General features: G+C 40.9%; 1 long non-coding RNA gene across 1 annotated transcript; it reads left to right on the top strand.

Annotated features, from left to right (window-relative positions):
* The first annotated feature begins 54143 nt into the window (after positions 1–54143).
* Positions 54144–88533, top strand: LOC135984145 (uncharacterized). The gene is made up of 5 exons (XR_010602052.1): positions 54144–54242; positions 56074–56211; positions 60163–60325; positions 80564–80675; positions 87588–88533. It is a non-coding gene; the product is annotated as an uncharacterized LOC135984145 (long non-coding RNA).
* The last annotated feature ends 55646 nt before the right edge of the window (positions 88534–144179 follow it).

Below are 144179 nucleotides of genomic sequence, written 5' to 3'. Positions count from 1 at the left end.
TTCTATCATCTACTCACCATGAGTATGCATTTCAGCACACTATCCAATACTGTGTAACAACCCACCCTCATTGGCATAGAACTGAGGATGTTCAGCACCAAAATCACCAGCCACTATGACTTCAACTAAAGGGCTAACTCTGTTAGCTGGTAGTAGAGGTAGGCTTTTATCCTCTGTATGGATCAGCCATTATAGAGGAACACAGCACATTAGCCAGTTCGTTACAACTGCAAGGAACACTGCTGCCAAAGTCATATATCCTTACCTTACACAAATCCCTTGAGTGTTACTGAACACTCTTAGGTACCTACATCCAAGTAGAATGTACCAGATGCATCCCAACATTCTGTTTCCATCAGTGGAATATTAAGGCTTGACACAACTCCCACGGAAATCACAATAAAAAGACTCCCATTGACTTCAGTAGGCGCTGGACCAGGTTCTTAATGAGGATGGCAGCACAGCAGCTCTGGCATCACACCAGCAGCATGAGTGTTAAGAATTGTGCGTCTGAGGGAGAGTAGTTTGTTTGTACGTTGCTGGAAAGTGGTTTAAAAACTTGGCTGGGTTAAAACAGGAAACATACACAAACACGAGTTACAAACTTAGATTTTAAAAGGTACTATAAGCTTCTATAATGAGCAGCTTTATATGTCCTTTAGGGCTGATCCATGCCAAGCAGCATGGGGATCTCTTGCTTGTGTTTAGGAATCTTTTCCCCTCTGAGCCCAGACAGTGTAAAGAGACCCCAATTCCTTCTTTCAGGGATTTTTATCCCCCACCCACCTGAAGCCAAGCGGATGGGACGACCACGTGTCTGCATGTAACCTCTTCATGGGTGGTGGTGGGAGGGCAATTGACAAAGTATTTGTTCCACAATGGCCCATTTGGATTCAATAGTCCTCCCTGATGGGCAGGAGACCAGACCTTCTGTAACGATCCAGCATTTTGCATTAGGTAAAGTTTTCTTCCTGTTTGGTGAGTTACAGAGTTTCAGAACAAACATTTTACGGTTTGTGACATTACTCAGGGTAAAATCTGGACAGATGGACAGCTGTGTCCCCTCACTTCTTCAACCTGGGGTGCCTCTGACACTGCTTCGCTGCGAGAGCCACCACTCCTGGTCTGCTCACACACAGCTTCCGGCATGTAAAAAGAACAGGAGTACTTGTGGCACCTTAGAGACTAACAAATTTATTAGAGCATAAGCTTTCGTGGACTACAGCCCACTTCTTCGGATGCATCCGAATTCCATGAAAGCTTATGCTCTAATAAATTTGTTAGTCTCTAAGGTGCCACAAGTACTCCTGTTCTTTTTGCGATACAGACTAACACGGCTGCTACTCTGAATCCGGCATGTAAGTTACTCCCAGTTATACAGTATATAGCCAGTCACTCTTGAATTACACTGCCGAACAACACCAGCCAAATGCCAGTCCCAGACTTGCTCCCAGAAATGTATGTCTTGTACTGCCCAGCGCTCTCCTTAACAATACAAGCTCCTATAAGATCTGTCATTTATTAATAGAAAATGATATGCACAGATCCCGTTATCTCAAATGGAGTTTCCCAAACACTTCAATCCAAATACATGTTGGGGTAGATAAAACAGCAAAACAAGTTTCTTAACTACAGAAAGATGGGATGGAATACAGATATTATAAGTAGGATTAATACATGCAGCATCCTATGAGCATTCCATAAAGCCTAAAAACACATTCTTATAACACTGATATCTATTTAAACTATACTAAATAAGAGGTAAACCAGACTGGTTTCCAGCTACACATTTGTTAGTGTTCAGTGAGGCCCAGGTCCTTGGCGTGAGCTGGCACCTCATCTGCCAGCATCACATAGATGTTCCCACTTGGGCTGGTGCCTGAGCTCAGAGTCTGAGACCCTTCTTGTCACTGGGTTTCAGAGCCCGGGCTTCAGCCCAAGTGGGAATGTCTACCCTGCTATTTTTAGTCCTGTAGCATGAGCCCTGCAAGCCAAAGTCAGTTGACTCAGGCACGGAGGCCCACGGCCTTTTGCTTTGTAGATGTTCCCAGAGTATAGGATCTATGAAGCAGGGATTGTCTCTCACTTTGTGTTTCTACAATGCCTAGTGCAACAGAGCCCCAATCTGAACTGAGGCCTTTAAGCACTAATATAATATAAATATTAATAATTAAATAATAAGGCCTTGATCCCGCAAACACTTACGCATATGAGTTAATTTACACATGAATGGTCCTATTGACTTCAGTGGGACTAGTTGTGTGTAAAATTACTCATGTCTGTCAAGTATTTGCAGGATCAAGCCTATGACTCTTACATTTAGTCTTTTTACATATTTTATGAGGCTTATAACAACTATTTGGGCTTACCTTTTTAACATATATACCCTTTTTTACTTCAGCAAAGTCATTGGACTATATTTTCAATGAATAAGCATTAACATAATTTATTTCATATATAAATATAGAAGGGAAAAATCCCTGTTCACTCCTGCATTTTATAATAACATTTTTAAAGCATATGCGCAGAGTAGAGCAGAAATTCTGCAGTATTTAGTCCCAATTTCAGAATAACAAAAGATGATAGTGGAAACAAAAATACTATTCTTTCACTGGGAAGCAATTAGGCTGGGGATGGCAGCTCTCAAATGAGACTGTAGTTCCTCATTGAGCTATAATTATCTACTATTTGCCAAAATTGCCATTAGAAGAACACTGCCACGATTGAAAATCCTAATTACCCAGGATTTGAGGTTTGAGGAAACTGTTGTGTTCTTACAGTGCTATTAATACAGATTTTAAATTGGAATTAGTTTGAAAGGTAACACAAGTTTTATGTAACACTGGGGTGTAGTTTAAGATGTTGAAATGTTGGGCTTCTTTTTGCAAACTCTTGATCACAATAGGTTAATTTTCACCACTGAATGGAACCTACATAGTTCTGTTTCCTTTCTTTTCCAGAGCCATATGCATTTGCACCAAGAGCAAACTTCTTGCTTTTCTTGGATATAAATGAAGTGTTGGAGGATGAATAAGAAATGTGGCTATGATTATACCACGCTTATGTCCACAGTGGACAGATGAAAGCAATAAGGTAATGCTGTTATTTTAGTAATTATAAAATCAGAATCTGTAATGTTTTAAAGGTTAAATTCATGAGAAATATAAATGGAACGTGCTCAAGAGAAGATTTGCAATGAAATCTCACAGTGCATATTGTTTCATATCCTAGTAACCCCAATTTGTGATAAGCATAGAAATTCTAGAGATTACCTGCAAGAAAACATTGATTACGTGAAATTCACAGAGTCAAAATTACGACTGATCTATATATACTTACACCACATTCCGACCCCTCAATTCCAAGTACTTTCCAGTAGGTGATTTGCCTTCATTTCTTTACTTAGCTACTGATTTCAGTGGGAGCCTTGCATGCATATCTGTGGACAGAATTTGGCTCTTTGTTTCCAAAAGTACTTAACAATTGTTAAATGCAGGTTAATGTTAGATGCAGATATAAATCATCAGTGTCCCTGCAGTCTGGAAGATGATACTGTATAATTAACATAGACAGATAAGATAAAACAGATTTAGAGAGGGGAGCAACATGGTTAGAGAAGTCGGAAAGGAGTGGCTGTATATTATGGCAAGTAGAGTGAGGCAAATTGACATGCATATAAGACAGAACTGAGAAGCAGTATCATTTGTCTTAGAGGACATCTAATGAGTCTTATTCATTTTTTGAAGCAGCATAAACTAAGAAAGAAGGCTAGAGTTTGATCCCTTAGGGACAGGAGTATGACGGGGATGCCCAGTTACTAGCAGAAGTGCTTTATAAATGCATATTGCAGTAGTTGAGGTGAGAAATGACCAAGGCATGGTCAAGTGTTTAAAGGTAGACATGAACAGAGAAGGATAGGTTGAAGTTATTGCAGAGGGAGATGCAGGAATTGCAAGAGGTGAGGAGGGGAAAGAAAGACTGACGCATCAAACGCGGAACAGAAGAAATGGTGAGAATGTGTGATGGGCAGGATGGTGGACTTGTCAGGAGTGATGTAGAGGAGAGAATTTGAGAGGTAATGGGAAAGGAACACCAGCTGAAAAGGGGGAAAACAGTACTTGATTCTCCTGTTTCTTATGCTGAGATTTCAATGGTGTTACCCCAGGACAGTTTTAAGCTGGAAATAAAGCACAATTTTAAAGTGAGGATTTTTGACGATTGGAACAATTTATGAAGGGATGTGGTGATTATCCATTAATGGAAATCTTTAGATCAAGACTGAATGCTTTTTTAAAAGAGACTCTATAGTTCAACCACAAATTATTGGGCTTGATGCATTAATTACTGGAGGAGATTCTATGGTCTGTGTTATGCAAAAGGTCAGACTGGATGATCACAATGGTCCCTTCTGGCCTTAAAATCAATTAATCTGATTTACACCAGTATAAGTGAGAAGTGAATCAAGCCTACAATTTCCTAGACCTCAAGTTTTTAATATATATGTTGAAAACACCATTCAGTGTTTAATTCCTAACGATTTGAGATGAATTAAAATGTGAACTGGAGAGTTTTATAAGTAAATCCTGAGGAATCAACATTTAAATAGCTTTGGGCTTTTAGCCTTTGGCTCCCTTTAAAGTCATTACTGAGGATGTGACTGGCAGGCTACCACACCTATTACCCTCTTTCCACAGTGTATGAATGCAGTCCTCAGCACTAAGTCATGTAGTATATTTTCAATAGAAATGCACAGCATCATCTGCTAGTTGTGTATGAATGAAATATTGTTGATATTTTCATCTGCCTAATAATGAAAGTGGGGTTAACTTGTGTGACTCTGAGAATTTGGTCCATACTCTCAGACCATCAGTCCCAAAAGAACTGAAGGGAGCTCAGACCTCCACCGTGCTAAGCCTGGCTTAATTGTTTCCTCGAGTCATCAGCGTCATCTCCCAAATTAAAATAATTAATTGTTCATAATAATAGCTCATTATGACTATAATAACTTTTGATGCTGTTGTTTGGTATAGCTTTATTTAAAATTTAATATGCTTATTCTTGATTTTGTTAATTAAAATTTAATTATACATTTGTTTATTAATCCCTTCTTAGTGCAGACAGGAGTAACATGCTTCTTTAGGGTCTAGGTTCAGGAAGGATTCTTCCCTGCAGTTGTTGGCACAGAGAAACTCTAAGTACTTCCTGGGTTCCAACAGACCAGAGAGGTCACCTTTTGTTCAAAGGGAGAAGTATCCTTTCTACAGTAGAGCAGCTAGATCATATCAGATTAGACTTTCAGGGTGGAGTCATAGGCTCCCCTAGCTGCATCACCAGATACAGCAGTGGGGCGTATAAGGCTGAAGTTGGGAAATACAGTGAGTATGATGGTGGTTTCTTTCTTACCTTACGGGATCTCAGGTAAACAGGGAAGAATTTTATGGTATAAATTTATAGTGGTATCCTGAGGGTTCTGTTTTTGTGAGCCAGAGAGGAACAAAAGGGACATATTGAGCTGAAGACTCATGCTCCTCTCCTCTACAAAATAAAGATGTTCAGAAGAGGAAGGACAAAGTCCTGGTTTCTCTAGGGGTGGGTGGGTGGGTCCACAGGCCCTCAGCAAAAAGGGCAGGAGGCCCATCATACCTCCTGACCAACAGGAAGGGAAAAATGTTTCACAGGTAAATGATAAAACTACGTGGCGCGGTGGGTGTCACAATTTTCAAATTCGGCTTTGAAATATCAAAATAGATATCAATTTTAGCTACTCGGGGTTGAGAATGTTGGCTTTGGCACCTATGGGCTCTTTCAGAGATGCATAGATTTTAAGGCCAGAAAGGACCACAGTGATCAATGTTTGACCCCTCTGAATAATACAGGCCTAGAAATCCACCCAGTAATTCTTGCATCAAGCCCTTTAACTTGTGGTTGGGTTAAACCAGAGCATATTGCTTAGAAAAACATCCAGTGCAGAAGTAGTCTGGATCAGTGCGGGCGTAGTCTGGATCAGAAAGTGCATTAACTTAAGATAACATTATTGTTCCAGCAGGGCCATGAACGTCATACTTCTGTTAAGTATCAGAGGGGTAGCCGTGTTAGTCTGAATCTGTAAAAAGCAACAGAGGGTCCTGTGGCACCTTTAAGACTAACAGAAGTATTGGGAGCATAGGCTTTTGTGGGTAAGAACCTCACTTGCATCTGAAGAAGTGAGGTTCTTACCCATAAAAGCTTATGCTCCCAATACTTCTGTTAGTCTTAAAGGTGCCACAGGATACTTCTGTTGTTAGACTTTTTCGTTTCTGTGGGCTGGTAACTTCCATGGCTTGATGGCGGTGCCAATTTTGGTTGGACATATTCCTGGAGGTTTCATCACATGACATAATATTTAATTAAAGATTAATCTTTAATTCCTGGAGACTCCAGGACAATCCTGGAGGGTTGTCAACCCGATGGCCTGACCACTGTATCATTTAGGTGAAACTACACTGAAGTCATTAGAGAATTCAGGGAGATATTTCCTGAATAAGGAGAGGGAAAACTGAGTAAGGGGCTCAGGCTATGTTTCTTAGTGATTTTTTTTCACTACAATTGTAGTGTGCATTGTCTGGCAGTAATTTTTTGTTAAAGGTTGTTGTCATTGGTTAGGTCTTAGTTATTTTCCTGGCTAAGTGCAAGTAACATATGTTATCCACCATTCATTGTTTACTGAATTATTGTCTAACATAGGATTCCTTTTCAGGAGAGAAAAAACATTTGGATTCATTTTCTCTGAAAATGAACATGGGTTTAATTTATGGGGGGAAAGCATTTCACTGAACAATTGGCTACTTGGTCAAAACCTCAAAAGTTTGAAAGTTCATGACAAACCTCAAGTGCTACTGAGTTTGCCCATTCCTAGAGGAGAGTGGCAGATTTTATGGGGCTGGGAAAGCTAACAAAGGAAAAAGAGTTATTACCAAAGGTGGTAATATAGGGAGGAAGGGAGGGGAGAGAGACCAAATTATAGGAGGGGATAAAAGGCCAAGGAAGGTTGATTCTTTTGCATCCAAATTCAGTTTTTGTGCAAGAAAGCTTTACTGGTGCTCTACCAGATGGACAAGAAATTCAATCTGGCAATTCCTTTCCCTTAGGAGAACCTCAATTCTGCTGTTGGTGTTAGGTGGTTGCATTGTTTTGGTGAAGCACTGCATGGTAGGTGCTTGTGTAATTCTGGTGTAAATCACTGAGATGCAGTTATTAGTGCTTGGAAAATAAGAGGCAAGTTCTGGCCTCACTTACATCAGGGCAAATCTTCTGAAGGTAATGGGATTGCACGGGTGTGTTTGAGGACGGTATCTGATTCTGCCTTTATTTGTGCAGGTATAAAGCAGGATCAGTCATACAGATATCAGTGGAATTGCACTAGTACAAATTATTGTAATTGAGGTCAGAATCAGGCCCACTGTATTCCTTTTGTACATTTTCAGAGCAGGCTCCATTTAAACCCTGTATAAATTATATGTAGAGCGACAACACTTTAAGTGTCTATTAACTAGTGCTTAACTAATGCTAAATTACAGTGACATTCACAGGACTACATCATGAATTTATTATGATATGGGCTATTACAGAGAATACAAAATGAAACTATAATGAAGGGACCCATAAGCCTTTATTCTCATTTTTCAACTTAACACGCACCTTTTTTTTTTTTTCCTGGAGATCAGCTTCTTCTGCATGGTAGGACAATATGTTGGCTGAGTGAAACTTGGCAAAAAGGAGCCTTGAAACACAGGACAGCAAATTGTCATCTGAATGGAGTTTTGCAGATCATGCACTTCAGTTTGGATTTCAGATACGAGCAGGATTTTCCTATGAGCTGCACACAGAACATCCCAGAATTCACTGACTTTATACAAAATTTAGTAGTAAATGGCCTTTGTGATTGCTTAGTGCAAAGAGACTGGTTGTTCTCATTGTACAAACTAAAACAATACTGGGCCAGATCTGAAGCTCACTCAATTCAAGGGGAATCTTTTCTCTGACTCAGTGGGCATTAGATCAGACTCATAGCGCATATACATGAAGATCCTGAAGTTCCCTCTTCTGGAAACATGCTGTCCTCTTGCTTTTTTGCAATAGGGACAAGAAATCCTGATGATTGTCAAAAGCTCTAGAATGCTTCAAAAACTGGAATTTCATGATGCTTTTTTGAGTCTGATTGAAACTTTTCTCACTTGAAATTAAATCATTCCTCTACGCCCTAAGAAAATGATGTAAATATGTATCATGTATTTCTGGCTGCAGAATAGCCAGTGCTATGAGAACAATAATGATTCTTGTTGGAAGGGACTTTTTGTTCTGCTTCTAGGTCTAGCAAGGGAATAAAAGAGCTAAGTGCATCAGCCCAGAACTAATGTCAAAGGCAAATGGAGATTGAACCATCAGAGTTCCAAAGTCTAGAACCTACACTTTTCAAATGGATTCTAAATGTGGCAAAATGAGTTCTCCCAGGCCTATTTCCATGAGCTGTAATTGCCCACACCCATATACTGCCCTGGATCTGAAGGCCACAAAATGCTTTGCTGAATAATTGTACCTACCTTTTGCACAGAATGTGGAAGAAGCCTTCCTGTCCACATCCTCCATGCCCACCATGTAAGTCAAGCACAGAACCAGCCTGGCATTCAGAGCAGGGAAAGAATTGCTTTCTTCTAACAGCTCTAGGGAAGCAGGCTACTCTACAGAGTGGCTGCGGCATCATGCTCCCACCACTCAACTGTGCCAGCCAGGAGAGCTGGGCTGCTGTAGAAAGGAGAGTCCACTGTACCCTCTTAAAGTAGGCTGCACTTGCTGGAGTTCTGGGAACAATGCACTTCCTGAAGCTCCCCTTGGGACAGTACAGTTCTGTACAGGCCTGCATAAAGATAAGTAAATCAAAAACCCGCTATGTTAAGATTGCAAAGTCAAGCACTCAAAGGTTAGGAAATGCCAGAATTAAGGTTGCCTGTGCAACCTTAATTCAGCCCCTTTGTGTGTATGCATTACAATATTGTCTTTAATTACATAATCAGATACTATTTTTCCCACAGGACCCCTGCCTCATTCAGTGCACAGAATGGATGGTGTTCAATTTATGAGCAAAGCGATTCAATATTTTATTTTTCCTCATTGATCCATGGGTGGCCACACACCTTTGTTACTGCACACTATTCAAGCCTTGCTTTGAGGACAGAATTATTAATTTTCTCATGGGCTTTTCTATGATGCTCACCCCTACTGTTGCTGAGTGCTTTGCTCCCATTAATTAATTTATCTCCACAGCAACTCTGTGAGGTGTGAGGGGGTGTTATTGTTCCCATTTTACAGACAGGGAGCTGAGGCACAGAAGGCTTGAGGTCAAAAGTATCCACTGATTCTTGGTGCCCAATTTGAGATGACTAGGACCTGACTTTTCAGAGTACATGATCACAGCTCCCATTGACTTCCTTTGCAGTTGTGAGAGCTCAGAGCTTCTTCAAATCAGACCCCAGACTCTCAAGTAAGGCACACAGAAAACAAGGCCACACAATTAATGACCATCTGTGAAGAGTTTGGTTTAAGTGATTTGCCCAACATCACATAGGAATAGAGCTGGATATTCCCTTTCACAGAGCATGTCCATCTTTCAAATGAAAACAAAACCTTTTCAAAATTACCCATAAAAGGGAATGGAGCACTGGTTCTTGGGCAGTCCCAGTCTCCTTGCCTCGGCAGTCTCCCCTCACCTAGCTCCTAGTTCCAGTTTCCTTCCCCAGCCAGTTCACAGATCCCCTGTTCCCACTGGCTTCAAGCCATAGTCTCCCCTTCCTAACTCCAAGGCCCATTTTCCCTCCCCCATGCTAGCCTCCAGCTTCAGTCTTCTGGATTCAGTTCAGGTGGCTTCCTCCTCCACACTGCCTGGCTGGTAGTGGAGTGGGGGGCACTGAGAGCACGGTAGAGACAGTTTGCCTGCTCTCTGTTCTGCTGCATGTATCTGGCACAGCCAGGAACTGCAATTGGAGGGAAAATCCTACCTAGCTCCACGCAGCCTTGGGCTGTAGCATACCCAGCGCTAATGGACTCTTGGGGTAATTAAGCTGCTAAATCCTAGCAAGTCTCTACGGAGCATGTGTGAACTGTGATTTTTTGCCAAAGGCTTATAATTGGGCCAAATTTGAGTGGATTTGTATGGGGATGGCAAAAGGCACATTCCTGACCCAGAAGTCACCACACAGCCAAATTTCAAGTTCCGGCTCCAAAACATGATGCTGCTAGAGCTCCTAAAAAAAAAGTTGCCAGAATGTTTTAACATGGGCAAAACAACCTATGGAATCCCACATGAGGGAGAACACAGGAAAAGTAGAATTCAATCCTGCCAGTTGCTGAACACTCTGGCTCTGATCCAGCAAAGCACCTAAACATGTGCTTAAACATGACTAGTAACGTGGAAGCCATGGGAGTCCCATGGAGTCAGGATCAAGCCCGTAATAAGTAATTGTTAAATACAGTCTAGTGGGATCTCTTTGGGGAAAAAAGCACTGGAGCCATTCAAGAGCAACCCACAGGTGCGTTACAAACACCTCAGGGTCAGCAATGTTGAAGGAAGATGATTGATCTAAAAGAATAAGTATATACGGTGTGCTCTCATTTGCTTGAAGGCTCCTTTACTCTGCTTAAAGGGATCTTAACATAAATGAGAATAATCTGGCCCCTGATCTTGATCCATTGCCGTGTTTTAACTATGTCCTTGTCCTTCCTGTTTAAATTCCAAACTTACTGTAGATTTAACATAGTTGTGGTACATTAATAGAGGATACAGAGTTTCCTGCTACAGCAAACTGACATCGTTTTAGAAAGAGACTAGATAACAGGAACTATAAAACTTTAAACTAATCGCCACGCCTCTTTTTGCTTTTTGTACTTGTATTTTACTACAGTTTAGGTGCTAGGGATCACTGTTATGCTGGATGTGTTTGGATTAGTTGCAAAACAAAGGTCCTGACCATTTTTGGTCCTTAAAATTCCCCTGGCACACTTTGCTGGCATAGGAGTGTCAACTCCAGTATCCTGGCTAAATTCCAGTAAAGAAAATAAATTGTACCTAGTCTACCTTAAATCCCCATGGTGTTGCAGTTGGCTACATTCTTCTTTACTTTCTATTCTAAGAACTGTATTTGGTGTTGCTAGTTCAGAATGGCTATCATATTCTGTACCAGGAGTGGCTCCGTTTTAGTGGTGATTAATGAAGAGATCCCTGTTTATAAAGTATGTTGGGATCCTTCTGAATAAAAGGCACTATACAAACATAAGGCATTAGTTAATTAATCGTAAGCTAATTTTTCTTCATTCTTTCCAGTCCCTGAACACTCTCAAATAATTTTCCTTGTCATTTCTAAGGGATTTACTAAAATATTACTCCAGTATATTCTACTGGGGGGAGGAGGGGCAGGGGAGAGAGCCTCTCTAGCTATGAACAGTACTGACTGGTACCAATGTACCATATAATTGAATGTTATTTCCATATATTTCAAGCTACTTGTAGCAATCTCTAACAAATAAGAGCATCTTGTAAGGCCTTTGGATTGTTCTTGAACGTAAGAGTTTATTTCTTATAGATATTTTTCAAAAAGAGGGAGAATATTATTTTTAAATTGTACTTTAATAGCCAGTTTGTTGTTTCTGTTTCTGAAGCCATCATAAAGCATCCATAAAGTGGTATTTCTCTTGCATTTTACATGACTCCAGGGCTTGCTGTTCTCGCCTGTCAGGTCTTTTCAAATCACTTAACGTTTACTGGAACAATTCTACACTGCCGGATTTGCTGCTCATCCAGCGTGGTGTTTGTATCACAGCTGCTACACCAGAGTCATCTCAATAAGAGGAAACGTTTCTCACCACTTCATTAGTACACAGCAGCATGAAAATAATAATTTCCTCTGCAAATAAAAAGCCACAAACCTTTCATCTGGGTGGGGGTGGGGGGGAGAATCATGAAAAAAGTAATCTTGTTTTTGTTTGGGAGCTGAAATGTTTGTGGTCATTAAGGTAAACTTACAACCTGTAGTTGATTCAATTAAACTGTGGCAGAATTTGTGATATGTTTATACACTTTTTCCAGAGCAGGTTGGAACATTCAGACATACTGAATAATGAAAGATCAGTGTATTAAAAAATCACGGAGAGTAGGGGTTTCAGGGCCATGTCTAACCTCAAACCTTTACAGACAGTAAAGAAAAATACATCTTTTTTCAAGTATTTTTGGCTTTCTATAGCTATTTAACCATATTGTTCTAATAATAATAATTTTGTCTTGCTCATGATTTGTGGAAAATTTTGTAAACACCAGAAAGTGTACCTACAAGGGAAGGCACCAAGACAGTTTTAATGGAAAGCTTGTTTTCTGGCTATGAGGCAAAATAATGTATGTTGGTCAATATTCAATTATACACCATTTAAGGCTAGATCCCAGTCACTGTTACACATGAAGACTAGTAACTTACTCCATAAATTCATTGACTATTTGCCGAGTAAACTGCTACCCAATAAGAATACATATCTAGCTCTAATAACATGAATAAGGGGAGCAGAATCTGTTACAAGCTGCACAATCGGGACCTTCGTACTTAAAACAAGAGAGAGCCAGATTCTGCCCTATTCTATTTTAATTCCCATAATGTCACATAGTAATGATGCTGGTCAGTAAAGTATGTGATAATGTCACAACTCAGAAGACATAAAAATATTGCAGGGAACCTCTTGGCTTAAGTGGCCCCTGCAGTTCCAACTATAAAATTCACCTGGCTTTGTATTTAATTTGAAGAGTTCAGTCCAGATCTAATTAAACGTTAATACATCATTAAAATGATTTGTAATAAGTATATTCAAACCAGTGGGAGTACGATATGCTCTTTATGAAGCCCAGACCTAGCTGGGATCTTGCAGGTTGAAAACTCATTATTCATAACAAACAGCATTCTGGTGATATTAATTACATACACAAATGAGATCAAAATATTTGATCTTGTAAATAATTTTAACATTTGTGGGAACTTGATATTTGGAGATTTTTTTCTGGGTGATATTACCGTCTGAGGGAATATTCCTTTAAAAGGCTTTGACTCTTTTTTTCAGCAGAAAAAAAAATAAGCCTTCTACAGAATTAATGAAGCTGGCTTTTTAGCCTAGGGTAAAAAGCTAGCTAATGAAGTCATTCATAGTGACAGCCCATGGTCTGAATTATATGAATTATTGCTTATTAATGGGATTAATTGCTTCTCATGCTATAATACAAAATTTATGCACATCTCCAAAATATCTAGGTTTATAATCTGAAACAGAAAAGGGGGGAAAAGGAGTGTATTTGTTATATAAAGCACACCCATTTCTAAATTTATGTGCCATGTAGGTAAACTTCATCAAGAAAATATATAAAGTAAAGTGAGGAGTGTAAAAATGAAGATAAAGAAAGAGGTAATGGCAAGTGATAGTCTGATTGACTTTCATTGTTTTGCTGATGTCTTCCAATAGCTTTGTGCTCCCTTTTCGTATGAAATACAAATAAAATATATTTTGTTATATGAAATGTTGCAATCTTCACAGGTAAGAGCTTTTTACAGTAACTCCAAGCAGAGGGATAGCACAGCAAAAATATTAATGGTTAAAAAAGATCAGTAAGATTAAATTAAAACTACAATAATTGTAGACATTTATTTTGCATTTCTTAATCTTGACACTTTATTGATTATAATTCTTGTTTCCTATTTGCATTGTGGTACACCAAGGCCTGGTCCCCACTAAGCCCCCACTTCGGACTAAGGTACGCAAATTCAGCTACGTGAATAATGTAGCTGAATTCGAAGTACCTTAGTCCGAACTTACCGCGGGTCCAGACGCGGCAGGAAGGCTCCCCCGTCGATGCCGTGTACTCCTCTCGGCGAGCTGGAGTACCGGCGTCAACGGCGAGCACTTCCGGGATCGATCCGGGATCGATTTATCGCGTCTTAACCAGACGCGATAAATCGATCCCAGAACATCGATTGCCTGCCGCCGGACCCTCCGATAAGTGAAGACGTACCCCAAGAGGGCTAAGTCAGGGGTTAGAGCCTGATTGTGCTAGGTACTGTACAGTCACAGAACAAAAAGCTTACAGACTAATTGTGTCAGGGTTATGGTAAGAGAGGGGAAAATACATTATTTTCATGTCACTTATTCTGAAATGCCATGTTCTTATATCTTTGAATTTGTTGTGTGTGTATGTGTAAACCTAAGGCACTTATATAGTCTCCGTTATCAGAGTATCTTCATACCTCACAATCTTCAGTGTATTAATCCTCACAACACCCCAGTGAGGAAGGGAAGTATTATTATCTTATGCCCATTTTATAGATGAGGAACTGAAGCACAGGGAGACTGAGATTTGGCAAGGTCAGACAGGCAATCTGGAGAAGCAGGGAATTGAATGTGGGTCTCCCGAGTCCTTAATTCTGATCACTGTACCATCCTGTGCACAATGCTTCATTTGAAAAAAAAAAAAAACTCAATGGAAAACTGAATGTAGAGGTCACAGCCACATTTATGATATGATGAAATAGAATTTGTTCCAAGCACGTAACACAGTATCCATCTGAGAATGTTGTTTATGGGATTCGTGTGAGGGAAGAAAAAGCAGGGCAGGAGAAAGGGAGAGAAGAGAGGGGAGGTGGAAGAAAATGAGGAGGAAGGAGTTCAGGAGAGATTAGGGAGGAGGCAGAATGAGGAATATAGAGAAGGAGGAAGGGACACAGGATTGCAACTAGTCTCCAGTTTAGGCCCTCAGGAGATTGCAGGGGATATGACTGCTGTCATCTGGAGTACCTAAGAAAGGCAGGTTAGTTGAGGTGCACTGAATCATGGCTGCACCTGAGTAACTTAGGCTCACTTGCGGCTACTACAGATCCAGCTCTAAGTGATGATTGGGAAAGCTGCTCCTCCTCCTCCATACAAACCACAGCTGCAGCATCCAGCCAGGGGGGAGCTGCAGGAGAGACAGCAGTTGGCAGAGAGTGCAGTCAGCATGCTTGAGAGCATCCAGGGCCAAGGAGAGGAGAGCCTGCAGCAGGGGAGTGGATCCTGAAGGAGATTGTTATTAGCTTTATTTATTTGTGTTCATGCCTAGAAGTCCAGACCGAGATTGGCACCGACACACACACACAAAATAAAAGAGAGCCCCTATTCCAAAGAGCTTACAGTCTCACTAGACGACACAGATACAGGGTTAGGGAATGGGACACAATATAAAAACAGAGCGAACAAAGGGGCGGTGAGCAAACGTACAAGTTCTATGCTTTTTGTTGTTGGTTGGCAGTGTTTATATGACTTTTGGGTGGAGTTTTGTTTATTTTACAGTTTATTTCATTAGTTACATAACACATATTAAGTTGGGGGGAAGGAAAGAAAGGAAGTGATTAGCTAAAAGGACAAAGAAAGGATGGGCTGTAAGGTGGATGAGCGAGATGATGGCGGGAATGACAGAGAGGGGCATAGAGAGCAATGCACCTGCAGCAGAACCAGGAACTTCATTCCACTACCTGTAGGCACTCTCCAGTTCTCCTCCAGCTCTTCCTTTTCAGGGTGAGACTGCGTCTGGAGATAGTTGAGTGGAGAGTAGTTTCGTTTTAATGCTTTACTTTTCAGATTAAAATATAATTTAGGTTTTCATTGTACTTGATTTTTTTTATTATTGTGCTCAGATTGTTTTTTATTTTCTATTGTAAAAATAGTGTTATATTGCAACCTTCCAGCAAGAGTTTTTATAGTTTTTAATCTAATTTCTCTGTGTATATGCTGTGAACATAAGAGGAGTAATCTGCTAAAATCTACTCGAGGGTTCAGTATATCCCCCTCCCCCCGAGTTTATCTCCAGCCAGCAATCTGCCTCAGATCCCAGCCCCTCCCTGCCCACTAGGCTGGGGGGTGGGGGAGTACATTGGGTGCCCAGACCAATACAATAAATTTGCTTGATGGGTAAGTCATAGACTTTAAAGACAGAAAGGGCCATTATGATCAGATAGCCTCACCTGCATAACACAGGCCATAGAAATTCACCCAGTAATGTCGGCTTCAAATACATAACTTCTTGTGTGAGCTAAAGAAATGTTATAAAATCAGAAATATTCGTGTACAGTACTGAACCAAAACAAGTTAACAATTTGTGAGCAAAAAAAGTGTCATACTCTTTGCTTTTAACTAACAGTATGATCAGCTCTGCTCCAAAAGCTATTTAGTCCAGACTTCACATCCTATTTACATTTTCCCTCCATTGCTTAGTAATAGGCACTAGGGAAGACACGCTGTCAGTGGCAGGTATTTTTACGCAGCCACACATCCTTAAAAGTCATGCCATCAAACATAACAATAGGCTTCATACAATTCGCAAATATAGCTTGGAAGAGTAACACATTTCAGCTACATTAGTCAGACACAATTAGTTTCAAAGCCCTGACTGCCGTGAATGAGATTTAGTTCTCTGCAGCTACAAGTATTTCTATTAAGTGACTTTATTGGTAATAAATATTTTCATCATATGGGCAGAATATTCAGATGTGACTGCATTAAATAATACAATACCAGTGACAAAAATTGAATTCCCTGAGATGGTCTAATATGAGATATTCAAGTAAACATAAATGAGCCCAAGCTACAACATTTTGGTAACAATCTGAATTAGAATCCTACCAAAGTCGCGGTGGGGGGTTGGAACTAGGGTTTTGGTTTGGACTCCTCTATATTTAAATTGCAGTTGCAATGCAATTCTGAATGCTCGTGTATATTTATCAAAATAGGATGGATGCATTAGGAAGTCTGTCCTAACCCTATATATCTGTATGCACATATATATGGGCTAGATCCTCCACTGGTGTAAATCAGCACAGCTCCATTGACTTTATAGGAGTTATGTTGGTTTACAGCAATTGAAGATTTGACTCATTGTATTATGAACCTCATACAAATTCTGGATCAAAAATGACACTTGCACCTTTTGTACATGCTAAGAAGTCCAGTGTTTTACTAACAGGTTTTTGCATTGAAAATTGCTTGTAAAAATTTTACATTTTCAGAGGATTACTTTAAAAATTTGTAAAAAGTCACAGAGGGTCCTGTGGAACCTTTAAGGCTAACAGTTAGTTAGTCTTAACGGTGCCACCGGATCCTCTGTGACTTTTTACAGATTCAGACTAACACGGCTACCCCTCTGATACTTTAAAAATTTGGTCTCTATAAATTCAGTGGATATGGGAAAAAGCAATCCAAACACATTTCTCTCTCTCTCTCTCTCTCTCTCTCTCTCAAAAAAAAGGAGAGCTTTTAGCTAATTTGTTTTGGTAGAGTGATCTGTATTATGCCATTACTAGCGCTCCATAGAAATGTATTTCCTTAAACACAGTCTTATATTTTTGTTTCCAAATGCATTTGCAATAAGCTATTGTACTACTCAAGCTGAGTTAAGTTGGCAGAATAGGGTGTATAGTGGTAAAAAGTGGCATGCAGAATTTATTGAAGATCTAAATCAGTATGAGGATTGACTGAGAACATATTTCAAACCTTTCTATCCAGAACTATATATCCCACATACTGAAAAGCATATTACACTATGGTGCATGTTTTACTTTCAGGTATACATTTCTAAATAGAAAGGTTTGAATTTTGTACAAAATGGCTCCTCGTCTTAACCCAGGCTGAAATGCAGCCACCTCTGGGTTGAAATGTGAAATCTGGTAAACTGTATAAAAGTTTAGAACAGGAAGTGAAGAATACCATATCCAGATGAAATTTCAAGGGGAACTTAGATGGAATCATACAGCTAGAGGAGATCATGCTCCTTTACTATCCTACTATACATTCATTAACCACACAGTAAGAATGGTTCAGAGGGGGAATTAAATAGTCAGGTGAGAACCTAGGTTTTCATGTTCTCAAACATGGGGGCTATCTTTGTGCTGAAAGGGAAGCTTACAGTTATGTGGCAGGGGGGAAATCTTACTGCCGGAGAAACCAGCAAAGAATCACATTTTTTGCTGTTCTTTGAGAAATTAGAAAGCAAAAGAATTGTCACATTGCATATGCACTATATATACTGTACTCAGATAATTAAGCTGAAGCTTTGATTTCCCCCCACCCCCACCCATCCTATTACATGATGTAAAATAAACACAGGAAAATTACATTAAACATACTAAGGATGTTTCATAACAGACAAACAATGTAGTTCAGTGGAATGTGTACTGTAAGCACTCCAATGTCAAGGAACAACGTGGTGCATTAAGAAAGACATGTCAAAGAACATATAGAGCTTCATGTTTCGTTCTTGCTTCTATGGTTATGCATTTGAGGTTGCACAGCTGTACGTCATGGCATGATTTGGAGAAAGTGGGGGTGCGTTGACATAATTGAGGATATAGTTGGGCTGCATTATTGATGATGGAGAGAAGAAGAAGAAAAAAACCCAGATTCACTATCAGGACCCAGGGTGAGTGCAGGACTGGCAGTTAGAAGCTCATCATTTCACTTGCAATCTAAAAAGAGAGAAAGAGAGAGAACTGGAAATCTTTGGGAGATAATGAACATGATACCTTAGAATGTCACTTTAGTGACCACAAAAGATCAGTTTTACGTCCATCACAATTGGGACATGGGTGGTTTGACCTAGTGGTCAAAGCAGGAGTCATGACCCAGGCAGGGTCAGATACCAGGAGAGCAGAGTCTGAGATATGCCTGAGGCAGACCAAGAGTCAGGAGTCAGCAGGCAGGCATGGTCAGGTTGCCAGGAGATCAGAGTCAGGCAGCAGGAGCAGGTAGTGCAAGGGAAGGAATTCTAAGCCAGAGAAACCCAGTTACATAGAAATAGAAGCAGGGGACCAGTCATCACCCCCAGAATTCTGCCAATTACATCCCAGAAGTAGAGTCCTCTGTTGGATATGAGCTTCTAGGTCAGGTGTTACTGGGTCATATTGGTTCCAGGCTAGAACTTGCTGGCTGCTATGCACCTTATGGTCTAGGGTTTGAGATGGGGCACTGGAACGGGGAGCAAGGAGCCATGGCCTTCCCACTTTTGGAAGTGGATGGGCCTGGCACATTCACTTTTTGCCATGGGCCCAGCCCCCTTCCCCTCCTCTTTCCCCCGAGGCCCCAGCCAGGCTGGAAGTTGTAGCCTGGCCCAGGTAAGAGCAGCCTGGGGAGTCCAGGCAGCTGTGGGGAGTCATGGACCCTCCACCTACCCAAGGTGTGTGTGTGGGGGGGGGGGCGAGAGCAGCCCTGGCCCTGGCAGTTTTTCAAAGAGACATGATTAAGGGCACAAGAGCAAACTATCCCACAGCATAGGAAAGATAGGAAGTATGGCAAGAGACCATCCTGTCTTAACCAGGAGATCTTCAATGATCTAAAACTCAAAAAACAGTCCACAAAAAGTGGAAACTCGGTCAAATTACAAAGGATGAATGTAAACAAATAACACAAGTATGTAGGGACAAAATTAGAAAAGCCCAGGCACAAAATGAGATCAAACTAGCTAGGGACATAAAAGCGAACAATAAAACATACTACAAATACATTAGAAGCAAGAGGAAGACCCAGGACAGAGTAGACTTGTTACTCAATGAGGGGGGAAAGACAATAACAGAAAATGTGGAAATGACAGAGGTGCTTAATGACTTCTTTGTTTTGGTTTTCACCAAGAAGGTTGGTGGCAATTGGAAATCGAACATAGTGAATACCAGTGAAAATGAGGTAGGATCAGAGTCCAAAAAGTCAAAAATTACTTAGACAAGTTAGATGTCTTCAAATCACCAGGGCCTGATGAAATGCATCCTAGAATTCTGAAGGAGCTGACTGAGGAGATATCTGAGCCATTAACAATTATCTTTGCAAAGTCATGGAAGACAGGAGACATTCCAGAAGATTGGAAAAGGGCAAATATTGTGCCCATCTATAAAAAGGGAAATAAGGACAACCCGGGGAATTACAGACCTGTCAGCTTAACTTCTGTACCTAGAAAGATAATGGAGCAAATAATTAAGCAATCAATTTGCAAACACCTAAAAGATAATAAGGTGATAAATAACAGTCAGCATGGATTTGTCAAGAACAAATCACGTCAAACCAACCTGATAGCTTTCTTTGACAGGGTAACAAGCCTTGTAGATAGGGGGGAAGCAGTAGATATGGTATATCTTGACTTTAGTAAGGCTTTTAATACTGTCTCGCATGACCTTCTCATAAACAAACTAGGGAAATACAACCTCGATGGATCTACTATAAGATGGGGGCATAACTGGTTGGAAAATCATTCCCAGAGAGTAGTTATCAGTGGTTCACAGTCATGCTGGAAGGGCATAATGAGTGGGGTCCTGCAGGGATCAATTCTAGGTCCGGTTCTGTTCAATATCTTCATCAATGATTTAGATAATGGCATAGAGAGTACACTCATAAAGTTTGCGGATGATACCAAGCTGGAGGGGTTGCAAGTGCTTTGGAGGATAGGATTAAAATTCAAAATGATCTGGACAAACTGGAGAAATGGTCTGAAGTAAATAGGATTAAATTCAATAAGGATAAATGTAAATTACTCCACTTAGGAAGGAACAATCAGGTGCACACATACAAAATGGGAAATGACTGCCTAGGAAGGAGTACTGTGGAAAGGGAGTTAGGGGTTATAGTGGATCAGAAGCTAAATATGAGTCAACAGTGTAACGCTGTTGCAAAAAAAAGCAAACATAATTCTGGGATGTATTAGCAGGAGTATTGTAAGCAAGACACAAGAAGTAATTCTTCTGCTCTACTTTGGTGCTGATTAGGCCTCAACTGGAGCATTGTGTCCAGTTCTGGGCACCACATTTCAGAAAAGATGTGGACAAATTGGAGAAAGTCCATAGAAAATCAGCAAAAATGATTAAAGGTCTAGAAAACATGACCTATGAGGGAAGATTGAAAAAATTGGGTTTGTTTAGTCTGGAGAAGAGAAGACCGAGAGAGGATGTGATAACAGTTTTCAAGTACATAAAAGGTTGTTACAAGGAGGAGAGAGAAAAATTGTTCTTCTTAACCTCTGAGGATAGGACAAGAAGCAATGGGCTTAAATTGCAGCAAGGGCGGTTTAGGTTGGACATTAGGAAAAACTTCTTGTCAGAGTGGTTAAGCAGTGGATAAATTGCCTAAGGAGGTTGTGGAATCTCCATCATTGGAGATTTTTAAGAGCAGGTTGGACAAACACCTGTCAGGGATGGTCTAGATAATACTTAGTCCTGCCTTGAGTGCAGGGGACTGGACTAGATGACCTCTTGAGGTCCCTTCCAGGTCTATGATTCTATGTCCCCGCCCCCTGTGTCTCCTGCTCAGGACAGATGGAAGGTCCGTGAATCCCTACAGCTGCCCGGATGGCTCTTATCATGGCCTGACAGTGGCTCTTCAGCCCCTGAGTCCCTGCCCCCAGGCCAGGCTTGAAGCTGGAGCCAGGTTGGGATAAGAGATGCACGGGCAGCTGTGGTGAGCCACAGACCCTCCACCTGCCCTGGATGGGGGGCTTAGAAAAGTGGGGACACAGGTCAGGAGCTGCTCTCGGGACTCCCACCCTGGACAGCTCTGGCTTCTGGCTTGGCTGAGGGGCGGAACCTCAGGGGGAAGAGGAGGGGCAGAGACGGGGCTCTGGAGGGGGTGGGGCTTTGTGCCTCCCCACACTTTTATGAGTGGAGTATGGAGAGAATAAGGTCTTCAAATTTGGCAGACACAAGAGGGGCTCTTTGGTTACTGCTTGTTGTTTGCTTCTATTTCTCTCTCTACTAAATTGTAAATATTCTGTTGTAGTTTCTGTTCATTTTTTCTTTTTAATCCCCAAGGAGAAAGGTACATTATTATAGTGGCAGAACTGAGTCTCATAGTAAGCACAAATAGTAATGTACATTGCTTTTTAGCACGTTGGGTGAAACCTCAGAAAAATCACATCATTAAACTTTGCTTCTGTCGCTATTCATAGAAATTCCATGCTTGAATAATAAGAGTAAAGCAGTAGGAATATACTTCCAATCACCTGACCAGGATGTCAAGTAATGCTCAGAGAGATTAGAGAGGCTATGCTACACAAACAGAAAACTCAATAATAATGGGCAAGTTCAGCTATCGTCATATTTACTGGGTCCATGTCACCTCAGGACGGGATGCAGAGATAAAATTTCTAGACACTATTAATGACTGATTCTTGGAGTAGCTAGTCCTGGAACCCACAAGGGAAGAGGCAGTTCTTGGTTTAGTCCCAAGTGGCACACAAAATCTAGTCCAAGAGGTGAATGTAGCTGAACTGCTTGGTTATAGTGACCATAATGGAATTAAATTTAACATCATTGTAAGGGGGAAAATACCACAGAAACCCACCACAGTAGCATTTAACTTCAAAAGGGGGAACTTCACAAAAATGAGGAAGCCAATTAAACAGGAATTAAAAGGAACAGTAACAAGAGTGAAATGCCTGCAAGCTTCATGGAAACTTTTTAAAACACCATAATAGAGGCTCAAATTAAAGGTATAACCCATATAATAATAATTAATAAATAATTAATAATAAAACAACAGTAATAGGACCAAAAATGCCACCATGGCTAAACAGAGTAAGAGAGGCAGTTAGAAACAAAAAGACATTCTTTAAAAATTGGAAGTCAGATCCTATTTCTAGGAAATAGAAAGGAGCATAAACTTTAGCAATTCAAGTGTAAACATATAATTAGACAGGTCAAAAGAGAATTTGAAGAGCAACTAGCAAAAGACAAAAACTACCAGCAGTTTTTTAAAGCATGCCAGAAGCAGGAAGCCTGCCATACAACTGTGGGGCCACTGGATGGTCAAAGTGCTAAAGGAGCATTCAGTGGGATAAGGCCATGGCGGAGAAACTAAACAAATTATTTGCTTTGATCTTCATGGCTGAGGATGTGAGGGAGATTCCCAAACCTGAGTCATTCTTTTTCGATGACATATCTGAGGAAATGTCCCAAACTGAGGTGTCAGTAGAGGAAGTTTTGGAACAAATTGATAAATTAAATAGTAATAAGTCACTGAGACCAGACGGTATTCACCAAGAGTTCTGAAGGAACTCATGTATGAAATTGCAGAACTAATAACTGTGGTATGTAACTTATCACTTAAATTGGCTTTGAATCAGATGACTTGAGGATAGTTAATGTGACACCAATTTTTTAAAAAGGCTCCACAGGCAAACCCGAGAATTACAAGCCAGTAAGCCTATCTTCAGTATTGGACAAATTAGTTGAAACTAGAGTAAAGAATAGAATTATCAGACACATAGATGAACACAATTTATTGGGGAAGAGTCAATATGGTTTTTGTAAATGGAAATCATGCCTCACCAGACTACTAGAATTCTTTGAGGGGAGTCAACAAGCATGTGGACTAGGAGAATCCAGTGGATACAGTACCAGAGGGGTAGCCATGTTAGTCTGTATCCACAAAAACAATGAGGAGTCTGGTAGCACCTTAAAGACTAACAGACTTATTTGAGCATAAGCTTTCATGGGTAAAAAACCCACTTCTTCAGATGCATGGAGGGAAAATTACAGATACAAGCATAAAACTATGAATAAAAAATTATGCGTGTATCTGTAATTTTCACATGCGTCTGGCGAAGTGGGTATTCACCCATGAAAGCTTATGCTCCAATAAAGGTGCCACAGGACTCTCTGTTGCTTTTTACAGATCTAGACTAACACAGCTACCCCTCTGATACTTGTTAGTGGATATAGTGTACTTAGATTTTCAGAATGCCTTTCACAAGGGCCCTCATCAAAAGCTCTTAAGCAAAGTAAGCTGTTATGGGATAAGAGGGAAGGTGCTCTCATGGATCAGTAACTGGTTAAAAGATAGGAAACAAAGGGTTGGATTACGATCAGTTTTCACGGTGGAGAGAGGTACACAGTGGGGTCCCCCAATGATCTGTATTGGGACAAGTTCTGTTCAATACATTCATAAATGATCTGGAAAAGGGGGTAAACAATGAGGTGGCAAAGTTTGCAGGTGATACAAAATTACTTACGATGGTTAAGTTCATAGCTGACTGTGAAGAGTTACAAAGGGATCTCACAAAACTGAGTGGGCAAGAAAATGGCAGATGAAATTTCATGTTGATAAATGCAAAGTAATGCACATTGAGAAACATCCCAAATATACATACAACATGATGGGGTCTAAATTAGCTGTTACCACTCAAGAAAGAGTCATTGTGGATAGTTCTATGAAAACATCTGCTCAGTGTTAAGTGGCAGCCAGAGAATGTTAGCAACCATTAGGAAAGAGATAGAAAATATTATACTGCCACTATATAAATCCATGGTACAGCCACACCTTGAATACTGCATGCAGTTCTGGTTACTCCATCTCAAAAAAGATATATTAGAAGTGGAAAAAAGTACAACAAAATAACTAAAAAAGAGAAGGACAACAAAAATGATTAGTGTTATGGAACAGTTTCCATATGAAGAGAGATTAAAAAGATTGGGACTGTTAGAAAACAGATGACTAAGGGGGATATGATAGAGGTCTATAAAATCATGAATGGTGTGGAGAAAGTGCATAAGGAAATGTTATTTACCTCTTCCCAAGAACCAGTGCTCACACAAAGAAATTAATAAGCAGCAGGTTTAAAACTAACAAAAGGAAATATTTCTTCACACAATGCAAAGTCAACCTGTGGAACTCATTGCCAATGGATGTTGTGAAGGCCCAAAGTATAATTGAGTTAAAAAAAGAATTAGATAAATTAATGGATAATGGAGGCTAGGTCCATCAATGTCTACACTGGTCTGCAATTTTTGAGAAGTCGTCTGCTTCAGAGATAAAATGTACTATTTATTATGTATTTTGATGTGCTGAATTCAAATATAACAATTAAAACAACTGATTGGCTACTGTTTCTAAGATATTTAAGTTTTTACATTTTATGTCTATGTATATTGTGTAGATAGTAGAGTTTTAATCATAAATTTTAAACCTAGGTCTTTTCATGTGTTTATGGTTGCTTTACATGATAATATTTCACCTGTCCTGTTTATGTAACACTTTAAAAATCAGCAAAAGGGTTATATAAATAAAATTTATTATGAAACAAAAGGCAAAAAAATATTATGTACGTAGTTTAGTCCTATTTAGTGTCTACTCAGCGCTTCTTGGCTTGTCTCTTGTATTCATTAAATGGAGCATCTCTTGTCACTGTCCAGCAATAGTCTGCAAGCATTGATGGACTCCATTTGCCCTGATAGCGTTTCTCCATTGTTGCAATGTCCTGGTGAAATCGCTCGCCATGCTCGTTGCTCACTGCTCCACAGTTCGGTGGAAAAAAATCTAGATGAGAGTGCAAAAAATGTATCTTTAGTGACATGTTGCAACCAAGGCTTTTGTATGCCTTGAGGAGGTTTTCCACCAACAACCTGTAGTTGTCTGCCTTGTTGTTTCCGAGAAAATTTATTGCCACTAACTGGAAGGCTTTCCATGCTGTCTTTTCCTTGCCACGCAGTGCATGGTCAAATGCATCATCTCGAAGAAGTTCACGAATCTGAGGACCAACAAAGACACCTTTCTTTATCTTAGCTTCACTTAACCTTGGACATTTTCCATGGAGGTACTTGAAAGCTGCTTGTGTTTTGTCAATGGCTTTGACAAAGTTCTTCATCAGACCCAGCTTGTTGTGTAAGGGTGGTAACAAAATCTTCCTTGATTCAACAAGTGGTGGATGCTGAACACTTTTCCTCCCAGGCTCCAATGACTGTCGGAGTGGCCAATCTTTCTTGATGTATTGGGAATCTCTTGCACGACTATCCCATTCGCAGAGAAAAAAGCAGTACTTTGTGTATCCAGTCTGCAGACCAAGCAAGAGAGCAACAACCTTCAAATCGCCACAAAGCTGCCACTGATGTTGGTCATAGTTTATGCACCTCAAAAGTTGTTTCATGTTGTCATAGGTTTCCTTCATATGGACTGCATGACCAACTGGAATTGATTGCAAAATATTGCCGTTATGCAGTAAAACAGCTTTAAGACTCGTCTTCGATGAATCAATGAACAGTCTCCACTCATCTGGATCATGAATGATGTTGAGGGCTGCCATCTCACCATCGATGTTGTTGCAGGCTACAAGATCACCTTCCATGAAGAAGAATGGGACAAGATCCTTTTGATGGTCACGGAACATGGAAACCCTAACATCACCTGCCAGGAGATTCCACTGCTGTAGTCTGGAGCCCAACAGCTCTGCCTTACTCTTGGGTAGTTCCAAATCCCTGACAAGGTCATTCAGTTCACCTTGTGTTATGAGGTGTGGTTCAGAGGAGGAGGATGGGAGAAAATGTGGGTCCTGTGACATTGATGGTTCAGGACCAGAAGTTTCATCCTCTTCCTCTTCCTCGTCTGACTCAAGTGAGAATGATTCTGGTGCATCAGGAACCGGCAGTCCTTCTCCGTGGGGTACTGGGCGTATAGCTGATGGAATGTTTGGATAATGCACAGTCCACTTTTTCTTCTTTGACACACCTTTCCCAACTGGAGGCACCATGCAGAAGTAACAATTGCTGGTATGATCTGTTGGCTCTCTCCAAATCATTGGCACTGCAAAAGGCATAGATTTCCTTTTCCTGTTCAACCACTGGCGAAGATTTGTTGCACAAGTGTTGCAGCATATGTGTGGGGCCCACCTCTTGTCCTGATCTCCAATTTTGCAGCCAAAATAAAGCTGATAGGCTTTCTTAACCATAGTGGTTATACTGCGCTTTTGTGATGCAAAAGTCACTTCACCACAAACATAGCAGAAGTTATCTGAACTGTTCACACAAGTACGAGGCATCTCTGCTCACTTTGGCTAAACAGAAATGTGTCCCTTTGCAAAATCAAACACTGACAAATAAGAGAGCACGACACTGTATGATTTCTAGAGCTGATATAGGGCAATTTGTTCAGCAGAGTGATGTAAGCTTCATTATGATTGCATCATCCATGACTTCTAGGAATAACATGATGCAATTCATATCATGTATGATGCAATACCAGCTTCAGATTGCATCATTCATTGTTTTGCCTAAAAAGCAAGTACTGTCCAAACCCAGTCATAGATTTATTCATAGATCCAGTCAAAGATGTATTTTAGTCATTTCTGGTTTAAATTGAGATCCCTTCCCTTTATAACTCACTTATCCTCCGCCATTCCCAAGTCAATGGTTGTATATACTGACCCAATAGCATATCTTGAAAACTAGAGCCAATCAACAATTTTAAGCATCATTTTCGTTCTCAGTGACCCAGAATTAATAAAGTTTGAATACATTTATTTCAGAAGCATTTTGGCTGTAGAGCAGTGCTATTAGTCAAGATGGTCGGGGACATAACCTCATGCTCTGGGTGTCCCTACACCTCTGACAGCTAGGACTGGATGACAGGAGATGGATGACTCAATAATTGTCCTTTTCTATTCATTCTTTCTGAAGCATCTGACACCACCACTTTTAGAAGACAGGATACTGGGCTAAATGGATCATTGGTCTGACTCTGCCTGGCCATTCTTTTGTTCACCACCACTTACAATTGCCATGAAGGTTTGTGCAGCTATGTTTTATTAACATAAATGTTAAGTTCACATGATAGAATAGTCATGGAAAGCAAAATTAAATTTGCTTGGTGAGTGGAAATCAGACTGGCTATTGGTTTGCAGTGAGTGGTTATCACTACAATATCTGTATTTTGTCCATGTGTACATACTCACACACCACTTTTTGCTGTTCGAGAAGATGCTCCAATGAGATAGAACTTCCTGCTTGAGGCAATATTATGACAAGTTATTTTTTCTTGCTACTGCTCACTCAGGAGTTTTACACCTTTGACAGAGTGGTTGAAGTTGCCAAGTTTTGATCTGTCATCCCCATCATATTTTCTATAGTGTGAAGAAACTTAATGAGCTATCTCACATAGTGGATTATGCGTCGTATGTATATGCTGCAATGGCCATTATCTTTGATGGCACTGCAACAGTATGAATGCAGACTTTGAGTGACACTCACCAGATGATTCCTGGGTCCATAAATCTGTAGTGATTAAGGCTCCAATTCTGACATTCATACTGGGGTAATACTCCCATTGATATTAATTGGGCTCTTGCTTAAATAAGGAGTTCAGGTCCTTTGAACAGGACAGTCTTTGTTTCCAAGTAATAGTTTTCCTAAAATGCTGAGACACAGGATTTTGCAGTTCACCATATTCTCAATTTTAGCTTTAGAAGCAAATCCTGCCCGCCTGTCCCTGGCAGGTCCTAAACATCATGGAACCAATAATGTTCCATTGCTCATGAAATGCAAGAGTCAGAGAGAGCCCCAAAAGGAGTCAAGACACTAACGTGGACAATGGCTCCATAGGGGACTTCTGAGACTAGCACAGAATGAAGTTGTATCCTAGCCTTCTTACCATCTTGAAGTTTCTGATATGTCCCCATCCATCAGCACCCAAAAGCATAAATCTGTAGGTAGTCTGTGTTCTCCACTATACATAAGAAAAATATGGAGTGATTTCAACTGTATTATTTGTGGCATTGTAGGGATGTACAAGACACGCAACATGCTTATTCCATTTGGACTTCTGCTTAGGATGTAGGTCTGCATATTTAAGAATTTGATTTAAACCTATCTGGTTGCAGGCTACCGTGAAGATATCATCCAGGATTTATTAATTTCAGCCATACTGAGCACTCCTTTCATCAACTGACTTTCAAAGTTGTGATATGACTCTGAGTGAATATGAACAGACAGTTCATACTCAGAGAGCTAGTACTGGTAGAGCTCTTCAAAATAAGATAGCTTTCTGTCCTGCACCTGCATGTCCTGTACACATGTCTATAGCAATTAAAATGAGTAGTCACACCCAGAATGTTTCTTATGTTTTTACTAGTCACTGCCAAGACATCAAATGGTACACACCAATATTATAGGCTTAAAACTGCACTGTTTTCAAAAGGGGCTGACTTTTAAAAAAGTGTATGTCTATCTACAATATGCATATGTCCTATACCTGCATTTTTTGTTGATAACCTTAGACATTTGGGGACAATAAACATAAATTTTGATTAAATTGTTCCTTCAGTTCCCAAATGTCCTAGATCATTGTGTAGCACCCTCATAACAACATTTCTGAATTATTTTGTGGCTGAATTAACATCTTAGGTTGGTTTTGCTGATAATCTTTTATAATGAGGCAGTAGCATCCAGGCATCTCCATGTATCTGAAGAAGTGTGGGGGTTTACCCACAAAAGCTTATGCCCAAATAAATCTGTTAGTCTTTAAGGTGCCACCACTCCTCATTGTTTTTGTGGATACAGACTAACATGGCTACCCCTCTGATACCATATTTAAGGTTTTATGCCTTTTCCATTAAGAAAAATCCTAATTAACACCCTAAAAGTTTGGTCTGGTAAATTAATTTGTCCTGAAAATTGTCATATTTACTCTGAAAGAATAGGATTTTTTTTTCTGGAAAGTTTGAAGAAAATTTTTCAATCTACTTTTGACTTACCGGCCTTTGAAAAATTACCCTGATTTGAAATTCGACATTCTGATGTATTTTTGTCTCCCTCTTCAAACCTCCTGTGTGGATAAATCTCCTTGCAACCTCATCTACTGACTATATTTGAAGAAATTATGTAATCATTAAATGAAATTATTCATGTTTTTCTCATGATGTCAATGAGAGCAGGACTGGATAGTATGACCAGAATTTTCAAAACTTGTGTGGGCATGGATGACCTGTTTCAAGCTCAGTGTTTTACACAGTGGGCTCAGAGTGGGCTAGTTTGCCTTTGTTATATTCACTGCTTTGCATTATATTCAGCAGTAATGCAAGAAACCTACAGGCCTGTATCATGTAAGACATTAGCTTCAGCAAGTTAGCCTAAGGCTTGAGGGAACTTTGAACAGATAAACTTGGCAAAGATAAATGGCCCAACGGAAGCTGAAATAAAGTTTATGGGGAAGTTCTGACCACAGGTACATGTTTCAACCACAGAAGTATCCTGACAATGAACTGTCGTACATAACAGTTACATGAGATACATCCATAGATACCTAGCCACGAAAGGGCTAGGGTAATGAATTGACGTATATGATAATAAGTTGAGATCATTGATATACTAACCTATAGAAAAAGACACTTCAACATTAGTAAGGTGAGGAAATGCAAATAAGGAAAAGGGGGGAAATCCCCTACTGAATATGTATCGCACATGGTAACGTCAGCGTAACATAACATATTGCATCCCAGCCTAGGGGTGGTAGGTGAAGATGATGGGAGTCCTTGGGAGATGCCAGGACGATGGCCATTGGTGATAATGGAGAAGGTGATGGTATTAAGGAAGATGATGGCTAACATTCCAGGTTGTTCTGCAAGGGATGGTGTGAGTATATGAATGTGCAGATGTACATTCTGTAGTATCTTTATCTACCATACTAAGATGGGGTGTTTGTGACTGTGCTAAATATAGACATTAATAAACTATATTTGTAAATATAAAAGAGTTCCTATAGTGTGAGTGTTGCAATGTGCACATCAGGGTTCCCACTATCTAATAATTTAAATAATACAGGGCCTGATCTTGGGACAAGAACCTGTCAACCCTCAAAGTAATAACTGGGGATTCTTAAGTAATCAATATAATTAATACATAATCTAAAGATCAGACAAAATGACCAATGAACAGTCTTGAATTTTTTTCTTTCCATATATTTTAAATAATTTTGAATCGATATGCCAGGGCATTTTTATGGCATGCAGAATACTGATGTAATATGGCAGGTTAACACAAGTTAGTGGACACTAATAGATTAGCATTGGAAGCTGATTCACTTGATGATGAAATAGTCACATCCATCTCCACTTCTGAACACTTAGCATTTAATTGGACACTTTTAACAGTGAATGTAAATGAAATATGCAGGTTGTATAACTATGATTTCCATTAAATATCATTTGAGTGCTTGGACATTTAAAAAGTTATGATTGAGTAGATCTCCGTATTAAATCATTTAGCTATAGCTAAATATAGCTGACTACTTGAGCCATACGTGGTGCTGCACACAATTTCAGCAAAGTTTGAATTTCATGCTCTTTGTCTCATAGATGGAGTATTGAGCTCAAGTCAAAGGAGCTATGCCAGTTTGCACTTGCTGGGGACCTGGCCTAAGGAGTTCTTAAGGATATTAAAGAACAGATCATTCTTGAATCCTCTGAGGATGTGTTTGGGGTCACAAGTCCCAAAGAACCTCCTTCACCTGTGTTTCCCACAAAAGTGCAAGGAACAAGATCAACTCCTGAGCTCAGGAGAGCAATTCGCTTTAAAAGAGTAGGAGGAATAGCCCCTTCTCTGCAGCAGCCAATGGACTGGGCTGGCATGAGGGAGGGGAGTATGCTGCACAATCTGTTGGGAGTGTATAAACCAGTGGTTCTCAAAGTTTTGTACTGGTGACCCCCTTTCACATAGCAAGACTCTGAGTGCAACACCCCTTATACATTAAAAACACTTTTTATATATTTAACACCATTATAAATGCTGGAGGCCAAGCAGGGCTTCGGGTGGGGGCTGACAGCTCGCGACCCTCCATGTAATAACCTCACAACCCCCTGAGGGGTCCTGACCCCCTGTTTGAGAACCCCTGGTATAAACTATATCCTCCAGGAGAGATTGCGTTGGGTCACTGCAGCTCTGCACTGTATTTATTCAGCCTTGCAGCAAACTGCCAAAATCTACCCCCTATGCATTTAGAGTTAAACGCTACTCCTTAGCCATGACAAGGGCGGTGGTCTGGCCTCCCTTCCTGCACTCTCTGGGCCATTATGATCAGCCCTGAACAGGTGAAGGGATATTGCAGTCTTCTTTCCTTCCCCTCCTACACTTGCTGGTCTGAACTTGCCGCATAAATTCATTTATTTTTATTCAGTGCTTATGACCCAGATGGGCAGTCATACTTCACTAATGGGAAATCTCAGGTAATATTGTTCTCTTAATTACTAGAGTATGTTGCTGGTGAGCCTATTGCATGAATATCCAAACTGGCATGGAATGTCAGCCCACAGGTATATGCCTTGAGTCCAGTGTCAGATAGAAGGGCAGATGCAGAGGACTGGAATTTTGTCTCTCAGGGTCATCCAGATGAATTCCTGGATGGGCAGAAGGACAGAGTGCAATGGGAGAGATAGAGAAATCACTGAGGGGTCAACTCAAAGGGAGAGGAGTAAAGAAAGAAAGGAAGGGAGGAGGGATACCTCAAAGAAGACCAAATGTGGAGAGAAAGGTTGGGAGAAAGAGGACAGCATGTAAAGGATAGTTCTTGTATTTAAGCTGGAACTTGGGTTACTACCAAGTCATATTATACCTATCACTCTTATATTATTAATATATATTACAGTAGAAAGATGGGGCACCACTGTGGTAGGCACTGTGAAAACACATAGCAAGAGACAGTTCCTACTCCAAAGTGCTTACAGCCTAATAGATGAGAGACAAAGATTAGGAGGTGAAACAGAGGCCTAGAAGTGACTTGCTCAAAATCACAGAGCAGGTCATTGTCAGAGGTGAGATTAGAACCCACATCTCCTGACTGCCAACCAAGTGCTCCAGTCCACTGATACCACTTTGAAGTACTGTAAAAGCTACAAAACATATCAGAACATAGCAATTGTTCATAAGGGTTAATAAATAATGGAGGCCTGCTCTGTAGCACCAGTGTCTCAGTTTCCCCTTCTGCCTGGGGCCCTTTGGAGTCTACACAGTCGAGATATTCAAAACATTCCCCTTTCAAGGTTCAATTTATTAAGTCCTCCACAACATCTTTCAAAATAGAGCTCAAAACTACAGTCTTCACCCCAGTTTCAGCTGGGCCCAGCCCCTAGTCCCTGAGAGTCTGTCCTATCTTTAAAATTCCTTTCTTTTGCCTCAGGCCCTGCCTCCCTGAGGATCCATCTTCTGCTCTCCCTGCACCTCTTGCCTGGAGTTTGGCCTTCCCCACTGCTGACTCAGAGCTTTGCAGGAACCCTCTTACTCTCTGCAGTCATCTGCAGCTGCAGCAGCTGTCTCCTCTTTTATAAAGTCCAGGTGCATTCCTTAAGCTCAATTGGGCATCAGGAAACCAGTACAGGTGCATTGGACCCTGCTGCCTCTTAAGGGGCCCAATCGCCCTGTGACAAGGCCATTGGCATTGAGTCTATCAGCCTCCTGTATTAATTGGTGTTTGCTCCATTCTGTATCAAGTGAACCAAGGTAAATTTTCTATATTTTTCTGTAAGTGATAGTGCAAGATTGTTATTGAGGACAGAAGAGGATATGAAGCCTGAGCTCTGAAACTTGTGGACATCTGTTGCTCCAGTTTTATTTTGCTGTTGTTGCAGTGTATTGAACTGTATCCAAAGTAATAAGGTTGAGAAGATTTCACAGTATTTTAGTTTAATAATTGACCTTGATGAAGTAGACAACAGCATCTTAATTGACTTCTCTATTCCAAAGATATTGTCCTCCTTTATTCTGCTAGTTCATTGGGCAGCAAGACTAATAAAAATAACTACAGCTGAATCAATCCTTGCTCATCTAAGTGATAGGGCACTAATGTAAATAGAAAGAAATATAGTGGCTGAGATTTTCAAAAGTGACTTGTAATTTGGGGAGGCTAGGTGCCAGCTCATGCCAGAGCCAGACCAATTCACTTGTGTATTAGTATAGATCAAAGCAATTGTTAAATGTCTGAGTGTATTTGCTGTTTGAACTTCATGAAAACTAGTGGGCTGTTACTTGCATTGTTTTCACTTCTCTGTTTTCTGCTGTTATAATGTAGTAGCAAATATTTACATTGTGTGTACCCCTGTAATTAGCTACAGCCTTATGGGATGCAAGTGAAGAACTATAACAGAAAAGTGCTAACTTAAAAGCAAGTGGTCATTGTGTGTAATGATCAGAGATCAAAGACTCAAAATGCATTCCTTACTCTCCATCATCAAAGGAAATGCCCACGTGGATAATGCCACTATCAGCTTGTTTTCTGAGAGAAGAAGCTGTAAGTATGGATTCAAAGAAAGATACTGGATCTCTGGACCATTTGGACTCTTATAAGGAAGATGCAATGCAGAGCTCCCCAGAGACAATCTGGGGATCCTGAAAAGACTTTTGGGAAACTGGCAGTTTATTGCATTTCTGTTTTAACCTTTCAATAAGGTTAAAACAGAAACACTGTTAAACACTGGAATAAATTGCCTAGGGAGGTTGTGGAATCTCCATCTCTGGAGATATTTAAGAGTAGGTTAGATAAATGTCTATCAGGGATGGTCTAGACAGTATTTGGTCCTGCCATGCGGGCAGGGGACTGGACTCGATGACCTCTCGAGGTCCCTTCCAGTCCTAGAATCTATGAATCTATGAATAACTCTCATTTCCTTTTCTTAGCTAATAAACCTTTAGTTAGTTTACTATAGAATTGACTCCCAGTGTTGTCTTTGGTGTGAAATCTAGAGTACCAATTGATCTGGGGTAAGTGAGTGGACTTGGGACTAGGAGCAATCTGATGTGGTGTGATTTTTTGGTTTAAGTGACTTTTTATCACAAAGTTCGGTTTGTCTGGGTGGCAAGATAGATTGGAGACTCTGAGGGGCTTGTCTGTGACTCCATGGTTAGTGATCCAGGACTTCACATTTGTCACTGGCTTGGTGAAATCTATTTATAGAACACACCACCAGTTTGGGGTGTCTGCCCTGTTTTCTGACAGTCTGCCCTGGTATAGGCACTCACAGTTGTGAGACACTCCAGACAGCATGTCATGAGGTTCCTCAATTTTTGGGTGCCCAACCTGAGACACCTTAAAAGGTTTTCAGAAAGTGCCAGGCACCCACCCTCTAAAAATCAGGTCCCTGGACAGTGTCTCATTTGAGTACCCAGATCACTAGTCACTTTTGAAAATCTTGACCATAGAAAATTATATCTGAAGCTGTGCCACCTCAGAGTGTGATCTCTTCAGATTACATAAACCAAGTGGGGTTGGACTGGGTTTCCAATAGAGGAAATGCATGAATATTCAGCCCACTAGGTGCCACCTAGTATTGCTGATACAATGTCTAAAAAGAAATAAGTGACCAAGTAGATATGGTCTGGCATCTCTAGATATCATCACTATGGTAGGACTTCCAAATTCTATTGACAGAGGCTGTCATAAACCTATAAATCTCTTCCAGTAAATAAGAAGAAATGTTCCAAAGATCAGTATGCAAATGATCTGAGACACTGAAAAGTAACTCTTCCAAACTAAGTACCTACATTATTTATTTTCAGCTAGTTTGCCAACCAAGATACAGATTAACCTCAGCTGTTAACTTTTAGAAATCTGCCTATAGGCAATGTGAGTTCTTGCTCACTCTAAACTGGCATTGAAATCAAAGGGAATATGTCTGAGTAAGGGCTGCAGGGCAAGGACCAATATCTAAGATCTTTGTACAAGATAAATTCATTAGACAAACTGAATAATTTAGATATATTTGAAAAGCAAATGAGTGTAGAGGTGTTCCCATATGATTATTGCTCAGAGAGATTTTTCTTTGAGGCAAAACATAAATTAATAAAGGCCATAATGACTTTAATGACAATATTAGTTGCTGCCCTTTAACTATTGAGACATGCACTCATTATAAACTATATTGATTTCTTTTTTCCTTTGGACAAAATTCTCTGGTTAAGTTGATAGATGTAACTGTACTCCATCTTACTAATATTGTTCATTAACATTATGAATAGTATGGTCAGAAAGTTTTGCAGCAGGACATGAACTTTATACGAAGATCACATAATTTTGGAAGGAGTCCTTAAAGTTACCAGAGAGAAACATATACAGCTAATGGTTGTGATGCGGCTGTCTTTTAATGAATGTATCCATGTGAAAATATTTCTAAATAAAAGTCCGAAGCCTATACAATCAAGTTTAAGGCTTTAAAGTCAGCTTTTTTGTACTAAAATTTAGGTCCTATATTTTCAAAAGTGACTCATGATTTTGAGATGCTCACTTTTTTTGTGGAATGACCTCAAAGGGACCTGATTTTTCAGAAAGTGGTAGGTACTCGCTTCCTGAAGATGAGGCACCTAAAATTCTGAGGCACCCAAAATCTCTAGTCACTCTTTCACATTTAGGCCTAGGTGACCAGATGCTATTGTGATGGGCATGGCGTATGAACACAGTAGTCAATTTTCAAAGGCAAAAATGGTAGTGAGGTGCCTAACTCCCATCAAAAGTCAATGTGAGTCAGGCACTAAACTGTCATTTGTGCCTTTGAAAAATCCCCTCCTCACATAGGTCCCACAGACTTAGTAATGTAACTATCCCAAAGTCATGAGCATAAAACCTTCATCCCACAATCACATCACCGTGTTCCCTCTCTAGGTACTAAATTCTAACATGTATTGTGGAGATTCAGAGATTTATGTCCTCAGAGGAGTCTCACTCTAACCCCTCCCCCCATTGATACATGTATGCAAATAGTTATATAGGCACAGTCCTGGAAATTTAAAATTCCACCAGTCTTTCAGAGGATTTTCTGCACTGTGTGGTGAATTACATTGATTAACATTGATAGCGTTCCTAGAAGAGGGACTCCTTCCTACACAACAGGTGGTATTTTATAGCTATAGTACTGTACTAATTCATTACTTCACCCAGTAGTGGAGGGAGATGGGAAGAGGGGTCTCATTATAATTTGCAAATTTAAGCGCGCAATCCCACAAATCCATGTTCACATGAATAGTCTCACTGGCTTCAACTGAAATTTTCATACCCGTAAGTACAAGTTTTCAGGTTCAAATCCTAAATAGTAAAAGGATGGGAATTTGGTAATCAGTTTCTTTATCAGGAGGAACAGGTGAAGAATAATTTGTGAGTTAGAAATGAACAAATAGAGATTAGAGAGTTGAATAGCCTGAACTAGTGTCAGGGAAAGAAACTATTGAAAGGAAAATATTTTTTAGAAGTAGAAAAAGTGTTTGACAGAAAAGACTTACAAAGGTGACTAGAACCATGTTCATAAGACACCACCCTTCAGCAGGAAATTAGAGAGAAACTGAGAAATATGCACACATATCCTTTCCTACCTATTCCTTGGCCATCAGCTCTAGAGGCTATTCAGGGTCTGTTTTTCCTATCTTATTTTGAGTCAGTACAGTAACATTTAAAACTGACCTTCACATATTTTTCCATATATCACCAGCTTCCACTGCACATCAAGATCTTTTTTGCAGTTTCTAAACCTTAGGAAGCAGGAAAGAAACTTAGTCCCAAATCCGTATGGAGGAGGGGGGGGAAGGGGTGTGTATTTTGGCTTCAGGGGCTCTCCACAGATGCAGGGACCTGCTTACAGCAGCTCATTGCACAATGGGGCTTTACAGTGTTTTGAACTGTAAGCAAATAAACCTGGGTGTCTGACGGAATTTTTTATTTGAAGTATTTCCAGGAGAAAGTAATATTAAAATATTTTGTATCTGAGATTTTCTGACTGTTTTTAAAAAAGCAATTTCCACTGTAGAATAGAATATTGCTATTAGTCAATAACTATGTGGAAAGAAAGAAATAATAGTGCGTGTGTTGCCGCCTCTTTCTCCTACTACAAGTCAATTATTGGATCAAGACTAGCTACGTCAAAGACTGAATTTAGATCTATCTACCACTGCTACAGCTGCACTCCTTTGGGACAATGCAGATCACAAAGTTCAGGACAAAGCATATGAGAGCTGAGGGCAAATATTCTTATGTAAGAGGCTATGGCTATTGACCAGTTTTCCAGAGATCAGATGAATCCAGAGTCAGACTGTCTTTAAGCAAGGTTGCAAAAAGGAACACCTATCCACGAAAGCCTCCCTCCCCAAAACAAACAAACAAACAAAAAAGTCCACACAGAGTTCTGGCCCCATAAAAGAAGTGCCAAAGACTCCATTAAGTTCAGTAGGAACTTTGCTATAGCTGGTGATTCTATGTGGAAGACACCCCAACACTATAGTGATGGGCGACATATGCAGCTCTAAGGTAGATGCAATATATATTCAAACTGCTTTGCCGTCAAACAAAAGTAGGTGAGATTGTTTAGCATCACAGGAATCTGTTCAGGGACTCTCATTGATAGGGGATCTTTCTGCAGAAATACAGAATGAGTTTTCAGTTAAGTGATCTCCATACAATTCCCACATCCAGTTAAAATGATTGAAGACCCAGTCCCACTTATATTAAAGAGAAGCTCTGAGAGCTCAGTGGATTCCTGGTAGGCTGCAAAATCTGCTACCATCTGTTATGTCATGTTTGACACCTAGGCTCTCTGAGACAGGGATTGCATTCTTTATTTGTTTATACAACACATAGTACATTGATCCATGATTGTAGTTCCTAGGTGCTACCAAAATAAACACAAGTAATCATAATTTAATATAAATGGTATAGAATAATACAGGATTGAACTAATCTTGTCTTATTTTTAAAAAGAAAAGGTAGTATTTCAGAGCAAAAATATGAAATACTTTCTTTCTTTTTTAAAATATAGTTCCAGTTCCTTGGGGGTGATAATTCATTCACTTACATAATAACTATAAGAAAGTCTGTGGTTAGTATAACTAAAGTCCTAATGGCACATGTAAACAGATCTTCCTCTTTAGCATAATGATGGAGCACTCTCCTTTGAAGCTGAACTTCCTGACTCTAACAGCAACTTTTCCACAAGTAATTAATTGTGTACAGAGTGCCACAATATATCCTTTGGGCACAGACTGGTATCCTTGGTGGCCCAAAACAGATCACAAAGCATTGCTTGCTTGTGCTTGCATAATGACAAAATGGTGCCCAAAGCAATGAAGTGTATTACAGCTTTCAACAGATAGAGTTGATTTTGAGGAGGGGAGGGAAATGCTGTACAGTGCCATTATTTTCCCCACGGATGTTGTGAGGTGAATAGTGCACTATACACTGGTCTAATGCTCACAAGCCATCATTTTGTCACATGAATCATGGCTTATGAGGCCATGGCTCATCACAAAATCTTGTGGGAAATCCAAGGGTATTTCACAAGGGATATGAAATGTGTTTATCACCAGTGCACGTTGATTTTTTTTGGGGGGGGTAAACTAATTAATATGGCCTGTCTTTATCTCCCAAACATTTTTTGTGAATTCATGGTCCACTCCCTTTTTGGACGGCAACTCAGCAGCAGGGTCTCCCCACATCTCAGGATCTTGCACTAATATTGGCCTAGACTGTATTTTTTACATCTCCCCTCAGCATAGCTCCACTGCTCAAGCAGCAGACCTGGGAGGGAAGTGTGACTCAGTCACAATTCATTCTTGACTTCCCCCTTGCTCCAGGTTACTAGTGGATTACTTCCCCTTCCATAATGGGTCATCTCTGCTGGCCAGCATACTGGGGCTGGTGAGAGCCAAGACTCCACCCATTCTTTACCTCTGTCTGCCCACCTGTGTGGGATGGGGAGTAAATGCCCCCCAGGCAGCCTGCGCTCCAACCAGTAATACAAGTAGCCCCTACAGGGGTCTAAAGTGCAGAGGAAGGATTGTCCAGTGGTTAGAACCAGGGCCAGCTCCAGGCACCAGCCCTCCAAGCATGTGCTTGGGGTGGCACTTGGAAGGGGGCGGCGCTCACTCGGGGAGAGCGGGGCCGCGGCCGGGCTCGCTGCCCTCCCCCAGGGCTCCAGCCGGCTGGCTGGGGAGAGCGGGGCCACAACCAGGCTCGCCGCCCTCCCCCCGGCTCTCCGGCCGGCCAGGAAGAGTGGGGCCGCCCTCCCCCGGCACTCCAGCCGGTTGGGGAGAGCAGGGCCTCGGCCAGGGGAGGGAGCTCCGGCCGGCCGGGGAGAGTGGGGCTGTGGCCGGGCTCGCTGCCCTCCCCCAGGGCTCCGGCCAGCCGGCCGGGGAGAGCGGGGCCGCAGCCGGGCTCGCCGCCCTCCCCCAGCGCTCCGGCCGGCCGGGAAGAGCGGGGCCGCGGCCTGGGGAGGGCGCTCTGGCCGGCCGGGGAGAGCGGGGCCCCGGCCGGGCTCTCCGCCCTCCTCCCGGCGCTCTGACCGGTCGGGGTGAGCGGGGCCCCGGCCGGGCTCCCTGCCCTCCTCCCAGCGCTCCGGCCGGTCGGGGAGAGCGGGGCCCTGGCCGGGCTCGTGCCCTCCCCCTGGCGCTCTGGCCGCCGGGGAGAGCGGAGCCGTGGCCAGGCTCTCCGCCCTCCTCCCGGCACTCCGGCCGGTCGGGGAGAGCGGGCCCGCCGTCGGGCTGGGGGCCCTCCCCCTGCCGCTGGGGGGCTGGGGGCGGCGGGAGGCTTTTTTGCCTGGAGCAGCAAAAAAGCCAGAGCCGGCCCTGGTTAGAACATGTGTCTGAGACTAGCGAGACCTGAGTTCAAGTCCCTGTCTTGTTATTGACTTTCTGTGAGACATTGAGCAAGTCACTCTTGGCCAAATTTTTAAAGGTATTTGTATCTTTAGGTGCCGAAGTACCTTTAAAATCTAGCTCTTAGCCTCTGTGCTTCAGTTCCCCCTCTCTATAATGGGGATAATAGCCCTGCCCTACCTCACAGGGGTTTTAAGGATAAATACATTCAAGATTGTAAGGCACTCATATCCTATGGTAATGGGGATCTTGTAATTACTTAAGATAGATAGACCTTATGGCCTCCTACTCCCCTACACAGGCATGCAGGGAAAGAGACAGTCTTGCCTACAGTAAATGTAGATGACCGTGTTAAAGAATAAAACAATTGTGGAAGAACTGCTAAAGGATTTGCTGTACAGAGATGTCTTTTTGAGAAATTCTTCATGTAAAATGCTGACAAGCTTAGAAAAGGAAAGAACCTTGTAATTGTGATATCCTGTTCGGGTTACACTATCCCCAGGGAAACTGTCACCAAAGACAGAATTAATTAATGATAATTTGTTTTGTGTATTCCACTATTTAAATACCCCCCCCATTTTCCCCGTGTGCCTCTTGTTACAAATAAACCATTTGCCAATTCTTTATTAACCTGTTACTCTGGCTAAGCCCTGAAATTGTAATACTTTGGAATGCAGGAGTGCTGGGAGCAATGTCTCATTATATCAAATACTCAGAAGTCATTGTGTAGAAAAGTGTAAAACAAGTAACTTCAGAGTCCATGATGGTTATTTCAGGCATGATATCAGGTTCTTTCTGAGCTTGTCTACAAGATTTATGCTGTAGCTTTGCAGAAACAGATAAGTGTAGAGATGCAGCTTCCTATCTACTTCATTGCTTTATAACACCTTTGAAAGTTTGTTACTGGTGCATTATTTATATTGCCATTTTTTTCATCTTCCTTAAATATCCTTTGGGTACATCTCTTGTGCAGGGGACTATTTCATAAGGGGCAAAATTTCCTGTAGTCTTCTTTCCCCCTTCCTCCAGCATGATATCATTATTTTTTCGTGCTAAAACTGAATGATCTCTCCAGCAGTTTATTGTATGCTTCTATTACGTAAACCATAAAAAGGGGCCATGGTAAACTATGGGCTGTATCATGTGTAAGATAGTGAGGTTTTGTTGGAAAGGCCTCAACTTGAATTGGTGTCCCAGTTTTTAACAGGATTATATGACCAAAGGGGCAGATAGAGATAAGCCTGCACAATACATCTTTAGTCCTTCTTTAACAAACAGAAAGACAGCTCCTTTTCAGCCCACAATTGCAGGCACATTTTTGTTCCATTTTGAAAGAATGGAATATTTTCTTGATTTTTATCTGATTTTAATTAAGTTCCTCCAACAATGAACGCATTTGTTACAATATGCAACAAAAACGTTTTAGTTCAGGCATGCTTTGCCATGAGTGGGAAGTAAAATCAAAGAGAAGAATCCTTTTTTTTTAATTCGTCCATTACATTTGGTATCATTAGTACCAAGTCTTCTGGATAAGTTTTGAGTAAAAGATACTAATTTGTTGTGTTTGGCATTTTTATATGCATAAGTGATGTATGTTGACTTTGCTCCTGAACTTTGTACAATGGCACTAATGTAGTCTGTGCGAACGGGCATGTGTTTGCTATGATGCTGCCGCTTAACAGCTGGTTGACAGAGAAGGTAAAAACCCCAAACCCTGCTACTAGAGCCAACCAAAGGAATTCTCCTTTAGCTCAAATATTAGAGGCCTGGTTTAGGAACCAAAGTTCTAGTCTCGGCTATGGTCCAATGTCCTGTCTCTGACAGTGGCCAGTGACAGAAGACAACATCAAATCCCCAAGAATGAATTGTGCAGATCGTCCAAAGCTAGTACTGACAAAGTAATTATACCATGGTACATCATCATCTACTTCGCAAATGCCACATGTTACAGGGAAATTGTTAGGATTATTTTAGAGTTTAAACTATTTTTTTCTGTCTATAAATCCAGATGCTTTAGTTATCACAACACCAACAGTAAAAAGCTATAAAAAACAGCTCCCTTTTTTAGCTCTGTGGGGATTTGAAATTAAAAAGATTCAAAATGCATGACATTTTTAGGCATAGAAAAGCAGTTTTTCTTGTAGGACTAAATCTTGCCCAGCCTGGGCCTCAGGCAGGTGTAATTTTTGTGGGGAAATTCCATATTTGGGGAAACATTTCTCTGGCAGATTGATGTTTTAAAAATGGCAGCTGTTGGAAGCTGCTCAGAGGTATGGAACATTGGAATAAATCCACGGGAGATGGATTCATGACCAAAGGCAGGTGAAACCATGAAAGATATATGATACATTTATTTATTACACAGCTCCACAATCTGACACCTTCATCTTTGTGGTATATTTTATTCAGGTATAAAATACATGACAGTATGGTATGGTATAAAGGTTTTAGCAGCATTAACGTTGGATGTCTGCATTATTCATGAGTCAAAGTTAAACTATTAAAAATAGGCTCCCTGAAAATTGGCTTTATAACTCACTCACATGTCATGCATCCGACGAAGTGGGTATTCACCCACGAAAGCTCATGCTCCAATACAGCTGTTAGTCTATAAGGTGCCACAGGACTCTTTGCTGCTTTTACAGATCCAGACTAACATGGCTACCCCTCTGATACTTGTGTGTGTGTGTGTGTGTACACCCACACTATTTGTATCTATGTTTTACTGGATTGTCTGTCTATAAAAATGGTGTGTGTATATTTTGTTCAAGAAGAAACCATATTTTGAGAGTTTACTCAAAATCTGATATTACTAAGAATATTTACCTTTGATTTACCATTATTTTAAATCTTCCAAACATCTACAAACATCTTCCAAACATTTATAAATATCTTTTTTGTGCAGGGGAGGGGGAGGCAGGGCGAGACACTTCAGATGAAAACAAAAGACAAAACCACAGTAGTAGGAAATCATTTTGACTTACAAAGAGGTAGATTAATTTATGCCCCTAAAATCTTGTGTACACATGAGAGATGCACAGGTATAATTCAAGATGTGAATTTAAATGGATAGAGTTAAACCAGTGCCAAAGGCTGTGTGGATATTTATTTCAATACAAAAGTGGCTTATTTTAGTTTAGCCTAAATTTATTAGAAACAGATTAACCAAACATAAGAGTGTCCACTCACACCGTTGCATTGGTTCACCTATACTGGTTTAAGGCCTTCTCTACATGAGGGAATTGACTGAAATAGCTATGGCAGAATTAACTCCATATTGCTAACCCCAAATGTTCAAAAATCATGAGCCAGGCTCACCAAAAATCATGAGATTGGCTTTAAAATCATTAGATTATGTAAAAACAATAGATTTTATGTTCTTTTTATTTGTCTTCTACTTTCTGAGCCTTTAGGTTGCACCAGGGTCACATTTTGAAGCTTTCTTCACAGCCGCGAAAGCTAGAAACTTACTTCTTTAAGAATGAAGGCTGAAATCATCACATAGCCACTTGACTCCAGGAGCTGGGGCTTTCAGGAAAACAACAATTATCATGAGACTCATGACAAAGTCATTAGAGTTGGCAACACTGATGCTCTCTATGTGGACAACCTGTACCAGAATAAAAATCCATTTTATTCCGGAATGATTGCTCCACTTTGTAAGCAGAATAATTATTCCTGAATAAAGTCACTTTTATTCCAGCATAGAGTGTCCATGTGGGAATCTAGTTTGAAAGAACTATTCCAGAATAGTTTACTCTGTGTGGTCAATTTCTCCATGTAGACAAGGCCTAAAGGCCGGTACAGTGCTTTCAGTGCACTGATACAACTTTCTCAGCTAGACATTAATTCTTCATGAAATAACTTTAAAAGAAATAGCAAATTGGAAGAAAGATTAGCAATTTGGGCACATTTTCTGTTTTTGGAAAATCTCCTTATAATCATTGGTGTAGTGGGTACAGCCACAAGATCCCCTGGGACAGATTAAGTAAAGTGGCACAGTCCCATAACTATGCTTATTTACACCACTTATTTACAAAGTATCTAATCCCATGTTTGCAATTACAAGAGTTTGTACCAATAAAGGCCCTGATCCTGCAAATGCTTATGTAATGTGCTTAGCTGTCTGCAGGTAAGTCCTGTTGAAATCAGTGGACCTATTCACATGAGTAAATGCACATGTGTAAGTGTTGCACTGTTAGGGACAAATTGTGCAAATGCATATGTGAATATTATTTATTATTATTATTATTTTTATTATTGTAGTAAGTAGGAGACCTAGTGATGGGCCAAGGCCTCATTGTGCTAGGCACTGTACAAACACAGAACACAAAGATGATCCCTGTTCCAAAGAGTGCATATTCATGTGTACAATTAAATGATATGTGCTCATGAATGTTAACTCAGAGTTTTACTGGAGGACATGTTGCACCCTTTGGAGAGAATTCTGATCCTTCAAATGTAGCCTTTTCCCTCATTATAGTTTGATGTGTGCTTAGTTTCAAAACGCAGAGAAATAACCACTTGACCTAACACTTTACATATCCTTATCCAAACAACTTCCAATTGTGAGCCTCAAGGGTTAATGGAAATTGGCAAAAGTGAATATGTCCATTGAAAGCAGCTCAAGGCAGTTAAGAATTATTCAAGAATTTTTCCTTGGACGTGATGAAGGATGATGGCTTTGCTCTTACTATCTGACCTTCCCAGTTTCAACTGCTCAATACCTCCTACTGTCTACAGAAATTGCCAAAATACCACCTAATGAGCTGAAAATGACCTATGACAGATCTAATGGTAAAACTGTTTCTAGAAGAAAGATGGCTTCAGTAGAAGCTGAAAAAAATCTCTCTCTCTAAAATGCAGATTTAAATAGGTAAGAACTTTATCCAAAGCCCATTGAAGTCAGTGGGATTTTTTCCATTTATTCTGATGTGCTTTGGAACAGACCGTTAGTTTATTCACTAATAATCAGAATTGTGAAAATAGCAATACACTATGAATGTGATTTTTCTTGTTAGTTACACTGATGTAATTCCATTGGGTCCCATTCTCTCTCCTCTCACCAGATTACAGTGGAGTGAGTCTGTTGACTTCCAAGGAGTTACTTCTGATTTACACCAAAATAATCAAGAGGCAAATCAGGGACTGTTTACTCATATACTATAGAGCCCATGCATAAGAACTGCTGATTTTTTAATTCGTATAATTGGTCCTTTTCTCAATTGCATTACTCCAGTTTTACCTCAGTGTAACATTGTTGAAATGAATAGAGTTGTTCCAGGGTAAAACTATTATAATGCTGTGAAAAATCGACCCCAGTGGGTCCAGTCACTCAAACATCCACTTCATTGGGAATAGGTTAGAAAAATAAGCAGGGCTTTAAATATTGACATTCTTAAGCATCCACAGGTCTTCATTTTCCAAATTTGGGAGCTGATTGTTCTTTCATTCCCATTGGTATAAATCAGGAGGAATATGCTGCTTAAGAAATAAAACTGAAGACTTTGTTTGAAATTCTCCAAATACACAGAGCTGTCCCTTGGTTACAGCAAATTGGGGCGACCGCCCTGGGCCCCATGCTTTGGGGGGCCTTGTTCTTTGGGTGGGGAGGTGAGGCAGGTGGGCGAGCAAGTGGGGTGAGGAGGCGAACGGGGAGGCGAGTGGCAGGAGGACAGGTGGGCGGGGGAGACGAGGAGGAGCCCCCCTACCAGAACCTCCCCCTCCCCCTAGCACCTCCTGCATGCCGGCGGGCACTGTCGATCAGTGCTTCCCCCTCCCTCTCAGCACCTACCGCCTGCCGTGGATCAGATGTTTTGCCGCATCAGGAGGGGCTGGGGGGGGAGGGGACAGGAACAAGGGCGCAGCTCGCTCGGGGCAGGGGGTGGAACTGCAGCAGGAAGAGGCAGGGCAGAGGTGGGGCAGGAGGCGCTGGGGGAGGAGGAGCAGATTAGAAACTCGGCACCAATGTACCAGCTCCCCCGGGACGCTCCTGCATATACACCTTCCAATTTGAAAGGTTTCAGAGTAGCAGCCGTGTTAGTCTGTATCCGCAAAAAGAAGAACAGGAGGACTTGTGGCACCTTAGAGACTAACAAATTTATTAGAGCATAAGCTTTCGTGGACTACAGCCCACTTCTTCGGATGCATAACATTATGCATCCGAAGAAGTGGGCTGTAGTCCACGAAAGCTTATGCTCTAATAAATTTGTTAGTCTCTAAGGTGCCACAAGTCCTCCTGTTCTTCTTTTCACCTTCCAATTTGTGAGCAGTGATACTTTGTAGGGATTTGAACTCATCTCTGCGCTCCTCTAGGGGATTTGGATAAGTAACACGAGGTTTGGCCTAGTGAATGAATGATATGCTCTGGACCCCTCAGAAAGAGATGTAGTTTCTCTGTTCTTCATCAATTTGTGTGGTTGGTTAGATTTGTTTTAACTTTTTTCCTTTCACTTTTCCACTTCTTCAGACATATGATATTTTGGGGTTTTTTTTAAATGCTTTGTCATGAATTTATTGCTAAAATGCAAATATTACCACTTCTACTATCGCCATATGGTAAATCTTGACTAGTTTAAAGGGTTCATAATAGGAAAGGGAAGTGCAATGCAGTTCTTTGGGCCAGAGATATGCTGTAGCCTTACCCCGGGCCAGACAAGAGATTGGAGCTCTTTATATCCTCTAGACCAGGGAATATACAGCCGCCCAGGAATACATAAAATGCAGTATGTGGTGTTTTTGTAGCCATGTCAGTCGCAGGATTTTAAAGAGACAAGGTGGGTGAGGTAATATCTTTTATTAGACCAACTTCTGTTGGTGAGAGAGACATGCTTTCAAGCTTACACAGAGCTCTCCTTCAGGGCTGGGAAACTTACTCAGGAGTGGTTAGAGATAAATTACATCTGTCTCTTCCTTACTTAAAGTGGGGAGTTTTGAGAGCCCGACCAAAATTAAACAGATTCATTCTCTTATTGGAAAGAAGCAAAAAGAACTAATAGCAAACAAATCAAAGTTTTTAATAGGTTACAGATAGCATAAAAAAAGTTGGCCATGATCCAGACTTTTGAAATGGACAGCACTTAGGTATATAGGACAAAAATACCTTGAGAATGGAGGCAAGGCTAGGATATTCTTGGCTTCTGAGCATTGTCCAATCTACACTTGAATTCCTACAAGAGAAACAAAACCCTTAAAAAGATACACAAATTGAGCAGTGATATTAGAAACATTTGTTTTAATTTAACTGACTTTTTGCTTCTTTCGATTCCCTTTGGGCTATATCTACTCACTGTACTGATGTGAGTCAGTGTAACTTACATACTGAGAAGCCAGGAGCAGGTATAGATTAAAGTAGGACAGGAGCTATTTCTGGCTTCAGAGCATGTAACAAATAGAGTCACTTAGACATTGGTAGTGTGGGTATGTGTAATGCTAAAGGAGTTCATCATAGCAAAAATCTTACTTATTTGTGTAAGTAGATCTACCTTAAGCATCACCTCTGAATTTGGCCTATGAATCTAAGGAAGTCTAAAGTTTAGAGGGAGTCTCCAGTGTCTACACTGGCATAATGTTCACACAGCAGGGAACCAGAAAGAACTGTAAATTACATCGTTATCCTCTGGATTTTCCTAAAATCCCTTTGGGCTTGTCCACACTTACAGCACTGCAGCTGCACTGGTGCAGCTGCGGGCCTGTAACACTTATTGAAGATGCTACCTATGCCAATGGGAGAGCTTCTCCCGTCAGCATAGGTACTGCACCTCCCTGAGAGGCAGTAGCTAGGTCAATGGGAGAAACCCTCCCATTGACATCGCACTGTGTACACTGGGAGTTCAGACAGTATAACTGCGTTGCTCTGGGGTGTGGCTTTTCCACACCCCTGAGCGACATAATTATACCAACCTAAGATTGTAGTTTAGACCATGGCTTAGATTCATCTTTGAATTTAGCTTAATGTTTTCATGTTACATTTTTGCTACTGCTGGACATAAAAAAAAGGGCGGCGAGGGAAAGGGGGAGCATTTTGCAAAATGTTTGACTTTTTTTCCCTCTGGCTTTTTGGCAAAGTTTGAAATTTTCACTTTTGAAACTATTTGACCAATCCTAACTTTTAAACTGATAAAAATGTCAGTGTTCCAGCACATCACTGTTACTGGTTCTGTTGTCTTGGATGACTGTTGGTGCTGTATGCCTGTGATCATGTGGGCTAAACCATAAGAACGGTATAGTTACTATTCCAGAAGCTGGAGGTATCTAGCATACTGTTGTCGTACTACAAAGCTAAGTTCCAGTGAGAAAAACAGAACATATTTAGTAATTGTCTGTATGTAATTTTTTTATTTCTTGCCATGCTATTCAATAATATTTCTCAGTTAATGAACTCACTCTATCCCAGAAGATCAAGCTTTTCTAAGCAGACCAGAGCTGTCCTCCCAAATGAAGCCTGATTAAAAAAATATGGCCTCCCCATAAATGTCAAGCGGCAAGTCTTGGGGGGGGGAGGGATAGCTCAGTGGTTTGAGCATTGGCCTATTAAACCCAAGGTTGTGAGTTCAATCCTTGAGGGGGCCACTTAGAGGTCTGGGGCAAAATCAGTACTTCATCCTGCTAGTGAATGCAGGGGGCTGGACTTGATGACCTGTCAGGGTCCCTTCCAGTTCTATGAGATAGGTATATCTCCACATATTATATTATAAGTCATTAAGTCAATGCAGGGCAGTAAGTCCCCAGGCCTAGTGGCCACTATGCAAAGACTGAGTTTAAAAAATGTGGCACTCAGCTGATTCTCCTCCTGGTCAGGAAACGGAAAACATTTTTGAGAAATTATTTGTGAATACTTTTTTGTATGTTTCTTGGCGCTCTATTCATACTCTGGACCCTAGGAGCACCAGTGTCAGGATATGCCAACTGTTGTTGTTTTATTATCATTTCTAAGGCACCCATCACAGAGTACTTAATCATGTGTTAATATATTTGTGATTCATTAAAATCTTATATAAGAGCCTTATTTTTCTCTCCCTCTATCAATACTGCTCTGGGTCAGAACTAGTGCTTATTCATAGGAGTAAGGTCAGCAGGGACAATTAGATCATCTACTCTGACCCCTCGTATAACACAGTCCACGGAATTTCATCCAGTTACTCCAGCATTGAGCCCAACGGCTGTGTGAACCAGGCCTTGCATTTCACCAAGGTTTGAGTTCTTAAAGGCCTGTTTTTCCCACAGTCAAATCTGATGGCAAATCGAAGGGCAAAGTTCATGTTTAATAGACATTTCCATGGGGTTTCCAGAAATGGCATTGGTGGCCCTCGTAGAAAATGCCATGTGAGTTGTCTCATCAAACATGGCTCAAACTCAAATGAAAAACAGCCCCAAAATGTTTGTGGGTCTGCAAAGGCAGGGAGGCAGGGGAAGTTTTCAAGAAATGATGATTCATAGAAAATAATTGTACTGCATTATACTGAAAAATTGTGCTGCTGGTTTGATAATGCAGACTGCACTCAAACCAAAGTTATTTTTACTTGTTTGGGTCATACACTTTGCATACCTCTACTTCAAACAGCGTCTATATTTGTTTTCAAATTGATTAAGAGGACAACCCCGATTAGGAAGATTTATAACATGTACCTTTGCAATTGCTTTTTGTTTTCTCTCTTAATTTAGAGTTGTATAAATCACAGGAAAATAAGTATCTCATATCCAAAATGGCCATCTCTTTCTTCCTTGTGATTTGATTGCAGTCAGATGAAAAGCACAGCTTTGAAATAGAGGCAATGGCCAGAGGCCCACTGATTGCCTGTAAACAAAAAGGGGCACTGGTAACATTTAGAATGTTTTATCAGTGATCAAAGCACAGGAGGTGCTGTCTAGACAGCCTAGGTGTGGACTAGCAAATGGCTTTCATTAAGAGTCCTCTACTCTGGTGCCATTGTTTCAGCTCTGCTCTTCTTCACGCCAATCTGTGATTGATTTTCAGAAAGGTGCCCAAGTGCCTGTGGCAATGGGATAAGGCTTACAGGACTTTGCTTGTTCTGACAAGGCAGAGTAGCTGCCTATCACATTAGCACAAAATGACACATTCATTTACTTCCACAGTGCTTTGAAACAAATACTTTCAGCTATAACAATTGCTCTTCCCAGCTTGAGTTTTTGAGTTAAATTCTTGTATTCCAGAGGATAAAACCTTGTGAGATGATTTAAAGTATCCCATAACAAAAAGGGCATATTTTGAACTCTTTGGCAGGACTTTAGATTTACTTTCATGTGCAATGGTGACATAATAAGGTTTGCCCTCCTGGATATGGTTAAGTAAGTTGCTGAGGTTATTTTTAAGATTGAAAAGAACAATTTGACTCTTCACCCATATGAGTCTCTGACAGCATTCAGCATGGTATCTTTATGGAAGGATGTTTGGCACTCATGAATTGGCGCAGTAAATCATATGCATCACAGGATTAGAAATTAAAATGCTTTTCATTACAATTCATAAATGCATGTGACCATGCAGAACCATGTTCACTTGGAAATGAAGGCTTGACCCTGAGCTGGTGTAAATTACCAATCCACACTGGCTGAAGATCTGGCACTGATTTCCTTTCCCCCCCTCCTCCCCCCCACCCCCCACTAAGTATCACAAGGTGTATTTTCAGATATAGGGGACCTGAATGGGATTCACTTTCAATGGACGTTGTGCTCCTGGGTCACTTAGGCTCAGATCCTCAAAGGTATTTAGGTGACTAATTCCCATTGATTTGAAAATCTCTCTCTTTTTTTTTTTTATCATCTGCTTCAACTGGCCACTGCTAAGTTATAGTGGGCCTACTTGCCAAGAACCCATGAGAAAAGAGGTGTGTTTGAGGGGAGGCAAACACAGGAGGGAAAGCCAGCTAGGTCCTGTCTTTCTTTCCATGTAACCTCTTCTTCTTCTCCCCTCTCTCTCTCTCTCTCTCAGGTCTTATGCCACATCCATCACTGTCTGGTCTAGTCAAGTTTTATGACATCTTGTTTTGTTGGACAATTCCTCAGAAACTACAGTAGCACAAGAGGTCTATATGGCTCTATAACTGAGGTTTACCTATTAGTAAAATGTCTGTCTGCAAAGACCATGGGAGTGAGATAAATAACAAGCTTTGGTAATACTTTTTCATTGTAGCTGGGTACAAGTTTCTCTTGAGATTTTCAGCCAGATCCTCAGCACACAATGTACATTGGCATGGTTCTGCTGAAGTAAATGGAGCTTTGCTGTTTTTTAGCTGGTGCAAATATGGTCTCCCTCGGAATGATTTCTCTCTCTTTTGTTATTTCCTGGCCTAGCCAGATTCAAATACATAATATATCTTCAGGAAAAGCATATCCTTTGTTCATCGAGGGTTAGGTTATTCCCTTCAGTGAAAAACCCACAGTAGTAGGGGAAAAGGTTTCTGTTAAATCTCTGCAATGTTTTCAGCTCTACATTGACACCGCATTGTCCTGTCAGTAAGATAGGGATGGCAGCCCCTCAGAAGGGACAGGGGTGTGTGGCATGTAACAGCAGGCCAATGAGCCGCTGGAACACGGGTCCCATCCATATGGATACTCAAAATAAGCTATGAATCCTTACTCCATTTGTATCCTCATCTCCAGGGCTGTGGCTGGGCTATGCTACCTTAGCAATGCCTGCTAGAGTTGCTGGAGAACCAGCAATTCAATTTCATGAAGACTTTATCATTTTTATAATTTTATAATTTTTATAATTTGTTTCATTCCAATGTGGAACTAAACCCAAACCTTTCCCTGTGAGGAGACCTGCTGTCAGCCACAGGTGGTCAGGGCTCCCGCTGCCAGAGCCAGGGCTCCCAGTGCCAACTCCAGGTGGTTGGGCTTCCCCTGCCAGCCTAGAAAGTGAGAGGGGGAACCCACTTCATCCCTCACCCCAGGCCTGGGGAGGGTGAAGAACCCTAATAGGATTAGAGGTGAGTCTGGATGGGCTGAACAATGCCTGGGAGCTGCAGGGGGCTGAAGTGAGGAGGATAAGGGCTGATGGGGTGGGGGGACTGTATTGATAGTATTATCTATTGATGTATTATGAGCAGTGCTGGGAGGGTGAATGAAGGTGGTGGGGGTTGATAGGATAGGGGGCTGAACTGATGAGTTGGTGATGATGGAGCCTGGGGGACTGAACTGAGGGGGGCTTGGGTGGGGACAGAACTGATGGATCCTGGGGGGACAGGATTAAATGCTGGTCAGGAGAAGGGCAGATGTGGGGCTGAGAGCTCCTGCAGCAGGGGCCAAAATCGCCTTATCCAGTACATGTGGGAGAGTAGGCAACACTAACTAGCACATGTACGCACCCTGGGGATAGGCAGGGGGAGTTCAAAAATCAAGAGACTGACCTAAAAAACCACAGTATAATCTTAAAAAAAAAAAAAAAAAACCTCATGATTTTTGGGCCAATCTCATGATTTTTGGGAGATCTGACTCATGATTTTTGATCTCTTGAAGTTGGCAATACTGTCATGCTGCCCACCCACCTCCTGGGTGACTTATGACAGTTGAACCGAGACATTCAAGATCTCAGTAATAGCGATATTCCCCAGCAGATCTACCGGTCAGCTAGGAAATGATGGTGATGTAATCATTTAGGAAAGGTTGAGCAAAGAGGTGTCATTTTTATCACTCCTTCGCTCTACTCAAGTGTCACAATGCAGAGGAAAGCTCCTGGGCCCTTATTTCTTCTTCTTTTTTTCTTTTTTAATGTAAATGTATTCTTTCTTTAAAACTCTAATACATTGATTCCTGTTCCTTAAAATTCAAAGCTAGAGAAGTATCGAATGCGCCTACTAAATATTACCAAATTGTAATCTTTATATAGAAAAACAAATACCATATAGAAAAGACAGTCCTAAGGTATTAGTTTTGAAATAAGGTTTCATAAATATATCAATTTGGTTATTAACACTAAAAAGGTTAATTTATCAGCACTCTCATTTATCTGAGTGAAAGTGTTATTTATTGAGTAAAATAAACAATGGAAAAACACAACTTTATTTTTCACACAGCTTTTTTAGGGTGATATTGGGATAAAGCAGGAACCAGCAGCTGTGGAAAAAGAATAGGCCAAGCTCTCATTAAGATTGGCCATGTCCTCAGCTGGTCTGTATCATTCTATAGCTTACAGAAGCAAACCGACTTACATTACCTGAGGATCTGGCCCCATATGTTTAAATTAGGATTCACTTGGAAATCACCTGTAAATACCCTTTGGTTGCCAACAAAGAAACATGTGGTAGAAGTGTGTTAATCTGTCAAGTCTAAAGAATGCCAAATTTTTAGTGAGAATAAACTCTAAAGTGAAATCATCAAATAGAAGTGTTGTGCAATGTTAGGTCTAGGTCACACAGAGATCCATTCATTCACACTCACCCTTTGTGTATATTGAAAGGGGTAATACATGGGCCTAATCCTTTAAGATGCTGAGTACCCACAACTCCAGTATTAGAGATATTGAACTTGATTCTGATCTCACTTTGCCCTGGTTTAACTACAATGGGTGTAAATCAGCATAGCATCAAAGTCAATGGAGCTCCACTGGGTACGCCGTACAGGCTCTGAATTGATTCAAGAGGGCCTGAGAGGCCAATTATGTTAAGTGGCTGCACCTGGAGGGAGAACCAGGCTTAACTGATCATGATGCCCAGCTGGGCAGGAACAGGCTGGCTGGCATAAAGAGAGGAAGTTTGTAGCTGCAAGGAGATATACTACAGTTATTCTCTGAGACTAGATAGTGAGGTAGAAGTTCTGGTATCCTAATCTAGTGAGAGAAGGCAGGTAAGTAGCTTGGGGAGGCATAAAGCAGCATCTGGGTAGAGCAGGCTCTGGTGGAGATCCTGGGAAGGAAGTGGACCTCCTTGGGGGAGCCCTGAGCGGCATTTACATAAGGATGGGATAAGGTCAAGCCCAAAGAGTGTAGAATGGGGTTATGTTTATACTCTGATTTTTGGGGGGATTCCAAGGGAGAGTCCTGAGAATCCTGGGGCTGAGGAAAGGATGAATCTAGGGAAGAAGGCCTCCAAGAGTCTGCATAATAAGGAGACAAGGGTAACTGCAACAAGGAGTGGTAGTGAGCAGAGGTTAGCTGATGCTGCTCATTCCCTGAGCTAGAACCTGGTGGTTGGAGGGCCCGGGTTCTCCCACCTGCCAGTGGAGAACATGGCATGGCATGAATAAGGCAATAAGGGTGTTGGAAAGGCCTGAGGCAAGGGTGTGAGGACCATGGGGCCCAGAGTTGGGGATGAAAGCCTTCTTGGAGGACTCTTGTATTAATTAAGATGGAATAAATGGGCCTAAAAAATCAAAGTGGCCATGTCATGCTAACAAATGTCCAATGTTAAACAGTTGTAAAGAGCTGGGGTATGGTATACAGACCTCAGCCTGCTTAGTACCATGGCAAACACATTACTAAACAGCCTTTAATCTTTTATTAAACGTACAGAAAAGGAAAACAGTGAAAGCATTACTTAATACCTTACAGTTTAACAACATCCCTTGTTCTTTCCCTTTAGCTGGAGAGAGTTTATAGAAGGGGGGGAAAACACCCTTGTTTAATAGGCTCTTAGATGGTATTAAAGATGGTTATAACTGCCCTTTTGAGGGGAAGTTAATTGAGATGGGCTGGAGCTGTTGTGGTTGTTAAAGTCTATCCGGTTTCCTTTAAGACAAAATGAGATGAAACTCCCATGAAGGGGGCAGAAAAGATCAGGAAAGATAGAAAATACAGCTCTTTCTCGGGTGTTGAGATTACAAGTGAGAGTCACTGCTTGAAAAACACAAGCCCAGCACATGGTTTTATCAGCCACTCCAAGAACTGGCAAACTTGTGCCAGTATCAGGCTATTTAAGGCATTGGTTTTAGCTGCCTGTTCCTTGTCACAGGCTTACAGCAGTGTTCCAGAATATACTGTCTTGGCCAGCTACACCAGACTCTGATTAGATAAAAGATAAAAGGAGAACAATAAGAAAAAGAAGATATAAGATAGTGAAGGAAAAGCTTGCATAAGGGGGCACTTTGTGGGGGGAGGGGAGGAAGTATCATATCCCAGGTGGTGGTTGGGATTCAGCTGGAGCTTGTAGAAGTGGCAATGTCATCTCAGTCCATATCTCTGGCCTGGTCTGGTCAGGATATTACTCAGGATAACTAAGGCCTGGGCTCCCAGGAGATGGTGGGGATGGCAGCCATGATGGTGAAGCTCACTCCAGGAGCCAATTTGTCTCCTCAAAGCCTCTTCCTTTAAGGAACGTAAAAGGGAGTGATGGGTGGAATAGCCTATCCCCTCACTATTTTGTCCACCAATTAAGCCTAATTTCTGACATACCAATTTTGAGTTCATTGGTTTCTGATCCACCACTCCTTCTATTTACGAGGCATGATCCTTGTGTTTGATCACAGTCCTTGCGTTATATCAGTGAGTCTTTTTGTTTGACTGATTCAGTCATTCTGTCTTTTGTGTCTTTCCTCATCAACATTTGTTATAGGTAATTCTGAAACTTCATGAACTTTTACTCACTTCCTACACCTAAATGTACAATTAGGCTAAATTTGTAGGCCCAGTTACCACAACTGGACATTGGACTGTTTTTTATGTTGAATTTTGTTACTCCAGGAAGGGTGGACTAAATTGTGACCTGGTCAGAGGGCTGAGTTACAAGAAGAGAGCCCATTGGAGTGATGGTTCATGGGAAGTACCAGATAGGAGGAGAGCTGCTATGCCCCTGGCCAGCCACAAGGAGGCACTGTCTTGGTGAGTAAACACCTTCACATGCTGATTTACAGCAGTTAGGGATATCAACCAATAGACTCCTGTTTAACAGTGGGGTGAGTTCAGAATCCGTGCCAATGTTCCTAGATTTCTTTAGAGTAGGATACATGATTCTCAAATGTCATAATGGTCCTTTCCTTCTTAAAAAGTCTTCCCCAATGGGTCACACATGCTATTGAGGCTCAGCTCTGTATTGGGGACGTGTGGAAACCACTCTGCCCCAGGCAAGCTCTGAAAGGAATTCTGGCCTAGGGAGATATAATTCATCCTAAAGCTCTCTGGAATGCAGGTAGAACATTCCTGCTGCTACACACTTTTTGGATTGAAGCATCTTGCCTCAGAGTGCTGGGCTAATTCTTTGGCTAGTGGGGCTGTGGTCTGGTCTCCTCTTTGCCCCACTGGGGTTCTCATACACTACAGGGAGCACTGGGAAGGGGCAGTATGCTTCTGTACTCCAGGGAGCACAAGAACTGCAACTATGCCAAGAGGATGGGCCTCCTTGCAAACTTCTAGAGCAGCCATGCATAATTTTGCTCCAAAGAAGTACCTCCATTCAGCTGACATCTAGGCTGCTCCCTAGACTAATTGCTTATGTTGTGGTGTACTGTGCATGGTCTAGTGGTCTAAATCTAGGATTGGAGTCTAGAAACCTCCTATGTTCTAAAACCAGCTCATACACTTGTTCCTTCTGCTGCCATAGGCAGGCACTTAAGACAGTTTTTTAATTTGGTTCCCTAACGTTAGCATAAAAATAGGCAGCCTGGCTTTCAGTGGTGCTGAGCACTTACAGCTCCCCTAGACTTCCTCTGATCTACACTATGTACAAAATGTGTGCATGTTTTTAATATTGGGTGATGTGGCTCCAGTTTTAAACATGGGTAATAGTGGAGACCAAACAAAACCATTTGCACAGCCCATTCAGGGAGAATGACTTCCACCAGGGCTGAGTCAACTTTTCAAAATTGTTTAGTCAGTTCCCCAAAGATGGCAGGAAGGAGGGTCCGCTTCCTTTGCACTGGTCCCCGGAGTGAGGGTGAGGGTATACTGCATCCCATAAAGGGCTGTAGCAGTGGACGTGCTCCCATAGTGTGCTGGGAAGCCCCGGGAGTTATTCAGAATAGCTCCCGATGGGAAGTGCAATTCTGGACAGCCAACAACATTGCTACGCCTTAAAGCCACAAGGCAGCCCTTTGTGATTACAAGCACAATCTAGCAATGCACTTAAGCATGTGGTTAACTTTAACCATGTGAGCAATCCCACCAAGTCAAATTTTCAGCAAGGGTCTGTGCTTGTTCTTATTTTTATTGAATGGAACTGCTTATGTGCTTGAAATGATTTGCTGTATCAGCACCTATGTCAGTAAAATGTTTCAGAACACTTCTGAGGTTATCAAAAGAGCTAGAATTGATGATTCAACATACCGATTGAAAAAAGCAAACTACAGCGTAGGGGCCAAATCTTCAGCGGGTGTAAACGTCAGACCTGCAGTGTGTTCAAAGAGTATTTCAGCGTACACTAGTGGAGATCTGGCCCTCCTTTTCAGCTACATTCCTCCTTGATGTTGCATTGGATCAGATTGTCTCCTGGCATAACTGTATTGACCTCAGTGGTGTCACTCCAGCAGAGAATTAGGTCCATTGTATCTAAAATACCAGCTTCAGTAACTACTCAAAAGGGGCATTTTCCAGTATTATACATGAACTGTTTGAAATCTGGACAAATGTTAAGTATTAAAGTACTTTCAGTTATTGGGGAATGAATGTTTTATGTTTCCTTCATTCCAATCATCTTAAATAAGAAAAATATTAGTTTTCAGTTGCCAAATAGCGGTATCTGGTATCTGTTAGATTATGATTAACAATAACCATTGACAGCTAGCTCCTCAGGGCAAGCCAGCTCTTCTCATATTATCTAGCTGATAACTCAGACAAGATTTAATAAAAAAAAAATAGAGCTATACAAAATTTACCTTAGCTACCAAGCAAGTCTTCATAGTTTCACATTTGTTTGGGTAGAGAGAGAGCACTGAATTCAGGAAGTGTCACTTGACCACAAATAGGTGCAAACCTAGCATTAACAGGCAACCCTATTTTGGTTGATGGTAGATCCATGCAGAGCTTCCTTGCTTGGCTTACTCTTGCCAAAAGCAGGGGTAATCTGCACAGTGGCAGGGAGGGTAAAGGTATCACTGGTAGATCCAAGGATACACACACAAAAATGTGTGGCCTGTGCATCTCAACTGGAACGCTCCTATGGCATTCTGGGTGCAACCCAGACCGGTGAGGGGCTGTGTCATCCCTGCCCTGCAAACTATGGTGCCTTACAATGCTTTGCTTCTGTAGCTCCCACCTAGGCCCTCAAAAACAGCCTGCCAGCATGCAGGTCACACCCTGACAGTGTATAGCTGCAGCCTGCCAGTCACACAGCAGTCTCACTCTGGCTTCCACTAGCCTTGGTTACCACTTGCAGGGTGACCCAAACACACTCCAAGTCCCAGATTTTCCCCCAAAACGTGTGTTCTGTACTCTCCAGTCCTTTCCTGGACAATCCAGATATACTATAGCCATTGCCCTTCTAAGGGGATCAATATACAATTTGCTACCCTAAATGGAGTTACCAACATAGGTCACAACACTGGATTAGTTTTGATTAAAGAATAAAAAAAATTAATTTAACTATAAGGAGATATACTTGTACTCACTTAAAACCCAAGGCATTAAAATCAGAAATGGTTACAAGAGAAATAAAGAAACAACTCTTTCTAGTAGCTAGAAATTAACAAACTAGACTTGGTTCACAGTGAAATCCCTTACCACGTGTTCCCAATAACAATGCTGACCAAATTCTCAGGCCAGGATCTGCTCCCTAAGCCTGTTTCTTTTGTCATCTTTAGGTGAAAGAGAGATGGATAGGGAGAGATCAATTGTGGTGTTTTTGCCCCTCACTTTTATAGTGCAGTCACCATTTGATTTATTTTCCTGAGTGTTACCACAAGAGTTCATTCCTGATGTGAGGACGGAGACAAGGACTCTGTGGTGAAAGAGGTTTCATGCTGTTTGCTGAAATGCAGATTTGCCTTGTCTCCCTTTTGCTGTCTCAAGGACCTTGTTCACTACTAATATGTAAATTGAGGTAAAACGCATTCTTTTGATTAAGATAGACATGCTTGATTAGGGATATGTGCGTTTGAACATGTGATACCAACATCATTCAGGGAAATTCATAACTTTACATATAATGTTGCTGCATACTACATTTCATCATGATACTGAGTTTTCAAATGATACTTCACAAGGCATATTTTATGCAAAGTTTTATTACAATGGTGTATAGCGTGTGAATCCAGGAGTGCATTTGATCACAGCCCCCAAATGGAGCCTCTTGCAGAATGGCTTCTGCAGGTTTGAGGACAGGAAGCCAGAACTAAGGTGTGAGACTTCTTCCTTTACTCTCCTCTTCTTTCTTGATTTTCTGGCATGCACCTACGTGCATTGGCCAGTGAGGATTTGACCCATAATGGAGGCACAAGGAGACCATTTGCATTCTATTGTGTCCATAATGTCTCATGGTGCTAACTATTCTCCTTAGAGACAGACAAGTCCATTATATTTAAATAAATTAAGAACCATTCCAAAGCCTTGCTGAAAACTTGAATCAAAGCCAAACCTCCAAATCTGAGAAGGTTCAACTATTTGGATAGATCTATTTTAATGCATTTGCATCAAAATAAGTAAATAAAACAGTCTTTTTTAAAAAAATGTGCATTTCCTTGTTTTTGGCCATGAGTGGACTAATTATTACGGACTCTCATTTTTTAATAAAAACAAAGATCCAGAAGAGTAAATGGCAATCTTGGTCTCTTAAAAATTAATTTGATTTTGGACATTAAAGGGGTCCTAACTGACCCCCCTCCTTTTCCTGCTTGTTAACAGGTAGGAGTCCCATCCTCTGCTCAGGAAGTGCTGTACAGCATCCTCATCAGGAGTCAGGACCTGTTGTTGCAGCAACAGCATCACTGGGGCAATATGGTTGAGGGTACCAATTCATGAGCCAGTCTTAGCAGCACTTGGTACAGGACCCAAGAGGGAGGAGAAGGTGAGTATATGCCACTTATATGCTCCCTGATCCTGGACTTATGGTGGATTTACATTGATGTAAATGACTGTAGAGTTTGTCCCAATGTCATAGAAAAGTAAGCTGATCCCCTCAGTTATTTGGTGAATCCCATCTGTAATTGGAAAAATTGCACAATATGGACCTATTCCAAAGCCCACTGAAGAACCCTACTGAAGCAAATGGAAATACCTCACCTGACTTCAGCTGGCTTAAGTTAGATGGGGTGGGATCTGAGTTACTACAAAGAATTCTTTCCTGGGTGTCTGGCTGGTGAGCCTTACCCACATGCACAGGATTTAGCTGATCGCTATATTTGGGGTCAGGAAGGAATTTTCCTCCAGGGCAGATTGGCAGAGGCCTTGGGGTTTTTTCGCCTTCCTCTGCAGCGTGGGGCATGGGTCACTTGCTGGAGGATTCTCTGCACCTTGAAGTCTTTAGACCACGATTTGAGGACTTCAATAGCTCAGACATAGGTTAGGGGTTTGATACAGGAGTGGGTGAGTGAGATTCTGTGGCCTGCGTTGTGCAGGAAGTCAGACTAGATCATCATAATGGTTCCTTCTGACCTTAAAGTCTATGGTTCTATAATTGCTGTGCATTGAGCTGAAAGGGATAATGTATATTAACACTACCCACCTGAAACAAGACATGCCAAATTTTAAGATTTCAAGTGCTTGGAATAAATAGCCATACTCAAGAGAATCCAAATCTTTTTCTGGGTCAATTACAAGATGATATTCTTTGTGCTGCACATTCTTCAAGAACATTGAAGAGATTATCTGCTAGTGTGTAGCTGGGAATTGTTCTGATTGATCAGTACTGCCCGTTTGGCTCTATGAGCTGAAATCTTGGCAGGGAAGTTAAGGAGACAATGTAAAAGAGCAATGAGACTGTACGATGAAAAGCAAGGGGGCTCCATATCAGGCTTACTTAAAAAAGTGTATCTATTGCTTGGCTTGCAGTATTAAGTAAAGTTGTATTTTCCAAAGAAGATCTGACTGTTTTTGAAGGAGGTGGCTGGGATGGGTCCTAGGGTCACAGAAGATAACTAGGAAACTGCTGGACAAGGTTGGGCTTTTTATTAAGGTGCATGAGGCAAAGCAAAAGTATATGATGAACTGAGCTAAGGTCATATATATTCAGCGCACATTGACTGTGCTTCAGCAAGAGGTGCGGGGGATGAGTTAAATGACCTCTTGAGGTTCCTTCCAGCCCTGTATTTCCATGATGAAGTGCACAATAAATTGTAAGCCTTGTTTGTCTTCATTTGTTCCATCCTTTTATTTGTTATCCTCTTCTTGTGTCAAGTCTATAATTCAATGACAAATTTTGGGGGCAGGAACCTTGCTGTCTTCGTGTTCTGTAAAGTGCCTTACATGTTTTGGGGGGCCATAAATAACAATTCCTGTACATGCCCACATATTGTATTGTAATTATATTTGGACTGGAATCATTTCCTGAAAGGTGACGGGAGCCTTTTGCTTAGTATCTTCAGGTAGTTTTGAAACAGAACAATACAGAACAATAGCTCTTTATATTTTTATAAAGTTCTACACTCGATTCTCTTAGAACGAACATGCTAATATTTTGATCCATTTAATATGACTGAGGAAATAGAGCGATTTCGGCAATCTCAAATTGTTGAGGTTCCAAACAGTTTGGGCTAGATTGGGCAATCCTTATTCAGAAGTTGTCCCATTGACACCATGAGAGTCCTGATGTAAGCAAATGACTACCCATGAGAGTAAACGTTACACAGTGTGGTCCGTGGTGACAGAGGCCTGAACATTCAGGCACTCAAGCCTAAAATTGCATATATTTTGTGCCTTCATGATAAGAGCATGAAAATCCCTGATGCACATATACATTCACTAGTTCATGTACAATTTTGATTTGCATATGTGTATTGGAACTGTGTGCCTCAATCAGCCAAATGCAAAAGTGCATAGGTATGGATGTGGAATTGGTTAAAAAAATTATTCAGAAACTTCTGATGAAAAATGACTCTTTGGTCAAAAATGTGTTTTCCCAGGAAATGTCTATTTTAGCAAAATGTTTTTTGAGGGGAAAACTTGAAATATTTTCAAACATTGTAGTTTTTTTTTTTCAAGGAAATTATTTTGTTTTATCAGTTTTTGGGGAGAAAAAGAAAAACCATTTCCCAACCAACTCTACAAATCTATGGAAATTTACCTCTAATTTTCCTCTAAAGGGCCCACGTTCTGCCAGCCTGACTCTGAATAGCACATTGACCCAAGAGTAGTCCTGCTGAAATCTTTGAGGGCCTGTCTACATTAGCAAAAGTGGGGTTTACTGGATTAATAGTAGGAATAATGGTGGTTGTAATTACATCCATGCATATTTAATATTTTTCTAAGATAGATATGTTCTAACTCTTGACTTGATGGCTGCAATTTAGTGTCTTGTTTTATTATGTTGAAACCAACAGAACTGTTTGAAGAATAAGGCACAATTCAGCATGATTGAAAGAGGAAGGATTGTGCTCTAAGGAATTGTGTTGATTAAACAAAAAAAATTCAGAAGAATTGCATGTCATTTTTGTCTTTATTCTAGTTTCAGAAAAAATAGCATTAAATCAGACCAGACTTTATTTGGCTCCAATAGTAGTTCTTAGAGTTTTGGGGGGGAGAAGGGGGACAGGAAGAGGAGAAACTAATTTTAAGTATTTTTCAACTGATTGCAACATGAGACCATGTTAGGAATTAGATTTTTATAATGGAATAAGGATTTAGATATCTTTAGGATTTATTCTAGCCTTGTGAACAAAGCTGCTAACCAGGAATAAAATTATTTGGCAAATTTCAACTTTTTTTTCAGAACACACAGTTGAGAAGTTCAGGAGACTTTGATTTCATGATGTTTGAATTCTACCCATTAACATCTCTCTACTGTTATGTCATGCTAGAATTGCACTATGAATATAGTCTAAATATATCAGTCCTCTACCTCTCCATTGTGAAAACTGACCATTTATTCCTACCTTTTGTTTCCTATCTTTTAGCCAGTTACTGATCCATGAGAGGATCTTCCTTCTTATCTCATGACTGCTTAATTTTCTTATAGGCCTTTTGTGAGGGATCTTGTCAAAGTCTTTCTGAAAATCCAAGTACACTATATTGACTATTTACCCTTATTCACATGCTTGCTGACATCCTCAAGGCATTCTAATAGGTTGGTGCAGCATGACTTCCCTTTACAAAAAACGTGTCCCCCCAACAAATTGTCTCAATTCCTTCTTCAAAATAAGGATTAAATGATGCATAGAGCTTGTACTACCCTTCTGAACAGAGGTGAATTTCTCTCTTCTCATAGTGGCTTAACATCATATCCTCCCAGTCCTCTGGAAATATATTAGCCCTTTACCCTTTTTTCATCCTAACTGCACATTGTCCTGGAGCGTCATGCTTAAAGCATGCATACAACATGCCCATTTATGTTTTAACCAAAGATCTGGAGGTAGGCCAAAATTGATATAAGTAACTTGCCTCATTTCTTAGTGGGCATAACTGGGAATGTGAATGGAAAGTTAAGTTGTAAATAGGGGCTTGACAAACAATATGCTGGAGTCAGGATTTCCTTGCAACACCCTGATGCTAGGGACTCCAGACAAAATTAACCTGGAATGCAAAGATCAGCCTGAACAGGGCTGGCCTTACCATGAGGCGAACTGAGGTGGCCATCTCAAGTGCCAGACTGTGGGGGGTCACCATTAGGACCCAGAGTGTAGAAAATTGTGTCTGCTGCTGGTACATACGTATTCTCTCTGCTCTAGATGCACAGAGATGGTGGAGTACTGTGCTGGAGGAAGGAGGGCACAAGAGACATGGCAGGCAGGAGAAAAGGTGAGAGGGAATAACAGAAAGCAGCAGGAGCTGCAGGGAGAGAAAGAAGGAGGAGCCTCTTATGTACCTCTCTAGCACCCCCAGGAGCCTGGACTGATTAACACCAGCTTCTCAGGGAGCTTTCTGTTTCCTGCTGCTTTCCTGAACCCACTTGAGGAGAACAGGTAGTCAAATGAAGTAGTACGAGCCAGTTAGGCTGTTAAGACGCTGATATCTTCCCTCACTCAGGCCCTGCTACCAGCCTGCTTATTTGTCCCTTTCAATTGAGTGTTGAGAGCCACTATAGCTGGCACAGAACAGCAGTCATGAGTGAAAGAAGAAAACGCCCCTCTGGGGCAGCATTCAGAAAAAGAAAGCAAGCAAAGGAAGCGTTCCTATCTAAGCAGGAGGAGCTCTCCTGAGATATATAGACACAAATGTTCACGGTGAGCCTTCCGGCCCCAGTGAGGATGCGAGTGGTGAGGAGATGCCTGATCTTTCAGTCAGAGTGCAGGTGACCTGGCAGCTACTGCAGCTTCCATATCTCATCTCAAATGGATGTAACCATGCACATTCCTGAAGAAAAGTGTAGATCAGAGAAGAGTGTGGTTTAAGCACAAGAAACAGCTGCTGCTTAGTTTAGTTCCTTAAGTCTAGATGATCCGGGACTGCGGACCCACTTGAGCAGTAGCCTGAGGGACTTCCTTGTACTGCATGGGCCACAGCAAGTGAAAAACTTCATGTTCCCCAAAGACAATGAAAATAGACGTTTCCATCCAACACATTACTGGCATGAAATCCCCAATGGTGACAAAGTGGAGAGGCCGTGGCTTATGTACTCAAAAACCCAGAATGCTGCATACTGTTTTTGTTGCAAATTCTTCCAGTCTAATGTTCCAGCCACATTGGGTTCTACAGGAACCAAGGACTGGAAAAATCTGTCTAGAAATCTGGCATGCTATGAGAAGGCAGCAAATCACCAGAGAGCATCCCATAGGTGGAAAGAGCTTGAGATGAGACTAAAGTTAAAGGCCACCATAGATGATCAGCATCAAGAGAAGATTGCATCACAGTCTCTTTACTGGCAAAATGTTCTGAAAAGGCACATTGCCATTGTGAGAATGCTTGCTACCCCAAACCTAGCACTGCGTGGCACTTCAGATCAGCTGTGCCAAAAAATGGAGTTTGATGCTGTACTCCAGGAGCATCTAAGAGTCACCACCCAGGGAATGTACACACACCACTACGTTGGAAAAACAATTCAAAATGAGATCATACAGTTACTGGCAACAAAAGTCAAACAGAAGATTGTGGCAGATCTGAAGTCAGCAAGATATTACTCTGTTATTCTGGACTGCACACCTGACATCAGCCATATGGAACAAATGACTTTAAACCCTCAAGCTTTATTTGTCCCATGCGGTTCTCATTCATTGAACTTGGTGGCCAGTGATGCAGCACCAGCTTCTAGTGAGGCTGTTGAATTTTTTATTATAATTCAAAGCATCTATGTATTTTTCTCTCCATCAACTCATCGATGGCAAATTTTGAAGCAACATCTGGGAACATCCTCCCTGACACTGAAACCACTGAGTGCCACACAATGGGAAAGTCGAGTGGAGGCATTAAAGTCTATCAAACACCAATTTGGGAAGATAGATGATGACATAGTTGCCATTATGGGGGATAATGCTATGACAGGAACTGTTCGTGGGAGAACAGTGGCAGAGGGAAATGGGATCATACATACATAACTTCAAATTTCTGTGTGGCTTAGTGTTGTGGCAGGACATACTGTTTGAAATAAATGTTGTAAGCAAGAGACTCCAAGGTGTTGACCTTGATATATCTGGAGCAATGGAACAACTGGACAAAGCAAAGTCATACCTACAGCCTTACCAGTCAGATGAGGGATTTCAAAACGTTCTGAAGAGTGCACAGAAGCTGGCAGAGGAACTTCACACTGAAGCTATTTTGTCACCCATTCAAGAATACGAGAGTGACTGAAGAAGACATTTTGATTACGAGGCACAGGATAATCCCATAAGAGACCCCAAACAACAATTCAAAGTTGAATTCTTTAACCAGGTGCTAGATTGTACAATACAGTCAGTTGAACGTTCCATGCAGCTCAAGGAATACAGCAATATATTTGGGATGTTGTATGATATTCAAAAACCTCCTCACTGTACCCGAAGAAGACCTACACCATCAATGAAGGGCACTAGAAACAGTGTTGACACATGATGCGAGTGATTTAGATGATGAACTGAAAGCCCTTTCAAGACACATTTCAGCAGGATCAACTCCAAAGGCGGTTCTGGAATATATGTGCACAAATAAGATGACCACCCTCTTTCCAAATGCTTTTGTTGCTCTGCGCATACTTCTGACACTTTCTGTAACAGTTGCCAGTGGAGAATGCAGCTTCTCCAAGCTGAAGTTAATAAAAACACATCTACGCTCCACAATGACACAGAAGAGGTTGGTTGGCCTTGCAACCATCTCAATAGTGCATGAGCTGGCCCAGACTGTGGACCTTCAGCAGAAAGCAGTTCAAATCTTTGCAACCAAGAAGGCATGGAAAGCACCACTTTGATTATTCAAACAGATAAAAATGCCAGTGTTTACTATGCAGACAAGAAAAGTTACATTTGCGGTTCAGGCATTTGAAAGTTAAGTGTTACTTAAAATTTTTGAACAAGGCATTTTAAGTTAGTTTTCCTTTATTGGGGTAAAGCAGAGCAGTACCATGAGAGGAGTAGAACAGGAAGAAGGCAGAATTGAGACCTTTCAAAGTTTTGGCCCAAGCGAGGGGGCATTGGGGCATCATTTGAGCACCCCGCCTCAGGTGCCAAAATGTTGTGGGCCGGCCCTGAGCCTGAATCAACATGAACTGCACATGGACAGAGCATGCAATGTGTAAATGTATATAAAGGAAGAAGTGGTCTGTGTAACTTTGGATGTATGGTACGCTCTATATCCACCCGCTACACTTGAGTCTGATCAACTCTTGGCTGTGTATGCCAATTATAGGAACCTGAGTGACGAAATCCAGAGTCAAACGAGTGTTTTGGATCCCAGAGAACTGGATGGACTGTTCTCCCAGAACTGGACAAGGTGTTTTGGATAAGCCAAGTGGAAAAGGTCTCAGAGGGAATCCCAACGTTGGTTATCTTATTTCCTTCCATATTCCTCTTTTGGGGATAAATCTAATTCAAACTGTGTCAAATTATTATGTAAATACAGTATCTCCATTTACTCAAGATAAAACCACTTTTTGGGGGGCTTTCTAATATTCTCTTGCAATTGTGTGAAAGATATTAGCTGCATTTTGTAAAATCAAGGTATCATATTTAAATCCTCTTTATGTCCATTTTTCTCTTCTGTGTTAGTAAGTGTAACATGGAATATTATAAATGATGGTCCCTGGTATAAGACATACTCATGTGGTGTAGTGATCTGTCTTCCCTCTGATGGTGGATAGGCCACCTAGAGATCGATAAGCTTGCTATGGGCTTGGCTAAGCAGCATTGCCAGCCCCAAATGTTCAAAAATCTTGAGATTGGCTTTAAAATCATGAGATTATGTAAAAAATAGATTTGGTGTTCTTTTTATTTGCCTTTTTCTTTTTGAGCCTTTAGGGTGCACTGGGGTCAGATTGTGAAGCTTTCTCCAGAGCCATGAGGGCTAGAAACTTACTTTTTCTTTAAGAATGAAGGCTGGAATCATCCTATAGTCACTTGACTCCAGGAGCTGGGGCTTTAAGGAAAACAATTATTATCATGAGACTCGTGACAAAATCGTAAGAGTTAGCAACACTGGCTAAGTGTGTGTGGGGGTGTGGGGGGCAGAGTCTTCTAGCTGAAGCAGTAGAAGCTCATGCATTAAGATCCAGAAGTCCCAGGTTTCATCTCCATGGCCAACATAGTCATAGTCCAATATTGTTCCCTTGTGCTCCACCTGTTGTCTTTTGTTGTATACTTAAATTGTAGGTTCTTTGAGGCAGGGACCATCTTTTTTTTTCTGTTTGTACAGCACCTAGCACAATAGGGGTCCTGAAAGAAAGACTGGGGCTCTTAAGTACTATGGCAATATAAATAATTCCCTTATTGTCTTCAATAGCTTAACAATTTGAAATATAAAATATGTCATCTGCATAAATGGAAATTTTGTTTCAGAATTTCTAAATTTTTATTCTTTCTGGTAGTGGTGGTAAGTAGTTCTGTTGAAATGGTGGAGACCTGTGCAAGAGCATCCTTGGCACATTTCTCTTTTTAGTGTAAAAGTTTTAAACTATAGCCACTAATTGTGAACTCTAGGGATGTCATAGGGTGAAGTTCAACCCTGTGCAGGCCTATGCTTTAAGTGGGACTTCACCAGTGAATTATTTTGTGTGGGGCCTTCTGCACAAGAGTGAAATTCAACTAGAATGTTTTAATCAATGAAAAATGATGTTTTGACTGAAGTGAAAATTTGTGTAGAAAATTTCATGAGGAAAAACAAATGGAAGATTTTCACAGAAATGTCTTCAATAAAATAAAGAAAATGTTCAATCTGAGGGGTTTTTTGTTTTCCTACTTTCACTGCCATCTCCCCTCATTTCTAATAGAAAAATGGTGTAAAAAGAGAGAGAACTGAAGGCAGTAAAAGATGTGGGAAACTGAAATTGAAAATTACTATATTTGGGTTGAATTGTTCAATTTTTCAGTCAAACCAAAAATAAAAAAATTCTACGAAATTTCAAGTGAAACTTTAGCTGGAAAATAGTTAACATCTTTCCACCAGCTCTATGAATGAGTGATGTGTTTGTGAAATCTTGTCCCCACTGAAGTTAATTGCAAAGCTCCCATTGATTTAACTGAAGCCAGGATTTCACCCATGTCCTTCACATAGTAAACTTACCAATAAATATTACAATAAAATGTGTATTCATTTAAAATGGACAAAATGGAAAATAAACCAATTTATATTTCTACCCAAAGAATTACCATGTACATTGACTGGCCTTGCTTTAGTTTTTCCGTTCTTAGTATAAAATAAAATCTCCATCAGAGAGCACTATGTGCATTTCCTTTGTAACAGGGTCCATCTGAACACAAAATGGCAGCTGTTTATGGAGAAGGCAACTCTCAGTGGAGGAACTTTCTCCATTTAAAGATGGGGAAAGCAGGTACTCGTAATGGATAATAAGCAGCAGATTTAACATTAATGTTGTAGGTGCACACACCAAAATGTAAATATTAGCCGTTATGTTTCTAAAGCAATGTCTGTGTCTTTGCTTTTATTTTGCAAAATTTCCAGTTTTTTACGCTATGTTCCTGGCCAAAAAATAAACAACCTTTAACATAGCTAGCTAATGTTATTAGTGAACTAATAGTTGACTAGTGGTTATACTCCCCCTCTCCCCCCCCATCCTTAAGTGCTTTCACATTTGAAACAGTCACACTGTGTCTAATTTGACCACTTTGCAAAATCACTTTTCCCGACTTTCTCTGATGAAGTCAGTAGGTTGTAAGACCACCATGATTGTTTCTGCCAAGAAATCAGCATTGAACAGGCATTGAATGTTTCGCAGTCTATAGCCTGGAGTAACTATTAGTTCTAATTGTTGAATGGTTGAACGCTTTGAAGGACAAACGTATGTCCTAAGGCTGTGGCGCTGATGAATGCAAGGGTTTCTTTCACTTGTCATTAGTAATTGAGGGTAAATTAATATTTACTAAGCAGAGTTTCACAGAAAAGGGTGAGCATGAGAAATCTAAGAAAAAGAATGCCACGGGAGGAAATGTGGGAACTTTATAATACTTTGAACTCAGTTGACAGCAATTAAGACAGCTAGTAGAAACATGAAATAAGAATGATTAATTTATTACTCTTTCCCACAAATTTTTAATCTGATCCTTTTCTGTCCCTTAAAACATATAAAATGTAAACACTCTTGATGCATCTTTATGTAATGGGCCTAAACCCTACTAGTCTTAATCACGTGTATAGCACCGCTTATGTTCAGCAGATGGAATTTATCCCAATACAGTATGTCCATATAGTATGCAGAGATCAATCTAATTAAATAAATGTGTGTGTATATATACACACACGTGTTCATTCACACTTGTTTGTTTCCTTAAAACCTCATAAAACTCCTGAGTGATCCATAAATAGATTATCATACTCTCCCAGTGGTTGAACTCAATGGGCCTCGTCAAGGAATAAGGTTAATAGTGAACTTGAGTAAGCATATCACAATCTTACCTATACTGTAAAGCAGATTTTTTTTTTGTTTCTTTAGTTACATGACCGTGAATGAGTGCACAGAAATAAGCATATGGATCTAAAACAATGGTGATAAAAATAAGATACTATTTGGATCAATGTTTTTGTTGTTGTTTTTTAACTTTTTGCTATATAGACAGATTTTTTTTTTTTTTTAATGACACATGAATAAGGAATGAAATTAAGTGGTTTGCCAGGGAAGTGCATGAAATCTCTTCTGGAGTAAATTGCTGTATACTATGTAAATATGTATTTTAGATGTAAGTAATTATTTACACTTTTTTTATATTTTTCACGTGGATTGTTCAGTTCCCAGACATTGAAAACCACAGTGAATTCTAGAAATCCATTTAGGGCATATAGTATTTTCTAAGGTGTTTATATAATATATTTTTATTTAAAACTTCATTTAGGGTCAGACTTTCTAAAACAGTCTCTGTGTTAATCCAATGTGCACTTTGTATGTATGTAACTGTGCATTTCTGTAAGGAAACGTGGTCTTTTACATGTGCAAAAGTATGTAATTTCCTTGTTTTGTGGGTGCAGATTTTTAGGCTCCTTTATTTAGTTGTCCTTCATTGAATAATTTATTTGAATACTACTTTGCAATATTCAGTTGCCTCTATACCTGGAGGAATACTGTTTGTTAAATAACTATTGGGGAAATAATGGAAATTGAGTGAATAATGCTGTCTAGTATATAACCAACTCTAGAAATCATTAGCATGATGGACTGCAATGGCTGAAACCTGTGTAAGTTACTTTTTCAATTAAAGTGTATGATATTCATGCCTGAAGAAGAACTCTGTGTAGCTCAAAAGTTTTTCTTTCACCAGCAGAAGTTAGTCCAATAAAAGATATTACCTCACCCAAGACCGGCTCTAACTTTTTTGCTGCCCTAAGCAAAAAAAAAAAAAAGCGCGCCCTCCATAGCGCTGCCATAACACACACCCTTAGCACCGCGACGTCACCCCCCCCACCCCGCGGAGCGCCACGCAGCTGAACCCCCCAGCCGAACCCCCCAACCCCCCGCGGCGCGCCGCCGAACGCCGTGCCGCCGAACCTCCCCGCAGAGCACTGCCAAACACACACACACCCCCGCGGAGTGCCAAGCACCATGCTGCCGAACCCCCCCGCCGCCACACACACCTCTTGTCGAGTGCCACACCACCAAACACCCGAGCCGCACTGCCGAACACACACCCCCTGTGGAGCGCCCTGCTGCGCCGCCACCCCCACACCCGCAGAACGCCCCGCCGTGCCCCGCCGCGCCCCCCCCCCCCGCGGAATGCCGCTGCCGAATCCCGCCCCCCATGCGCCCAGCCGATGAAACAAAAACAACCCACCCCACCCCCAGTGCCACCCAACCAACCCCCCCCAAAAACCCCTGAGCGCCCCCCCCGCCACCCCAAGATTGGCCACCCCTTACCAGGTGCCGCCCCAAGCATGTGCTTGGTCGGCTGGTGCCTGGAGCCAGCCCTGACCTCACCCAACTTGTCTCTCTAATATCCTGGGATCAACACAGTTACAATAACATTACAAACTATTTTACAAACAATTTCAGTCACACATACAATACGGGCCAACTACTTCGACAGTTGTTAGTAAAATCCTACACATTTATGTAGTAGTGAAGATGGGTGAATTTCACTCATGTGTAGGAGTAACTCCTAAGAGCTTAACCCTGTTAACAGGAACTGAAGGCACTTTGCAAGATCAGGCCTTGGGCTTTCGGCTTTTAACTTGGAGACTAAATCATACATGAGACTTTGAATAGGCCCTCTGGAGAGTGAAAATCCCTGTGCCTCATTTAAATTTTGCTGAGGCCCTATTTTAAAGGCTACTGTGGGTTTTTTGTTTGTTTTGGGGTTTTTTTTGTAGTGAACAGGGCTGTGCTAGCCCACCGCACAGCGGTGACCTTCATCTCTATCCAGTACATCTAAGAACGCTGGACTGATCTCTGATTTTGCATACAAAAAAGCAAGTTTTGGGGTAACAACAGCGCATGTTTGCATCCACAACACAAGCCTACCTCAGGAAGTGTATCAAAGGCAGCATCAGAGCTTGGACAGACTTTTTTCTTGAATCAGACCCAAAGGTCTTAAATAGATTAAAATCCTTTAAAAATTCTCTATACCCCAGAATCGTGGGACTGGCTGAGCTCATAGGAAGGGTGTAAAGGTCACCAAGTTACCTATGTATTTTCCCAATCCTGAGGATGTTGGGTGCCATCAAGCCTGCAGCATAAAACAGCACAGCCTACAGGCTGTTCTATGTTAAGCCAACTGTTATTGGCCCTTAGGGGTTGTTCTGGCATCTGGCAATCAATCAGTTGCATTGGCATCAATCCCATACCCAATTTTCCCTAGAGGTATAGAGTAGAAACTAATATAGTGGCCTTACATAACTGAAAGATTCCCTCCCCATCCCCCTGCCCCCAGGAAGGAGGAATTCTCCACTGGCAGTTAAACTGGATTTAAGGCTGCTTCATGCCATGAGAGCAGCACAAACATCCTTAACAGACCTTTAAAGCCATATATTAAATGTAATTATATGCACATGTCTGATTTTCTGTTTCAAAGTTCTTTGAAATGATGGCATGAAACAAGCCATTTTTGATGCAGATTGTATTTCAGAGTTGAAAAGAATTTATTTTCTATAAAACTAGAATTCTTGAATTCTGTAATATTGACACTTCTAGATTTATAGATAAGACTGCTGTGTGACTTTCCATCATTATATTGATTTGTGTTCTGCACTGCTAGTCAGCTCAAATAAAACACATTTAAAGGTGGCATTCTAGAGCTCTCCGTGTAAACAAATCGTAAGGAAGTGATCAGCTCGCATTAATTTTTACTGTAGTACATCATTCCTAACTGAAGGTACTTCTGAGGATTACACACACACCCCTTGTTAAACCCATGTGATAGCTATGTTCTCTTTTATAATATAAGTGTTACATGGCAAGCAGTGAAAACTACACTGTGTTCCCTTTCCCTTTTGATAAACTTACGTAATCCATGCCTATAGCATTGGTGAGTCATGCTTTCTCACCAATTAAAAAGTCACATTTGATTGTCAGCTTGGTGTGGAACTTTCTGTTTCCAACAACTGATCTCCTCCTACCCCCTTCCAAACTTCTCCCTCTAAAAGTGGAAATCCTTCCAAGTGCTTAATTCATTTAGTTCAACATTAAATTGGGCAGAAAAGCAAAGACGTGTGCACTCTTGACAATGCCTGCCCCATTTCAAGGAAGGCAGAATGTCTGTCTTGATGCATCAGTGGATCAACTTCCCATTAATACCACTAATAAGAATGTCATTAGAAATACAGTGGAATGTTCTTATTTGCAGCAGAGTATTGTTACAAATCTGTAGCCTGATCTATAGATTATGTATTGATTACTTAAGAATTCCCACTTATCACTTTGAGGGTTGACAGGTTCTTGTCCCAAGATCAGGCTCAATATGATTCAAATTATTATATAGTTAGGAATCCTGATGTGCACAGTCGCAACACTCACACTATAGGTAGGGCCCTACCAAATTCACGGTCCATTTTGGTCAATTTCATGGTCATAGGATTTTAAAAATCGTAAATTTCATGATTTCAGCTACAGTAACTCCTCACTTAACGTCTTCCCATTTAACGTTGTTTCAAAGTTACGTCGCCGCTCGATTAGGGAACATGATCATTTAAAGTTGTGCAATGCTCCCTTATAATGTCATTTGGCTGCCTGCTCTGTCGACTGCTTGTAAGATTCGGTGGAAGAGCAGCGACTTTACAAGGGAGCATTGCACAAGTTCCTCTTCTCCGCCTCCTCCCCGTCCCTCCCAGCATTTCTCCCACTGCCAAACAGCTGTTTGGTGGCGCTTAGGACTTTCTGGGAGGGTGGGGGAGGAGCAGGGAAGTGCTGCAACAGCTGTTTGGCGGTGCTTAGGACTTTCGGGAGGAGGAGGAGTGGGGGTGGGAAGAGGTGGAGCGGGGACGGGAAGAGGCAGGCCTGGAGCATCCCCCGGCAAAGTCGGCGCCTGTTCTTCTCCAGGGAAGCTGCCGCTGCTGCTGCTGCAAAGGTGCTTCCTAGTGTCCTTGCCTGCAATTGTATATAATGCCTTTTGTCTGCCCCCCCAAAATTTCCTTGGAACCTAACCTCCCACATTTACATTAAATCTTATGGGAAAATTGGATTCGTTTAACATCATTTCACTTAAAGTTGTATTTTTCAGGAACATAACTATAACGTTAAGTGAGGAGTTACTGTATTTAAATCTGAAATTTCACTGTGTTGTAATTGTAGGGGTCCTGATCCAAAAAGGAGTACGGGGGGGAGGGGGCTCAAGGTTATTGTAGGGGAGGTTTGCGGTACTGCTACCCTTACTTCTGCACAGTTGCTGGCAGTGGTGCTGCCTTCAGAGCTGAGCAGCTGGAGAGCGGTGGTTGCTGGCCAAGAGCCCAGCTCTGAAGGCAGAGCTGCTGCCAGCAGCAACGCAGAAGTAAGGATGGCCTGGTATGGTATTGTCACCCTTACTTCTGTATTGCTGCCCACGGAGCTGGGCCATCAGTCAGCAACTGCCACTCTCCAGCCACCCAGTCTGAAGGTAGCAGCGCAGAAGTAAGGGTGGCATGATATGGTATTGCTACCCTTACTTCTGCACTGCTGCTGGCAGGGCGCTGCCTTCAGAGCTGGGCGCATGGCCAACAACCGCTGCACTCCGGCTGCCCAGCCCTGAAGTCAGCACAGAAGTAAGGGTGGCAATACCGTGACCCCCTTAAAATAGCCTTGTGACCTCCCTGCAACTCCCTTTTGGGTCAGGACCCCCAATTTGAGAAACGCTGGTCTCCCCCATGAAATCTGGATAGTAAAAGCACACAATAGACCAGGGTAAAAGCACATAGGGTAAAAGCACACAAAAGACCAGATTTTACAGGGGAGACCAGATTTCATGGTCCATGATGCCTTTTACATGGCCATGAATTTGGTAGGGCCCTAACTATAGGAACTCCTCTAACCCCTTAAACACACTATTTTCCGCTCCCCAATTTCTGTGGTTTTCTGTTGGGCCGTATATCTATTAAAAGTTCATTTGTTCAAAGTTCATAGGCCTCAAGCCTTATGCTAACTTGCAGAAGCTAATGTTTTACAGGATACAGGCCGGTAGGTTTCTTGCATTTATTGCTGAATATAATAAAAGCAGAATATAATGCAAAGGTAAGCTAGACCAATGGGCTACAAATACAGTGGAATCTTCTTATGTGCAACAGGGTATTGTTACATTCCATTTCTTTTAAACAAACTCATGATTTTCTGGTTTGTGTTTAGCAGCCAGCAAGATGTGTCCATTTGGCAGAACTTACCACTTTCTGAAAGATGTGGTCAAGATTCTGAAAAAAAAAAACTATTGATTCCAGATGTAGTCTTACACCAGCACTTCCATGCACTTAAGTTTCCATTTTCTGTCTCTACTCTATTACAAGGGAAAAAATGTGAGTTAGTACAAATTTTGCTATTAGAAGCTATTTTTCTTTGAAAACTATCATTGGTATAGGGAAATTGTATAGGAAACTATACAGACACACATTTTTTCCTAAATTAGGCAAGTTAAAGTTTTAATAGTTTGCCTGAGTACATGTGTAAATATGTTAATATCTCTAGCAAGGATCAATTGTCTCCAAATTCAAGGTTAAGGTGTCACTAGAGTTTCCAGACAGTAAAGGCACCAGCTTTTTGTGAGATGTGTTCCAAAACAAAACAGAAACAATTTTCATTGGTAAAGGATTTCAATAAACTTTTAATAATGTCCACATGTATAATAAATATTTCTAGTGCCTCAAGCACATATTCCTTTTGAACTTGTGAACAAAAATTGATTCAAGGTGATGAATTTGTAATCAGTTCTGATTGATGGAACTGCATTTTTAAAGAGACAGTACTGTGTCATTTATATCTTTTCTGTGAACAAATGTGTTTTATTTTACCTGTCATTATCAGCGGACCTACAGAAGTGGAATAAAAAAAATACAGTCAACTATTAAAATTTTGCTTTTATTAAAACAAGTGCTACTTAGTTAAGGGTTCAAAGAAAGGAATGTGTAAAATATAGTCTTTAACTACCTTAACCATATTTATAGGCAGAAGCAGATCACGTCAAATTATTAGGTAAATTAATCAGGTAAAGTATCACTTTTTTTAAGGCAGAAAAGAGAGTGGTGCAAAATTAAATGGAAACAGCTGTTTGAATATTTCCAAATTTATTTGCAAAATACAGTGTTTGCCATTAAAAACTTAGCTGCAATAATTTTGCACTATAAAAGTGGAAATAATTATTGCAATTGTGTGGTATATATTGACAAATGTTGATTTTTTTAAATGTTACTTACTGTATTTATATTATTATTCCGTATTAACTTGTAGTTATACAAACTCTCCTAACCAAAAGATTCTCAAGGCAGAAAAGCATGCATGCCTCTGTAATGATAATTAGAGCTGATGCAAAAATTTGACCCCATTTTTAGAAAAAAATATGTTTTTGAGCAACTCTTATAATTAATATAATGAAAATTAATATTAAAAGAATGTGAAGGTTGCAAAATGAAGCACTTAAAAAGTTCATAAATGTCAGCATTAAGGTGGCTTGCATAACCTTAATTGTGCCCACTTATGCGTAGTTATTATAACAGGTTTTAATTACATGATTCCATACAATTTTTAAAGCAAAACCTCTGCCTCATTGAGAGTCTGAACCAAATTTCACTGAACTCCGAGGGACATTTTCAACTGACTCCAGTAGGGATTAGATCAGGCCCTCAATGGACATACTTTGCTCATATTGACACTCAATTAAACATAATTTGACAAGTATGTTGCTGTAGAAAGTTGGACCAGTATGGAATTTTATATAAAACCCATTAAAATCAACCTTGAGCTAGAGCATTCTTGTTGCCTTCAGAATAAGGAATGCACAAGAAGGTCAACAAAATTTCATGTTTTAATATAATGAAGTAAGTCCTGTGAAGTTCTCTATTGGTGTCTTCTTTAGTAGCAACCTTGTAGTAGTAACATGCCAGTCTCTAATATTTAGTAAGTTCTGTTGTGAAACCCTCATTTTTCTATCAAAACTCACAAGGTAGTAAAGTGTGTGTGAGAGTCCGGGGGACTGTATTGGCCACTGTGAAGGCTGCATGGTAAAGGGCTCAAAAGTCAGGCAACACCACAGTTAATATTGAACATGCAACTTTTGGCTGAATCACACCTTTAGTTAAAAGCTGAGGTCCAAAGGAAACATCATATTTTGGTGTTAACAAAATCTTCCAAAATTCCAAAAAGCTTCCCTTTTCTAGATGCAAATCCGCTGGGTAGAAACCCAAGTTCAGAGAATTATGACTGCAATTCATTTTTGAGGGTGCAGATTTTGTGTGCATAATTTCTGCCCCCACAAAGGGAAGATGTGCCTCAGCCCTTATGTATCCAGTGAATGCCAGGACAATCCCAGTATAGCCACAGGATCATCCATCGCATCATTTGCACTTTGCTTTAGGCTACAAAGTAACCTACAAATTCTGATTCTACAAATACCTAAACATGTGAGTAGTTTCATTGAGTCTAGTGGGATGTGAGTAACCCTGATGAGTTGAAAATTCAGGGGGGAAAAAATCCTAATATAAAAATACCTCATCTTGAAAACAATTCAGGAAAAGACAGAGGAAAATGATCTTGATGGGACTATTCACATACTTAACGTTACATGCATAAGTGTTTGCAGGATCATGGCCTTCATCAGTAGAATTAACAAAACCATGGTGCTGCACATAGCTAAATATTCTGCATTTTTCACAGAGCTCTGTATAAGCCCCACAGAAATGTGATTGCAGGATTAGGATCCTTGTATACAGAACAATATTATGGGGAGTGAATTACATTGAAAAAAACTGACTTGCACTGAAGATATTTGAAGAGTGACTTTGTATCAATGTTTCCTCTTTTAAGATACATAACAGTAATAGCAATCGACAGGCATGTACGGATATATGTAGTCTTATCTACAGAGCTGAATGCAGCATACTTGAGAACCGGAACTGCGGTAGTATCTATTTGTTTTTTAATGTATCAGAAAAGAATGTTTGCTAACGTGACAGTACTAGAAAAATATCTATCTACACTATCAAAGAGGTGGCTTTAAAATGAGAATTCCATGAACTGAAATGTGGGGGCGGGGGGAGGGGGTGAGAAGAGGAGGGAAGAGAGGTACAGGGAGATACTGACTAGTTAGGAAATTTTCCAAAATTAAGTTTCAAAACTATATCATGCAACATAAAAAAGAGAATATTATTAACTGCAGATTCAGATTTTACCTAAGTAATGAGAGGTGACGTATAGTGGTGATTTGGAGGAAATGTAATCACCTCCTAGTCAATGATATAAAACCTTACTGCAAGCCTCCACTCTGACTTTCCTTACACATTCAGGGCCAAATTCGCCTCTAAATTACGTCATTGAAAATACTGAGCAACTCCACTGAAGTCAATGAATTTACTCCTGATTTACAATCTAAATGAAATAAGAACTTTGTCGGTAATGTAAACATTTCAGTTTCCATGGTTCCATTGTCTGTGGTTCCATTCCATCTCATTCCCTATTGAAGAAAATAGATAAAATATGCTGATCATTTCAAATACATTTTTGGTTTAAAAATATTAGCTATCAAAAAAAAAGCAGGAGTTGCTTACTGTCTAATGCACTGTTCTATTAAACTGTCTGTGTAAAGTCCTCTTGAGGTAGAAAGAACAAAGACAGATGTTGCTTTTCATTTAATACATAAATTGTTTGAACAAAGAACCATGGTCAGAGATATTCAGCACAGCCAGAAGGGGCCTGATTGTCCTTTAATTTAACTTGGTTTGAGACTGGGCAAACTCTGACATCACTGGAATTACTACTGATTTACAGAATCAGGCTCAGTATATCTAAATTCAGTGCTACCCCTTTAAAGAAGAACTTAACACAAAAGGGATTAGTCAATTTCAAAGCCTCCCCCCAAAATCGCAGTGGGCTGGTATGTTATCAACATACGCCCTCATCCATGACAACATTGTAGAAAATATCTGGCCTGATTATGACCGTGCTATACTGACATGCAGAGGATTAAGGATATACCCCTGCCCTGTGTGTGGGTCACACATATTGCACATAGCAGTGCAAGCAGAATGCAGCTGTACCTGGGCCATGACTACCTCAGTGCAGGTGGCTGGTGAGTGAGTGGGCAGGGATGGGGACTGAGTGGAGCCTTGGCTCCACTCCACAATGCAATGGCTAGCACAGCTGAGCAGGGAGAGGGGGCTCATGCAGACTTCTTCCACTGTGGAGAAATGGGGAAGCTGGGTGGCAGATTTTTAGGTGCTAGTCTAATCTGGTCTTTGGATGGGAACTAAGGAGGGTCACAGGACCTAGTTTTACAGTTCCTCAAAATTTAGAAAATTGAGTTAAGCCTCTGTACTGCTAGGTCATTATTAAAGCTAAATGTTTTGAGCTTTTCCCATCCTTACTATAAGCACTGTGTTAACTGAGGGAGTTCGCAAAGAGTCATGCACGTTGCTGGATGGGATCTCAAATTGGTGTTTCCAGTCTGTTTTACATTTTGTAACACTCAGGGCCAGATTCTCCCACCACAGGACACACACGATTCTCCTTGGCTTGAGAAGGGATTGCTTGTAACCTGCAGCAGGAAGGAAGGGACCTTAATCTGAACGTTTAAAACCCGTCCAAATAAAGTTGCAGCAGGAGTGCAGGTTTTATACTGTCAAGTAATATTTAATCATGGAATTGTTTAGTGTGGAATCAAACAAGGCACTGAAACCTGTGACAAGCCTCTTTTCCCCCTAGTTGTATTATTGTTAAACTCATGCGGAAAACAGCTTTAGGGTTTACTAATTTTATTTGCAAAGTTGTGCTATTAGATATAATCTGTTCTGGCAACAACAATTTACCGCAGTAGAAAGACATTTTGAATGTTGTGATTGAAAACATATCTGTTCTTGTTCTTATGTTGAAATTCTGCAAATGCTTCGGATCCGAGCCATGACATTGCATTTTGTTTCATCAAAGAATTTAGATTCTGCAAGGTTATGTTTAGGGGCTGATTCTTGTTTACGCTGAGATCCATGGCAGAGCACCGAATGTCTCCCCCTTATCCGCTAACTGTGATGGAAAAGTTAAGGTAAGTGAAACTCTTGGTGCTGACATCCATACCTCCCTAATAAGTCTGTAAAGAATAAGTACATTGCTTTCAAGGAATATGAACATATTTTAAGATTCCAGGTAAAGCCTTCTTTACTTAGTGGAGAAATTGACTGACTTGAGATAAGCATGGACGTATATAGTGCTAAACTAATAAAGCTGTAGATGATGGCTGAAATGCATGTATTGTGCAAGATGCTATTCAAATTCAGAGGAAAATTACAAACTTTGTTTTACTCTTTTCCCCCCCTAATCAATAGGTAATATAGGACTAGCATTAGTTATGGTACCCCTGGCATTGGCTCTGTACATAAGTGCAACATAACACTATTTTGTAGAATTCAGAATGATCACACACAAGAACCCCAAAACAGAGAGCGACAAAGCAGGCTGCTCCCTAATAGCGGCACAATTTACCCCACCTTACTCTAAAACAGAGTTTCTCAAATGCAGCCACTATCAGCTTTACTTGCAGCCATAGCAACCTCATGGGAGGTGATGGGAGTTGGGGAGGGGGAGGGGTGGCGGCAGACCAGCGGTCCCTCCCTGCTCTGCCTTGGTGGCTGAGACTAAGGAACGCTAGCTCAGGTTTAAAGCACCTCCAAACCTGGGTGTGACAATTTGGGGTTCTAGCCAGACCAGTAAAGGGGTTGTGTCATCACCTGCCCGGTGCCTTAAATGCTAAGCTGCTGTGGCGCACAGCCTGGACACCAACAGCCAGCATACAAGCATGCAGGTCACACCCTGGCTTCCACCACCATGTTATGGGTTTTTAGAGTGATTCCAACACCCTCCTGGTCCCAAATTTTCTCCACACCATCTGCCTTTGTAGTGTCCAACCCTCTCCTTTCCATAGAAGTTATTAAGTTTGTTACTCCTTTAAAGGATCAATACACTGCAGCTCCTTAGTTGTACTGTTGTTTGACAAACAGCCTTATTTCAATCACAGCACTGAATTTTTATAGTAAAACTAAAACAAGTTTATTAAACAAAAAGTCATAGATTTAATTGATACCAAGGATAAGGAAGTAAGATAGAAACGTGATAAGCAAACAAGTAAAAATATGCTTCTAAGACTAAAACTTAATTTCAGCAAGTTAAAGACTTTGCCTAAGCAATTTTTTTACTTAAACTTACTTCCCAGAGACTTCAGCCCCCAGAGTTGAAGGACCAATGTTTTACTATTTCAAAAGTTCTGCCCCTTCCAATTCCCGAAGTGATGGACAAATTAGAGGCTTGCTCCCCCTCACTTTATAATCCAGTAAACCTTTGAAATGTATTCTTCTGTACTGTATCTTCAGATAATGTTCCTTTTCCTGGTGAGTGTGGATGCCATGCTGTCTGGTGTAGACTCCATGCTGTCTTCTCCCCTGCTTATGGTCTTTTTACAATGCAAATGATCTCTTCCTGAAGCCTCCAATATAAAAGAATAGCTCATTGAATTTGGCCACACCTGGTTTGAGGTGTTGGCCTCTTTCCTTTGTGTAGAGAAAACGTATTTATTAGTCACATATTTCTAGACCATCTGTCAAGTACTTTGTGCATTGGCCATACATATATCACTCAAGAATATTAATGATCAGTGAGCTATTCGTTTTCCAATGATCTATTACATGCCACCTTTTGAGTATATGTTCTGACATCTGTGTGTTAGGTATAGTGAGTATGTCAAGCCTGATAAAAGTTGCTGACACAGAGTAGTGAATCACCAATGGACTGGGGTTTTATTGTGTGAATGGTAGTGGGGCTAAAGCTAAAACCCTCATAAGAGCCCAGGTTAACTCTTCAGTGTAGGCATACCCCCAAGTATTCCTGGCCAGTGTCCGGGGCACCCAAGGTGGGAACATGCTGCTTCAGATTTCCTGTCCCACTTCCCCCCTGCATGCTGGCCAAAGGGGCTAGGGAAAATATGCCCCTATATGAGGTCTCTGAAATGAACAATGTTTCTTTTTGGGATTTTCAAGTAGATAGGTTCAAAATGAAAGAATGTAACTAGCATTTATTATTAGATCATATCACAGAGGATAATGGTTATGAACAGATTGGAAGAGTTTATAAATATGACATTTTTCTGCTCATGTTTGATGTATCTTATAATATTTATTACTTGTTTCTTTTTTCTCTACACTCCTGTCCACTTTGTTATTGTTTGAATAAGTCTACAAGTAGTTCTGAGGTTGTTTTAGGAGGAAGATTGTAGTTATTGTGGCCTTGCCCTAAAACTGATAGTCAGTACTATTTTTGTCAGTGAATAAGAAATTTAAAACCATAATTCTTTTTTGCAATGAAAGTGGTTGTTCCCCCCCGAATGCAGGGCTTGCCAGTCAGCACTCTCAATTTCTCACCATTCTCACTGGCACAGAATTGATGCAAGCTGAAAATGTTTGAGAAGGCTTAGAAAGAAACATAGATGAGACCATTCTATGAGATTTACATTAACCAGTGTAAACCATAGCTGTGGTACTTATTGGGCCCCCGTAGCAGGGTGGTCACCCACTCCTGCCCCGAAGGGCTTGAAATCAGCCCTTAAAGAGGGCTGCAGCTCTGAATGCTGGGCTGATTGGGGAAGCAGCCGCATCTGGGCCACGCCCCAATTAGGGCCCAGCTGGCCCTATAAAGGCTGGGAGCCAGGGTGCAGTCTTTCTTTACATTCAGAGAGAGAAGGGCCTGGCTGTAGGGAGCTAGGAGGGTGGTGAAGCACTGGAATGCATTACCTAGGGAGGTGGTGGAATCTCCTTCCTTAGAGGTTTTTAAGGCCCGGCTTGACAAAGCCTGGCTGGGATGATTTAGTTGGGAATTGGTCCTGCTTTGAGCAGGGGGTTGGACTAGATGACCTCCTAAGGTCCCTTCCAACCCTGATATTCTATGATTCAATGATACCTGACCTGACCTGACCAGGGCTGGGGAAAGGAAGAGGAGCTGGGGAGCTCCAGCCTGGAAAGCCCCAGGCTGCGGCCTACTAGTTGTAGAGGGTAGCCCAGGGATAGGCCAAGGTAGCAGGTCCAAACCCAGCCTTGCCAGTGATGAGTAGGCTGATATTGCAGTCTGCCCCAGGGCGTGGGGCTAGATGATGACTGGCAGTAGCCTTATACTGAGGCGAGGTGGGAATTGTGGGTGGGGGTTCCCTAGGGAGGGGAGACCCTAAGACTGAAGGGGTTACTGCTAGGGGCAGTACCCCAGGTAAAAGGGCACTAGGGTCCAGGGAGGGACATGGGGGGGCCAGATGACAGGCAGATCACTGGCCTGCAGAGGGCACTCCGGAGCTGGAAGTAGCTAATTCCTGGAAATCACCAGCAGGAGGCGCCACAGGGGTGAGTCCGCACCTCTACACCCCCATTACCCTCCCTAGGTGGTAGGGCAGTGCTATTATCCCCATCTTGCAGATGGGAGACTGAGGCACAGAGAAGCAAAATGACTTGCCTAAGGTTACATAGGAAGTCTGTGGCTGAACAGGTCTTTCAAGTCCTAAGCTAGTGCCCTAACCACTAGACCATCCTTCCTCTCCAACTATCATCTTGATCATCACTAGGGACTGAACCTGGAACTTCTAGAGCTCACCCCATGAGTCACCACAGCTTTAGCTGAAGGCTGAACTACTATTAGTTGGGATTGTAGCAATTGTATCCTCTGAGGATCAGGCGCAGAGATGGATGCATAATACACAACTGAGCAGTAGGTAAAAGATGTATTCAAGACAGTGTTGCTGTTTCTTAGCAAGGTAAATACAAGTGTATCTGTACATTTTGGACCAAGTCTTGGAAACCCTCTGCAAGAAGCTCCCACTGAAGTCAGAGTGAATCCTTATGCAGAAAGCTTGTAGCAGTAGACCTTTTAACACAGGACCCTTAAAAAAAAATAAGACAGTGAAGTGTTTTCTTCCTTGAAGTCATTCAGAGATTTTTTTTCTTTTCATGAAGAAGTGAGCTATTCAAAGAGAATTAGAGGAAATTAATTGCACATGCTGCTAAACTGCAGGAGGCCAACTCAGTGAATTTCCATTTTGGTTTAAAAACCCTACCACCACAGTAGTTATAGCTCACTGCACTCTAAAGTCAGGCATTCTAAATATTTGATGCAGTCAGATCAGAAGAAATTGCCGACATATCTGTTATGTTATGGTACTGATTTATGAAGTTCTTTTAAACGTATAGGTTGGCTGTAGAGCCCCACTATCTTTAACCCTGCTATCGTAAATAGTAATATTACTTTAAAATTTTAACAGGCTTGCTTATCAAGGCATTTTCCATTGGTAACTACACCTCATAATTATGATTCTCTTAATTAACTGTCAACGGAAGGAGTCACTTTATAGAAAAATAAAACATTTTCTATATACATGGCATACTAGCTGTTTTCTGCTATGTTATACCTAGGCTTGAAAGGATTCAAGTTTTATTGGTAAATGTTGATAAACGTCAATTTCACCAGACACATGACGAAAGGCTATTTCCATCAATAGGAATCTAATTTCCAAGATGGGCAAAGTAAGAAAAATGCTGCTTGAGAACTTTTATTAGTTTTGATTTAAGAATATTTACGCAGTACCTTTTGACATGTGATGTTGACAAATTGTGTGTTAATGGTTATAAAGCTTTAACTTTTTGAATCTCAACTTTTACTGTAAAATAATTGTCTGACACCCCCCTATAGTTTCTTACAACTGTGAAAATGTAAGTCAATAAAATCAGCTTAAAAATATTATCTGCTGAAATTATAAATTAAAATCACATTCTGCCAAACCAGTACAAACTCACTGCAGTAAATGCAGCTGTTCCAGTGCAACTACTTCATCCTGAGGTGAGACACGAAGAGGAAGGAAATCTTTGAGAATCTGGCAGTTTCTACGGAATTGTTTCATTAGGGGTGGGGTTTCTGCCACATGGCTAAGAGCTCAAACTTTCAAGCACAAAACGTCATGCATCCCTTGGGATCTACTGGAGGCAAAGGCTATATGAGGTCCCACTGCGCCAGTCTGGGACCTCACTGGCCTCTCTTATCCACCCGTTGGCAGCTCAGCACCATTGGAGTTTCCCCAGCTGGTGGCCGTGCTCAGAATCCTCCTTTAGAGGGCGATCTTCCACTGCAGATGCATAGAAAGTTTGCAGGGACAAATTCAGTAAAACTGGCTCCATGAGGCTTAAATTATACCGGTTTAAGCCTCTTTCATCCCAGGGAGGTGTCAGCCCATTAAAGAGCAGGCAGCAGTAACACCATCCTTCACTGGGCATCCTCCTGCGTGGAAGCTTCCATTCCTACTGGGACTGTGTAGAATCCCTGCACACAGTAGCCATTAATACTGAACCAGATACATTAACCCAATCCAACCCAGGTCCCTTATGTCCGTGAGGTTGCATCTGATTTGTACCACCACAGACATGTACTCTAGTGACTTTCCATTATTGTGGACCCTCTACCAGTTTACACTGGGAAAATCCATCCGAAAGCCTGAGTTAACTTATCCCCACCTCTTCTACAGTGTGTATAGAAATGTTCCTTATGACACTTAGAAATGTCTCCCTCTTGTTCTCCCCTAAAGAAGAATACTGGATTGGCTGCCCTCGGTAGTAGATAAAAGAAACCCTAAAGATGAAATAATGCATTTCTGGTATCTCATCAGAAACATTATAAGAGGACAATGTAAACATCTATAGGCAACTCTATGGATGAATTCCATTCCCAAGGTGGTGTTCTCCGTCTTTCATGAAGATAAACATTTTACTAGAAATGTGGCCCTTGCTGATGCTCAGAGCAGAATTTAATGAATAATAACTTTTTATTTTTAAAAGCAGGTTGTTCAAAATATACAAAGCTATAGTCTTCTATTTTTCTACCTATTTATCTATCTGCAGCCCCAATTTTGCCATCCTTCTTGACTGAACAGTACCTTGCTACATGAGTAGTCCGCATTGAAATCAATGTGACATTGAAAGTTATTGTGCCATCCTTACTCACAATCTATCCTATTTATAAAGGACTGTTAGCCAGAGCAATTAGGCATGACTAATTACTTGCTAAATTTGGATTAAAAAAAACACTCCTCCCCCCCAATCTTAGAAAGCGCCCCTTTTATAGTTTTGATAACAAGAATCAGTAAAGCATTTTTTCCCAAAATTGAATTTTAAAACAATTGTTCTTCTACTGAGATCATACATGCATAATCCTAAAAGGAGGTTTGGTTTTAAAATTATAAATGCTGGTTGAAAAACAGAAGAAAAATCTAAATTTGCCATTTGCCCTTTTTGAGATAAAGAAATATTGTAAAAATGACTTGGTTGGTTTAGTTACATGAGGAATTTAAAAAAATACTGATTCTACAAAAATTAACTTTCAAAAATGTCTTATTTCAATACCAGAAAATGATAAAGTAAAGTTTTCAATTGAAAATTTACCCCCCCCCCAAAAAACACCTGACTTTGAAAAGGACATTTTTCTGGTCTCCCCCACTACAAAACAGCTTGTTTCAAAAATTTAAACCATCTCTAGTTATAGGCAATTGAAAAGTTGGGGTTTATAATGAGTGATATCTCAATCTTATTTATAGTGTCATTAGTGCATTTAATTGCAGAGTACAATATTGCCCAGCCACTTCAACTTCTCACAGATTGTCTCCTTACAGCACAGAATATGTCAGGAAAATATAAAGGGAAAGACATTTCTCTGTTGTTATTGGTATCAGCTGTTGGCAGTATGAAATCCTCAAGAGATTATGTACCCTCAAGATCTTGTTCTGTATTATTACACATAACATACAGGTACATTAGTTACACTGTCTTTCCTCAACACACACTATGTGGTATTAGAATACCAATTAGCATTCTACGTTAAACAGCGTCCTGGGGCTGCCTGTATTTAATTATTTTAATCTGCCATTCTGTCTCTCTCTGTCTTGCAGGTCAATTTACCTTGTGCCTTACACAGTTAAGAAATTGTTCATGAAGATGATCCACAAATGAAATATCATCCCTGTGGGTAGCACTACTTTAATGGAAACGACAGAGGCAGATATCATAGCCTCCAACATGGCTCTCCGGCTAGTAGCATACATACTCATGGATACGCTTGGTTTTGTTTTCCACAGTGAAGCCCCTTCATTCTCTAGTCATGCCTCCCTACAGGCCCTTTCCAATTTTTAATTTTCTCCTTTTTACCTTTTCCAGGAAAATTGTAAGTAATATAGTGATTTGCAATAATGTATCTGTCTCACTATTTGTCTTAGGATAAACACATTAGTCCCAGTTCAATTCCCATGAAAGCCTTGGCTTTAGCTTCAGTGTTAGCAAGATTGGGCTCATTATCGACTCATCGTACTGTACTATAGTATCTCTCCCATTGAATTTTACTTTTGCATCTGTGCTTGAGGTGTAACACCTGTGACATACGTACTAGCTGTAGAGCTATTTATGTAGGTGAGCATCTGTATTTAAAACACAAATGAGGTTAATTAACAAGGGATTATGGAATGACACAACAAAGATGATGAGCTGGGCTTCTCTTGAGGAAAAGTAATAAACAGGGTATTTTAAATTGTGATGATCCTCATATTAACATAACATAAATTGCTCTCCAGGGAGTTTTGATGTTGTTTGGAAAAATCATTGACAGCTGGCACTCTCATTTTTTTGAAGGTATCCTTATTTGTTCAGCACAACTGTAGCAGATCATGATAAATTATCAGCTCAGCTGGTATGTGGATTTCTGAAAATAAATATGATGAACCTTATTGGAATGTATTTGTTAATGCTCTACTTCGAGCTAAGATGAGCACCAAGGGTTGGACACTGTAATGGCAGCCAGCTGCTCAGAGTAGTTTAAAAACATTCTTCTTGATTTCAGTTTCAGTAGAGAGGCACAAACCATTTGTGAGGGTGAGCCGTAGTGTGTGATAGATGAATCCAGGTGCCCATCCTTCAATAAAATTATTGCATACATATGAATGATGATGTGAAAACACCTGAGGGAGGGTAAATTCATGTCCGCTAAGATCAAAGGGATTGATCTGCGGAGGAAAAAAGCACCCACAACCCTACTTAAGGTCAATGGGAACTACCAGTGCTCAACAGTACCTCTGCAAGCCGAATGCTGGAGCTGGCTGGAATTTTCCAACAAAACATGTTTCCACCAGGAAATAGTGAGTTGTCAAAATTGAAAAATTTCGTTGCAATGTGTTGATTACAATGAAACTTTAAGCAGAAACCTGCCTGGTTTTCTGCCAACTCAGCCACCTGGATTCTTGGCAACCCAGCCTGTGGGCTGCTGATGCTTCCTAAGGTTCAAAGGCTCCTTGGCACCCTCGGCAGCTCACCTGGCGAGGAATCTGAGAGCCAGTGCTCTCTGAGCTCCTCGGCAGCCCATTTGAAGGGCTACCAGGAAGCTCAGGTTCCTTGGCCTGCTCAGCAACTGGCCTGGAGGGGAGCTTGGGAACCAGGCACAAAACACTGCAGAAAATTGAGCAAACAATGAAAATGGGTCATCTGAATCCTACAAAACAGAAACACCTTTCCATTTTTTCACAAAACCATTTCCCTATTTTTTAACCAGCTTACTGATGGTGGTGAGTTCTGTCATCTCCTCACTGGGTTCTGATGAAAGCCATTCCCTTACTCTCCCACTGGCTGATTTCATTTACTCTGGCAGAGTAAAGGGGCCTTAAGCATGTGTAATACATACATTGAGGATGTAAAATTGCCAGAGTGGTATAAAGGGGCCTTCATGTGACTGAGAATCAAGTCCCTGATATTTGGCTGAGATAGGGACCTGGATGAAAACCCTGCTGAATTTAGCCCAATAAAATGGCAATAAAAGTGATCTACAGAGAAAAGCATTTTAAGGAACTGACAAAGTTTATGCCCACTTCTTCAACTGAAGGCATCTGCCCTCTCACTGTCAAATTGATTCTCAGGCTAGGTCATCTTACCAGATTAATCTTTGCTCATGCACTTCCAAGTAACAACTGTATTCTCACCTCCATCTGGCCAAAAGACTGTTTATGTCCTCTTTGATTCAGTTCTCATCCTTTTGTTCCTTGCCTACAGGCTTTACTACAACAAGTTGTGCATGGAGCTAGCAGTGAAGGCCACTTAGAAGTTTCGAGTCATTCAGAAGGTACCTGCCTGCCTTCTGAGAGAGGTGGGATAATGAGAGCACATTGCACCACGTTTTGGGTGCGGGAATGTTATTTTCTGGATGAAATATTCTGGATGAAATTCAAGACCCTGATTATCCTCTCCAAAAATTGACATTGCTTAGGGCCAGCTACCTCCAAGGCCGCCTCTATCTCCGATTTATCATATCAGGCACATTGGTCCAGAGCTTGAAAGTTAAATGCTCTGAGGCCAAAGCTCAGTGCAGCTGGAGGGAAGGCATTCAGGGTAGCGGGGTTCATCTCTGGAATTCTCTCTCACCAGAAATTTATCTAACCCTCAGCCTAGCCACATTCAGTAAAATATATCCCTTTGCCAGGTTTTTCATTCAATATAGAACACTTTCTGCCACTTTAAAAGCTTGGCTGCCTATATCGTTACTGCACTTGAGAAAATTCTGATGAAAAATTTTCTCCCATCTCTTCTCTTTTCCAGTCTTCCTATATTTGTTTCTCACTCTCCACTTCACTGCATTTTTTTCCTCCTATCCCTTTTATTTTTTCCTTCACAATCTCGCCTAGAACACAAACCCAGTGATATGTGAGTTGATCTTTCAAACCCAAAGCAGGTTTGAAATTGGGCAAAATGAGCCCACCCATTCCTAGTACTGAATTTAAATCAATTATTCCACAAGGACCTTTAGGCTTGGACTGAGGCAAGATGTGGGTTTTCACCATTGTGACTAGTTTAATCTCTTATATAATTCTCAATCATCCCCTCCAGATTGCTAGACATTTATATTTTACAGGTTTTCCCACAGAGTTATTTACTGAATAATATCTTCAGCGAGGACATTTAACCTTGACTCATAAATAGACCAGTTGTTTTTATTACTCCGTAAAAGCCTTTTGTCTACTTCCTTTAACATCATGAGATTTTGCCTACAGTGAATTCGGCTAGCATTACAACCAAAGTATCACAGCCAACAACTCACATTATCTGTAGATAAAGCCCTGAATAAAATTGTGGCCTAAACCATGCAAAGAATCAGCTAGTGGTGTTTTCTCTCATTCACTTTCCAGCAGAATTTAAAATGCAATGCCAGAGCATTTTCATTAAATTCTATAAATATAGATCTTTGAATATGTTCTGTCATTGAATTGATATTGAAGCATTTTATACACACACACACACACACACATTAAAACAAAGTACAGTAGAATCCTTTGGAATGGGACATGCTAGGAGACAGATTCATATTGCAATGGAGAGTAACAAATAAAAGAAGAGAGCTTTCAAAATTAAGATTTGGAAAGTATTTCAAATGTCATCACTTACTGTAGCGGATAAAAATATAAGCATTAAAGTGATGGCTACAGCATTTATATGGTTGATCTCTAGTTTCTGTTTCTACTCTTTATTTGGCAACTTCTGCATTAAGGGCTTCATCCTGAACCACTGAAGTTAATGGTAGCTTTGCTATTGATTTCAATAACTTTGAGGTCAAGCTACAAGCACTTGATCCAAAGCCCAATCAATTCATTGGAAAGATTCCCATTGACTTCAGTGGGAGCAGAGTTGGGCTGGTGCTAAGTGATTTTGAAAATCCCACCCTAAAAGACTGGTGGTTAGAATTTTATACTTAAAGGAGTCCCATTTATAAAGTCAGTATTTTCCCCACTTTTCCACACAGTATTCAATATGCTTCAGTATTTTTCTATTATTAGAATAAATATTAACATCTGTGTCTCATATATGGTAAATATGAGTAAATGTCAATGTTTTAATGGGTACTACTGAATTTTAACACTCATTTGATGCATCTTGTTTCAAATATGATTGTAAGCTTTCAGGGTAGGAGTTGTGTCTTCCAATGCTGAATTCTTTCAATTGACTTGACTGTTCTTGGATCCATACCAATAGTGAACCAAAAGTTGCAGTGACATGAACTCATACATCAAAATACAGTACTAGTCTGATTTGGATTAAAAATATGGCAGATGATATAAACCAATTAACATGAATGTTTCTGTTTTTCTCTGGACAGATATTGGTGAGAGAGGGAGGAGCTTATTTTTGTTTGCTTTTTGCTAAAAATCTGTGATTTGGAAGGTTTCAGTTATTTCCAGATTTCCAGACATTTATTGTACAGAATGTGTTAGGATCGATTGTCTGAATTTGAGAAATTAAAAAATGGGACATGGTCTATGAATGCTGCTGTTTTTCATGAAAACTCCACTCCCATTTATACAGGAGCATAATTCTCAGTTTTGCTCCAGAAACAAGTCTTAGAGAACCAAATCAACAATTCTGAGTAGCTAGTGCATTTTGTTGTGAGTATTTTGCACAGCTCTGCTCTGCAGCTCTACCCCTGAGAAATCCTATTAAGCCCCGTGACTCCTTTTTCCACAGAAATGGTTCAGAAAAATGGCCACCAGTAGCAGTGGCAGTTGCAACGGAGAGGGAAAGCTTTCCCTTGCAAAGATCATCTGCTAGCTAGATATTTTGAAACCTAGAATGGCTATTTCCCCACAGCCCCCAAATATCTGCTGCAAAATGTAAGAGCCTTTTGAATCCTACTCGGTGATATGTCAAATATATTTTTAAATAGAAATAAAATCATTCTCTCCCCTCTTTGATTAGATGCAATGAATTTTGGAGACCCAGGCCCTGATCCTGCAACTTAATCCACTAGCAGCACCTGTGCATGGGGCCCAAATGACTGAGTTCCAGCCCTCATAGTTAGTCCCTGGGTTGAAAGAAGTTCCCCCCGGTCTATTTTAGAGGTAAAATTGTTTTCATCCTTAATTGCAGTGGTAGGGGTGAGAATGTTATGATTTTGAAACCTAGGGGCTTGCAAATATTTTTGTCCATAAGAAGATAAGATAAATTGATTCCTTGCAAGGGTTTGTAAATAGGTATGAGGCTCTTGTATAAAAGCCTACATGCATTTCCCCCCACATTTTTTGAGGACACTATGACTGTTGTTAACACTGGCATTTCTACCCATGCAAAATTATATGTAATTATCCCATCACCTTTAACCTGCTCAACCTAATGTATTAATTTTTTCTGACAAAGAGCTAAAAATTAAATGATAGCTCCCCTATGTTCCAGAGAGTGAAACAGCAATGAGTTTTTAAATAGCCAGCCACCACGGATCTGCTGCTCTGTAAATGTAACAGTTCAGATTAATAAAGCACATGACTAGCTGACTTGAATACACAAATCCATCAGAGGAAGTTCTCATGGAAATCAACTCATCTGCTGAGAAATTCTCTACATACATGGTCGCCTGCATGACTTGCTCCCTGAATCACATGAAATAAGAGGTATCTGCAATGAGGGCTCGGAGGCAGAGTGGGCACACCTTTTCCACCAATCCCCATTCAGCAGCTGTCATGGGAATGATCAGCTGCATATTACATGCATGCATGCACTTCACTGCCTCGAAGCACAAAACGGTAATGTGCTCTGCTCAGAGTGGAAAATGTTATATCTTTAGTTCATCGTGAAAGGGCAGTATCCCCTTTTTGTCCGGGTCCAGCTAATGCTCAACAATAAATACAGCAATTTTCTCATTTGGCTGTATTGAGGGGCAGAGTGGGGAGAGAATGACAAAATTATTTCTTCACCCATGAATCGGTAGCAAGCTTATTGTGGGATGAATTAAGCAGTGCAGTCAGCCCTCAGGGATTACCAATGCACACATCAGGATCAACAAATCAAGGTCCACCAGGCTGCCTAGTCTCCACAGATCAGTTGAGGAAAGCACTGTGTTTGAAGGCAACTGTTTCCAAAGAACCCCTTTAAACATCAAAACAGCCCTCCACTCCTCCCTCTTTTTTCTATAACCTCCTCTGTAGGAATTCATGCCATGTAAGAAGCAGGGGGCCTTTCATGGGTACTACCTTACATGCAGTAACCACATTAGGCTATGCTGTTAGGATAATGCAGCATGTGCTGAAGCCCCCAATAATGAATTACAACTGAGAGAATGGTTTGACGGGGAACTTATTTAGGAGTCAGCCAAGGGGAATATTCCTTTTCTTAGCAAACTGAGATGTCATGAGGATCTATAGATCCTGAAAAATAATCCCTTTTAAAAGAAATGCCACATAGCTCAAATCTAAAACAGATACAGGTATGTAGTAAAGGCAAGCTCTCCTCCAAAGGACATGGCATAAATGGAACAATTGAGGATCAAATAGTTAAGTGGGGCAGGAGGCAGTAGTAACTGATGATCCAATTTGCACATTTCAAGGTGTCACGTGTTGTGAATAGAACAGAATGGCAGAACACACTGCCTGAATGAATGCACCATATACCATCTTGAGCAAAGGAAAATGAGCAGAACCAGGGTACACGTTTAAACTGCAAAAACAAAAACAGATGATAGGACAATCATATTTATTGTACTTGTTGGTCTTTAAGCACATCTTGTTGGTCTTTAAGCATTAGAAAAATATTGATAGAGATGGATGTAACAGATAGCAGATGGTACTAATTTATCCTTTCTGGGGCTGATTAATTATTTAATTCACTAACACATATTTAGTTTTTAGTTAGATAGCAGCAGCACTACCATCACTTGTGTGCTAGAAGCAGATACAGCCTTTCCCCTAATCAAAAAACAAAACAAAACAAAACAAAAAAACCCTCAGGGCCAGATCCTCAGTTGCTGTGAATCAGCATAGCTTCATTGACTGCAATGGAACTACATCAGTTCAGCCTGCTGTGTATTTGGACCTCAATTTTTGTATAGCATCAGCCAGCTGTGAGGCAAGAAAGAGGTGGAATAGAATCTCATTCTTTTTAAAAGTCATTGAGTCACCCTTGTCCACATGCTTGTTGACCCCCCTCAAAGAATTTTAGTAGATTGGTGAGGCATGATTTCCCTTTAAAAGAAAAACATGTTGACTCTTTTTTAACAAATTGTGTTCTTTACTATAGTTTCAATCAATTTGCCTGGTACTGAAGTTAGGCTTACTGGCTTGTAATTGCCAGGATCACCTCTGGAGCCTTTTTAAAAAAAATGATGTCACATTAGCTATCCTCCAGGCATCTGGTACAGAAGCTGATTTAAGTTACATACCATAGTTAGTAGTTCTACAATTTCACATTTGAGTTCCTTCAGAACTCTTAGGTGAATACTATCTGGTCCTGGTGAATTATTACTGTTTAATTTACCAATTTGTTCCAAAACCTCCTCTAATGACACCTTAATCTGGGACAGTTCCTCAGATTTGTCACCTAAGAAGAATGGCTCAGGTTGGGGAAACTCCCTCATATCCTCAGCCATGAAGACCGATGCAAAAAATTCATTTAGTTTCTCCACAATGGTCTCATCCCCCCCTTGAGTGCTCCTTTAGCATTTCGATTGTCCAGTGGCCCCACTGGTTGTTTAGCAGGCTTCCTGCTTCTGATGTACTTAACAAAAAATTGCTGTTACTTTTTGAGTCTCTGGCTAGCTGTTCTTCAAATTCTTTTTTGGCTTTCCTAATTATATTTTTACATTTCACTTGCCAGAGTTTATGCTCTTTTCTGTTTTCCTCAATAGGATTTAGCTTCCACTTTTTAAAAGATGCCTTTGTGCCTCTAATTGCTTCTTTTACTTTGTTGTTTAGCCACGGTGGCTCTTTTTTGATCCTCTTACTATGTTGCTGTGGAGTTTGGGACTAGTAATATAGCATACTGTAATATTTTGTACATCAAAGACATTATATAATAATGTGTTTTTCTTGTGACAGATGCCCCCATCAGAAGGATCTTATCCTCATATCCCATTCTCCAGGTCTTGAACCAATAGAGCAACCAGGAGCTCTGATCTGGGTTTTATTTGATCTCCCTGCTGTGAGACCAGAGCAGAAAGAGTGAGTAGAGCAGTGATTCATGTTTGTGCTCCACATTGACCAGGGTAGTCTACTAAAATATCTGGTGGGCCACGGCCTGTCTTTACCTCCTTGAAATCAGAAGTGTTTGACTTTGGTTCAGATGCACCTTTATTTTGTTGTAACTGATCAAAACAGGATGCTAGTTTGACAAATCTTGCTGCTATTAGTAAGGTTAGTGTGTAAGTGTGAGACCACTGGTTTAGATTTTTATAGTAGTGCAGGGATTTAGCCACACACTTCCCATCTGCATTAATGCAATATGTGTGGCTAGCTCCCCAGCACTGCTTTGAAAAATCTCCACCATTGGTTTGGGTTGTTCATATGTGTAATTCATAAAGCATAGCTGCACTTTGGTATTGCATGGAACACCAAAACAATCTGTTCATCACATCTCTAATTCTAATTTCAAAAAGATATTCAGCAGGGAAATTCAAATAATGAATACATTTGGAGGAAATTTTAACCTGCGTCTGGATATTCTGCAAGCAGCAAAATGGGGTAAATTTACTGAAGAAATTATTTGTTGAGAATTATTCATACAAAGCCCTCCTGGTTACAAATCCTTCAGAACTGAAAACCTCGACTTGGACTTTCAGTTGATGTGCTTTTTACTAATTTAAATCAAGAAATGTCAGGTTTGGGAGTTGAGTGAAGTAAAATAGTGACAGGAAATATTCAGATAGTCAGGAGGTTAGGGTTTAATAATCACCGCAATGTATCCGAACCTGACTCAAATCTCTTAGGTCGGCAAATTTAGAATCCAGTCTAGATATCTCGTGAAGTTTCTGGTGCTTTCTCCTTTTAGTTGGATGTTATTTCTCATTGGTTTTTGGCACATCCTCTTCTGGTTCTGACTGGGAAAAGGATGTGCAGAGGTCAGTAACAAAGAAAAAGAATTTTAAAAGATCAGATCCTGACCCCCTATTCTGAGGGGCTTCTGGTGCTGAGTAGTCCCTCTCCGCTATGGAGCAGAGAAGATGGGGAATGAAAGCAGAACATTCCAGTGCGCCACAGAGTTCCACGATGCAGAGGCTCCCTACATGATGCATGGGTGTGAAGCAGGAGCACAACGGGGGAAGGATAGGGATGAGGATGGACGATCTGTTGCTACATTGCTACTGGCTGTTATATATGCACGCACGCACATGCACACAACTACTGCTGGAGAACTCTCAGAACACCGCCATTGCTACTCCCTGCTCTAGAAAAGAGAATTCATGTCCTCTTCATCTCCACTGAGAACTCCAGTATGCAGACCAGCTGTATGGTGGAGTCCAGGATTCAGACATAGAAAAGTTCAACCTTTTTCCTACCCTCTTTTTATTTAAAAAACTGTGGAACTCTTGGAAAATTAGGTGACTATTGAAGACTGTCTGAGTCCTGCAGGAAAGAAATAATTATCAGAATTCTTTCAAACCCTATAATTGGTTTGGCTGGACTGGGAGAGAAGGTATAGGTCAGTTCTTGTTTCTTGAAAAACTGTTTACCTGGCCCTAAAACTAGGTATGGTGAGAAAGCTGACATGGAATCTAGACTGCAAAATCTAAATCTAGGTCTGGATGTCAAACACTCCAAAGTACAGAGGTGTTTTGTTTGGGGTATGTGGTTCTATAGTGGAGCTAGAGACAACTTGCTAAATTTGGATCTGGATTTCAGGTTAGACTTTGGAACCCCTCTTCTCTTCCTTACCCTCCAAAGACCTAGCAAAGGAGCGGGGTTCTGATTTGGTATTGGTTTGGAGAATTTTTACCCTAAAAGACCTATGTTGGATGCTGATAAGGAGCAAATGGCGCGGTAAGATGGAAATGGTTTGTTGCACAAAAATGGTGACTCTCTGCAAGGTTTCATAGTTTGGAAGTAACGTTTGGAAAGTCCAGGCAAAACGCGACAGGAAGCCAGTTTCAATACAGTACTATAGGTGTGATATGTTCTGGGGGCCAGGTGTGACTCAGGAGGCTGGCAGTTTTGTGCATGTTGTAACTTTGACACAGTGAATGAAGAGAGACAGGCTAACAAAGATTACCCATAATAAAGTCATGGAAAGGTATGGCTAAGAGTCGTCTTCCTCATATGAGGCATTGGGGACAAATGCACTCTGAAGGGTTACTTGTGTAGGAGGCAAGTACATTATTTATGGCATACCCATGAGCAGTTTACAAATGCATTTATTTTGTCTTGGCACATCTTTACTTGTAAGCGTTTAGCTTGTAATAACCAACTCTGAATAATGCTTCATTCTCCCTGCAAATAGTTGAGCTTTTATGTATCAGGGAGTGGGCAAAGGAGAGAGAAAATAATAAATCATTTTCTCTTCTCTTTTGTGTGTGTTTATTGTTTATAATTCTGTTACTAATATGGCTCTAAGCACTGAAGTCAAACATGGGCATTAATTTTTGTTTGTTTGTTTTAGGATATTATCTGACATAGGTAAGCCTTTAGGACCCAAGCCTGTAACTTTTGCTCAGGCAAACCTCTACTGATATCAATAGGATTGCACATGTATAAGTAAGGGCAGAATTTAGCCCCAGGAATGTCCATTTTCCCCTTTGCCAGTAGCAGTGAAATAGTGAGACATATTATTCAAGTGGCTGAGGGGATGGGAGACTGAAGGAACATTAGAGAGGGACTACTGGTCAAAGAATGACTCAGGAGAAAATACTTCCTTACTTAATATTCTCCATGAAAGCATTAACAGAAATGTTTTTCACAGCTTCCTCCATAGTTCTACCTCTGTTCTCTACTAAGTTCAAAGAAACCTGTGCAGTAAATAATTAGCTAGTACTATAGGTGCTGGCACTAGGGGTACATGGGTTGCTGCCAGACCCCTTGGCTTCAAGTGGTTTCCATTATATGCAGGATTTGCAGTTTGGTTCAATGGCTCTGAGCACCCCTACTATAGAAATTGTTCTAGCACTCCTGACTAGTACTACAGCCACAGATACTAACTAAAAAAGAAACCAGAACATATTAACCCTAGAACTTGCTGCTGCAGGATCTTATGGAGGCAACTTTCTTCAAAAAGAATTGGACATGTCTATGAATAAATTTAGCATTACTGGTTATATTATGCCTGATTTATCAATACTACGAAGGCTATTTTGAAGTTAGTTATTTCTGCTGAAAAACTCAGGAAAGGAAAATGGCACCTGCTTGAATAAAAGCTGGAAAGAGATGAGACATGATTTGTAGGTCCAAAAGTTAAAGTGTGTTGAGAAGAGATAATCCAACAATAAAGCCCATCTTTGCCACTGAAATTTGAGGCGGCATTCTGGGTATGTCCACTCAGAGATGAAAAGGAGGTGAAAAGATATACATTGCTGATATGATAGAGCAGCTACTGTATGTGAACACCACACAGGTCACCAGAACAACCGATTGGTTGGCCAAAATGAGTAACAAAATGGCTATTGGAGAAACTCATCTAGCTGAGAAAATACTATGGTGAAAAGTATTATGTATTGTGTCTTTAAGTTAATTAATTATACTATATTAAGTAAAAGACACATGGCTATGAAAGACCTAGATATTTTGGGCCTAATATACCACTCATGCTGGTGCAAATCAGAAATAACTTTGAAGTCAATGGAGTTACACTGGTGTAACTGAAAAGAGAATCTGGCCCATCATCTCCCTGACCCCAAATACACAAACACTAGGTAAAAAACATGGAAGAAGAAGAGGATCCCTTAGAAGATGCCTTCAGAGCTGAATATGGAGAGGAGACTCAAGCCAAACAAATGGGACATGATGGCTTGCATTGCTTTATTCATGAATTCTCTCCCCTTCTCCATGCTTTTCCTCTCCCTTTGTCCTTTTTATTTCATTCTGGGGTATATGCATGGTGTGAGATACGATGTGCATAGTATGTCTTGACTGTACTGTATATAAAGTAAGATGCCATGATTGTAATTCTGCAGCATAGATTCCAATACTGAGCTGGGTTATTGTAGCATCTCTGGATAAAGGAATTCTGGAAGTGGGATGCTCATGCTGTTCCCAGTGAAGCCACCTGGAGTTTTACTATTAAGTTCAATGTGAGTTTGATCAGGCCCTAGGCTTTTAGATGGAAAGCTGGATTATATTTTACTATATATCTGAGCTCCTAGAGAAAATCAACGAATTGGGGATCTGTGTGTGTGCACTGAGTTCCTTGTCACAGTCTAGTTTTTCATGCTTCAGAAATTTCTGTTCTTTATATATTCCATTTTACAGAATCTTAAAGTTCTCTTCGACCAAAGTTCTAGTTTTTTATAATGCAGTGCAGTGTTGGGTGGCTGTAAGTTTCACATCACTAAGTATATTTCATTTGACACATTTTTTTTCCCCCTCTGAAGTTCCTTACACTCTTTAGCATGCTGCTCTATCCCTCCTGGTGTTCACTTTCTGCTTATAGCTCTTTCCTGGAGCTTCCTTAATTGATGCAGTTAGCTATTTACTTCTTTTTTAAAAATAGATTTGCTTTGCCAATTGACAGTACTTCTGCTTCCTTGTTTAAATTCACATTCTTCATGATTTTTGTTTCTTCAAAATTAAACTGAGTGAAATGAAAAGGATTTTTACCAGACATTAATTTGTGTTCCCTAAATAATCCAAATTGATAATATGCCATAATGTATGGTTATTTGCCATTTCTCATAGCTCACCATCAAGTTCAAAGAGTTTCTTAACAGGTATGGCTAGAGAAAGCTGGGTTGAAATTAGTTCCTGGCATGTTGGAAAAAATGAAGAGATCAGCTATGACTTCATGAGGATTACAAATTTGTCAGTTGAAAATCCTTTGTGCCCAAGAAAATTCATGAATATCTACAATAAACATTATTTACAGTGTAAGCTCTTTGGGGCAGGGACTGTCTTTTTGTTCTGTGTTTGTACAGCACCTAGCACAGTGTGACCTTTATCCATGACTGGGGCCTCTAGGCGCTGCCACAACACACACACTAATCTTTATAATCTTTTAAACAAAGGAATCCAAGATTCCCTCAAGCACAGGGAGGTGCTCTCACAGACAGACTGCAGCACAGAGACAGCAGCTGGAAAAATGAGACTGAACCTTCCTGCCTAATTGTGTGAGTGAGACCCCAACAATCAGTGAAAAGAGAAGGTTCTGGGCCATGATCCTGACTGACATTCCTAAACAGAATAGTCTGTAACTAGCTGGGCCATTCAGATATGTGCAACCAGCCCATACAAGCACATTGCTTGGGGCAAGGTAGGGGAGTGAGGGCTTTAAGCAGTAGGAGGAGACATAGCCTCTTAATCATTCTCTGTTGGGTAAGAAAGAGAAAAGAGATATTTTGCTGCTCAGCAGGAAGAGCCTGGCTGACAGAAACACCGTTTTTCGAGATGTCCCCCAAAACAACTGTGATTTGAGGGAGGGAATTTTCAGTTTCCCCACTAGTTAATCACCAGCCACAAATGGCAGTTAGCAGAGAGAAAAATATGCTCAGGTCTGGACAAAGGGGAGAGGAGAAAAGGGATCTCTACACAATACTCTCTAGGTGAGGGCTGACTATCAGTCTCTGATTGCAGAGAGCAGGCTGAACAGAGTAAGAAAGGGGGTGGGGGAAACCACACATGCACGCACGCACGCATGCACGTGCCCAGGGACTTGCTTCATCCAAAGGATTATACTGTATGTCTGCCTTGCAGTGAGATGACACCTACAAGACAATATACCTAGGCACACAAAGAGACTTAAGTTTTGTAACACTCAGCATTGCACCATGACTAACTTTAAAGCACATTGACATCACTGGCATCCCGCAAAGCCTGAGTTAGGCCCTAGGTTCCCTATACAATGCATGGGGAGAGAGAGGCACCTGAGAACATGCTCCACAAAAGCCAATTCAGCATGCTAGGCAAGGAGCCCCCCAAGCTAGCCAATGAGAGCGGTTGATGATCCGAAGCCCTGCTCCTCTCAGAGAGTTCAGCACCTAAGTCTAGGCTGGAGGTGGGTGCCTATCTCTGCTAGGGATCCATAACCAGGAACTCTCTGCTGGAGTCAGGCAGATTAAGTGCCCTAAGCTATTTTTTCTGCTAATAGGATAGGTAGGCATCGAACCCTCACACAAAACGGCTGGCTGGGTGGAAAAGAACAGCAGACTAACCATTAGCTTTGTGGTTAGGATACTCACCAAGGACATGGGAGATGGTAGTTTAATTCCCCCTCTGCTGGTGAAGGGAAGGGATAGAAACAAGGATCTCCGACCTTTCAGATCTGTGCCCTAACCACTGGACCATGGAATGACTCTTGTTCTGTCTGTGCCCAGCCTGATAAGGTAATTAAAGTGGAATGGCTTCAAAAACTAAGGTGGAGAAAGACCCACATCACAGGATCCCATAGCCCAGTGGTTATGGTACTCACCGATACTCACTAACATGATATATATGGACTCACTGATATGGAATCGTATTAATGTCATTTTACAATAAGACTTCTTTTATCTGAAAGGTAACAAAAATGTACCTTAATATATGTATAATGTACACACACTACTTATTATTTTATTAACTGTGCACCTCTTGTTCTATAGTAATGACATTCTATTGCCTGTGTTATGCAGGTGGTCAGATTAGATGATCCTAATGGTCCCTTGAACTATCTGCAGGAGATATCCTGGTCTCATTGAAATCTATGGGAGTTAGGTGCCTAGGCATGTCTAAAAATCTCACTAGGCAACCTATTTACATCTTTGGGTGCCTAAATCCCTGTAAAAATCTGGCCCTTACTATCTTGCAGTACTGGGCCTTAAGTGGCACATCAAAAGATACAAGTGAATTGTATGTTAAGGACCAAATTTTAAAGGGGAATTCTGTCCTGGGCTACCCCTGAAGTAGGTAGAAGCTGGGCTCGTCTGTCTGATATTAGGATTTTGCCCATATACTGTACACTTACAAAACATGATGTACACTATTTTGTATGCATGTATGAAAACACTAGTAACCTGCTTGTTTTTTTCAAAAAGAGAACATCCTCGATATGACAGTGTGAACTCCTTTAATAGGTAAAGTGAAAAGCATCTTTTTCATACTGATGTCAGATTTTCAATCTTTAGTTTCCTTAACGTTAACATTACCCACATATCACTCTTTGCCTTGTTTGTGTTTTACGTGAGTAGGTCTGTATCTAGTGTATGATCTACAGCGGGACAAGGCCCAATATTATATAGGAAATGAGAAGGGGGCCATTATTCGGTAAGGAACGCACCTGGCTTTGGAATGGTAGAAGCTTGCACAAAGCCAGAAAAATTGATGTGATGATTAAATTTGAGACCTGAAGGAAACATACTTTTGTTGGGGCATTAGAGTTTGCCTGGAGATTAGGATCCCAAGTAGGTTTTTTTGGCTACACAATCTATTGTATATAATAAGGATACTTAAGAAAAGGTGCAGCTAATAATTAGTAAATGGAACAGAGTGCCATTGTGCAGGTATTAGATAATCTTTTAAAAGCTGTCTTGGGGATCTGTCATATTTTTGCTTACAGTCAACTGAATCCTGAGCAGATGAATGTGCTAAGCTGTCTGCCCTAGTGCTTTCATACAAAAGGCTTTTAAATTAAAGTAAAAATTCATTTTAAGAGCAGGGTTATGTTTTCCCTTGAGCTTTATACCATTGCTCGCTCTCCTTGCTTAGAATGTTTTACCCTTCATGTTAAAAGCTTCCCTTTCTGTGATCCTAGCAATGTTAGTTAACTTTAATCAGCTGTGGCACTGGTGGCATTGTACAGTTGAAGGAATCAGTCTTGTATGTTTTATGCACCTGGCATTGCCATTAAAGTCAATGGGAGTTTTGGGTGTTCGGGGATCAGCCTACAGGTAAACGTGGAGGTGAACAGATGAAAGAGAGAAATGATTTTTTTGTATATTACTCAGCTCTTGGGTCCTGTACTATTTATTAAGGTCTCTCAGACTTCCTCTTTAAAGACTCAATAACTATTCTGGAGCATCCAGGAGAGTTATTCTGATTTTGTTAACTAATTTACTATGCAGGAAAAGTTAATTTCTTCTCTTAAGCACCACTTGTAGTAGACAGATGGCAGAAAAATATAGTAGACTCTGACTCCCATTGAAAGCTGACCTAGACTCACCCTGGTTTTATTGTTTTTCTTTCATAATTAGCTTTTGCTCAGCTTTGTCATTTTCATAAGCCTAGATATTCTTCAATTAGCAAAACAGAACAAGAACAACAGGAGCTTAGGCAGCTCATGAGGTCACTTCTTGCAGGGGCTGGATTATGGCACCAAAAGAAGCCTGAAAAGCATGTATTGATCCAGTCTGACAGTTCCTGCCACATTAAGCCTCACCACAGCTGTGATATAAAGGCGCTTAGAGCTGTTATCATAAATACCATCCACTATCTTTAAAGATCATCAAAATTGCTTCACATTGTATAAGAGTTATTGTCATATAATTTGTTCAATGCATTTTAACAGCATAAATTGGTTTAACATCTTAATACTAGCTTAAAGGTCAAATGCAGATAATTTAAACTAACATTTATCCTATGAAAGTTATCATATAAGCTCAATTTACTGAATGGGTGGAATGAAAAACACATTCCCTTCTTTTATCCCCAAACTACATATATCCACTAACAATTGCTTAAAATCTTCAGACAGCTTCATTTAAACAACAAGAATTGTCTCCATGATTCATATGATTACAAGTATGAAATTATAGAGCTATAATCTTGGAACACTGTAGCAGCAGATATAGTTTTCTCTTAGCAATGAAGTATTGTACTGTATGCAGATGATTATAGGGGAAAATATGTATACTCATGAATGGAAAATTACTGTTTCAGTGTATAGCCAACATGAAGTATTAGGAATGTTTGTATGGGAAGTGGAACTGTGAGCATGCATTTCTAAAGATCTCTTTACAAAATCCAGATCTAGGCCTCTGATCGTCTGTTAAGTTCCTGCTGGGCCCAGCCCAGAGAGGCCTTAGCTCAAAAGATATATTCCCTTCTGACTTGTGACTCCTTGCAATTCACTCATTGAACCAACAAAACATGAAAAAGTTCTCAGCCCTTAAGCAAGAGTTTGCTGGAGAGAGAGTGAGAGAGAGAAATGGAGGGTATCATGGGAGCAGGGTGTGAGGGAAAAATGATTTAATATAATATAACTGATGGCACCAGCAGAAGAAGATAGATTGTGGGGGGGAAAGCTAGTTATAACAAGTTTTCTCCTCAGAGACTCCCCTGGAGATTTACAGCTTCTGCTGGTGCTGTGGAGAGCTGCTAGAAATCATCTACTCTGGTACTGACAGGTCCACAGGACACTCTTCAGTTGTGGTTAAATCACTGGATTGGGACTCAGGAAATCTATGCCAAATTCTCAGTTCTGTCGCTGACTTCCTGTGTGACCTTGAACAATTCAGTTAGCTCTGTGCCTCAGTTTCCCAGCTGTAAAAAGGAGATAACGCTTCCTTCCTCTCAGAGGTTTTGTGAGAGTAAAGTCATTAATGTTTCTGAAGTTACGTGTTCAGGTACTATGATGGTCAGGGTCATGTAAGTATCTAGGATAAATAGATGGGTTATTTAGGGGCTCTACATTTGTGTAGGGGGCAGCAGGAGGAAACAGAGACACTACAGAAAACACTTTAAAAAGAGATCTAGTTTTGAAACAGGAGTAGATCAAAGTGTGCTAGGGAACAGTTGGTGTGTGGCAGGAGGGTCCATACAAACACTTAGTGTGGCAGGCTGACACGTGGTAAATTTACACCCAGCTTGCTGTGAACTCGGTGTTTTTGCAGACAAGCCCACAGAGTGATATTGGCTTTAGTTAGGTAAAACATATGATGATTTCATGGGTAGAATCCACCCTGTAGACCAGTGGCTCTTCACCAATCTGCTCTAGCTCAGGAGTTCTCAACCAAGGTCCGAGGACTCGTGGGGGGCCGCCAAGCAGGGCCAGCATTAGACTCACTGAGGCCCAGGGCAGAGAGCCGAAGCCTGCCGCATGGGATTGAAGCCTGGTCCTTGAGCCCCGCCACCCGAGGCTGAAGCCTGAGCAGTGTAGCTTTGCAGGGGCTGCTGTGGCATGAGGCCCCAGGCAATTGCTCTGCTTGCTACCCCTTAACACCGGCCCTGGCTTTTATATGCAGAAAACCTGTTCTTGTGACACAGGTGGGCCATGCAGTTTTTATACCATGTTGGGGTGGGACCCAGAAATAAAAAGGTTGAGAACCCCTGCTGTAGACCAGAGCTATAGTGCAGGGCTATAGCTGTACACTGACATAGCAGCAATTACGCATCATGGGGCTGATGTAAATTGTCCATCAGATCCACTGAAGATCTGGCCCCAAGCAAGGAGGATGTTTGGGTTAATGAGTCTGTATCATCTTTGATCCCATGGGCCTGCCCCCTTTATGCTGACCTATGCAGCACCAGTGCAGAGACTTATTCTCTTGTAGCATGCAATGCAGACAGTCCACAAATGTCTCCTCATCAGCATTCCCACTACTGGGTTTAAGAGGGAATTTCACTTATTTGAAGAGGAAGGGTAGAGCTCTTATTTAACAAGTGTGGTTTATTATGATTATTTTTACAGTGCCCACTAATGTGCTAGGGGCCTCACAGGTCAGATGAGACCTGGCCCCTGACACTCCAAAGAGCTCACAGTCTATGTCCAGATTTTCAAGAGCTCAGCAGCACCCAAATCTTCCCATTTAGGGACCAAAATAAAGTGGCCAGGGGTGAAATCCTGGCCCCATTGAAGCCAATGGCAGTTTTACCATTTAATTCAATGGGACCTGGATTTCACACGAGATTTTAAAATGTGCTCCATTCCCATTGTCAGTGTATGATTGATGGGAGCTGTGGAGGGTCTGGCCCCCGCTGAAGATGCTGAACACTCATGGAAATCCAGCCCCTAATTTCAGACAGTGGCAGAATGAAGGGTCAACAAAACTACAGGGAAGGAACGAAAGAAGAAGGCTAAGAGGCACTTCAAGAAGACGACACAATTTCTCAGCAAAAATATATGTAGCATGGCAGAGCAGTTTTAGAGACAAAACATCTGTGTATGTACCTGTAGGTTTTACAAAGATATATACACTGTGGATGTGCATAAAGGTCTGCTTCAATTCCTGTGAAAGTCAAGTGGTTTGATTAATTTTATGTTGCTTTGCCATTAAAAAAAAATCAGGAATGAGAGTAAAACAATCAGGGTGGTGATGGTCTCCTTGCTTCTCTGGGTAGTTGCCATTTTTTTCTCATGTTTTTATAACAATGTTCCCATTGTGTGAGTGTGAGTGGGTGTGAGTGAGAGAGGCTGGGACATACTTGGCTGCTGATTTATTCCTGGCCGTGGCAGGGGTGGTAGTTCTTAGCAGAGCTGTCTGACGGTACAAAAAATATCATGGCTTGCATGGAAATTCTTGTCATTTGTGACCCAGAAATGTTGGTCTGGCTAAATGGCCATTACAAATATCCGAGGAGTATACTTCAAGGGTGGACATGGAATATTTAATGTGATACATGGATATAAGTTGAAGTAGCAGACCTGCCAAGTGTCACTCATCTTGCATGACACTCATGCATGCAGGCACCCTCATGCATCCCACAGCCTGCACTAAGGGAATGTCTACACTGAACAAAACAAACAAAACAAAATGTGCTTTTAATGCAAGTTAGCTAACCTTAGTTAGTAACCTAGTTAGTAATTAGTAACCTTAGTTAGCTAACTCAGGTTAAAATAGCAATGTACACACAGCAACTCTGCTTTTAACTCAGGTTAGTTATATGAGTTCACCTCAGGTTGCCGTAAATGCTTTAACTCACGTTGCTAACTCAAATTAAAAGCCAAGTTGCTGTGTCTTCACTGCTATTTTAACCCAAGTTAAAAGCACATTTTTATTTTTCAACATACAGAACGCTTATGTTACACACCTGGGCTAATAAGAGGCATTGGGGTACACCAACAACTACAGTCTGACCTGAACACCATCTGTGTACACTCTGGTATCTGCTAAGTGGGCAGCCAGACAGCCCCTCTGCTTCCCCCTCTAGCTGCTGTCTACTCCCCATGATGTTCCCAATCATGTGGACTCCAGTGGAGAGATGGAGATGGTGCCAGTGCCAGTGGGAGGTGACGCTCTACTACGGGAGTGGAAAGTGGTGAACCAGGAGCTATTTGGGAGGTGGGAACCAGGAACTATTGGGGGAAGGAACCGAGAACAACTGGGGGAAAGTGAAAATGAGGTCAAGGGATTCCTGAAGGAAAGGGGGACACAGGAGCTATTGAGGGACAACAGTATGGAATGAGAGATGCTAAAAGTGGACTCAAGATAGGGATGAGGGCTAACAGGAAGGTGTATGAGCTAATGAGCAATGCCAAGCCATAGCAGTCCTGTCCACACAGGTTCCCTCCCATCCCCTGTACTCCCCTCCCAGCTCCTCTGGTTACTGCTACCAAGCTACCTCTGGTTTCTCGTAGGCCGTTGTCCTCCTGCCCTGCCTTCCCTTCAAGGGAAACAAGGAATGAGACCCTGCCTCTTCCACAGGTGTTTCCACTGCTTGGGGCTGGTGGAGGGTGGCTGTCGATGAAATTTAAACTTAATCCAATACTTTTAACCAGCACTAAATCCACACAGTGTTTCCAAAACCCATGTTTATGAGCATTTGAAAATTATTTTTAACAAACACAAATTAGCTAATTAAATAATGTAAAATGCCCTACATGGAGTTGCACATAACTAGTTAGCTATGGAAGAAAATTAGAGCTAGATAAATAATTCATAAGAAATTATTTACTCTACTAAATTTCACCTCTTTTTCTATTCATGAATAGTCCACACAGCAAGTCACAATTTTCCCCTGTATTCAGAATTGAGCTAGCAGAGGTTTTTTTTCTATGAAAACATGTTGCCCCAAATTGGGTTTTCATCAAAAATGATTTTTTTCACCACAAAATTGATCTTGAGAAAATTAGTTTTAAAAAAATGACATGAAAAATTCAGAAAACAACTAAATTTTCTGGAAATTTTGAAATTATGGGGAAATGCCCACCTTCTTTGATTGCTTTGTTTGTTTTTGGTTTGTGTGTTAGTTTTAATATCCTGGTGCTAGAAAAGTGGGGACAACTTTAAAAAAAGAAAAAACACTTTAAAAAAAGTCAGAAATAGTATTTTCAGAGAAACTTTCACATTTAAGTGCTAGTTCTGAAAATGTAAAACTTAAAATTCAAAATACGTACACTTTCAGCATTCCCACTTTTAAGCATTAACACTTTTAAATGTTGAAAGTGTTATTTTCAGAGAGAAAGTAAAAGTGAAACACTGTCTTACCTTTTAATTTTCTATCACTTTAAGTGATAGAAAGTAATGCAAAGTACCACATTTTTCACCCTCAAGGAAGGGGAGACAAAAACTGAAAGTGTTTCTACCCCCCTTTTATTTTTAATCTCCCCTTTTTATTCTTACACTGCAAAAAAGGAAAGGGGGGACAATTTAAAAACAGAAAATATTTTTCTTCTGATTTTTCTCACATTTATAGTTCCTTTCTTCCTCACTTTTTCCAAAGGGGGAAAAGGGGATGTAGGACTAAAAAGTATCAGAGTTAAATTTGTCTCACCAAAACAGAACACAAAATTAAGTTTTGCAATAAGTAATCATAATATATATATATATATATATATATATATATATATATATATATATATATATATATTAATGAAAAGGCCAATTTCATCCTGCTCTAATTCAGATTGATTTCCAACGGTGTGAGTTTGGAGCCAGTATCCAGGAATAAGTGGAGTTACTCTGGATTCACAGTGGTGTTAGGGAGGTCAGTCTTAGGAGCCCAACGACTGCCCTGTGTAACTTGCTGACGAGAGTTTTGCACTAAAAGTGGCAAATATACGTGACTAGAAGGGAATTTATTTGCATCACCCCAGGAGTAGTCCTGGGACGCACTGTGTCTTAGACACACTTCTCTGAGCACAATTCCCTTTTCTGCTCTCACCTTGCACCAGGGAGTGGTAGTAAATTGTGACTGGCATAATTACAACAGTAAATTACAAAATCCCCCACATTAGGTCAGCTGCACTGGCTAGCACACTGAGGGAGTGTGTGTGGCACCATGTCTCCGCCCACTCCACTCCTCTATTCCCTGCTCAACCAACGTCCATGGCTAAGAGAACATCAACCAGTAAAGCTAATACAGACTTCATAGCCTACCCAGGTGTAAACCAGTTTAAAAGGGATCAGAAAAATCTAAGATCTGCAAGTGAGACAAAAGTTGCCTCAGAGCAATGTTTACAATAATCCTTTTTTTTTTTTTTTTTTAAGGAAGAAATAGGGCAGTATGGGTGAAATCATCAGTATAAAGAATTGGCTTCTTGAGCAAAGGCCTAACAACCACATTTTATGTCAGATGGTGCCCTGTGGTCCCTTAAGTAGGCATTAAAAATCTTAATTAACAATGGCCTTGATATCTTTCAGCTAAATCTATCTAAGCCTGAAGGCAAGGTTCCAAAACTTGGAAACCTTCCAAACTTTGGATGAAACTTTTAGTACGTAAAACGAGCATGTGAAACCGGCCCAAACTCAACCAGAAAATTCAGTGAATTCTTCTCCCTCTGTCCCCCCACATTATGCCACTATAAACACAGCTAACACAGGGTGAAACTTATCAATCTTTCTTGCAATGAAGATTAAAAATACCTTTCAGTGAAAAGGATCTTATTCTGTGTCTGAGCAGAGTCAGACAGGGCTTATGATGATGTCATCTACTTATATTGTTGCAATAGTGGAAGAAAAGAGCTTTTTCTTTGTGTCCACAGCACCGATGACATGGGATTTAAAAAATAAATAAATCTTCTTTGCAGTAATGCCTTGAGTCAGGGCTCAGTTTCTACTAGCTATGGTCTCAACTTGTATGTTCAGCTGTCACAGGTTAATGGTAAAACACAGTGATACATGGGCCTGACAGATAGAAAAAGGATGCTCTGCAGACTGTGAAAATGGTTGAGGCCAATAAGGTTCTCAACAGGGTAGCCAGATGCAATGTATTCTTTCTTCGACAACTCTGAAACCAAAGGGAGTCCATCATTCTTCACAGTTGGGCCAACAAATTCAACTCTCCATCTTGAGGATGGGCAATGGGAACAGTAGGGTTGATATGAAAAGACTCCTGAATTAACGGGTACAGTTTGTCTTTGAGCAAAGAGATGACCTGAATTTGGTTGCAGAATGCGGGGGTTTGAGTCACATATCATCAAAGATCTCTAAGTAAGTCATTCAGATTGTAGAGTTTTATGAGAGGAGAGATGCAGATCCTGAATAAGGCCATGGTAACCAAATGTGAGATTTGATGATTTATTTATTGTACTCATGTTTCTGCCAGTGCTCAGAGAGTGCTATGGGCTGTACAGTCACAGAAGAAGGTAAATTAGCCCTGTCCTGAAGAACTAAGGCTATGTCTATGCTACAAGCCAGAGGTGTGATTCCTCTGCTTGTGTACACATACTCACACCAGCTCTCATCAAGCTGGCATCAGTATACATAGCAGTGTAGCTGTGGTAGCACGAGTAGCAGCACAGAGCTCAGCTGAGCCAAGCCAAGTACATCCCCACTGGTTTCAGACTGGTTTGGACTCATCACAGCTCAGCTGTGCCTCTGCTGCTGCTACCAGTGCTACGATTGCTACTGTGATAAATGAAAGGGGGGGAATAGCTCCCTTTTATGGACCCCCAGGCAGCCAGTAATTATAAAATCTCTCTTAGTAGCTGTTCTCTAATTGCACTACCTGTAAAGGGTTAAAAAGTCTCACTGCTATGCATAGGTAAAAGGAAGTGAGTGGACACCTGGCCAAAAGAGCCAATGGGAAGGCTAGAACTTTTTAAAATTAAAACAAAGACTCCCCTTTCGTCTGTCTGTTGTTCTCCTGGGAAGAGGCAGACAGGGCAGCAGTAATACTGTAAGAAACTTGGGCCAGGTATGAAAAAATCATCAGTATCATACCTATACACTACTCATTTAAAACGCCAGATATGTAAGTAGATCAGTGAATGTCTAGGAAGATGCGATTAGGTTTATCCCTTTTATTTCGTTATGGCTTGTGGATTCCTCTGTGCTAACCCCAAGTGCTTTTGTTTTGCTTGTAATCTTTAAGATGGACCTCAAGAAAGATATTCTTGATGGTTAATTCTTGTAGTTGCTCTTTTAAAATCCAGCAATAGCCTGAGTTCCCCGATGTATTTTCTTTCTTTTTTTATTAATAAAATTTACCTTTTTAAAGAACAGAATTGGATTTTTGTTTCTTAAGAGGTTTGTGTACATGTTGTTTATTTAGTTGGTGGAACAGCTCATTTCCCTTTTTTTTCCTTTCTGAGCTCTTCCCTGGAGAGGGGGGTGAAAGGGCTTGAGGGCACCCCACAGGAAGGAATTCCCAAGTGCACCTTCCTGGGCTCTCAAAGGGGTCCTGCACTTGGGTGGTGGCAGCATCTACCAATCCAAGGTCAGAGAAAAGCTGTAACCTTGGAAGTTTAATACAAGCCTGGAGCGGCCCAGTATTAATTTTTAGAGTCCTTGTGGGCCCCAACTTCCTGCTTTCGAAGTGCCAGAGAGGGGAATTAGCCTTGACAGCTACACTGCTATTTATACTGACTCTAGCTCGATTGAGAGCTAGCGCAAGTGTGTGTACACAAGGAGGGAAATCAGACCCCTAGCTTGGAGTGTAGGCATCACCTTAAACAGACAAACAGACAGAAGAAGGGTAGGAAAGAGTATAAAAGCAGTATAGCATCCCTGTAAAGTTGTTGGTGTGCAGATCAACCACTTCTTAATGAAACACTTCTACTTTTCAATAATATTATTAGATCTCTGTCTTATATTTTGCAAACCCAGATACCCAAATTAGGCGTCAATTTAGTCACCTACACAAAAATGGCCTGATTTTCAAAGGCACTAGGCAAATCACCATTATTGCCATTATTAAAAATGATAAGAGAAGACAGCTCAGGTTCAATGACTATAAAGAAACCTGCGAGGAGAGAAAGACACAGTTAATGGTCCAATCCTCTGATGGCTAAATCCTCTCCCACACAGCCAGTCTGTGTAGATGGACTTAGAAGAGACTTGCTTAATGGGAGGGCAAAGTCTTTCCCTCCACCCGACTCTCACCTCTTCACTCTCTGTGACTCTTACTGCAGCCTTTGGACTCTGGAAGCCTTCACACCAGCTGTTTCCACCCCCAGTCTTTCCCCAGGCACACACGTGCAAGGGGATGTATGGTTGCTGTGGTGAATATACACAGATGCTGATCTGCTGGCCACACCTCATCCTTCCCCTACCCATCCTGGCCAAAAGAACCATACGCAGAGCCTGAAGTCAGCCCACTTGACCACAACTGACCGCCAAGCAGGCGTTGCAGTCCACCTATTTGTGAGGACTCTTCATCCTGCAACTTCCTGTGGAGAAGAACTGCACTGATCCTCCTGCCTTTTGGAGCATATACACTCCTGATTCATCAGCTCTGTTTTCTTAAGGGTCCCCCCAACCACACACACACACTTTTTTCCCATTGCAAAAAATCTGTAAAACCAAAACCTATTTTTTTCCACTTTTCATTTTGTCTAAAAACCAAAAATTCTGCCAACGTTTCCAGTGAAATGAAATTTTTTCATTCATTTGAATTTTCCCAAGAGAAATATACAGCATTTCTAGGCAGAGGCAGCTTCCAGCCTACTAAAAGTAGAAAGAGCAGACTGGACTGGAGTCCTCACCAACTAAGAGTTATTGCAAGTGATGGCCAGTGTCAGCCAGTTCAGGATATTGTGCCATCCCAGAAACAATATAACAGATTTGGTTACATTATTTAGCTGCACCAAGCTGAAATTCATCTGCACCATCTGTGTTGGGTTGGAAGGCATACATTTAGTAAGCTGACAAGGGAAGGTGACTCAGAGTGAAATCACAAGGGTAATGAGACCCATCGTGCCAAAACGTCCTCTTCTAACACACTAAACCCTCACTTCCCCCAAGCACCTCCATATTTTCTCCCATGCTGCCTTCTAAATGAGGAATTAGTTCAGTGATCACATATGTCATGCATGCTCCCCCCTTTTCTTCCTTCACATCCTCCCTAATGCCCCATTTCTTCTATCTCTCTGACTTAGGTTCCTGTGTCAACTAATGATACAACACTGAAAAATAAGAAGTACCAAAATTGACATAAAAAGTGGAACTAATACAATGTGAACATTACAGACATCAGTAATCTCACACAATTATTTTGTGGAACCCCCAAACTGTCCATCCCCATTCCCCATCTTGTCTGTTTTCATCTAGTCTTACATTAAATCATCTCTGCTTTACACAGAGGAGTGGACCTTCTAGCTGTTGTTTTTATTCTCTTTTCTTTTCTGTCTCAGCTTTTCAGTGATGTTAAGGCATTGTTTTCCCTTCTTCTAATGCCAGAGCTCCATTCTGTGTCTGAGCTGATCAACACTGACACCCGTTTTGTCCTCCTACTGAGAGATAGCAGATGTTCAGGGCCTTGCAAGTCAGTTTTTCCAGTGGAGGAGAAATCAAAGACTTGATATAGTCTAAGTGTATCTTGCTTTATTTACACACACACATACCAGTCCTAGAACAGAAGAGGCCAAACAGCACACAAGCCAATCCCTTCTTTCAACTCAGAGATCAACTGTCTCAAGAATTGAGTCTAATCAGAGCCCCGGAAGACAGCAAGCTCTCCTGCTACTCACATAACTCCCTCTCTCTCCAAGGTCCACTATCTCTACCCAGAACCTTGTGTAACCCAAAGTAACAATATGGCATGTCTTCCCAAGATGGAACATAATCTGATGAGGTTCAACAAGAACAAGTGCAGAGTCCTGCACTTAGGAAGGAAGAATCCCATGCACTGCTACAGGCTGGGGACCGACTGGCTAAGCAGCAGTTCTGCAGAAAAGGACGTGAGGATTACAGTGGATGAGAAGCTGGATATGAGTCAGCAGTGTGCCCTTGTTGCCAAGAAGGCCAACAGCATATTGGGCTGTATTAGTAGGAGCATTGCCAGCAGATTGAGGGAAGTGATTATTCCCCTCTATTCGGCACTGGTGAGGCCACACCTGGAGTATTGTGTCCAGTTTTGGTCCCCCCACTACAGAAGAGATGTGGACAAATTGGAGAGAGTCCAGCGGAGGGCAAAGAAATTGATTAGGGGCACATGACTTACGAGGAGAGGCTGAGGGAACGGGTTATTTAGTCTGCAGAAGAGAAGAGTGAGGGGGGATTTGCTAGTAGCCTTTGACAACCTAAAGGTGGGGTTCCAAAGAGGATGGAGCTAGGCCGTTCTTAGTGGTGGCAGACGACAGAACAAGGAGCAATGGTCACAAGTTGCAGCGGGGGAGGTCTAGGTTGGATATTAGGAAACACTATTTCACTAGGAGGGTGGTGAAGCACTGGAATGGGTTACCTAGGGAGGTGGTGGAATCTCCAACCTTAGAGGTTTTTAAGGCCCAGCTTGACAAAGCCCTGGCTGGGATGATTTAGTTGATGTTGGTCCTGCTTTGAGCAAGGGATTGGACTAGATGACCTCCTGAGGTCTCTTCCAACCCTAATAAACTACGATTCTATGATTTGCTTACACGCAAAGAAAAAGAATTTGAAAGAGAAGATTTAACATTGCCACCAGGTAACACTTGCTACAAGAGTTTTGTTTGTTTTTTCCTGTAATCAATATTAAAAAAACTTTTCTTGGCTTTCATAGCTTCAGACTATAGCACTGTGCCCTACCACTGAAGTCAATGTGACTACTCATATGCTTTAAGTTAAGCATGTGCTTAAGTGCTTTACCAGATTAAGGTGCATATGAGATGCCATTCTACCAGAAGTTTTTCATTTTAAAAGGAAAAAAAGAACCCCATGCAATATTCCTAATGACGGGTAACTTTTGTGAGGCTTGCTGATGGCCGGTGTAGTATTATATGCTCTTGTTTCAAGGTGCATTGCTTTCATTAAGAAAAAATTGATAAACATTATTTTTAGTTCTAATTCTAAACTTGTACCTTTGGGTTGGCTGCTTTTCAAGGGGTGCATTAAATATTTAAATTTTGTAATACCATGACTTGCTATGGCCAATTGTTCTGTCTGCTTTTATTATGGATTTTTGTTTGAAATGGCTCAGAGTCCCAGTAACAGAACAGCAGAGGCGTGACATGCAGGTTACTACAACCTGCGGCCCTCAGGATATGTCTACACTGCAATAAAATACCTGTCGTTGGCCTGTATCAGCTGGCTCTGGCTCAAGGGGCTCATGCCACAGGGCTATAAAATTGCAGTGTAGACATCCAGGCTCTGGCTGGAGCCCAGGCTCTGGAACCTCACAAGTGGAGATGGTCCCAAAGTCAGGCTCCAGCCCAAGCCCAGATGTTTACACTGCAATTTTAGAGCCCCACAGCATGAGCTCCACAAGTCTGAGTCAGTTGACATGGGCCAGCTGTGCATGTTTCATTGCAGTGTAGACATACTCTCAGTGGCCAGTAACATACAGAATCTGGATACTAAACATTAGCTCAACTTTTATTGGTTGTTCTAGTCTTTATCACTCAAAGGGTGTGATTGAAAAGAAAAAATATTATAAGCCAGGTAATACTATGATCAGGCCAAAGCTGAGATTTTTCAGATAACAGTAACGGGAACTGGGAGTCCGGCTTCCCGAAGGCAGATTTTTAAAACTCAGCCTAAATATGGGTAGATGAAGAAAATATGGGTAGGTGACCATTTTATAACTTACTTTTTTAGAACTCCTCCAGCAAAGTGTTAATACCCATTTCTCTCTCTCTCTGTTGCACCCCCCACCTCCCATCCCAGGAATGATCCACATAAGTCCAGAAGCTGGAGTATTTGCTGTCTTATGGAAGGAGATGGGGACTTTACCTCCTTAATCTATGATTTTCAACTTGACCCATACTCCTGGAACCCCTATAAATGGTGGAGGATACAGGGTACAGGAGGAAGCACTTGAAATTAATACAGCCTGTACTGCTGATCCCCCTGGGTGTGAGAGTAGGTGAATCTAGACAAGTGAAATTAGTTTCCCCATCTTCCCATGCCCAGAGAGCCCCACTCATTCCCCCTCCAACTCTGTGACACTAGAACCCCACAGAGCCCTAGCAGAAGGACTTCAGTGGAGCTAGGGGGGAGAAGAGTGGGTCATCCCAAAAAGGCAGAATTCCTGGTCCCATGCACATAAGCTCTTCTCTGCAGGAAGTGGGAGCATGCGATGCAGATTTATTGTTCTCCAGTGATGCACGTCATCCCTGGGGGGGAGGTGTGAAAATTACTTTTCATATAGGGGTCAGCCAATCCTAATTAGGTACTGAGCAGTGAAGTGTTTTGTAGGGTCACTGAAATTTGAGTTCCAGTAGTTCCATGTTTTCCCTCAAACTATGTAAGTGCACTATTCAAGAAGCCCATGTTTGAGTATGATTTTCTCCAGACTAGTACATCTTATTTTTGAAAAGTCATGGAATACGGGAGAGATTCCAGAAGACTGGAAAAGGGCAAATATAGTGCCCATCTATAAAAAGGGAAATAAGGCAACCCAGGGAATTACAGACCTGTCAGCTTAACTTCTGTACCCAGAAAGATAATGGAGCAAATAATTAAGCAATCAATTTGCAAACACCTAAAAGATAATAAGGTGATAAATAATAGTCAGCATGGATTTGTCAAGAACAATTAATGTCAAACCAACCTGATAGCTTTCTTTGACAGGGTAACAAGCCTTGTAGATAGAGGGGAAGCAGTAGATGTGGTATATCTTGACTTTAGTAAGGCTTTTAATACTGTCTCGCATGACCTTCTCATAAACAAACTAGGGAAATACAACCTAGATGGATCTACTATAAGGTGGGTGCATAACTGGTTGGAAAATCATTCCCACAGAGTAGTTATCAGTGGTTCACAGTCATGCTGGAAGGGCATAACGAGTGGGGTCCCACAGAGATATAGGTTCTGGGTCCGGTTCTGTTCAATATCTTCATCAATTATTTAGATAATGGCATAGAGAGAACACTTATAACGTTTGCAGATGATACCAAGCTGGGAGGGGTTGCAAGTGCTTTGCGGGATAGGATTAAAATTCAAAATGATCTGGACAAACTGGAGAAATGGTCTGAAGTAAATAGGATGAAATTCAATAAGGACAAATGCAAAGTACTCCACTTAGGAAGGAACAATCAGTTGCCTACATACAGAATGGGAAATGACCGCCTAGGAAGGAGTACTGCGGAAAGGGATCTGGGGGGTCACAGTGGATCACAAGCTAAATATGAGCCAACAGTGTAACACTGTTGCAAAAAAAGCAAACATCATTCTGGGATGTATTAGCAGGAGTATTGTAAGCAAAACGTGAGAAGTAATTCTTCCACTCTGCTCCACGCTGATTAGGCCTCAACTGGAGTATTGTGTCCAGTTCTGTGTGCCACATTTCAGGAAAGATGTGGATAAATTGGAGAAAGTCCAGAGAAGAGCAACAAAAATGATTAAAGGTCTAGTAAACATGACCTATGAGGGAAGATTGAAAAAACTGGGTTTGTTTAGTCTGGAGAAGAGATGACCGAGAGGGGACATGATAACAGTTTTCAAGTACATAAAAGGTTGTTACAAGGAGGAGGGAGAAAAATTGTTCTTCTTAACCTCTGAGGATAGAACAAGAAGCAATGGGCTTAAATTGCAGCAAGGGCGGTTTAGGTTGGACATTAGGAAAAACTTCCTAACTGTCAGAGTGGTTAAGCACTGGAATGAATTGCCTAGGGAGGCTGTGGAATCTCCATCATTGGCGATTTTTAAGAGCAGGTTGGACAAACGCCTATCAGGGATGGTCTAGATAATACTTAGTCCTGCCTTGAGTGCCGGGGACTGGACAAGATGACCTCTCGAGGTCCCTTCCAGTTCTATGATTCTGTGATCTCATTTTTAAGTGAATTATTTTTTTCCTTATAAAGTAACATTACAATTGATGACGTTAACTATAGTAAGAGAAGATTGATGGTTCTGGTATTGATCATGATTTGTAAACTGCACATCAACAGGCCAAAACTTGACTGAGTACAGAGGATCGTGTAATGATTGCTAAACCACAGATATAGAACTGCTGATTAAACAATCCTGTGGGTAAAGATGATTGATATTACCATACCAGTCAATAAGTTATTTGCCAACTAGCAAGAGAAAGTTAAATGTACTTAATGTGCACTTTTGTGTGTGTGTGTTACTGGTTTAGTTCCTGAAGCAATCGAAGAGAGTATTCCTAGTTTTTTTTCAACCTTGTACTGTATGACAAATTACAGGACATTGGATGATGATTAAAGGTCTGATTCAGCAAAGTGTTTAAATATCTGTCTAACTGTAATCATGCAAATATCCCATTGACTTACTGGGACTACTTCCATACTTAAAGTTAGGCACATGCTTTTCAGTATCTTCATGGTCAGGGCCTAAAATAGGCACTACCATTATCTGTTTTTTTTTTTCTGGGGGTGGAAGGAAGGTGTGTGTGTTTCTAATATACAACATCCTAGTAGCACTATATTTTATTTGCATGTATGTTAAGAGGGTTTGGCTTTCATAGACCTATAAAAAGATTGAAAAAAAAATTCCTTGTGGAGGTTTCTAACATTAAAGTGTAGTCCTTTTAGACAAATCATATCTAAGTTATTATAAAATACCAATGCTGTCCATAAACCAGCAAGATTCATAGTTCACTTCCTGCTCAAATGACCATACAATTTGACGACACGGATACCTCAATTTTAAATTTACACTTCAGTACCTTAAATGATGTGCAATGTTTTACTTAAAGAAAAATCACATGATCTTATTTTTTAAGTTGTTGTACTTATCTGTTCAGGGACACATTTATTCAATTGTCAAATGTTTCATTCCCCAATAACAGACTCAATCCTGCATCCATTGAAATCAATGGCAAAAGTCCCACTGGGTTCAGTGGAGCAGGCCTATTAAGAGCTGATTAAAAAAATGTGAAGAATGTGAATTTGAAGAGGTCTTTTGGCAATAAATGTAACTCCTTTTAGCTTTATCTGTACCAAGGGTATGATCCATTTTGGCTGTTCAGCACTGTAATGCCTAAGGACATAAGAATGGACATGCTGGGTCAGAGCAAAGGTCCATCTAGCCCAGAATCCTGTCTTCCAACAGTGGCCGGGGCCAGGTGCCCCAGAGGGAATGAACAGAACAGGGCAATTATTGAGTGATCCATCCCCTGTTATTTAGCCCCAGCTTCTGGCAGTCAAAGGCTTAGGGACAAATACCAGCCACACTCTGGTTCCCACCAGCCTTGGTTATTACTTGCACGGTGACCCCAACACACTCCCAGTCCCTACTTTTCCCTCCAGAAATGTGTGTTCTGAACTGTCCAGCCCGCTCCTGGATAGTTTGGATATTTTAGGTCTGTTGTCCCTGTAAGGGAACAATATACAACAACTTGCCACCTTAAATGGAGTTACCCACATGGTTCAGTTTAACCACAACACTGGATTAATTTTGATTAAAGAATCAAAAAAGTTTGTTTAACAGAAGGAGATAGGACTTCAAGTGAGTACAAGTATTAAGGCATTAAAGTCAGAATGGTTGCAAGAAAAATAAAGATAAAATGCTTCCTAGTACTAAAACTTTACAAACTAGGCTAGGTTCAAGGTAAAATTGTTCCTACAGGCTTCCAACAGCATTATTAACCAATCTTCAGGTCAGGATCCCTCCCAAATTCAAAGAGCTGGATTCTTTTGTCAAGAGAGATGGATAGGGAGAAGTAGCTTGGGGTGTTTTTGCCCCTCACCTTTATAGTTCAGTCACCCTTTGAAATGAAGTTTCCTAACAGTGCCTTCTAGATAATGTTCTTTCCAGCTGAGATCAAGGAGACATGGGGTCTGGTGGCGGTGGGAGGTTTTTTTTTTGCTGTTTCTTTCCTTGCTAAAAAGTGGCCACTAGATAAGTAATGGCCCATCAGCTTTTATGACCCCTGGCTGAGGTGTCAACTTGTCCTTTGTCTTTGAGAAATAGATTTACCCACTTATCTGGTAAACACATTTCAGTCATGATTGCAGCTTATGTTCATAATTTTATGTATAATGTTGTTACATGCATTTTACCATGATATTATTGACCAGCAAGTTATTAGTTTTCAAATGATAACTTAAAAGGCATATTTTGTACAAAGATTAACACAATAATATGTAGGGTGTGAATTCAGGGGTGCATTCTGTCACAATCCCCTGGCAACAAGTTCCACAGCTTGACTGTGTGTTGTGTGAGAAGGACTTCTTTATGTTTGTTTTAAGCTTTCTGCCTATTAATTTCATCGGGTGACCCCTGGTTCTTGTGTTATGTGAAGGGGTAAATAACACTTCCCTACTCACTTTCTCCACACCATTCATGATTTGTAGACCTCTATCATATCCCCCCTTTGTCCTCTCTTTTCCAAGCTGAACAGTCCATGTCTTTTTAATCTTCCCTCATATTACATTTGTTCCATATCCCTAATCATTTTTGTTGCCCTTCTCTATACCTTTTCCAATTCTAACATATCCTTTTTGAGATGGGGCAACCAGAACTGCACACAGTATTTAAGATGTGGGTGTATCATGCATTGATATAGTGGCATTATGATATTTACTCTTTTATTATCTATCCCTTTCCTAATAGTTCCTAACATTGTTAGCTTTTTTGACTGCTGCTGCACATTGAACAGATATTTTTAGAAAACGATCCACAATGACACCAAGATCTCTTTCTTGAGTAGTAGCAGCTAATTTAGATCCCATCGTTTTGTATGTATAGTAAATATTATGTTGTCCAATGTGCATTACTTTGCATTTATCAACATTTAATTTCATTGGCCATTTTGTTGCCCAGTCACCCAGTTTTGTAACTTTGCAGTCTGCTTTGGACGTAACTATCTTGAGTAATTTTGTATCATCTTCAAACTTTGCAACTGTACTCTTTACCCCTTTTTCCATATCCTTTATGAATACGTTGAACAGCACTGGTTCCAGTATAGATTCATGGTGGACACAGCTATTTACCTCTCTCTATTCTGAAAACTGACCATCTATTCCTACACTTTGTTTCCTGTCTTTTAACCAGTTACTGATCCATGAGAGGACCTTCTCTTTTATTCCATGACAGCTTAGTTTGCTTAAGAGCCTTTAGTGAAGGACCTTGTGGAAGGCTTTCTGAAAGTCCAAGTATACTAAATCCACAGGATCATTTTTGTTCATGTGTTTATTGAACCTTCAAAGAATTCTAATAGATTTGAGAGGAATGATTTCCCTTTACAAAAGCAGTGTTGACTCTTCCCCAACATATCACATTCATCTATATGTCTGATCATTCTGTTCTTTATTATAGTTTCAACCAATTTGCCTGATACTTAAATTAGGCTTACTAGTCTATAATTGCCAGTATCACCTTTGGAGCCTTTTTTAAAAAAAATCTGTTACATTAGCTATCCTCCAGTCCTCTGGTACAGAGGTTCATTTAACATACCACAGTTAGTAGTCTGGTAATTTCATTTTTGAGTTCCTTCAGAACTTTTGGGTGAATACCATCTGATCCTAGTGACTTATTGTTTAATTTTTCAATTTGTTCCAAAATCTCCTCTATTGACACCTCAGTTTGGGACAATTCCTCAGATTTGTCACCTGAAAAGAATGGCTCTGGCATGGGAACCTCCCTCACACCTTCTGCAGTGAAGACTGATACAAAGAATTCATATAACTTCTCCGCCACAGCCTTATCTTCACTGAGTGCTCCATTAGCCTCTCAATTGTCCAGTGGCCCAACTGATTGTTTGGCAGGCTTCCTGCTTCTCACGTACTTAATATTTTTTTGCTTTTAGTGTTTTTGCTAGTTGCTTTTCAAATTCTTTTTTGTCCTGCCTAATTATACTTTCACACTGGAGTTATAGAATATCAGGGTTGGAAGGGACCTCAAGAGGTCATCTAGTCCAACCCCCTGCTCAAAGCAGGACCAATCCCTAGACAGATTTTTACCCCGGTTCCCTAAATGGCCCACTCAAGGATTGAACTCACAACCCTGAGTTTAGCAGGCCAATGCTCAAGCCTCTGAGCTATCCCTCCCCAGTTGACAGAGTTTGTTTCTTTCTATTTTTCTCAGTAGGATTTTACTTCCAATTTTTAAAGGATGCTTTTTTTGCCTCTAACTGACTCTTTTACTCTGTTGTTTTTTGGTCCCCATACTATTTTTGTTATTTAGGATATACATTTAATTTGTTCCTCTGTTAAGGTGTTTTTTAAAAGTTTCCATGCCATTTGCAGGCATTTGACTCTTGTGACTGTTCCTTTTAATTTCCATTTAACTAGCCTCCTCATTTTTGTGTAGTTCCCCTTTTTTAAATTAAAGTCTACTGTGGTGGCCTTCTTTGGTGTTGTACCCCCACAAATATGTTAAATTTGATTACATTATGGTCATTCTTACCGAGCGGTTCAGCTATATTCACCTTTTGGACAAGATCCTGTGCTCAATTTAGGACTAAATCAAAAATTGCCTCTCCTGTTGTGGGTTCCAGGACTTCTGCTCCAAGAAGTAGTCACTAGTGGTGTCTAGAGATTTTATTTCTGCATTCTATCCTGAGGTGACACGTACTCAGTCAATATGGGGATAGTTAAAATTTCCCATTGTTATTGAGTTTTCTATTGTTGTAGCCTCTCTAATCTCCCTGAGCATTTCACAATCATCACCACCATCCTGGTCAGGTGGTTTTTAGTGTATTCCTACTGCTATACTATTATTATTCAATCATGGAATTCTATCCATAGAGATTATCTATTATAGTTTGATTCATTTAAGATTTTTATTATATTTGACTCTGTGCTTTCCTTCACATATATTACCACTCCCCCACCAACATGACCTACTCTGTCATTCATATATATTTTATACGGGTATTACTGTTTCCCATTGATTATCATCATTTCACCAAGTCTCTGTGATGCCTGTTAATATAAATGTCCTCATTTAATACCAGGCACTCAAGTTCACCCATCTTCATAGTTAGACTTCTAGCTTTTGTATACAAGCATTTATAAAATTTGTCAATATGTAGTTGTCAGCCTTCATGTGATGTAATTGAATGGGGTTCTTTTTCATTCCACTGTTTCTCTTCAGCTCCTACCTGTACTTTATCAGCATCTATCCTTTCCTCTTTCCTTTTACCTGAAAGTACTTTGTGTTAGAATATGATACAAAGATGCCTGTCAAGCACTCTAAGAAATATAGGTTGGATGTAAGTAGTGGGAGTAACCGAAAGTCTATTTCATCAAGTTGAGTACCCTGTCTTCTGTAGGCAGTTTTCTGGTAATTGTATTAGGTAACTTAAAAAAAAGGAGGAAATTTGTAAGATTAAGAAGGCCCTCCACCTTTGACAAAACAGTCAAATACTGCAACCTGACAGGTAGCTAAAGAGCTTAGATGTTCTTCTGATATTGTTCTTAGCCATAAGCCCTCAGGCTTTGTTCTACATGCTTAGTTAAACTGTTTTTATCTTACATAAATCCTGGTAAGCTACTTTAAGACCCATCAGACTACCTCAATTGCCATTTAAGTGTTTTTTTCTGCACTAACTGCTTCTTGTTAAATAGTTTGACATTTATGTGTCTAGACTTGGGATGTTTTGATATTGATTTTGTACAGAATGATAATGGAGCATAGTGGCAACATTAGTTTTGCTGTCATATACAGTAGTGATATATCTCCTTCAACTTTTTTATACTGGGAGCAAAATCTGGAAGCGTATAGGTCTAAATTTAGCAAAGTTCTTCAATGCAAGGCTTTCACTTTGTCTGATTTTACCAGACATTTCTTTATGGTCTCCCATTCTGGAGAAGCTTCGAGAAAACTGAAGTGTCCTGCTCAATCCCTAAATGGTACAAGCTATTGAGATATCAGTTCTTTCTCTCATGCTGACTCATAGGACCATAGGGTTAGAAGGGACCACAAGGATCTTCTAATCTAACCCCTTGTCAAGATGCAGGATTTGTTGTGTCTAACCCATCCAAGACAGATGGCTACCCAGCCTTCTTTTGAAAACCTCCAGTGAAGGAGCTTCCACAACCTCTCAAGGCAGTCTATTCCATTGTCCTACTGTTCAGGAGCTCAGAGCTTTGCTCATAAGTTTTGACTAGGCATCCAATCACCCTCCTGCCCCAGATGCCACAGAGACCACGGCAGGAGAACTGGCCTGATTGCAGTACCAGGAAGCCCAGGAAGAACATGAGCACCAGAGACGGATGACAGAACTGTGGATCAGGGAGACTGAGGCAGTCCAAGCTTCAATCAAGACCAATGAAGTGGTGGAAAGAGCCCACCCAAGATGCATGGGCAGTGAACAATTTGAGGAGAGAGCCCACCAAAGATGCATGGAACTAGAAGCATCCAAAGTCACAAAGGATGCTGAGAACAGGGCATTCAAGAGGCAAATGGAAGCTCAAACATTGCACCTCAGCATATTGGAGCAGGAAAAGCAGCCTCCCCAGCTTGGGAGTACACCTCCCCACAACACAAGGGAGTGAGAGAAAGGCTGCCCAATTTCTAAAGAAACTGACTGTATAGAAGAATATCTGACCACTTTTGAAAGACTATGTGGGATGCATGATATCGCAAAGGAAAAGCAGGTGCCTATCCTCCTAACTATTTAGCTGGGAAAGCCTGACACGTTTTTAATGATCTGGAGGTGGGTGATGCTAAGGAGTATAAGAAATTTAAAGAAAATGTATTGAAAAGGTTTAAGATTACCCCGGAGACCTATCAACTGAAGTACAGAAATCTCAAAATTGAAGTACAGACTATATCAACCATATTGAAAATGTGCATAAAATGTGTAATTTTATGAGAAAATGGATATTGGGTGCGGGGGCTGAAGATGACTGTGAAAACCTGCCTTGTCTGCTGGTCCAGGAGCAATTGTTATGGGTAGTTACAGATGAAGTAAAGGCAGCCATCCGTGAGAAAAGAACCCTCCACAATTTTGGAGGCTGCAGGTATTGGTGATGAATATGTTGAATTAAGGGTCCATGAGGGGCACAAATCCCAGAAGAAGGAAAATCCCCCATGTCACCCAGGTTAAGAGGGAGGGGGTTTGGAACTAAGCATAGCCCCAATTTTGATTAAAAACACTTCATGGCTTTAAAAAAAACCTCTACCCTATGGGAAGGCAGGTAGTCTGCCATCACTGTAGGGCTCCCATGGATATAAAGCCAAATTGTCCAACCACATCAGACAGTCCTAAATTAAATAACCTTACTATCTAAAACAGTGGTTTTCAACCTGTGGTCTTCGGCCCCCTGGGGGTCTGTACTCTATGTCTAAGATTCCCAAAGGGGTCTGCACCTCCATTTGGAAAAAAGGTTGAAAACCACTGATCTAAATCATGACATATGCATATATTTCTTGATTATGAGGCATCTATTTAACTCCTGAGAATTTGCCGTTTCCACCTAAATTTAAATGTAACAAGCAGTGTTATCCTAATTTGTATCAGAATGTCTCATGAAACCCTATGTTGGGGGATGGGAGAGAGAGATTGGCTATCATTTAACCACCTATAATTTGGACAGGCTGCCTTAATTGGCATCAGACCTGTAGTCTAAATCAGGGTTTCTCAGCAGTGTGTAGTGACCCGCAAGGTGGGTCAAAAAGGCAGTAAAGGAGTTTGATGCATTGAACATTTTATTACAATCTAAAGCAAAGAAAAAAATTTGGAGAAACTAAATTAATTCTTTGCTTCAATCTTCCTGGCTGAGGATGTTAGGGAGATTCCCAAACCTGAGCCATCCTTTATAGGTGACAAATCTGAGGAATTGTCACAGATTGAAGTGTCACTAGAGGAGGTTTTGGAATTAATTGATAAACTTAACAGTAACAAGTCACCGGGACCAGATGGCATTCACCCAAGAGTTCTGAAAGAACTCAAATGAGAAATTGCGGAACTATTAACTATGATTTGTAACCTGTCCTTTAAATCAGCTTTTGAACTCAATGACTGGAAGATAGCTAATGTAATGCCAATATTTAAAAAGGGCTCTAGAGGTGATCCCGGCAATTACAGACCGGTAAGTCTAACGTCAGTACCGAGCAAATTAGTGGAAACAATAGTAAAGACTAAAATTGTCAGACACATAGAAGAACATAAATTGTTGGGCAAAAGTCAACATGGTTTCTGTAAAGGGAAATCGTGTCTTACTAATCTATTAGAGTTCTTTGAAGGGGTCAACAAACATGTGGACAAGGGGGATCCAGTGGACATAGTGTACTTAGATTTCCAGAAAGCCTTTGACAAGGTCCCTCACCAAAGGCTCTTACATAAATTAAGTTGTCATGGGATAAGAGGGAAGATCCTTTCATGGATTGAGAACTGGTTAAAAGACAGGGAACAAAGGGTAGGAATAAATGGTAAATTTTCAGAATGGAGTGGGGTAACTAGTGGTGTTCTTCAAGGGTCAGTCCTAGACCAATCCGATTCAACTTATTCATAAATGATCTGGAGAAAGGGGTAAACAGTGAGGTGGCAAAGTTTGCAGATGATACTAAACTGCTCAAGATAGTTAAAACCAAAGCAGACTGTGAAGAACTTCAAAAAGATCTCACAAAACTAAGTGATTGGGCAACAAAATGGCAAATGAAATTTAATGTGGATAAATATAAAGTAATGCACATTGGAAAAAATAACCCCAACTATACTTACAATATGATGGGGGCTAATTTAGCTACAACTAAGCAGGAAATAGATCTTGGAGTCATCATGGATAGTTCTCTGAAGAGGTCCACGCAGTGTGCAGCGGCAGTCAAAAAAGCAAACAGGATGTTAGGAATCATTAAAAAAGGGATAGAGAATAAGACGGAGAATATCTTATTGCCCTCATATAAATCGATGGTACGCCCACATCTTGAATACTGTGCACAGATGTGATCTACTCATCTCAAAAAAGATATTCTGGCATTAGAAAAAGTTCAGAGAAGGGCAACTAAAATGATTAGAGGTTTGGAACGGGTCCCATATGAGGAGAGATTAAAGAGGCTAGGACTTTTCAGCTTGGAAAAGAGGAGACTACGGGGGGGGATAGGATAGAGGTATATAAAATCATGAGTGGTGTGGAGAAAGTGAATAAGGAAAAGTTATTTACTTGTTCCCATAATATAAAAACTAGGGGCCACCAAATGAAATTAATGGGCAGCAGGTTTAAAACAAATAAAAGGAAGTTCTTCTTCACACAGAGCACAGTCAACCTGTGGAACCCCTTGCGTGAGGAGGTTGTGAAGGCTAGGACTATAACAGGGTTTAAAAGAGAACTAGATACATTCATGGAGATTAAGTCCATTAATGGCTATTAGCCAGGATGGGTAAGGAATGGTGTCCCTAGCCTCTGTTTGTCAGAGGGTGGAGCTGGATGGCAGGAGAGAGATCACTTGATCATTACCTGTTAGGTTCACTCTTTCTGGGGCACCTGGCATTGGACACTGTTGGTAGACAGGATACTGGGCTGGATGGACCTTTGGTCTGACCTAGTATGGCCATTCTTATGTTCTTAAAATCTCACTCCCCACTTCCTACAGCCCCTGACCTTTCAAGGTCAAATATTCTCTGTCAACCTCTTGAAACACACAGACACAAATAAATGATATGGGCTAAGCATTGTTATCATTGATACAGGTTTTTTCTTTGACTTTTAAAAGAAATGATTGTTATGCCCACTTGGTCACAAATTTTTTTTTTACTTCAAATAGGGTGTCTCTAGCCTGAATAGGTTGAGAAACTGACCTAAATGTTCATTTCAAATGGAGAGTGACTTGACTCTTCCTGTAACAACTATTTGGCTGAAATATAGATTCACAGATTCCGAGGCCGGAAGGGTCCATTGTGATCCTCTAGTCTGACCTCCTGTGTGTAACACAGGACACAGAACTTCCCTAACATAATTGTCTTTAAACTACATCATGTCTTGTAAAAAAAATATCCAATCTTGATTTAAAAATGGCTAGTGATGGAAAATCCACCACCTTTGGTAAACTGTTCCAATGGTTAATTATCCTCACTGTTAAAAATGTACACCTTTTTTCCAGGCTGAATTTCTCGTGCTTCAACTTCCATTATCGGATTTTTTTTATACCTTTGTCTGCAACATGGAAGAGCCTTTGAAAATATCCCTCTGTATAAATCAGCCTGGCAAAATTGTTATGAAAACTTTCCAGCCCTGGCACAAAATCTATATGCCTGCCCTTCGCCATGTTGACAAATGATAAAGTACAGAGGGAGAGGGCAATGGAATTAAAACAGAAGATATTTGACATACCCCTGTCAAAAACACAACTGCACTCTGCAGCTAAGGAGAATTTTACAAGGCTGACAAAAATGATAAATGTTAATTGGGTGTACTGACCCCTAGGCTTTCTGGTCCTCCAAACCTCCTATTACAGCTTAGCTAAAATAAAAAAAATAGGCCACTCTGCTAACTCTCCAGCCCAGCTGGATTGCTAGTCATGGCTGACAAGTTTAACAGGCTATTCAGGCTACCTAGCTGCAGAGTTATGGGACTCAATAAAATTATTGCTGGACAGATATTGAGTCAATAACATGATAGCAGACCATAATATACTGCACAGATGTAGGTGTATCATTCTAAGCAGTTTTGTACTGTCTTTCAATGATAACATATGTGATGCTTTCAAAACCCATTGCCAAGCTTATCTGAGAATAAATGGTCCAGATGTTTTCAATAGAAAACACATCATCCTAAAATCAATTGATATTTCATATTCTTTGTATTCTTCTTTCCTGCATATGCAGCAAGTATTAATGGTGAAATGATTGTGTGTTACTGTAGTTTAACAAAATGATCAGGAAGACGAGCTGTGTTAGTAGCATTCAGACATTTAATAGCATTTATCCCTTTAACTTCATTATAGTACAAGGGCCTAAGGCCCAAAGACAGTTATTTTTAATGCAACTTCAGACAGAGAGAAGTAACTTCTTATATGGACAATACACTCTTCTTTCAAATACATTACCAGGGCTCCAGGGAATAAGAACAGGGGCTTGCCACCTCCCCCTCCTCCTCTCTGTCCCCACACACTCTCAGCAGTCACTCCATGTGGTCAAGACTATCCTATTAATCCCTGGGGCCAGCAATAAAAGTCCAACCCTGAGGCCTTTACAGCTACTACCATCCTCCAGATGTCAGCACCCCTTCCTTGACCCCTTAGTCCAAATCCATTTAGCCTCATCTCTTCCCAGGTCCTCTCTAGAACCAGTGGCGACTCCAGGCACCAGCGCTCCAAGCGCGTGCCTGGGGCGGCAAGCTGCGGGGGGCGCCCTGCCAGTCCCTGTGAGGGCGGCAGTCAGGCTTTTTCACAGAAGCAGAAAAAGGACATCAATAGCAAGAGATTAAGATGGTGTCTTTCAGTTGACAGCATGTGCAATAGTCTACTACAGAGGAAGTACCAGGGCAGCCAACATGGCAGGAGATAATGACACAACAGGGTAAAGTGAGAATCTAGAGGGCTTCTTCCTTTCCCTACTAAATATGAGTGGCAACAGGTCATGAGCCAGATAGGCAAGCAAGCACTGAGTGGGAGCCTACACTCTATTCTTTTTAGAGCAGCATTAAAGAATGCTGCTAAACATATTGTCCTCAAGCCTCCTTTAAACCACCCTGCCCTGCATATGCAGAATGTCTTAAGAACCCTCCACTCTGCCACTACCACCCTGCTCTTGCCCTCCCACTTTGATAAGAAAAGCCAGAGTGTAATCTATGGTATGTAACAAAACAAAGATGATGATGACAAAAGACACATTGGGTTAAAAAGAAAGTGCGGTACTAGAGAGATGTCTGAGTCCATTCCATTTAGAACCCTAAGGAAAAGTACTGCAAAGCACATCAGAAAATACCACATCACTGTGATCTAGGATATTGCTGAGGGAAACAAGAGGATGAAACATGACTGGTGACTGGGAAATAGCAGATGTTCCCCCTCAAGGGCATAAGTGGAACTGTAATTGCACAAAACAACAGCATCCTACCAAGCAGAAGAGCATTAACCAGGCAGTCTAGAAGAATACAAACAAACATACAAGTACAGTATTATCATTTCCCTTCACATTGAGACATGGAGAGGTAAGACCCAAGAACAGCCCCACCCATTAAGAGAAGGACACAGAGCAAACAAACAGCTATGAACATAAGAAAGGTGAAATATTTTGACTAACATCATAAGGTCACAGGATGCTCAATAGCATATCGATTTGCAAAATTTTACACAGCATACATTTGAGATGAGAAAACTCCAGTCAGCTGAACAGGCTATTGCATGGAATTGATAGTAGTGAATATTCTACCCAAACCATTGGCTAATGGCTATATATCATTGAATGTTCCTGGCAGAGTCTCATAAAAAAGCCAGATACTGCAACTCAGGCATGTGACATGAGTTACTTCTTGCACAGAGTAGTCGCATTGGAGCTGCTTACGTATGTAAGGTTATTCAGGTTTGTGTTTGTAGTACTAGTCCCCAGAAATGTGTGAGTAAGGTCAAGTGCAAAGATATGAATATATTCAAAAAGGCATTCTTTGCCTGGCAAAGCAAAAGACTCCCATATCAAAGCAAGGCATTACACCTTATGTGTTATTCTGCACAAGTTCATTCTCATCATATGTGCAGTTTCCATCTCAACCAAACAAAAGCCAACACACAGCCCAACATCTTCCTGAATGGCCATAGACTGCACTATGACCCAAAGCTTCTGTATTTAGGTGTGGCACCGTAACATTCAAGGAACACCTTACCAAGTCCTTGCTGAAAATAAAGACAAAAAACAACCTGATCAGCAAACTAGCTGATTCAACCTGGGGGAGCCAATGTGCTGAACCTAAGAAGCTCTGGGCTTGCCTTACATTATTCTGGAGCAGAGTATTGCTCTCCAGTGTGACTTAGTGCCTCTCACAGAGAACTAGTGGACACTCAGTTGAATGAAGCTATGTATAAAATAATTGGTAGCGTGAGTCCAACCCACCTAGCCTGGCTGCCAGTACTGTCCCACATAGCCTCTTCTGACATCAGGCAACAAGTCATCTTGCAGAATCTGCTTCCTAAGGTGCAAGGCATATCACATCTACCCCTCTTTAAAGCAGCATTTTTCTTCTCCATAGTAAAGTTTCAAAGCTGTATTAAATCAATGTTCAGTTGTAAACTTTTGAAAGAACAACCATAATCTTTTGTTCAGAATTATGAACATTTCAGTTACGAACAATCTCCATTCCCCAGGAGTTCTTAACTGTGAGGATCTATTGTATGCAAAACCAAATGTATCCATTTTACACTTGGATTGTTGGTTTAGTTTGCAGGACTGGTGGTAAATTTTGCTTCCAAACTGAGCAAATTTAATATGGAGTCATTGGACACAAAGTGGAAAAGTGAGGTTTTAAAACAGAATTATTTTCAGAAAAGTGACTGTGTGCAAATGGCATCTACTAATTCAATGGATCTGCCCCTTCAGATTACATAGTCATATCTACTGACTTTCGTGGCAAAATGTTTGTTTTGACTTCTTTTGACTCCTTTCAGTATTGCAGGCCCAACATAGCTATGGGAGAGCAGGTTTTTCTGACTCACTCATCATACACAGTGTGACTAAATTCCTATTGTGGGGTCAAATTCTGTCCTCCCTCATACTCTTTGATCTGTGATGACAATGGAGTTGCAAGCTGCACAAATATTATTGAGGCCTGCAGAAACTTCACTAGCCAGTGATGCTGAATAAGGCTGAAGTAGACTAGCTTGACTCTCAGAGCCCATTGATCAGTTTGTAGGACTGGTAACTAGAAAAAATATGTCTGAGCAAATTTGATATGGAGTCATGATTAGACACAATAATCAGGGAACCTCATTCTACCAGTTTATGGTCACTTTTCAGAGTACAGCTGTGCTTTAAATTTAACTGAATATCACATAAATATCCAGGTAATAAAACTGAAATCAGGGAGGTTACACTGGTACATGAGAGAGCAGAATTTGGTTCTATGTCCTTTAAGAAGTGATTGCGGCTACTATTGTACTTTGTTAACCTTCATGAGCAAAAACATCCCCAAAACACCACAAAGAGAAAAATAAACCTGGAGCTGTTGTTTACATTTCATTACTGGGTCCATCCACCCTATTTTCAAGTGCAATTGACAAGTTCAAAAAATAATACAGAACAAAAGAAAAAGCTCTAGTTCTGTAAAGTATAAAATAGGCAAATTTTACAAAAATAATATCCTAAGGGAGAGAGAAAATTTCACTGGCATTCTGTCAGCTGTCAATCATACACTTTTATTATCCTTGTCTAGCCTCTATGATTTGCCCTCTATGTGGTTTATTAAAGAAACTTAACTCTCTTTACTTCCTTTTTTGCTTGTGAAACAGGGAAATCTCATTACAAGCTCCATACAGCTGATTAGCTATATTTTACTGAAAGGTGCAATAACAGTAGCACATAGCACAATAGTACTCTGGTAAACAACCCACAAAGTAAAATGACCAGCAATCCCATCTCAAACGCAAATGTATTGTAGGCATTCATAAAGATCTTGTGCTCCTTCTGTACTTAATTCCCTGGCAGCCCAATAACCGTCTTCCGTTCTGGAGAATGCCTGATAGACAGCAAGAAAGATACTTTAGAATGGCATACATCTGGGAACCAAGAATGTAGGCCACACCTACAAAACGGGGAACTCTGTCCTTGAAAGCAGCTACTCTGAAAAGGATTCAGGGAACATAATGAATAATCAGCTGAAGAAAAGCTCCAAATGAGACCAAAATATGATCCCTGGATGTATAAACAGGAATCTCAAGTAGTAGTTAAGTTATATTCTCTCTATATTTTGCACTGGTGTGACCACTACTGGAATACTGTGTTCACTTCTGGTGTCCACAATTCAAGAAAGATGTTGATACATTGGAAAGGGTTCAGAAAAGAGACACAAGAATGATTAAAAGATTGGAAAATGTGCCTTATAGTGCTAGATTCAAGGAGCTCCATCTATTTAGTTTACCAAAGATAAGGTTAATGGGTTACTTGATCACTGTCTATAAATATCTGTATTTGAATCTAGGCTAAAACTAAGGCACACATCTTTAACAGAGAGGGTAATTAATTGTTGGAACAATTTACCAAGGCATGCGGTGAATTCTCCATCACTGGCAATTTTAAAATCAGGATTCAATGTTTTTCAGAAAGATATATTCTAGTTGAAACAGGAATTAGTTCAGGGAAATCCTGTGCCCTGTGTTGTACAGGAAGTTAGATCTATCTGATCACAATGGTCCTTTCTGACCTTAGAAGCTATGAAAAAATGTGTTTTCTACTCATTGTTCAATGCATGGCCCTGTGCCTTATTTACTGCATGCTGTTCAAACCCTACTTGAAGTCAGAAATATTAAGTTGTGTTAAGTGACAGAATTATGTGCTGTTGCATATCACAGGTGTTCCTTATTCCTGTTATACAGGAAACTTCCATCCATTACTCCTCAACCTCTCTTCAGAAATGAATATGCTCATTCTTGACATATTCCGTATTGCTTTACTAGTTGTCATTATGGCGCCATGGTTTGAGGCAATCCCACGTTTGGATACTATTAGAAATGAATTCACTAGGCTAATCCTATTCCTCATTTGTCTGCATTGCAAAATCATCACACAGTCCAGAACAACATGGAATCTGTGTTTAAGAGAAGTACACAAGTGAAAGTTCAGAGGTGTTACTACAGGTCACAGTTGACAAGCCAGGTACATTGTCAGAATTACAGATGAGAGGTTGCAGAACATCTGCTCACACTTTGTTTAGCTCAAGCCTGTGCTATTAGTCTTTCTTTTTAATGAGCCCTGAATTCACCCAGTGAAAAAGTGCAAAGAGTAGCAATTATACCTCAAGGGAACTGAAAACAGAGTTGCTTAACGGGATTCCACAATGAATTCAGAAATATCGTTCCCCACTTAACAATGAATCACCTCAAGTTCCTTCTTTTTAATGATCACTTCATCTCAACATTGCCTCTTGACCCCCTACTACTGAGCCCTTCTGAGTATTCCAGTCTGTCAATGTCTGTGACTTCTTTGATGGTTTTTAGCTCTCCCCATCTTCCCTTGGGAGTGGGCTAACGACCCTCTCTTGTAAAAAAAAGAAGTAAAGCCATAACAGAAACCTATGCTATTGCTCAGCTTTGCAGCAAAATCCTGCCAAAGGTGGAAGGCAGTGGTGAAGACTCTAAGTTCCACATGGAATACAGATGCATAAGTCAAGTAAGAAAGGCTATGTCTACACTACAGCTTATGTCAGCATAACTTATGTCACTCAAGGGTGTGAATAAACCACTCCCTGAGTGACGTAAGTTACACCAACATAAGCGCTCATGTGCACAGCACTATGTTGGCGGGAGAGCTTCTGCCATTCGTGAAGGTGGTTTAATTATGCTGATGGGAGAGCTCTCTCCTGTCTGCAAAGAGCAGCTTCACTAGATGCACTGAAACAGCACAGCTGCATCGGTACAGCTGTGCCACTGCTGCAATGTATGTGTAGACATGCCCTTAGTAAGTCGTCCTCACAGCTCTCTTTTATGCTTGCTGTGGTAGAATCCCTTCATTCCTCTCTCCTCCATCCTATGCTTTGTTGACTCTTTTTTAACTCTGCAAAGTCTGTCCCTTCAGCCCTCATCTGCTGGGACTATTAACTGTTTCCACAACTGTCTCTTCCACCCTTTCCCTTGAGCCACTGAGCACCTCTGGAGAAAATCCCACAACCTTTGTCCTCTACAAGTTTAGACTTTCCTCCTCTTGTTCTCTATATTCACTTCCTTCAAATGAAGCTGTATCCAGATCTTGTCACGGCTTCCTCCATAAGAAGATTTCTAAGATCTACCCTTTGACTTCTGTCCAGGCAGCTAAAACTCTCATCCAACCCCTCAGCATGTCCTGCCTTGATTACTGTAATCTTATTCTCTCAAGACTAGACCTGAGTGAAATTATTTGGCCAAACCTTTTTTCCACCAAAAAAAGAACATTCAGGTCAATACAAATATTTTGCGAATTCACAGCAGATTTGCCAAATTATTTTGGCAGAAAACAAACAAAACAATCTTTTCATTTAAACTTTTGCTTCAATTTTATTTTTTTTAAAAGGTTAAAAAAATCCTTGAAAATTAAACAAAGCATTTTGTGTGACCAAAAACAAAATATTCAGTCTAACCTAAAACACGTATTATATTTTATTATTCATTTGGGTTGACTTGAAACTTCCCTCCCCGCCCCCCATTGTTTTGGTTCAGGCACTGAACTGTAAAACTGGTTATTCATACAATTGTACACAAAACCTACATAGCCCTCTCTGGTCCATACAAAACATAGCTGACAGATCACCTCCCTTGCCTATTGCTCTAACATCATCCATCTCTGTGAATCCCTTTCTTGGCAGCAAATTTAAACTTCTTATCCTCATCTTCAAGGCCTTTTATAACTGTACCTCTAATTAGCCACTTGTCTCTAATCAAATTCTCCAACCTGCCAAGGATACCATCCTACCACATCCATTTGTCAGCTGTGCATGCCATCACTTCTGTACCTTCTTCCACTTGGCTTCTTACACATGAAGGGCTTGTCTTCACTGCAGGCTAAATCAGCACCGCTGCAATCGATGCAGTGGCATCAATTTAGCGGCTCTGGTGAAGATGCGATAAGTCGATAGTAGAGCGTTCTCCCGTCGACTTCAGTACTCCACCTCAATGAGTGGCGGTAGCTATGTCAGTGGGAGAGCATCTCCTGCTGACATAGTGCACTGTAGACACCGCGGTAAGTCGATGTAAACTACATTGACTTCAGTTACATAACTTATGTTGCGTAGCTTACATCGACTTACCCTGCAGTGTAGACAAGGCCGAAATTCCCCACCAAACTAATGGGAAAGGCCACTTCCCTTTCCTGCTTTAGATCCCTCATCAATACCTACCTCTGGCATCATGACTAGGTTGAGCAGCAGTTGGGGATAACTGACTTTTGCTTTATCTATTTATGACAAAAGAAAGCAAATGTATCTCTGCATATGAAAGACATAGATTTGAGTATCCTTTGTATGTCACTTATCTATAGACTGTAAGTCCTCGGTGCAGTGACTAATTCTTACCATATATTTGTATAGCATTCATCACTCTCTGGCCTGACTGGGACCTCTAGGAACTGCTGCAACATAAATGTTAAATGATAACAATAGTTATAATAATAATTGCCAAATTACATTGCCCAGTTTACAGCATTATCATTTCCCCTGTGGAACAAATCAATGAAGCAATATCCCAAGGCCTGCCTCATCTTTATTCAAAATTAAATTCATTCTGAAAGCTGCAAAGGTGGACGAAAATAAATGCAGCCTTAAATTACATCTCTCCATAAGCACACGCTACTCAGAACCAGTATTAAGGCTGTAAGCACTTGCAGTATAATGGGGATCTCCTGCCAGATGTATGTGTTCTTTACCTCATCTAGCCTTCCTTTTTTTTTCTTTTTCTTTTTACAAGTCATCCATATGGCAGGACCATTAAACATGTCATAAAAAGACTGCTCAAGTGGCAGTCTTGTTACCCTAATGAAATTACATGTTTTTTAAATCCTTGCCGTTCCTACCACCATATGGTATGAAAACACAGGCCTACTAGGATGCCATTTCATGTGAAGTTCAAGTGTCCCACTAGTGAATACATTTAATTGTAACAGCACGTCTGTTAACTTTTGTTACTTATGCAACCAAACCAAAGCTAAAATGCACGTGTGAGGAATCTGCTAAGCAGGAAACTATTATTCCCATCAACACCCTCATTGCAGACCTATCGCCCTCCAGGGTGGACATATAGGCACATCCCTGGCCAATAGGGAAAAACTCTATAAAAGATGTTGACACAGGAAATAATCTTTATCTATAGGGAGGGCAGTGGCAAACTGGGAGCAAAGCAGGGAAGCTAACTACAGGTGGAGCTGCTGTGGAATCCAGTGAATTGGGCGGCAGCAGGGTATGTTTGGAGTAGACCAGTGGCTCTCAACCTTTCCAGACTACTGTACCCCTTTCAGGAGGCTGGTTTGTCTTGCATATCACTTAAAAACTACTTGCTCACAGCACACTATTACTGAAAAATTGCTTAGTTTCTCATTTTTACCATATAATTATACAATAAATCATTTGGAATATAAATATTGTACTTACATTTCCGTGTACCGTATATAGAGCAGTATAAACAAGTCATTCTCTGTATGAAAGTTTAGTTTGTACTGATTTTGCTAGTGCTTTTTATGTAGCCTGTTGTAAAACTAAGCAAGTATCTAGATGAATTAGTTTACCCCTGGTTGAGAACCACTGGAGTAGACAGTAACTGGCATACATTGCAACCAGATTCAGGTCTGTGTAGTACTTGTGGCAAACAGATCTAATTTATGTCAAAACAGATCTAATTTATGTACAGTATGCAGTTCTCCAATGGCTACAGTATGTGCTTTCCCCAAACAAATGTTTCAATAGTGTTTCTATTACAATAATATTAAGAAAACATTAACTAGCTAATCAGTAGTCACCTTTGAAAATCATAACCCAAACCCACTGGGAGTTTTATGGTCAGGGTAATTGCCAATTAACTTCACATTCTCTAGGTCTGCACTGGGCCAATGTCTACTAGTAAAAAAACCCACTTATTCTTTAGTGTCTCAATGATATCAGTATTAATGACGTCAGTGGGTAATTTATGTGTTTATGTGACAGAATGCACCTCTGTATTCACAGAGGTGAATACCTCTGTATTTTAATAATCTTTGTACAAAGGCATCATTTGGAAACTAATAACTCACTGGTCAATAATATCTTGGTGAAATGTATGTAACAATACTATATGTAAAGTTATGAACATAAGCTGAAATTAGGGTGACCAGATGACAGGAAGAAAATATCGGGACACAAGGGGGGGGGGGGGGAGGGGGGGGGTCACTGGCGGAGCAAAAAAAACCAAAAAACCGAGTGCTGGTGTAAGGACACAAACAGCTCCCTCTCCCAATTCCCTACTGTGACCCAGTGCTGCTGGCAGTCGGGGGCGGGAGCTGAGAACAGCCCAGGGCTGCGGGCAGTCAAAGGAGATTATGCACCCTTCCTTAGGTATGCATACCTTCAGCCTCTGGTTTTTAGGAGGGGGGGGGGAGAGAAACCAACAGAAAACAGCTGAGTGCTGCCGGCAGTCAGACGAGAAGAAAAAAAAAAGCCGAGAACAGCTGAGTGCTGCCGGCAGCCCGGCAGAGAAAAAAAAAAAAAAAAAGCGGAGTGCAGCGTCCCGACCGAAGATCAATCGGGACGCGGGACAAATGCCTAAATATCGGGACGGTCCCGATTTTATCGGGACGTCTGGTCACCCTAGCTGAAATCATGACAAGTGTGTTTACCAGGCAAGTTTGGGAAGTGGGTAAACCTGTTTCTCAAAGACAAAGGACAAGTTGATGCCTGGCCAATGCCCTCAAAGTGGATGAGCCATCACCTATCAAGTGGCCATTCTTTGGCAAGGAAAGGGGGTAGGAACAAACAGATCTGAACAAACAATTTAGCAAACTTCCCCCCCCCACACCAGACTCCGTATCACCTTGCTCTCAGTTGGAAAGAACTTTATCTAGGGTTCACTCTCAGGGAGATTCATTTCAAAGGGTGAATGAACTATAAAAGTGAGGAGCAAAAACCCCTCAAGTTATATCTTTCCCTGTCCATCTCCCTCTTTGCACTTAAGATAAAAGATACAGCTGTTGGACTTTGGGAGAAGGGTCCTGACTGGAAAAGTTTGGTCAGGAATGCTGTTAGAAGGATGTGGTAAGGACGTTACTTTGAATTAAGTATAGTTTGTTAAGTTAGGTACTAGGAAGCATTTTATCTTTATTTTTCCTGTAACTATTTCCAACTTTTATGCCTCATTACTTGTACTCACTTAAAATATATCTCTTTGTAGTTAAATACATGTGTTTTATTCTTCAATTGAAACTAATAGAGTGTGTTAAGTTAAACTGACTGGGTAACTCCATTTAAGGTGGCAGTGTGTATTGTTCCCTTAAAGTAACAACAGACCTAATGTCTCTGTACTGTCCAGGAGAGGGCTGGACAGCACAGAAGGGAGGTTTTTTTCAGGGGAAATCTGGGACTGGGAGTGTCTTGGGGTCATTCAAACACTCAGGAGCACTGCATGCTGGTGCCTGTTTGCGAGTGATCCAGGTTGGGAGCTACCTGCTGGATCACAGCCCAGTATGTCACATTGACACAATTTCTTTCTGTTTTTTTTTTCAGTTCCTGCAAACTCCTTCTTGAAACTCTGCTTGTTAAGTTGAGTGCTACTGACTACATGGCTCTTGATTCAGTCTGTAAAAATGCATTGCAGTGAGTTCAATCTTTTTGCTGTTATGCTTAAGTTTTGTTTATATATATATATATATACAGAGAGAGAGAGAGAGAGAGAGAGAGAGAGAGAGAGAGAGAGAGAGAGATTTTATTGATAAAAGTTGCTTTTCATGTCTGGTTAACATTTTTTGAAAAATATGAAAGGTTATATGGAAATATTTAACCCAGCTGCTGAACTTCCTAGCTCTTTCTCTAGTGATGGGGAGAAATCTTGATTTAAGTGATTTAAAGTCAAAATTGAAAAGATTTTTTATATCCATGTTCAATGATGTTTCAAAGACATAAGTCAGTGGAGTTGTTGTAGCTCTGTTGGTCTCAGGATATTAGAGCGATATGGTGGGTGAGGTGTTATCTTTTTTGGATCAGTTTCTATTGGTGAGAGACATAAGCTTTTAAGCTACACAGACCTGAGCAAGAGCTCTCACCAACAGAAGTTAGTCCAATAAAAGAGATTAGCTCACCTATCTTGTCTCTATAATTAAGTGGAGAAAGTTTGAGTATCAATAGAATTGAAGCAGAAGGAACAAGTTTAGCTAGCCAATGCTCCTCCATAAATTAGGCCTTACACTATGTGATCAATGCACATTTAAAAAAACAATGAATTCATCTTATTTATTCAAGTCCCTGTTGAGTAAACATAAGTAGTCCCATTGACTACAATAACAGTATTCATATATTTAAATTTATGCACTGGCTTAATCACAGAATCATAGAAATGTAGGCCTGGAAGGGACCTCAAGATGTCTTCTAGTCCATCTTACCACACTTAGGCAGGATTAAGAATACCTAGATCATCCCTGAGAGGTGTTTACCTAGGGAGGTCGTGGAATCCCCATCCTTGGAGGCTTTTACGACCAGGTTAGACAATCTTTTCTAGTGCTTAATTATCCTTGGAGTTAGAAACATTTTCCTACTATCCAAACTGAAGTATTTGCTGCAAAATAACATGATTCAGAGCCACAATGCATGAGACAATGAAAATGGCTGAAGTTGGTGCGAAACTTTTGGAAACTATTTTATTACATATGGTCTGATTCTGCAACTCTTATTAAAGCTCAGCACCTACCCAAGAACAAGCCAATTCAAGATCCAATGGGTGGAAGCTAAAGCTAGAAAATTCTGATTAGAAATGAGACACACGTTTCTTTTCACTGGGAGGGTAATTAACCACTGGAACAACTAACGTGGGGATATGGTAGCTTCTACATCACTTAAACACTTTAAATCAAGATTGTATGTTTTTCTAAAAGATATGTTGTAGTTCATCCAAAAGCTATGTGCTTGATGCCGGAACCACTTGGTGAAATTATATGGCCTGTGCATACTAGATAATCACAATGGTCTCTTCTGGCCTTGGAATCTATAAATACTGAACAGAGGCTATGATGTCGCTGCACACAATATTTATGAACCATCCAAAGACATTTTAATGGAGATTTTCAGTAGGACCTGTAGCTTGGAGGGGAGGGGACTTCCTTGTTTTCTTCCCTCTGTAGAACTCCCCAATGCACAGCAAAATCTTGTCCCAAATTTGTTGCAATCATGTGAGTAACTTTATTTACATGAGTGTTCCTACTGAAGTTAATAGACCACTTGATTTAAGTGAGCAAGGTTACTTCCATGCACAAGTGTTTGCAGGGTCAGGCCTGAGAAACAAAGGCAAGACAAGGCATGGAATAACTGTTCAGGAAAGTGAGAATATAGGGAATATTAGTGAGGGGAGCAGCATTGCAAAGATTCCTGGAAGAACAGGGTTTGAAGGAGGGATTTTTAGGAGAGCTGCTCTTGGTTAGAGGTAAGAATAGGGAGCTAGTTACAAGCATGCAGAGGCAGGAAGGGGATTAATTGAAGGTACAAACCTGAGAATGAGAGAAGGACATGAAAGGTTCAGTGAGGGGAGAGAATTAGGAAGATAGTGGAGGCGTGTGGGAAGCGAAAGCAGAGGTGTAATTGAGGACAATTTTAGGGAAAGGACACATACTCTTCTGCATACACATACTCTGATGGCACAAAAGAGGGAATCCAACTTATTAGATTCTTGACTAGAGCAGGACAAATAATTCAATTTTTTGTTTGGTGGTTAAACTGAAAAATTAGGGGGGCGGGGGGAATACAGGTTGACCCAAAATTAATTTTTTTTTGTTTCTCACCGAAACAAAAAACTGGCCCAAACTGAAAAATAAGGCGGCCATTAGAAGACCCCAGCAGCCTTCAGGGTATTCCTTTAAAACTCAAATAAAAAGCATCTGTTCTTTCATTCAAGCTCTAGAGGTGGGTCTGCACAAAAATCCCAGAACCAAAGAAACCCTATGAGCAGGGCCGGCTGCAGGCACCAGCCTGGCAAGCAGGTGCTTGGGGCGGCCGCTCCAGAGAGGGGCGGCATGTCCAGGTATTCGGCGGCAATTCGGCGGACGGTCCCTCACTCCCACTGGGACAAAGGACAGGACCGGCTCCAGGGTTTTGGCTGCCCCAAGCAGCCAAAACAAAAAAACCCAAAACAAAACAAAAAAGCCACGATCGCGATCTGCGGCGGCAATTCGGCGGGAGGTCCTTCACTCCCAGGCGGAGTGAAGGACCGTCCGCCAAATTGCCACCGAATACCTGGACCTGTCGCCCCTCTCCGGAGCGGCCGCCCCAAGCACCTGCTTGAGAAGCTGGTGCCTGCAGCCGGCCCTGGCAAAGGACCTCCCGCCGAATTGCCGCCGCAGATCGCGAATGCGATCGCAGCTTTTTTTTTTGGCTGCTTGGGGCGGCCAAAACCCTGGAACCAGCCCTGCCTATGAGATGTTTGAAATCTTTGGCATTTGGAATGTATCTGATTTTACATCTGATCTCTGTGTTTATAGTGGTCAGAACCAAACCATGGATCTAACCAAATCCAAAATTTATTAGGTTTAAAATCCAAATCCTGCTATTCATTTTGTGGCATGAAACCATCTTTCACAAGGTTCCCAGCTTCTTTTTGCTTTACAAGTCACTGCAAATGAAGGGGCTGATCCTGCTCCCACGGAAACCAAGGATAAACCTCCCATTGAATTAAATGGGAATGGGATCAGTCTCTAAGCTTGCTTTTGTCTTTGCCTGTTTATAAACTGAAAGACAAGATTGTCATGAAGTCCCAGCTGCAATCACTACACTCTTCATTTATTTACATTTATTTTAGATGTTTATCGCCCACATGAGCCTACCCAAAAAGTATGTGATAGTGAAGAATCCACATAATACACTATTCAACAATAATAGCTAAAACTGTATGTGTCACTTCTCAAGTCACAGAAATGAGGTATATGACTAACTGGTCTATGACTAAACCATAGTCAATTGTCAGGCAGGATGTCAGAAGAAGGGAAAAGATAAGAAGATAAAGGAAAAAGGACAATGCTAACAATGAAAGAAGGAAGTGGGGAGCAGGGTGGAGATGAAAGTTTCATTTTAAAGAAAAGGAGAAGACAATATTTTGAAGGAAATTAATGTGTTACAGTTGTTCCTGAAAAACGGTGTCAAAATCTGTGCAGTGTCACATACTGTGAACCCAGTATACTGTGACTGAGTCTTCATGATGCCATAGACATTAAAACTTGACACCATCAAATTAGGCCTCAATAAAGAGTGGGAGTGGCTGGGTCACTACAAAAAGTAATTTTCCCTCTGTTGATATTCATCCCTTGTCAAACTATTGAGAATGGGCCACATCCATCCTAATTGAATTGGCCTTGTTAGAACTGACCCCCCCACACTTGGTAAGGCAACTCCCATCTTTTCATGTGCTGTATATTTATACATGCTTACTGTATTTTCCACTCCATGCATCTGATGAAGTGGGTTTTAGCCCACGAAAGCTTATTCCCAAATAAATTTGTTAGTCTTTAAGGTGCCACAAGGACTCCTCGTTGCTCATTCTTGCCTTTGTTCTTTGATGGAAAAATGATTTACAGTAATCGTGAGTGGATATAGAAAAACTTACGTCATATGGTCCCAGGAAACATATGTTTAGTGCTGTGGTGCACTGGTTAACAGTTGCTAACTTC

This window comes from Chrysemys picta, chromosome 5 (assembly GCF_011386835.1).
Source record: "Chrysemys picta bellii isolate R12L10 chromosome 5, ASM1138683v2, whole genome shotgun sequence".
Classification (NCBI taxonomy): Eukaryota; Metazoa; Chordata; order Testudines; family Emydidae; genus Chrysemys; species Chrysemys picta.
Note: the sequence above shows the minus strand (reverse complement) of the source record. Positions and strands in the feature narration are given on the sequence as shown.